This window comes from Macaca fascicularis, chromosome 16, assembly GCF_037993035.2.
Source record: "Macaca fascicularis isolate 582-1 chromosome 16, T2T-MFA8v1.1".
NCBI classification, from domain to species: domain Eukaryota; kingdom Metazoa; phylum Chordata; class Mammalia; order Primates; family Cercopithecidae; genus Macaca; species Macaca fascicularis.
Genome location: NC_088390.1, coordinates 61,858,766 through 62,002,944, shown reverse-complemented (window position 1 = coordinate 62,002,944; position 144,179 = coordinate 61,858,766). Strand labels below are relative to the sequence as shown.

The 144,179-nt window shown below is 40.3% G+C and overlaps 7 protein-coding genes and 3 long non-coding RNA genes across 12 annotated transcripts in view; 6 read left to right on the top strand and 4 right to left on the bottom strand.

Annotated features, from left to right (window-relative positions):
• LOC135967703 (uncharacterized) overlaps positions 1–15,708 on the bottom strand; it is a 75,363-nt gene extending 59,655 nt beyond the window's left edge. The window contains exon 1 of the long non-coding RNA XR_010581880.2: positions 15,391–15,708. This is a non-coding gene — a long non-coding RNA (uncharacterized lncRNA). The remainder of the gene's footprint in view (positions 1–15,390) is intronic.
• A 15,498-nt stretch (positions 15,709–31,206) lies between these two features.
• On the top strand, positions 31,207–40,736 carry KRT20 (keratin 20). Its single transcript, XM_005584153.5, has 8 exons — positions 31,207–31,654; positions 33,772–33,854; positions 35,660–35,816; positions 36,166–36,327; positions 36,493–36,618; positions 38,063–38,283; positions 39,003–39,040; positions 39,961–40,736. The coding sequence occupies exons 1-8, from the start codon at positions 31,265–31,267 to the stop codon at positions 40,056–40,058; spliced, it is 1,275 nt and encodes a 424-aa protein (XP_005584210.1). The 5' UTR covers positions 31,207–31,264; the 3' UTR covers positions 40,059–40,736.
• A 9,008-nt stretch (positions 40,737–49,744) lies between these two features.
• On the top strand, positions 49,745–55,600 carry KRT12 (keratin 12). The gene is made up of 8 exons (XM_005584154.3): positions 49,745–50,350; positions 50,730–50,812; positions 51,984–52,140; positions 53,080–53,241; positions 53,334–53,459; positions 53,601–53,821; positions 54,300–54,370; positions 55,145–55,600. Exons 1-8 carry the CDS (start codon positions 49,781–49,783, stop codon positions 55,240–55,242), a joined length of 1,488 nt encoding a protein of 495 aa, XP_005584211.1. The 5' UTR covers positions 49,745–49,780; the 3' UTR covers positions 55,243–55,600.
• A 6,728-nt stretch (positions 55,601–62,328) lies between these two features.
• LOC135967702 (uncharacterized) lies at positions 62,329–96,894 on the bottom strand. Of its 2 annotated transcripts, XR_010581878.2 has the most exons (4): positions 96,831–96,894; positions 83,218–83,346; positions 82,975–83,060; positions 62,329–68,001 (listed from the first exon to the last, which is right to left on the bottom strand). It is a non-coding gene; the product is annotated as an uncharacterized lncRNA (long non-coding RNA). The 2 variants fall into 2 exon arrangements; XR_012425812.1 differs by lacking the exon at positions 83,218–83,346.
• Positions 80,781–81,645, bottom strand: KRT10-AS1 (KRT10 antisense RNA 1; the record flags this gene model as incomplete). Its single annotated transcript, XM_005596055.4, is given in 4 exon segments — positions 80,781–81,014; positions 81,016–81,409; positions 81,412–81,468; positions 81,471–81,645. Coding segments are annotated over 4 exon segments (795 nt in total), but the record flags the coding sequence as incomplete, so codon positions are not given.
• On the top strand, positions 93,451–97,982 carry KRT10 (keratin 10). Of its 2 annotated transcripts, none has more exons than XM_005584155.4 (8): positions 93,451–94,076; positions 94,905–94,987; positions 95,353–95,509; positions 95,596–95,757; positions 95,846–95,971; positions 96,279–96,496; positions 96,878–97,306; positions 97,615–97,982. In XM_005584155.4, exons 1-8 carry the CDS (start codon positions 93,480–93,482, stop codon positions 97,619–97,621), a joined length of 1,779 nt encoding a protein of 592 aa, XP_005584212.2. In that variant the 5' UTR covers positions 93,451–93,479; the 3' UTR covers positions 97,622–97,982. The 2 variants fall into 2 exon arrangements, with proteins under 2 accessions (XP_005584212.2, XP_015293948.2); XM_015438462.3 differs by having other exon boundaries at positions 96,878–97,326.
• A 15,921-nt stretch (positions 97,983–113,903) lies between these two features.
• Positions 113,904–117,871, bottom strand: LOC141408815 (uncharacterized). The gene is made up of 2 exons (XR_012425811.1): positions 117,717–117,871; positions 113,904–116,531 (listed from the first exon to the last, which is right to left on the bottom strand). It is a non-coding gene; the product is annotated as an uncharacterized lncRNA (long non-coding RNA).
• Positions 116,134–123,909, top strand: KRT28 (keratin 28). Its single transcript, XM_005584116.4, has 8 exons — positions 116,134–116,647; positions 117,091–117,173; positions 117,699–117,855; positions 118,806–118,967; positions 119,047–119,172; positions 122,060–122,277; positions 122,903–122,958; positions 123,544–123,909. The coding sequence occupies exons 1-8, from the start codon at positions 116,198–116,200 to the stop codon at positions 123,684–123,686; spliced, it is 1,395 nt and encodes a 464-aa protein (XP_005584173.2). The 5' UTR covers positions 116,134–116,197; the 3' UTR covers positions 123,687–123,909.
• Positions 123,910–133,102: 9,193 nt separating this feature from the next.
• Positions 133,103–138,405, top strand: KRT27 (keratin 27). Its single transcript, XM_005584117.5, has 8 exons — positions 133,103–133,546; positions 134,266–134,348; positions 134,741–134,897; positions 135,335–135,496; positions 135,580–135,705; positions 137,476–137,693; positions 137,912–137,961; positions 138,075–138,405. Exons 1-8 carry the CDS (start codon positions 133,103–133,105, stop codon positions 138,212–138,214), a joined length of 1,380 nt encoding a protein of 459 aa, XP_005584174.1. The 3' UTR covers positions 138,215–138,405.
• A 4,646-nt stretch (positions 138,406–143,051) lies between these two features.
• The window catches only part of KRT26 (keratin 26), a 5,724-nt gene continuing 4,596 nt past the window's right edge, over positions 143,052–144,179 (top strand). Inside the window, exons 1-2 of the mRNA XM_005584114.4 lie at positions 143,052–143,554; positions 144,047–144,129. Coding sequence (XP_005584171.3) covers positions 143,114–143,554; positions 144,047–144,129 — 524 coding nt within the window. The 5' untranslated portion in view covers positions 143,052–143,113. The remainder of the gene's footprint in view (positions 143,555–144,046; positions 144,130–144,179) is intronic.

Below are 144,179 nucleotides of genomic sequence, written 5' to 3'. Positions count from 1 at the left end.
GGCCAATAGGAACATCAACAAGCTTGACACAAGCAGAGGCTTACTAAATGCTTTCACATTGGGGGTTATCCTCTTGGAATGCCCTATGGGCAGCCTGCTACCATGTGAGAAGTTCAATTACCCTGAGACACCATACTATGAGGAAGTCTAAGCTAGCCTCTTGGAGAGCCCACACCAAGGAAAGCTGAGGAATCCAGGCAACAGCCTTAACTGAGGCTCCAGGCATATGAATCAGCCAGTTCCCAGCCATTCAAGACAGTGCCGCTGCCCCCAGATATCACAGAACAGAGACAGGCCATCCCCACTATTCTGAATCCAAAATTCTGGCCCACAAAATAATTGTGAACAAATACAGTGGTAGTTGTTTTAAGCCAATAAGTTTTAGGGTCATTTTTCATGCCACAATAGGCAAGTAAAACAGAGTATTTTAAACAGAAGACTCTATTATTTGCTCAGTGACAATAGCTGATTTAAGGTGAATTAGTTCATTTGCATCCCACCAAACTTTTGATCAGCATATTAGTCATTTGAACACTGATGTGGACTTCTGTGAAAGTCCTGGTCTAACAACAATAGATGAAGCATCAAAACTTTCAAGAGGAAAGCCAGGGTCTACCCTCTTCAGAGATGGTAGAGAGTAAAGCCATTACACATGATGGTCACAGCTCTCCTCTCTGCTCCTTCCCAAGTGGGACCAAGCAGGGTAGCTCCAATCTGGAGTCAGGGCATCCCCTGCTCCTCACTGAAGCATACTGGGATGCCCAAGGAGACTCTTTTTTTATCTTTGAGTTTCAATTCCTTTTGACTCCCTCTTTTAGTTCCTCATTCCAGGGACATTAACAATTTCTCTACAAATATTTATGTCTACAATAGCACGCAAATCAACAGTTTCACTGAAAGGTGATCTCTTTTCAACATAGGTAAGCAATGTTCTCCTTCACCAAGAAACTATAAGTCATTTACAAATTAAGGTGATCATAATTATTACGTAGCTTCTAGTCATAATATTTAAAAGTCATTAAGAGTATAATTCATTTATTCTAGCCATGATTCTTCACAATGCTATACTCCAAGTGCTATACTTTTATACAGCCTTTAATCAATAAATACTTTTCAGATTTTTGGCGTTTACATATCACCCGAAGTATTTTGTTGGTTATTTCCGTAAGGTAACAACATTGGTTTTCCGAATGAATACATGCCTACTTTCATTCCCATGTGTGACTCATTCCCATCTCATCTATTCTATTACAACATCTACGTGTCACCATCTCTCTGAAGAGGGTTAGAGAGTTTCTAAAATACACTGGAGGTGAGATCATGCAAAAAGGAAAAGACCGTGTTTCTGATACCTAACGATCTGATGATCTAATCATACTCAGAAGTTTTACCTTGAAATTTTGTGTGTGTGTGTGTGTGTGTGTGTGTATAACTATTTCAGTAAATGGATTGTCCTACTCACCCAAACTTCTCTTTGAAATTTAAATGGGAATTCAACTAATAAAACTATGAGTCATCTAATAGAAACTACAAGCTGATTTTTGCTAATTCCATGGTATGCATAGGCAACATAGCATGTATGCATGTGACATACATACACATGGACCAGAAGTTTTTTAAATGACAAGTATCCTTGACTGAGTTGTACATTCACTATCTCATTTAACATTTATCAAAACCCTGTGGCATATCGTTATCTTTATTTTATGATTGGGGAAACTGAGGCTCAAATGGACTACATTAACTTGCCTGTGGTCATACAGCTATAAAATGGTGGAAATAGAATTTGTACCCGGTATATTTACTCTTTGTGCCACACAAGTCAAAAATGCTTGCTAGAGAGTTATGTAAAATCTGAATATGGGCAACACATTTTGATGAGCCCTTGCCAATGACTTTTATCTAAGGTAAGAGCCCAGGGATGAGAAATCTGGATTTTGTATTTGAAAATCAGAACTCGTATTTTTCGGAGGCAATGGGTAGTTTGACGTCATTTACCTGGTACTAGAACAAGATCCATGAGTCAGAAATAGACACTCAGGACCAGAGGACAGGTTTCTATGACCAAAAGCTACCTTCGCATTAATCAAACCTCAAACATCCACTGCTTTCACACAGAGGCGTGTTCTGAACCAATCAGCATCAGGGACGGTGACTGCTTCCCTGAGAGCTTAGCAAGTTCCAAACCTGGAGGACCTCAGACCCCAACCTGTCCAGTTAGACTCCACACTCAGTCCTGTTTTCTATCAAAATTTTCTTTCCTCACACACTCACAGAATATGATAGGACAAGAAAGACAAAGAGAGGGTAGTAATAATGGACAGGCCACAGATACACCCAACACCATCAACAGTCATCAGCTGAAAATATTTTATCCAGAGACTCATCACAAAAAAAACATATTGTGAAAATGTTCATGTATCATCCCCAGCACTCTAGGAAGCAGTAGTTTCAGGTCACCACCCAGTCCCAAGTCTTGTATGTCAGTACTTCTGAAATCTTAATGTGCATACTTATCATAGGGGATCTTGTTAAAATGCAGATTCTGATCTAATTGTTCTGGGTTGAGGCCCAAGATTCTGGACATCTAACAAGCTCCCAGAGGATGCTGAGGCTGCTGATCCCCGAGTCACAAGATTATGGGTGATTTCGATCAATTGGCGATTCGATGCATTCCCCACAGTGAGTGTCGTGTCTATAAACCGGTCTCAACAGGTCCTCTATCGACTGAACAGGATAAACAACACAGCAGGAAAGGTGGCATCGTTAGAATCCCATTAGCACAGTCTTGCTCCAAGCAAGCTAAACCTGCAAGAGCACTAAGTCAGGCCTGGAAGGAAGATGTTTCTTAGGTTCTCACCAAGAACAGAAGACAGAATGAAGTCTAGAAGTTAAGATCGATCACTTTGTCCCAAATTTTTCCTAGACTCCATGCATAGCACAAGCCATGAGAGGTTCACAAATCAGATTCACGGTAGAGAATGGAAAACACTTGTCCAGGATTACCTATTGTGTTAGCTAACTAGCACTAAAAAGTATACTTCCATTTACGTACACGTGAGTATTCACTTATAAAAATCTTTCTAAATTCTTTCTTCAGTGAACCAAACGATGGCTGAAGTTTTAAGAAAAAAAAAAACAACAGTAACTCTAACTGTGAAATTGCGTCCTATTCCATACTAAATTAAATCAGCTTAGACGGGCTGCTTTCATTTGTGTTATGGATGTCATTGTTCTTTGTTTTCAAGAAATTTGTATTGGAATGAATGGCGTTGGAATAAAGAACCAATGAAGAAGTGGTCATTAAATACCTGCTTCCTGCCTACTGCGATGTGAGTCACTATCAGGAAGACGAAGTAAGGAAGCTAGAACTTCAGGGAAGGAAATTAAAATATACAAAAGAGTCCCTGTGCCCAACTGCAATTCCTGTCACCCATAATCATGGTAAGTAATCCTAATAATTATTACCTTTGCTTGTATCATGATAAGGAAATTGATTTGAGCTGGGAAATAAAGAAAACATGTCCCTTCAGTAAAGCTCTGTCCACTCTCCCACGCTCCACAAAAGCTTCATAAAGCCGCCCGTAACTCTCATGCCCTGATCCACCGAGTCAACTCCTGTGACTGGCCTCACACCCTTCTCAAGTATCCAAGGCCTTCCCCGGTGTGGTCTCAGCTTGTTTTTCCAGAGGGCGGCCGTCATTACCTGAACGGCAGGTTTGCTACGCAAGCGCCTTAATGTGGGGCTTTGTAGACATCACATCTGGGCTGTCATTAGTGTCGTCTGAAAATAATAATCAGCCAGCAGACCAAAGAAGGGCATTCCAAGAAAATTCACTGCTACCAGTGTTTGGGGAAACCAGAGAGTATCTAATTTATGTATTTTTAGTTAATCAAAGAAAGGGCTAACTTACACACATCACACAAGGATAAGTTACCCCAAAGCTTACTTATAACTACACCTGGCTGCAGTGCTAAGAGTTGGGGGAGGCTGCACACTTGTAGCTGGCAGCCCTGGGGAAGGAGGTAGCATTTCTAATCATTCCCATATGGACAGAAGGCTGAGCCAGTGGTAGGAGATCTTATTGTGGGAACATGGTTTTTTTATATTTCTCTTTCAATCTCCTATTCTCCTCCTACAATGTTAGGTGCTTGGAAGTTTCCGAAAGAGGCCTTTCTACAGGAGACAAGGCATTCTCTGTCTCTCTCCTCTGTCGACACCTCAAGTGCGGATCCACCAAAGGTCAATAGGGCCCTAAGGAGGAGATGACAGCACGCAAACCTTCTCTCTTCCACCCACCCACGCTGTCTCTCAGTCAGCCAGATGTCAGAGTGGCCAAGACCAGGCTCTGTCTCAGACCACACTGTGGCTGTCTTAGCACAGCAGATGTCCACAATCAGACCCCTCCCCATCGCATGAAGCAGAAGGAAGAAATAAGTCCCCTTGTGACAAGCACCTGCCTGCTATGTTTTTACAGCAAACAAAGTTTAAAACTATATTCTTCAGAGAGGCACCCCTGAGACCTCAGGCGACTGGAGAAGGGGAGCTGGGAGCTGGCACCTCTGAACAAGCCAGAGACCCATCCTAGGGGTTCAGAGACTGAGCAGGCTGGGCAAGAGGAACCCCAGACACCTGCAGGTAGGGATCATGGTAGGTAGAGTCTGCAACTGGGAGTTCAAGGCTTTGATCTACTTCCAGTATCTTCGTGGTATCTGATCCTCGCCGTTTTGCCCCACCAGACGTGAGTAAGGAGGAGAATTCATAGCCAACTCCAATAATGCTTTATAATAAAAGTTTTCAAGTGGTATCTGCTACCTTTTTTTTTTTTTTTTTTTTTTTGAGACAGAATCTCACTCTGTCGCCAGGCTGGAGTGCAGTGGCACAATTTCGGCTCGCTGCAACCTCTGCCTCCCAGGTTCAAGCAATTCTCCTGCCTCAGCCTCCCGAGCAGCTGGAACTACAGGCACACGCCACCATGCCCAGCTAATTTTTGTATCTTTAGTAGAGACGGGGTTTCACCATGTAGGCCAGGATAGTCTCAATCTCTTGACCCCGTGATCCGCCCGCCTCGGCCTCCCAAAGTGTTGGGATTATAGCTGTGAGACACCGCGCCTGGCCTGTGCTATTATTAAAGGATCCAAAGGATATCTAGAAGGGATTCATGTGCTCATTTGGGTCCCACAGTAGACAGAGGTCTGGGAGCCTCTCAGATATTTGCTTCCTGTCCTCAATTTTGTTTGGGTGCCTCCAGTAACCTCTGATATTTATCTCACTGTAAAAGGGGCAAAGACCTAGACTTCTGCCTCCAGGGCTTCTCCTATGGTCGTTTCTCATGTCCTCGCCTTTGTGTCAGCCCCAGCTAAATGTTTCTTCTAGAGGAAGAAAAGGAGCATGTAACCTCTCGCTCTCAAAAATGGAGAGGGGAAGAAGAGGTTTAAGATGGGTGAAGAAAAACTAATACTGCAGGCAGCCATCTTGTTTTCTCAGTCTCCCCTAAACCCACTCCAAGCTGGAAGAACCATGTGTTCATAGAAAAAGTACAAAGGAAAGAAGGGTTTGAGAAGGTCGCGTAGTAGACAAAAAAGTTTCAGTTCCTACCCTTACAATTATCCCTTCTCTAAGAGCTGGCTCCCATTACAAGACAACTCGTCAGAGTTTATTTCCGTATTGGCATTTATGTCTTTAAGGCATCCAAGTATCTTGTGGATCTTTCAACAGATCAAAAGGCAGAAAGAAAAATGTTCTTGGATCAACTCCTAGAAAAATCTGAAACCAGATTTTCCTGGGATATTTCAGGCCAGTCAGTGCCTGTCAGTTTTATACGTGGCACCTTTCTTTTCAAATACGGATTAAACCCTGCGATGAATGAAAAGATTAAAAGCTCACCATTCCAGCAGCCTTAGTTTCTAAATTGTTGTGCTATTTCCTTAAAAACTTCTGTGCATTTGGATCACGCTGACTGCTCTTGGGGGCCACTGCTTGTGTTGCAGGGAAGACACAAAGCTTGACAGTTACGAGCAGTGGGCAATGATGCTTGTTAAGAGTGTTATAAGGGGGCAGGCACTGGGAAAAGAGTTGAACCTGAGGGACTTTCAGATTCAATTATTTTCCTCTTAATCAGAAAAGAGTTTGAGTTTATAAACAACATAAAATAACAGATATATGGAAGTTATTGACTGTTTTGGAAGGCTATCAATAAGACAGGGCATGGCCAAATTATAAATAAAGTTTTATTAGGACACAGTCATGAATGTTTGTTTGCATATTGTCTACAGCTGCTTTTGCACAAGAGTTGAGTAGTTGCAACAGTGTCTCCAGCCCACACAGCCTAAATATTTATGACCTGGCCTCTACAGAAAAAAAAAAAAGTCAATCCCGTACTATAGATATTAGAGCAGGAGAAAATTAGTTGACATTACAGCAGAACAGTCTGGCCTATCTCTATCAATATCTCTGCCAATTGAAGGGGGCAGGCTATTAAATCTAAAGTTGAGAGAGCCTTGGCCCCTTCTCATGCTATTAAAGACGACTGTGGGTCATTTCAAAACACCTGGATGGTTTAGAATTGGTGCAATCATTTAGAAGATTGAAAAGCATCTACTTTTCCCCGCAGGTAATTCATGTTTACAGGAAAAGTTAAAAATAGAAGATATATTTCGCTTTTTACTTTTAAAATTGTATAGCTTCCCAAATATTTTTCAAGATAATTGGTCAACTGTTGCTCACTAAGAAGTAATGTTGTTCTTGACAAAATGCCAATTTGAACAGAGAAAGAAGGATGGTAATGGTGATTTACAAACCAGTTTCGCCCTGAGCCTAGGAGAGGTTGCGGCAACCTTTTGGAATAGGAAGGGCACGAGCACCCCCTGCTGGCTCTAGGGCAACATAAACCTGAACTCATCCCTTTTCCTGATCCAAGGTTCGGGTTGGACAAAGATCGATATCCACACAGGTCTTGTGATGGAATCAAGGAATATCAAACATTCATAATTCATGCCCAATGGATGGTAGCATCTTGAAATTTAAGTAGTTTGTGTTACATGTACAGTGGCAAAGAACCACTACTAAAACAAGAGATAATCAGGTTTTCCTTTATCTCCTTTAAACCTCCTAACCCCATTTAAAAAAAAAAACTTTTTACACTACAGCCTTCTACATCTCATTAATTCCTATAACAGTGAAAAAAGAACTTTCTTCCTCGTTTGAAATAGATCCTAGCCAAGGTTCTTGTTCAAAATAGTTTTAATCATATGAAATTGCCAGGATCCTACTCTGCTGACCCTTACAAAAGGCAACCTGAATATAATTGGTCCATCGACAATTGACAAAGATAGGAGAGACTGCAGCTGTGAAGGGGCCGCGCTCCTTAACTGATGGAGACAGGGATTGTAGGCTAGGGACTCAGGGCACAGCCTTCTGTCCTCACGATTTTCCTGAGCCTCCTCTGAATTCCTCTGACTGATGAAAATAGAGGCTGTGATTTCAAGTATCTTATTGTCATTTAGGCAGGACTGCTCCACGTGATACAGAAAATTTTTAATTAAGCTTTTTTTTGTTGTTGGTTTGTTTTTCCTTTTTAACACCAGTGTCCCAATAAAGAAGCTCCAGGAAAGTAGAAACGTTAAAATCGTGATCTTGTCATTGCCTCACTCTCTGAGGCTCTAAGAACAGAATGTTTGCCAACAGATGGAGGAAAGGCCCTGTTGCCTGTAACTGTGGGACTGCATGGGGATTATGCTATACAGAGCAGTGGAGGTTGAGGACTGAGGCTGGAATAGATGCAGACTGTGTCAAAAAAAAAAAAACAAAACACACACACACACAAGCATTAAGAGGTCAGGGACTTCTGACTTGAAATCGCAAGGGCCTGAGAAGCAAAAACATTTTAAAAGGTAAGAATACTAAGCAAATTAATGTGTGGACTCGTGCATGCATCTAAGTTTTGCAATCATATCGATGTGAACCTGGGTTTCATGACCACAGCGGCCCAAATAATAAGCCCTTCTGTTGGCCCATTTTTCAGAGGAGTGTCAATTATGAGAGTAAAAACCACACACACCAGTTACAGGAAGAGTCTGAAGTCAAATAACAATTAAAGAAAAAGGGTAGGACAGCAACTCAGTCCAACAATTGTCTTTTTAAAATTAGGCAGAACTTTGAAAGTACATTCTAAGTAGACTAATTTGAAGAATAAAGCGAGGAGAAAGTATGGGTGCCCATACCCTGAGCTCATCAAATACTTTGATCTATTTCTTAAAATGCCCATGAGGACTTAAGGCAATGGACCCTAGATTAAAAACACAAAGAACTGTGGCGTCTGGTTTTTCAGACTTGAAAACACTGTGGCCCAATTCCATCCTCCAGGATATGAACACAGCATGCTTTTATAATTCAGTAAAAGCCTGAATTATATCCTTAGCCTACAACATTATGTCTCCCAGGAGATTCTAATATGCAGTTTAAGGATGAGGATCACTGGCTGAAAGGTTTCTTTTGAATCTAATTATAATTCAATATAAAACTGGGGATGGAAAGAAAGGAATGAAAGAATGAAAGGAAGGAAAACAGGAAAGGAAAGAAAAGGAAAGGGAAGGGAGACAGAGAGGGAGGGGGAAGGAAGGAAGGAAGGAAGGAAGGAAGGAAGGAAGGAAGGAAGGAAGGAAGGAAGGAAGGAAGGAAGGAAGGAAGGAAGGAAGGAAGGAAGGAAGAGAAAGAAAGAAAAGAGAGAGAGAAAGAAAGAAAAGAAAGAGAAAGAAAGAAAAAGAAAGAGAAAGAAAGAAAGAAAGAAAGAAAGAAAGAAAGAAAGAAAGAAAGAAAGAAAGAAAGAAAGAAAGAAAGAAAGAGGCAAGCAGGGAGGGAGGGGGAAGGAAGGAGGGAGGGAGGAAGGAAGGAGGGAGGGAGGGAGGGAACTCTACAGCCACACAGCATATCCATCCATTACAGGAGCAAATAAGAAAGCCAATCGTCCAGCAGAGGGCACCAGAGCTAAATAAACACTTTAAAAGTCTTGGAATCTTATGACTTCAGAACCCAAATATTCCATTTTCTCTTCAATGATACTATTTCCTTAAAGGTCACGGTAACAGAGTTATCCCACGTCTCTTGACCCCATATCCTGTGTTCATTCCCAGAACAAAGCTGACATGAATGATTCTTACATGATCATTTACCAACAGAAACATGGAATCAAATTTCTTATTTTAATTAAGGAACATGGCACGATATATTTTAATTGGTAGTAGACACCATAAAAACAAGAAAGATTAAAAACACAAAGAAATGTCTTCCTCTTTAAAACAGATAAATTGGACTCCTCCTGTTCATCCATGCATTCGCTTAATAACCATGGACAGCGTGCTTTCTATGTTAGACACTGTATCCCTTAACACCCCTTTACAGCTCTTTATTGAAGCCAAGATATTTTGGCCCATCCTTCGGATGCAGCATTTCATGGGACACCCTGCTGGATCTCCTGTGCTGTGCTTCCTTCTGTGGCTGCAGGCGCCACGCTGGAGCAATGCATAGGAGAAGCGGAGTATTTCCAGCTGAGCCCCTACACTCACTGCCCCTCCCATGCTCACTCTTCAACACACATTTGTTGGCAAAGGTACAGTCCTCAAGCTTCAAGGTTCAGAAATTTTATTTTACCAAGGTTGGTCAGGAGTTAAGGGAATGGAGCCAGCTAAACCCAAGGAACAAGAGGCCCCTGTTCATTTACAATGGAAGTTGTCTTGTTGTTTTGCCATTATACCATGCACCTGTCTTGGGATCAATGTGCCTGCACACTGAATTAGGTATCAGAAAATTGTTTGGTGATCGCGAAATGAGGGTAAAGGATTGAAAGGCATTTTTCTTAGGAATGCTTTTACACTGTTGGTGGGAGTGTAAATTAGTTCAACCATTGTGGAAGACAGTGTGGCGATTCCTCAAAGATCTACAACTAGAAATACCATTTGACCCAGCCATCCCATTACTAGGTATATACTCAAAGGATTATAAATCATTCTACTATAAAGACACATGCACACGTATGTTTATTGCGGCACTGTTCACAATAACAAAGACTTGGAACCAACCCAGTTGCCCATCAATGATAGACTGGATAAAGAAAATGTGGCACAGATACACCATGGAATACTACGCAGCCATAAAAAAAAGACAAGTTTGTGTCCTTTGCAGGGACAGGAACGCCCGGCTGAAGTCGGCGTTCAGCCCACTTCAGAGGCTGGAAGGCACAGCAGAGTGCTGTGCAACAGATGCCACCTGGCAGACACGGTGCTCTCATCACAAGAGACTGTTATTTGGTACTGAAGTAGCCTTCACATTCCGTAGAAAAATGTCTTTCTGTTTTTTATATTATACTTTAAGTTCTGGGGTACAGGTGCAGAATGTGCAGGTTTGTTACATAGGTATAGATGTGCCATGGTGGTTTGCTGCACCCATCAACCCATCATCTACATTAGATATTTGTCCTAATGCACTCTGCTGTGTCTTCCAGCCTCTGCCTCATTCCCACTTCAGCCAGGTGTTCCTGCTTACATCTGTGGCAAGCCCTCAGCTAGCTTCTCCTCCCAGACTGAGAATCCTCCTAAACTGCACCTCTCGCCATTTCCCTCCAGGGCACAATAGACTTCTTCATCTTGTACCTGGGTGATACCAGCCTCTCAGAATTCCTAAGGATCAGAGGAGTGGGTAGGACAGGTGGATCAGGTAGATGCATGAAGAGAGGTAACACCAGTTACTCAGACTCTGCCTGAGCTACCAGAGTCCTGAGCTTCTTGCCCCCATTCGGGAGGTGTTAGGGGTCTCACTCTGAATCATTAGTAGTTTGTTCTTTAGCTTTTATTTCCATTTCTTCTGTGTGTGTGTGTGTGTGTGTGTGTGTGTGTGTGTGTGTGTTGTGTGCATGCTGCCACTGATACTACTTTTCCCTCTTAGCGATTAAAAGAAAAAAAGATACATTTGAAAAAGCGGTGTATTATCTATTCTGCTAATATGATGTCAGTATTTATGAGGTGTGGTCTTTGTGCCTCTTTTTAAAGATATAGGGAATTACTCCATGGCCAAAATTCAGTGGCTTCCCATATCACAGAGTAAAAGGCAGAGTCCCTGCCAAATGATGCTGTCCACATCCCTCACCATTCACCTCCGAATTGCTGAGGTCCTTTTCACCACGCTCCCTTCCATCCCTGAGCACCTGCACCTCCCCACTGCTCCACCCACACTCACACCTAAACTGCTGTAGACCTTTGCACCTGAGCTGCCATATGGCTCTTTCCTTCCTGCTGTCATTCAAATACCACTCTCACAGGGAGGCCCATTCTCATCTCTCTACACTCAAGGGCAACTTCCCCAGCACCGCCCCACCCCCGCCCCCCGCCAGCCTTCCTTTTTCTCCTCTGACCTACTCTCTTCACCTCTAGCTCCCTCTCCTGAATCTAAGTTCCACCAGGGCAGAAACATTTGTGTTTTTTTAACTACTGTATCCCCAGCATCTGCAACAGAACCTTGCACACACTGATATTTACACAGACTTGTGGATTCATGAATGAATGTGTGAGTGAATGAATGAATACATCAAATACTATACAAGGTTCATAGTAAAAAATAGCAGCCCCTGGTGTCCCCACTCCTGAATCTTTTTCTCTGAAATCTTTTAGCTTTTGTTTCTGGTATTAACTTGAATATCTCTAAGGGATATGCTTACACTGCTATTTCTTGGTCTATCAACTTAAGACATTAAAGACCTAAATTCCCATTGTAGAAGACGGCATTACAGGATTCTTACACCATCTCACACCTCCGGTTGCCATTTCTCTACCTTTCCAGTGTGATTACATCACATTGTCTTGTAATTTACATATATATTATCTATGTGGGGTTTATATCCCGCTGCTAGAATGAAGCCTTGTCAGCAGGAATTTCTGTTTGTCTTGCTCATGAAAGTATCCTCATGGCCTAGAACAGTGCCAGGCCCTCAGCAGGTACTGAGTAAATATTTGTGGAATGAATGGATGAATTCTGAGATGTATGGGCTGTAACTTATCTGCCAGTTTCCCTCATCCCCTCCCACCACCACAACTCATCGCTGCACTTTCGGGATGAGTGGGCCACCCCCATGTCCTTGTGCTTTTCCAGCTAGGACTTTCCCTCAAACTCTGCACCTTCAGAAAACTTCAATGACTCCCTCTCACCCAGCTTTACTCGGGGATCCTTCCTCTATATCCACAAATCTTTTCATGAACATTATACACAATTCCCGATTAGTCACCTTCTCTAACTAGGCTGCTGCTTCCTTGGCATCATGGACTCTGTCTTGATGATTTCTGAACACTGTTGTCTATCATGGCATCCTACCTATTGTAATTGATTCTCAAGCAGCTCTGAGTGAAGAACACACGGTCCCTGCTTACCATTTGGAGGCAAGAGAGAAAGGACATCTTCCTGTTCCCGGTGAGCCCTAAGGTGAGTCACTTCACCATTTACAGAGATAACATGTGGCTCGATGGCTTCTTCTTTCACTCTTCGCTTCCCCAGGTTAATAATTGCCAGATCATTTCATACTCTTTATTTGTCCAGTCATTTCACTTCTTGCCATCCCTTTCCATGTCCAAATCTCCCTCCGAAATAAAAATAAATTTCGAATGAGAGCATCGTGACTTCTTTCAAAGTTAGAATGACTGCCTTATGAAACGTGCGATTCCATGTGTGGCTCTGCGTGACAAGATCACGCATTCCAAACTAAAATGTACAACCAGTGGAAATCTCTTCCTGCTCTGTGACTACTGGTACTTTACAGCGTGGTTCTCCCACTTTGCCATGCATCCGAAGCACTGGAAAGACTTGCTAAGATGGAGCCACAGACTCTGGGGCCCCACTCCCAGAGTTTCTGATCCAGAGAATCAGAGGTGGAGTCTGGGAATTTGCACTGCCACAAGCTCCCGGGTGCTGCTGATGCTGCCAGTCTGAAACCCACACTTTGAGAACCCTCGCTTTCCCATAATGCTTCAAGAAGTCTTAGGCACTAAGTTGATGAACCTGCGAAGGGCTGAGATTTCCCTCATCCCCTCCCACCACCGCCAAGATAAGTAGCTGCTGAGTACAGCGTTACAGCACTTCTCAAACTCTAACAGGCACACAGATCACCTGTAGATCTCGATAAAACACAAATCCTTATTCAGCAGGTCCGCGGTGGGGATGGGTGGGAGGGGTGGTCCGAGACCTTGGGCGGGGGCGGGGGCGGGGGCGGGGGCGGGGGGGGGGGGTGGGTTCTAATCAGCCCCCAGGTGACGCCAATGTGGCTGACTCTCCGCCTAAACTGAGTTGCAGGCATTACAAATGATACCGAGTCCATTAGTATTGAAAGGAAGTGACTTTCTTAGGTCTCAAAGCTTTGAGTAGTTCATCTGATTCAGGCATTTGATTCAGGTCTGAGCTCTAAAACTACTAACACTTTTTTTTTTTTCCCTCATGACCCAACTTGAGAATATCCTTTTATTCTTCGTTTACAATTTTGACAACATAGAAACAAGTTAACATTTTTAACTTTCACCCATATAAAACTTCCAGCCTGAATGGGCCCAGCTGACTCATTGTCACTGCCCAGAGATCCCTGAGCTCTATTCAAACACTGCAGATAGTTGTAAACCTGGAGACAGGGCTGGGAGGGTGGGGCTGTTTATCCTTGTTGATTGAGAAACCTACTCTTTGTCCTGTGCTGGTGTTTTGTTACATAGTTACAGCACCTAGCCTTCCATTGAAATCCTGCCTCAGAGCACCATTATCTCATGCATTATTGAGCTCAATTCTCCCAAAGGCCTGTGTTATCTCTTTCTCATTTCTTGGCTATAAAGAGATTGTGGTGATGGGGAAGTGAAAGAGAAAACACCTCCCAAAACCTACCTGATCCAGCTGATCCAGGACATTTCCTTTTTTTTCCTTTTTTTTTTTTTTTTTTTTTTTTTTTTTTTGAGACGGAGTCTCTCTCTGTTGCCCAGGCTGGAGTGCAGTGGCGTGATCTCGGCTCACCGCAACCTCCACCTCCCAAGTTCAAGCAATTCTCCTACTCAGCCTCCCAAGTAGCTGGGATTACAGACACATGCTACCACATTCGGCTAATTTTTGTATTTTTAGTAGAGATGGGGTTTCCCCATTCTGGCCAGGCTGATCTCGAACTCCTGACCTCGTGATCTGCCTGCCTCAGCCTCCCAAAGTGCTGGGATTACAGGCGTGAGCCACCGTACCCGGCCCAGGACATATCCTTTATATCATGATTTTGTGAACACATGTATACATACATATGCGTATATATACACCCACCGCATATATATAATATATACCCACACATACATAGACACACATAAAGAGAAAACGCCTCCCAAAACCTACCTAATCCAGTGTGACTCTCTTACACCTGCAGGTGGATAGTAGTAAGTGAACATTTAGGGGAGGCAGGACAAGCTACATAATTTTCAGGGCTCGGTAGAAAGCAGACATGCAGGACCCAATTGTCAAGAATTTCAACACTGCAACAGCAGAGCATTAATCCAAGTGCCAGGCCCTTCCAAGCTCATGTGCTCGTGAGGCTAACCCTGGGGGAAGAACTCTGACATAACGAATACCTCATGAATTTGGAAACTCTCACTCTCTTCCCTTCCTCCCTCCTCTCTCCCTTTCAAAACATATGTCAGAAAAGAAGAGCTCCAATGAGAATGGTGATGTCATTTGTTCTGTGGTTGAATAAACACTCGTATCTCTTCTTTGTCCTGTCTTTCCTTCATTTTCTGCCAAATAGCTCAACCTTCCGACTAAGAAAAACCCAACTATATCCCACTGGTTCCAATAAGGGCTAAACTGAACTCTACCTTTGGTCCAACTATGATAAGATGGTTTACCTCATCTACGATAAGGAAATGTACTGCACAAATATGACTAGAAGGGAGGGTGTGTAGTTTCCTCAAATGAGATTTTCAAGTCATCAGACAGCCCCTCCCAAACTCTGAGGGCTCACCATGGATCTTGCTAAAATGCAAATTCCAATGTAGGAGGGGTGGAAAGGACATAGGGCATATCTGCGCTGTGAGGCTGTGAGGCCAAGAACCACACTTTGAGTAGCAGAGCTCTAGAACTACCCTGTCCCTTAAGGTAGACACTAACCACAGGTACCTATCGAGCCCTTGAAATGTGGCTTGTCTACATAGAAATGAAATCTGAGTGTAAAATGCACATCACTTTTCAAAGATGTAATTCAAAAAATAAAATAAATATCCCATTAAGAATTGTATATTGATTCTATGTTTTAGATATATTGGGTTAAACAAAGGATGTTATTAAAATTAATTTCACCTGTTTCTACTTTTTAATTTGGCTAGTAGAAAATTTAAAATTACCTATGTGGCTCACTGTTGGACAGCATTCTTCTAGGAGGTCAGGTGCAGCTTGAGTTATCCATCCTCTCCATTTCATTATGAACTCTTTGGGGTGAAAGCATGGAACCAGCCCTGGACATCACCCAGGGAGATGAGTTCATCTGTTATGGTCTCATCCATCAAGTTTTCTTCTCTGGCTCTCACCACCCCAATACAGATACACAGACGCAAATACACACACACACACACACACACACACACACACACAGAGAGAGGAGTGGGAAAGACTGGAAGACAGGACCTTGTCTTATGTATCTTTCTGTCCTCAATGCCCAGTACAGAGTCTGTTATCTTAAGTAATCCATAAGTATCTGAGATGTAGATCCTCTACGTAAATCATTCATGGCTCCTCCCACTTATACTTCTGGGTCACTGTAAATGTTTGAAAGTAGTCATGTATTTTCTCAATTATATTTTCCTCTGGGTTGTCCTTCAGCTTACCTTGTATTAGCTGCACGGGCTCAATAAGCATCCATGACACAATGCTACTAGCTCAGTGCACATTGAAGGGTGAATGTTAGTGGCCTTTTTCTTGCCACCATCACCAAGTTTACAATTACAGCACTTCAACTATGATCACGGCTGCTAGTAAGAGCTACACCTCACTGGGTGCATCCTACATACCAGGTGCTGTACCTGCACTTCAGATATGGCATTTCATGTAATCCTCACACCACCACCATGCTGGCCATTATGACGGTCTTCCACTTTCCATAGGAGGAAAGTGAGGCTCAGGGAGGCTAAGAATCTTGCCCAAGCAAGTGGCAGAGAGAGGATTCAAGTCCAGATCTCCAAAGTCTGTGTTTTCAATCCTGGGTATCTATAACATTAGCAGAGTGCTCAGAACCATCAGTGCAGCAAAGAGGAAAAAGGGAAGTGGGGTGGTTTTGAATAGCGTGTGAATACGCACACCAAGATGAAGGCATTCTTTCATTTTTTCCCTTGGTCTATTGTTAAATGTACATATATAGTATTTCCCAATAAATTAGAAAACAGAAAAAATAAGTCATCAACCTTTTTTCTCTAAATCAAGGAACATATAAATCTGATATATCCTTTATATCAGAATGTTGTGAACACATGTATACATATATATGTATATATACACTCACCACATATATGTAATATATACCCACACATACATACACATACATAAATCATGACTAGACGCACATGGTAGTAAAAACTGTGCTTTTAAAAAACCACTAGGTACATCTTTAATAAAGCTTCACATGATGTAGAAACAAAATGAGTCCTACAGTAGGGAACAAAACGAATTATTGGTATAGATCAATAGTTAATAACGGTTCAGTTACTAACATGGGGCATGTCAGAGTAAGACATTGAGGAAATACACTTACAAGGAGAAAAACAGAAGAATAATTCAAAATAAATTACCAATAAATTGTTTTATGATAAAAGCATAAGTTTTGGAATGGTCTTTAAAAGACAGATTTAAAATGTTTGAATCAGGCTCAGGTTTGAAGCCTTTTTTTTTTTTCTAATTGACTTTATTCTTTTCTCATTAAAAGAGCTGTTCCAGGCTGGGTGCAGTGGCTCACGCCTGTAATTCCAGCACTTTGGGAGGCCAAGGCTGGCAGATCACTTGAAGTTAGGAGTTCAAGACCAGCCTGGCCAATATGGTGAAACCCTGTCTCTACTAAAAATACAAAAATTAACAGGGCATGATGGTGCACACCTGTGATTCCAGCTACTTGGGAGGCTGAGGCACGAGAATCGCTTGAACTTGGGAGGTGGAGGTTGTAGTGAGCCTAGATCACACCACTGCCCTCCACCCTGGGCAACAAGTACGAGATTCTGTCTCAAAAAAAAAAAAAGAGCTGTTCCATCCCAAAAAGTTTTCATGATGACAGTTTTACTTTAGGGATTATTACCTCTGTGTATGAATATCTCAGTACAATTTTAAAACACCCAAGTTCTAAAATAACACACAAACTACTGTCGCCAAACCAAACTAGGTCCGTTTGCCCTCAGGCAAGGGAACGTCAAGCACCAAAGCACTGGGTTTTGGCAGCGAGAAAGGTTTATTGTGAGTAGACTGACAAGGAAACTGAAGGAAACGCTCAAATCTGTCTCCCTGACCTTGAGGCTAGGTCAGGTTTTATAACCATAGGGTAATGAGGATGATCTGACTTGCAATGAGGTGATGCTGGGAGGCGTGATCTGACTGGACCCTACCATGGGGTGTTCGCTTCTTAATTCAGTCCCCACTCCTTAGTCCAAGCACTTAGGTTCCTACACGCTTGGTTCACCTGGGCATGCTCAGGTTGTGTGACCTTCAACCTGGGGGGTCCATGAACTGAAAAACAACTCACAACAACTCACAACTCTGTGACATAAAAGTTGAATCTGATAAGTCTGATGACGTTATGCTACTTACTAAGTCCGTGTCAGTAAAACTGTAAAAAACATAATCTTTAAAATCTTTCTTGTAGTTCTACCAAAAGAGATTTCATTCACATTTCCGCATCAAAAATGTCGGCTGGATAAAATTTCTGGGATACTAAGAAACAAAATGACAAAGACAAAATGATCATAATCATTATAACAAAGCTCAGTTTCTTTTGGGTTTTTTGTTTGTTTGTTTTTGTTTTTTCTTGAGACAGAATTTCGCTCTTGTCCAGGCTGGAGTGACCTGGCACAATCTTGGCTCACTGCAACCTCTGCCTCCCAAGTTCAAGCAATTCTCCTGCCTCAGCCTCCTGAGTAACTGGATTACAGGCATGCGCCACCACACCCAGCTAATTTTTGTATTTTTAGTAGAGACAGGGCTTCGCCATGTTGGCCAGGCTGGTCTTGAACTCCTGACCTCAGGTGATTCACCTGCCTCGGCCTCCCAAAGTGCTGGGATTTAGGCGTGAGCCATCGTGCCAGGCCCAAAGCAGTCATTTTAATACAAGATTGTGACCAGCCAGAGTAACTGGTTTCCATTTTTACTCTTCGATTGATAGATCATTGCATATAGAGTCAAATTTGCTGTATAGTTTTTCAGTTTTAACAATACTAAGGCCCTATGTCAGTGTAATCAAGGGAAATAATCTAAATTAGATTTTAAAAACCTGAATCCAAATTCTGGTCTAATGCCATACTTATTACGATCAATGAATATAAATGGTGGCTCCACACACACTGTAGTAAATAATGTGCTTTTAAAAAGCCACCAGATAAATCTCTAATAATGCCTCCAATGACTTAGGAACAAAATGAGTCTTGCTGTAGGGAAGAAAGTGAATTATTGGTATAGATCGAATTGCCTACAAACATCGTGTGTCAACATTAATGTCAGTTCCTTGGAACCAATAGATTGCTCCTTAATTACTCCATGCTTCCAGAACCTGTAGTCCTCCTGACAGCTCATTTCACAGAGATGCATTTATTTTGAAAAAGTATACATAGCTACCAGACCGTCCACTCTGTCAACATAAGGGTTGGCCATAAAAACCTGTTATATTTTACTCTGGGCAGCAATTATTTAATATCCCTCAACGTATGTGTCAAACACATAAGAAATTGCTCCAGGCTTTTCTACCTTTTCATTGCTTAAAAAAGTAGAAAACGCCCAACAATGAGGCCTTCGTAGAACTAGAATCATCGTAGAACCTGAGGCATCAAAAATATTAGTTGCATTGTGAAAGCCAAATAGGAGCAACTCATTCTTTAAAAAGAATACAATTAATAAACCGCATCTCCACTGACACCTAGTAAGTCCCCAGGAAGGTGTAAAGCCCCGGATTTATAAGGCTAAGAAACATATTACAGGAATAAAACCCTAAACCACAAAAAGGTGTAGTATTTGCAACGGTTGTGGTCACTAGGGAATCCTGTTTCAACGTTGATGCTTCTCTGCCTTCCCTTTTCTAAATCAGGTTAAATGGGGTTCCTCACGGTGGAGCTATTCCTCCTGACCCTCTGACACCCCAAACTGGACTCTCCCCGGACTGGTTACCTCATCACATGCTGCTGTCCAACTATGCAATTAACACATCACCTGGTCCCCTAAGCCTGCAGATTGACCTGATTCATGCAATTCTTTTTGTTGATTTTTTAGAGACAGGATCTTGCTCTGTTCCCCAGTCTGGAGTTCAGTGACACAGTCACCACTCACTGCAGTCTCGACCTTCTGGGCTCAAGCAATCCTCCCACTTCAGCCTCCTAAGTAGCTGGAACTACAAGCACCTGCCACCACACCCTGTTTTTTGTTTTGTTTTGTTTTGTTTGTTTTGTTTTTTGGTTTTTTTTAATGTTTTGTGGAGAAGGAGTCTCACTATGTTTCCAGGGCTGGTCTTGAAATGGATTTAAGCGATCCTCCCACCTCGGCTTACAGGCTTGAGCCACCGCACCCAGCCTGCAGTTATTTATTTTCACAGTTCCCTGGGGGCTGGCAGAAGAAATACTAACAAGGGCCCATATGAAAGGAGCAAGCAAGAATCCCTGGGAAGTGCTGGGAAAAATCAGGAGGAAGTGAGGCCGAAAGCCGAAGAAACCAGGGAAGGCTTCCTAGAGGCGTGGCTTTCAGGGCAAGATGTTTTCTCACTGTTCTGCTCTCACATCCCACACCCCCTCATCTTCCTTACCACCCGTGTTAAAACGTGAGCAGTCTTTCTTTGGAGTTCTCTGACTCTTTCAGAGTTAAGACACGAAGAGATGGAACGAATGGGACCTTTTTAGCCTCCTTTCCTCTCTTCTCTACTCACCGGTTCCTTTCCAGCCCACCTCTGCTCATTTCCCTGCCTCAGGACCCTGTCACAGGCTGGCGCTTCCCATCCAAGCCCAGATCACACCTCCAGGAAAGGTCTGCGGCTGAGTAAGTGCCCTGCTCTTCCCCACCTGCGCTAGGACTGCAGATCCTAGAGAGAGGCTGCACATCTTGCTCTGAAAGCCACCCGTCTAGGAAACCTTCCTGGCTTCTTCAGCTTTCAGCCTCACCTCCTCCTGACTTTTCACAGCACTTTCTGGGGACTCTTGCTTCCTCCTTTCATACATGCCCTTGTGAGCATTTCCTCTGCCAGACCACAGGCTCCTCCAGAGCAGTGTCTGACCACCCAGGAGGAACTCAGCAAATCGTAAATAGTTTAATTTGTCCAGATACGTTTCTGTTTTTAACAAACAGTTGTCAAAACTTCATCTTTTGCCAACTGCCTGACTCAGAAGACGTTGATGTTCATTTGTTTGTTTGTTTGTGCTTGTTTGTTTGTTTGTTTGGAGACAGTGTCTTGCTCTGTTGCCCCAGGCTGGAGTGCAGTGGCGTGATCACAGCTCACGGCAGCCTCAATTTCCCAGGTTCGAGGGATCCTCTCACCTCAGCCTCCCGAGTAGCTGGGGACTGCAGACGTGCACCACCATGCCTGGCTAAATTTTGTATATTTTGTAAAGATGGGGTTTCACCATGCTGCCCAGGTTTTGAACTCCTGAGCTCAAGCAATCAGCTCGCTTCGGCCTCCCAAAGTGCTGGGATTACAGGTGTGAGCCACCGCGCCCGGCCCAGAAGATGCTGATCTTTACAGGCAGCTTTCCTGAAACCTGTTTATTAATACAGCTCTTCCTTGCAAAATTAAGTGTTGGGAAAAGCGTTCTTTCCCTGTCTCTTTCCATCCCTCCTCGATTTCAAGCTCCATCCTGTACGCTGCAACAAATTTTCAACATGGAGCTTCTCTTTTAACCAGTCTGATGCCTTGTATGGTTTGTTTTTCCCTTTTTACTTAAGTGTGTGCACATAAAAAAGCAATGAAATACCCCACTGAGCAGAAATGTAAACACATCTGCTGTTTGTGTTCTGAAAAACTAATTAATAATACATCTCTTCATCTAGTCTGATGCATCCATATACATTGTGCCTTGCTCTAGGAGCATTCTGGAGCCAACGATCGCTGCCATATCTTAGAGCACCTATTTCAATTTTGTGTGATTAGTAGCAAGGGAAGGACCACATTGAAAGAGGAGGTCTCTAGCCCCAGGTAGACACAAAAATGTGTTGAGTATAGACTTTCTATTCACCTTTCAAGCAGTAATTTCATTGATGAGAGTTTTCTTTATACGTCAGGGTGTTGCTGGCAAGACAGCTTTCCTGGGTCATGCAAAAGGACTAAAAATCAATTTGCAAAGCAAATATTATGTAGCTTAATCTCAACTTTCTATATTTGTACTGTTGCTATAGGCAAGTCATTAACCTGGGTATGCCTCAGCTTTTTCATTTGTAAAGTGAGGATGGCCTACATGATTTTCAAGGGCTCTTTCAGATATGATAGCCTATATGGTTCTTTGTATTTAGAAACAAGCCTCATGAGAAATAAAAACACATGGTGAGTGATTTGTCACTTGCTTACTTGTTTTCAAAAATAGTAAGTTTGGGTTGTTCAGATAACATAAAAGCATAACAGAAAATTAAATCACTGATGATTTCTCCCTTAAAATATAGTCTAAAAAAGTTCGATGCTAACTGGTTATTACCATTTGGTTAGCTAACAATATTATAGCCTATAGCTAGGCAATATTTTCTAGAGCTTTCACAAATTGCACCCAGGCACCATAAATTCTACAGTCTTAGGTTATCACAATGAATGAAATGCTCAATGATGTGACAATGCAGCAGTTCAGGGAGAAGAAGCCTCCAGGCGGCAGCAAGGGCTATGCAAGATGGCAGCCTCTCCCAGGAGATGCTGCTTCCTGTGGTCTGTCTGTGCAGATTTGACTCTGGAGTTTTGGAAGACTGAGTGAACTAGAATCATGGTGGTAATTTATGTATGACGGATAAACATAAGAATCAACAAGACTGGCACGGGGCGCAGTGGTTCACGCCTGTAATACCGGCACTTTGGGAGGCCGAGGTGGGTGGATCACTTGAGATCAGGAGTTCGAGACTGACCAACATGGAGAAACCCTGTCTCTACTAAATATACAAAAAATTAGACGGGTGTGGTGGTGCATGCCTGTAATCCCAGCTACTCAGGAGGCTGAGGTAGGAGAATCACTTGAACCTGGGAGGCAGAGGTTGCAGTGAGCCGAGATTGCACCATTGCACTCCAGCCTGGGCAACAAGAGCGAAACTCCATTTCAAAAAAAAAAAAAAGAAAAAACTTAGCAGGGCATGGTGGCAGGTGCCTGTAATCCCAGCTACTCAGGAGGCTGAGGCAGGAGAATCGCTTGAACCCAGGAGGTGGAGCTTGCAGTGGGCCAAGATCACACCATTGCACTCTGGCCTGGGCAACGGAGCAAGATTCGTCTCAAAAAAAAAAAAAAATCAACAAGATTGGAGAAAACCTTTCCTATATACCTTACTAATACCTTATTATGCACCCCCAGCCTGGTCTCCAAATCAGAATACTCAACAGTCTTCCTCTTCATCCAGGTCTCCTCCACCTAAATCTGACACAAGTGCCACAGACTTGGCATTTCCACAAATAAACACACCATGTTCCCCTTTGCAATGAGATTCTATCATTTGCAACAACATGGATGGAACTGGAGGTCATTAGGTTAAGTAAACCATCTCCCAAACCATCTCCCAGTCCTGTCCCAGTGTCCCCCTTGCCACGGGGCACCACTATCACCACCCAGTCATTCTCATCTCATCCTATTCCCCATGTCCCACACCCACTCATTCCACAAAGGAATCAGGGCCAAAGTGCATGCACACACTGTACCCAAGAAAGAGAGATGTGCACAGAAGAGATGAACGGGGTGACCAACTGTCCTGGGACTGACTGTCCCAGTTTTAACTCTGAAAGTCTCACATTGCAGAAAGCTCTGTATCCTGGGCAAACCAGAACAGTTGACCATCCTGGAGGGAAGGAATTTGAGAGCACTGGGATGGCTTCCTGGAAGAGATGACATGCAGAAGAAAAGAAGGGGACGGAGTATACAAAAGCATGGAATGGAGGAATCGGTGGTGTGTGTTACTGGACTGTGCCATCTGAGGCATGGAGGGATGGCCAGAGGGTCTAGAAAGGTAGGCAGGGGCTAGATCTTGGAGAGTTGTATATTGGACTTGACTACATACCACTGTTGGTTTTTCACATAAACGAAATAATCAGATTTGCATTTTTAGGCAGGTGTTTGAGACTGGACCTCAACATTGATGAACAACATTGACGGCTAGAAACAGGTGCTAATATTATTTTTAAATTGTCGATAACTTCTTTACTATGATTCCAAGGGTAGGAACTAGAATTTGTCTTGGTGACAAATTATTCCTCTGTTTTGGGAAGAATTCAGTTGAGCTCTCTCTTAGTCAAGCTTGTGTAAAATAAGTACTCATTTGTCCTTGGCATAACACGGGATATTGGCAAAATAACACAGATACAGAGCCAATCACAGGGGTGAAGAGGACCATTGAGCCCCTGGTTTCCCAGTCAGAGATTTAAGATGTTGAATCCGAATGCAGCCCCATCTGGTTTCAGACGTCCCCTCTAGGATGAAAAGATTATATCCATCTTGGCCGGGCACACTGGCTCATGCTTGTAATCCCAACATTTTGGTAAGCCGATGCAGGAGGATCACAATTAAGATATCCATCTCATCAGTTAAAACTATGCCCTCACACCAGACCACGTAGCCTATAGTACACTAAAATAAGTTAGCATTTTTAAAATAAATCTTGTTATTGGTACAGGTTTATTGTATTAGGAGATTTTGTGTTGCAAATGGCAATGTAAAGGAAATATAAAGACTTTAAATATTTTTCAATTGTTTAATATACCAGGAGCTTCAAAAGATGGAAATGGTCTAGATGCCCCTCAAACCCTGAAAGGACTTGCAAAGGAGTGTGCATCTAGAGACAGGAGGAATCTGTGACCATCATTTGCAATCTACATTATCTATATGTGTATCTCTTAAGCATACATTATTTCATTTTGCCTGTTTTTATACTATATATCAATAAAATCTGGATGGATTCTGTTGTCTTCTTTCAGCATTATGTTTTTTAATATTTATCCATGTCAATAACGTAATTCTTTTTTTTTTTTAAGGCAGAGCCTGGCTCTGTCGCCCAGGTTGGAGTGCAGTGGCACGATCTTGGCTCACTGCAACCTGCACCTCCTGGGTTCAAGTGATTCTCCTACCTCAGCTTCCCGAATAGCTGGAATCACAGGCGCCCACCACTATGCCCAGCTAATTTTTGTATTTTTAGTAGAGACTGGGTTTCACCATATTGGCCAGGCTGGTCTCAAACTCCTGGCCTCAAGTGATCTACCCAACTCAGGCTCCCAAACTGCTGGGATTACTGGCATGAGCCACCACGCCCAGCTAATTTATCCATTTTTAACTGTTGCATAGCATCCCACTGTATGAACATGTATGAATGCATTTATTCATTCTACTATTAACATTTGAGTTGTTTCCAGTTTTCTGTTTCTTGTGTGTGTGTGTTAGTACATGCGTGTGTTATTAATATGAACAATGGTTCTGTGAATATTCTTGTACATGTCTATCATTCAATACTTATAAGAGTTTCTCTGAAGTGAATACCTAGGAATGGTTTGCTGAGTGACGGTTATGTGAATATTCAGCCTTCTAACATAATCTCAAACTATTTTACAAAGTGATTGTACCTATTTATACAGCTAACATCAATGGATTGGAATTCCCCTCAGTCATACTTGCTATCATCCAACTTTTTTTTTTTTTTTTGAGACAGAGTCTCGCTCTGTCGCCCAGGCTGGAGTGCAGTGGCGCGATCTCGGCTCACTGCAAGCTCCGCTCCCCGGGTTCACGCCATTCTCCTGCCTCAGCCTCCTGAGTAGCTGGGACTGTAGGCGCCCGCCACCACGCCCGGCTCATTTTTTGTATTTTTTAGTAGAGACGGGGTTTCACCGTGTTAGCCAGGATGGTCTCAATCTCCTGACCTCGTCATCCGCGCGTCTCGGCCTCCCAAAGTGCTGGGATTACAGGCGTGAGCCACCGCGCCCGGCTTATCGTCCAACTTTTTAACTTTTTCCAATTGGCGGATGTGGAACGGGCCATTCAGCTTTCCTCGTTTCTGCAAATCTATTCATATTTTGCCCACTTTCTCACTGGGATGTTTTTCTTTTTCTTACTGATTTGTAGGGATTTTCCATATTCCGGAAACTAATTTCTTGACAGTTACATGATTTCTAAATATCTGCTCCCTGTTTGAGACTTTTTTCATTATAATTATGGTATATTTTAATGAATAAAAATTGCTAAATCGGTATCAATTTTGTACTTCACAGTTTTCACTTTTTGTGTCTTGTTAGAAATACTCCTTTACTCTAATTCCTAGAGATATTATTCTGTGTTTTCTTCTACATGTTGTATAGGTTTTAACTTTTCATATGTTTATCTTTAATGAATCTGGAATTCATTTTCATATATTTTAGGTAAGTTTTGCCTTAGAACAGAAATACAATTTCCATTTGTTAAATATGGGATACTCCATTTCTTTCCACGTTGATTTGTAATGCCCAAGCAGGACAAAATTGAGTTTCTATATGCAACAGATCTGTTTCTGAGCTCTTTGTGCTAATTCACTGGCTTATTTCCAGATCAATGTAACAGCCATCATGTGAAAGGCAAAACCATAAAATTAGAAAACATAATATGCATTCTTTTTTTTCTTCAACTTTTATTTTAAGTTCAGGGGGTACATGTGCAGGATGTGCAGGTTTGTTACATAGGTAAACGTGTGCCATGGTGGTTTAGTGCACAGATCGTTCCAACACCCAGGTATTAAGCCCAGTGTCCATTAGCTATTCTTCCTGATGCTTTCCCCCCAACCACAGGTGCCCAGTGTGTGTTGTTCCCCACCATGTGTCCATGTGTGGAAAATGTAATATGTATTCTTAACCTGTCAATATCTAAAGTTAATCTGTATGTTTGCTGTTTTCCTAAACAGTTGCACACTTTAGAACAATTTAACTCCATTCATCCCCTTCCAGCTTTCATCTAGTTTAATTCCATATTGTTTTTTCTTCTCAATAGATAAATTATTTTATAGCCAATATTTGTCTTTACATTTACATTTGGTCACATGCTTAGCACCTTATTTGTTTATTATTTTCATTCTTTTATGCATGTCAGAACTTTCATCTGGAATCATCTTCCTTCTGCTTAAAATACATTCTTTCAGATTGCTCTTAGCGAAAACTTAGAAGTTGATGGCAAATTCAGTTTTTTAAATCTTGAAAATGGCTTTATTTTATCCTCTTTCAAATATAATGTTACCGAGTCAGAAAATTCTGGAATGGCAGTTATTTCCTTCCGGCACATTGAAGATTCTATTCCATTTCCAGTGTCCATTGTTGCTTTTGAGGAGTCAGCCATCAGTCTAACCACCATTCCTTTGCTGGTGATTTATTTTCTATCTGCTTGTAATTATCTGGTTTTCTGCCTCAATGTGTGTAGTGATTTATTTTTATTCCTTTTGCCTGAAATTCATTAGGTCTCCTTAATCTGAGAACTTGGGTTTTTGGGGTTTTTTTTAACAATTCTATAAAATTCTCACTTTTTATTTTGTTGAATGTTTTCCTATTCTCTCATGTCTTCTCCTGGAACTCTGATTAGACATATTTAGACCTTCTAATTCTAGCCCTCATGCCTCTTGACTTCCTCCTTCGTCACTTGGTTGCATTCTGGAAAATTTCCTCAGAGCCACATTTTGTTCAATAATCCTGGTTTAATCTGTTCCTGGACTCATCCACTGAACTTGTAATTTTAACGGCATTGTTTATTTCCTCTGGTTTGTATTTCAGATCTGCTTGGTACTTACTCCAATTTTCAAGTTTATTTTATTTTCTAAAAGAATTTATATTTATATTCTTCATCCAATCATACTGTAGCCACTATGAGACAATAAACAAATCCACCCAACTCATCAAAACACAGCTGAGAATTACCAAATAAGTGCAAACAAAAACCTAAATATGACAGATTAACTGTGCCGAATACAATGATGTAAGTTTACTATATATCGACCTCCTTGTACCCATCTCCTCACTTCAACAAATAACTCAGGGCCAAACTTCCAACTTCCTTCACCTATACTTCCACCCTCCTTCTCCCTGTCTGAAAAAGACACCACTCCACAGACTGCAGGTTCTACGTCTATCATATGCGACTGCAATAGCTTGGTCATGGTAGGAAAAAAAGAAGAAAAAAGTTGAAAGTCCTCTGAAAACTGTAGTGCTTATAATAGTCTTCCCAACTACTGGCCATACTTAATATTAATCATTAACACTCTCAGTAGAGTGTCTCAGAGGTCAAAATGTCCCTTCTACTAGCTACAAGGAAGTTGGGATCTAATAAGTATTTATTTACAGATGCAGTCACTCAACAGCCTGAAATATCAGGGGCTCTAAATTCATGACTTTGTGTATGAACAAGGGTCAATAGGATCTTTATTCAGTCCTCGAGATATAACTCAGAAAAATGAATTGCTGTGAAAAACTCACTTGATTTCCCGTGGTCACATTATAAGATCAAATAATCTACGAAAGTACAAAACTCAGTGACATACAGAAGCCAGCAAATTCTCTTGCCCTTACATAAACAGGTGGGAACCTTTCCAGTAGAATTTTTTCTCCTGCAACAAATTAGTAGATTGAATGACTATACCTCATAATAACAACACTATTGTATCATGTTTTAGTTTAAATTTAAAACCTCAAAAACTTATCAAAACTAGCCAAAGATTTCTGGAATAAGAAATAGACAGTTATTTCTCAAAAAAAAAAAAAAAAAATTGGCTGGGCCAGTGCAGTGGCTCACACCTGTAATGCCAGCACTTTGAGAGGCTGAGGTGGGCAGATCATGAGGTCAAGAGATCAAGACCAGGCTGGCCAACATGGTGAAACCCTGTCTCTACTAAAAATACAAAAATCAGCTGAGCGTGATGGTGCCCTCCTGTAATCCCAGTTACTCGGGAGGCTGAGGCAGGAGAATCGTGTGAACCCAGAAGGCAGAGCTTGCAGTGAGCCGAGATTGCGCCACTGCACTCCAGCCTAGTGACAGAGCCAGACTCTGTCTCAAAAAAATTGGCTGGACACAGGGGCTCACACCTGTAATCTCATCATTTTGGGAGGGTGGGGTGGGAGAATCACTTGAACTCAGGAGTTTGAGTCCAGCCTGGGCAACATAGTGGAATCCCGTTTCTGTCAAAAAAAAAATAAAAATAATAAAAATAAAATAAAAATAAAAATTATCTAGGCATGGTGTGCATGCCTATAGTCCCAGCTACTTGGGAGGCTGAAGCAGGAGGATCACTTGAGCCTGGAAGGTCAAGGCTGCAGTGAGCTGTGATTGTGTCACGGCACTCCAGCCTGGGTAACACAGTGAGACCCTGTCACAAAATAAAAATAAAATTGAAAACAACTAAAAATGGGATTTTTAACTCTTTGATATAAACATAACTAGGTCCAGCCATAAGGAAGAATTGTCCTACAAAAGAGAACAAATATCATCCTGTTTAACAACCACACTTATGTTCTTTTCTAATTATAAAGCTAACTATTGACTTAATAATGCTTCTGGCCAGGCACGGTGGCTCACGCCTGTAATCCCAGCACTTTGGGAGGCCAAGGTGGGCAGATCATGAGGTCAAGAGATCGAGACCATCCTGGCTAACACGGTGAAACCCCGTCTCTACTGAAAATACAAAAAAATTAGCTGGGCGAGGTGGCGGGCCCCTGTAGTCCCAGCTACTCGGGAGGCTGAGGCAGGAGAATGGCGTGAACCCAGGAGGCAGAGCTTGCAGTGAGCCGAGATCACAGCCACTGCACTCCAGCCTGGGCGACAGATAGAGACTGCATCTCAAAAATCAATCAATAAATAAATAATGCTTCTACACACTTTGATCATGTGTTAGCATATGAAACTCTTGGCTGAGACCAACTTACTATAAAACGTGTGTAATTTAAATAGTATAATTTTCCAATGACTTTAATCTAACAATCTCCTCCTACCCCATTAATCAACACAAAAAGCAATTCATCTTTGAATATATGTGTAAAGAACATAGTTCATGTGTTTATAAAAAGTTCTTCTCTGCTACAGAGTTTAGCTGTGACATCTATTAACAAAGTAATTTATAACTCTAATAAGTTAGCAAGGTCTTCTTGCTACCAGTCCAGTCATTGGTGGTGAGTGCTCAGTACTGGCTGATGAATACATGAATGGATAAAAATGTAAGAGCTGTCCACACATATACCATAAAATGCATAAAGTAGATCCCGTTTTATCTCAATTTTTATTTCTGTGATATAACTGAGATAAAATCAAACACAATGTATTATTTTAAAGTATACTGTTCATAAGAGAGAAATAATGTGATCTGACCTTATTTTAGAAGAAAGTTGTCTGTAAAAAAATTTAAACTCAAAAGTAAAAAAGCCACTGGTTTCTAAAAGCTCAAAAAAAATTTTTTAAGTGATTGGCTTTCAGAACAACAGCAACAACAAATAAGCCTCTAAAATAAGACAAGTAAATTCCAATTTTTTATTTTTGCATTTACTTGCTTGCTTGCTTTAATTATATACAAATCTCAATTCCATTAAAGTATCAGGATGACAATTAATTAGATGTTTTTAGTGACTTTTCCAATCCCTTCTAGTTAACTTGATTAAGGAAGTGATTTACTTGCTTCATGGGAGGTGTGAATTCTCAGCCAGGGGGTTTGAATGAAGGGAAGCAAGTGACTCAGGCATTTATTGGGTGCTTACAATCAGATTCCCACTGGTGAGATCACGCCCATGTGTCTGGAGGTCCACACGCAAGCAGCTGCCTCCAGCCCAACCCTGGATGCTGAGTGTAGTCCCAAGGCCCCGCCTGCCCCACTTCCTATACACACAGCCACTCCTGCTGTGATTGTGGGGACATACAAGGAAGATCAGGCTTCCGTGGAAGCTTCTGCAATTAAAATCCACTGGGGATTCTAGAAGGAGCACCTGTAAGTAGATTCCGGATGGATGGGGCAGAGTCTGTCTCATGGTGGGTGTTAAGCTGGCCTTATACAAAAGAGGAGACCCATCCTGGTACCATGCCAGGTGCAAAGCACTGTGCGATTTATTGTAAGTGTCTTGGTAACAGGGCTTGAAGCCAGGCAGTGACTAGAAACCTAAAATGCATTATTTAGTCATAGAACATTAGAAATAGAAAGAAAATAACCTCCCAAATCATCTAGTCCATCATTCAACTAAATTCATTTAATTCATATCCCCAAACTACATCTCCAAATGTACAATGGTTTCATTCCTGGTTTAGGGATTTGAGGTTTTGTGTCTGTACAAAATATATTAATAGTCTTATAAAATAAGATGTCCAAAACAGAATAAACTTAAAAGCCAAACACAAGTAAAGCATGAAACAGAAGTTCTGAAGAGCAACTCCTCAATACAAATAAACCATTGTCCTTTATCTCCATTGTGACTTTCAGTTATGTAGGCACATCTGCCTTTTTACATACCTAAATTATACATGAGGATTATAAATATTCTTTATGTGTATGTTAGGATGAAAAAAACCTGCCAAGGCAGGTGCACGGGCTAAAAGAACACACCTTCCTGTTTCCTTTTGTTACCTGTTTAATTAAAAAAAAAAAAAGTTGCCCCTGATAAAAGCCTCCAATAAATGCCTCTAGTGCTATTTTCTGGAATTGAATTAAACATATTAACATATTGTTATACAAAGGGGGGGGGGCGTGGAAGCAAGGCAAGGTGGACCGTGGTGCCAATCCTAGTGACATGTCAGCAGAGGAGGAGTTTCTTGCCTGTGGACTTCATAAAAGGCTAGCTCAACACCCTCCATGAGACACACTCTGCCCCAACCATCCTGAAGCTACAGGTGCTCCCTCCTGGAATCTGCAATGGATTTCAGTCGCAGAAGCTTCCACAGAAGCCTCAGCAACTCCTTGCAGGCCTCTGTAGTCAGTACAGTGGGCACGCAGCGCCTCGGGATGACACCCAGCGTTTATGGGGGTGCTGGAGGCCGAGGCATCCGCATCTCCAACTCCAGACACACGGTGAACTATGGGAGCGACCTCACCGGCGGCGGGGACCTGTTTGTTGGCAATGAGAAAATGGCCATGCAGAACCTAAATGACCGTCTAGCGAGCTACCTAGAAAAGGTGCGGACCCTGGAGCAGTCCAACTCCAGACTTGAAGTGCAGATCAAGCAGTGGTACGAAACCAACGCCCCGAGAGCTGGTCGTGACTACAGCGCGTATTACAAACAAATTGAAGAGCTGCGAAATCAGGTGAGAGATGACGCCTGTGTTTCCTAGTCTGTGTTTAACTGAAAGTTAAATCAAGAGGTTATCTATGTTAGGCAGGTCCAAATGGACGTTGTAAAGACAATTAGGCTAAAATGTTACATCTACAAAAATTCTTTCATCTACCTTTAGACTGTATAATAGGATGACCTTAAATCATGCTATTTTTAATGTTTAATATAATTATATACAAAATATGAACATTTTATCCTCCGGAATAAAATAAATCTTTGTCACAGCTTACCACATCAGGGCTAAATGTATAGTGAGCAATCTTTCTGAAAAGAGCTAAAAATTAATTATGTGATAAATCTCTCTTAGTTTTTCATCTAGTCCTCAAGTTTTGAAACCCCAGTCAATTCAAAGACTTTTCTCCTTTTATTTAAGTAAATATTATAAGGTATGACCATTAGAATACTGTACTGCAGATTTAAATAACAAAGTGATTCTGGGTGGAAACAGTGTGGCAGGAATATGGGTCTTAATGATGCCTGGATTTTTAAGTGCCCTGTTTAATAACATGACCATCAGCATCAAGCAGTTCAGAAACTAATTCTACAGTAATAAAATATTCTATTGCCCCCAATTCATGTTTATTGCAATCATATCACAACCTCCTCCTATGTCATCAAAAAAAGGGTGGAGCTCTGTATTTTATCAGTTGCATGGAATAAAAGCAGAAGACTTTGCTCCTAATTGAAAATTTCATATATGACACAGAGCACTTGCTTCGAATTAAAGCTCTTATCTAATCAAGAGAAGTGTTCACTGTCATTTCTGTGTTAAGATTCATTCATATTCCTTTAGAGTAAAGCCCATTTACTTACCAGCAAGTCTATTTTTCTTGAGTTGTGCTAAACATCAGAGCAATTTGATTCGGACTCTATGGAAAGTTGCTTTGGAATTTTAGAAACTATGGGCGTGTGAAGCAATGGTATTTAAATTGCCCTTCTGGAATAAAGTTCCTCCTTCTTAGGCTCTCACTAAAAATGTTCGAACCACACCTGTCTCATGTTTCTGACTCTACTTTGGCTCATCTCAAATACACAGGCACAGGCCATCCGTCCCATTGAGCTGGACAGTCCCAACCATAGGGAGCAGCCCTCTCCAAAACTGGATCCATTGAAAGAGAAATGTCATTGCAACATCCTCTGCAAGTAGATTTTTCATCTATATGCATCCATCATGCATTTAGTTCTTTTATGTATCATGTTCTTTCATTCAGCCAATACTGAATGACACTAACTAGGTGCTGGGCACCATGCTAGGCACTGAGGAATAGTATGGTGGACACAATGTGATTTATGAGGAAACAGGGATGGACAGAGGGACCAGCACACAGAGGGATAATGAGAGCACAGGCAGATCATCCAGTTCAGTTTTGAGAGCATCTGTGAAGGCTCCTTTGAAGCAATGTTGTCGAACCTGAGACATGAGGGAGGAATGGGAGCTCACCAGACCAGAGGGGCTAAAAGAAACATTATAAGCCGAAACATCAAAGGCGAGGCACTCAGTAAGTTCTGATGACTCAAGTTAAGTTAAATTCTCCTTCTGTAAAATCACAAGAAAGTAGACCAAACCCTGGGGCATCTAGGGTTGCATTTTATGACTCTATTATGTTAAACACCCATGTCATTATTTTTTCTATATTTTCTTGTAGAAATGCTTGAAATAAACATCATTTTTGACATAATAGTCACTGCAGCTGGAGATAAACTAAATCCTTGTAAATACCTATCCAATTGAAAATGTCATTCTTGGCTGGGCGTGGTGGCTCACGCCTGTAATCCCAGCATTTTGGGAGGCCGAGGCAGGTGGATCACCTGAGGTCAGGAGTTCAACACCAGCCTAGCCAACATGGCAAAACCCCATCTCTACTAAAAATGCAAAAATTAGCCAGGCATGGTGGTGGATGCTTGTAACCCCAGCTACTCGAGAGGCTGAGGCAGGAGAATCGCTTGAACCTGGGAGGCAGAGGTTACAGTGAGCCAAGATCACACCATTGCACTCCAGCCTGGGCAACAGAGCAAGATTCTGTCTAAATAAATAAATAAATAAATTTTTAAAAAAGAAAATGTCATTCTTTCTCATGTATTTTCCAGATTAAGGATGCTCAACTGCAAAATGCTCGATGTGTCCTGCAAATTGATAATGCTAAACTGGCTGCTGAGGACTTCAGACTGAAGTAGGTTCCCTAATATGTGGCAAAAGTTTCTGAAAAAGAATTCCTTTAGTAGTCCTTCCAGATAATCAGCTTTCCATATCATTGTTGGTAAAGGAACCACGGTTCAATGTTTCCAGAATCCTGAAGCCTAAAGGAGGTTAGAAGCTACGTGTTAGAAGCTAGCCCAGCACTCAGGGATGACCTTCTCTCTCTTGATCCCCTGGCATGTAACTGAACACCTCCAGTCACTACTATTCTCCTTTGTTATTACTGGTTGCTAAGTTTTTTTTTTTTTTAGTAACCTGGTATCTACCTTTTAACCCATTAAACCTAATTCTGCCCTTTGGAGTAATAAGAAAGCAATTTACAGTTCTCCTTCTCCCTAAGTGTCTTTCTGTTATCTAAAGAGAGTCTTAAGTCTACCCTTGGTGATTCTCCAAGTAATTCTCCATGTTCATTCAAGTACCTGCAAGTGTATGACCCAAGTTCCAGGGGTGACTCTTGATGATTTCTGGTTTGCCAGTGTTTTACAGGATGGTCTGGCCAACCAAAGAATCAGGACCAATCTATAATAATTAACCGGGTGTGGTGGCACATGTCTGTAATCCCAGCTACTTGGGAGGCTGAGGCAGGAGAATCACTTGAACCTGGGAGGCAGAGGTTTCAGTGAGCCGAGATCGTGACATTGCACTCCAGCCTGGGTGACAGAGTGAGACCTTGTCTCAAAAAAAAAGAAAAAATTGTGTTTACTTTCTCTGTAGTCATCACACCACATGTGACCAGAGCTGTTCCTTACAAACAGCTTCCACACTAGGGCATCTTCATCCTGAATTTGTACAATGCATTAACACCAAAAAGCCTTTTGTGGTTAGAAGAGTAGCCTTTTAATGCTCCAAGAGATTAACTAGAAGGAAATAGGAAATCAAATCCAAAGATTAAAGCAGTAAAGGTGCATTAGTTACAATTTTACCTAGCACTGAGTGTCCCATTGCATTGTCACTTTTTAAAGCTGGATATTTTAGGAAATTGGGCAGGGCGTGGTGGCTAATGCCTGTAATCCAGCACTTTGAGAGGCTGAGGCAGGCGGTTTGCTTGAGTCCTGGAGTTTGAGAACAGCTTGGGCAACATGGCGAAACCACGTCTCTACACAAAAATACAAAAAAAGTAGCTGGGCGTGGTGGCATACACCTGTGGTCCCAGCTACTTGGGAGGCTGAGGTGAGAGGATTGCTTGAGCCCAGGAGGTTGAGGCTGCAGGGAGCCATGATCGCATCACTGTATTCCAGCTTGGGTGACAGAGTGGTACCCTGTCTCAAATATACACACACACACACACACACACACACACACACATATATATACAGTGAGAGAGACAGAGAGCGTATGTAAGATTGTAGAGGAGGATGTAGAGCTGTTTGAGATAAGTCACTTTGGATGCCTCAGTTCACAAAGTTATAAAAATAAATTGATCATGTACATTCATTAAGTAAAAGTATTTAATATCAATAATGAGAACCCTTTGCCAACACAATAATTAACACAATTTAATTTCTTGTAAGATAAATTCTAGAATTTAGAAGTGCTCAAAATTATTTCAGATTGCCTTTTTCCAGTCACTCCAAATTATAGAGATTATATTATTGAGCAAATTGTCTGATTCCTAGGTTCTTATGTACATTTCATGAATGTATAAAGGCAGACATTATAAAGTTTTGAAATTGATCTCCTCATAAGCCACATTTAAAAACCTATCTCATTATATTAGATTCTCTCTCTTATAATGGCTACAGAAGGACCAGTTATCTCTGTATACTAATTAATTCCCAGGTATGAGACCGAGAGGGGAATACGCCTAACGGTGGAAGCTGATTTCCAAGGCCTGAATAAGGTCTTTGATGACCTAACCCTACAAAAAACAGATTTGGAGATTCAAATTGAAGAACTGAATAAAGACCTAGCTCTCCTCAAAAAAGAGCATCAGGAGGTGAGAAAATATTCAGAAGTGGTATTGGAAACGATGGAATGGTTCTATATAATAATAATAGGAGGAGCAGGAGAAACAGGAGAAGGGGGAAGAGTTGGTGGTGGTAATGACAGAGATGATGATGATGACAATAGTGATACAAGCCCCGCCTTCTTTTCATAATGTTGTTGTAGGTTAAATGACTTAGAGCAGTACCTGGACCACAATAAGCCCAACACAAGTTATTATTTTATTTCTTTTTTACTCATTGCCAATGAAAGAGGTCATGAGACTTCTTATGTCTTTTCTGCCCAACCTTATCTGAGAATGTGCTTCAGACTAAAATCAATCAGAATTTTCACTTTCATAGGAAGTCGATGGTCTATACAAGCATCTGGGCAACACTGTCAATGTGGAGGTTGATGCTGCTCCAGGCCTGAACCTTGGTGCCATCATGAATGAAATGAGGCAGAAGTATGAAGTCATGGCCCAGAAGAACCTTCAAGAGGCCAAAGAACAGTTTGAGAGACAGGTAACCGCACAATTGTAAAGTGTGAGCAAATGTGTAGAAGCTTTCCTCCAGAAAGAGATAACTCAGTTTCTTCTTCATTTGTTCATTCTTTCTTTCTCTTTCTGTCTTTTCTTTCTTATTTCCATCCCTCAACTGTTTGTTTTTTTTTCACTCGGCACTTTGTAGACTGAAATTCTGCAGCAACAGGTCACAGTGAACACTGAAGAATTAAAAGGAACTGAGGTTGAACTAACAGAGCTGAGACGCACCTCCCAGAGCCTCGAGATAGACCTCCAGTCCCATCTCAGCATGGTAAAGCACATCTAACTTCTCTTTCTCAATCCAGTATGTGTTTACCAAGGTCCTCTGTTAGGAACTTAGAAATGCAAAGACCTACAAGAAATAACCCTTCCCCTTGCAGAGCTGGCAGGGAAAGAGGCCGAACAACTGATTATAATCAAAAGACAGAGAGAAATCGAGGAAAGGGCAATGTACTGCATGTATGCAGAGGAAAGAGTAAATCTGGAAGATTTCACTGGGAAAGTGGCATTTAAACCAGATATTTTTATAACTTTTAAGTTCAGGGGTAATATGCAGATTTATGATATAGTTAAACTTGTGTCATGGGGGTTTGTTGTACAGGTTATTTCAGCACTCAGGTATTAAGCCTAATACCCATTTGTTATTTTTCCTGATCCTCTCCCTCCTCCTACCCTCCAGCCTCTGTTAGGCCCCCGTGTCTGCTATTCCCCTGTATGTGTCCATTATACCAGATCTTAAAATTTAAGATACAATTTTAAGCTGGAGAATGAACTAGAGACATTCCAGGCCAAGCAAACCAGCCAGCCCATGACAAATTATGCTGTGGTAACCAGAATCCCTCAAACCACAGTGGCCTGCAGCCACAATACTACATCCATCATGACATTTCCTTTCCAAGGGCAAGGCTAAAGGGGTAGGCCCTACCTAGGACAAGCCAGTGTTCTGGCAGAAAGAAAAGAGCAATGGTTGGGCCACTTGATAGCTCTTAAAGCTTCTCCTTAGAAAAAGCATTTGTCCTTTGGGAGGCCAAGGCAGGAGGATCACTTGAGGTCAGGAGTTCGAGACCAGCCTGGCCAATATGGTGAAACTCCATCTCTACTAAAGATACAAAAATAAGCTGGGCATGATGGTGTGTGCCTATAATCACAGCTACTGGAGGCTGAGGCAGGAGAATCGCCTGATCCCAGGAGGCAGAGGTTGCAGTGAGCCGAGATCGCACTACTGCACTCCAGCCTGGGGAACAGAGCAACACTCTGTCTCAAAAAAAAAAAGAAAAAGAAAAGGCATTTGTCAGTTTGACCGGCATTTCATTAACCAAAGAGAGTCACATGACCCAGCCAGCTGTCAATGGATTAAAGGAATCTAATCCTGCAACTGAGAAATGCCACAGATCACATGGCCAGGTCTGATGAAGGAGTGAGAGGTATAACATCTTCACATGGTGGGGAAGCAAATATTGAGAACAATTCTACAATGTGCTGCACTGAGAGAACAGTGGGTGCAAAGCTACAAGCAAAGAAAAACCCCAAGAGCTAATGATCCTAGCTGGCTGGCTGAGGTTGCCTAGTTGGGAAGAGTGGGAGATGGAGCTAGAAATACACACCATGCCCACAGTGATGAACTGCAGAGACCCTTCTCAAAATAAATTAAAATTGACCCATCTCTTGAATCAAGTCCTTAGATAAGAAATGCCCTATTTTTCTTGTGCTCATAGAAAGAGTCTTTGGAGCACACCCTAGAGGAGACCAAAGCCCGTTACAGCAGCCAGTTAGCCAACCTCCAGTCGCTGTTGAGCTCTCTGGAGGCCCAACTGATGCAGATTCGGAGTGACATGGAACGCCAGAACAATGAATACCATATCCTTCTTGACATAAAGACTCGGCTTGAGCAGGAAATTGCTACTTACCGCCGCCTTCTGGAAGGAGAAGACGTAAGGTAAGGCTCTTAGAATCAAGGAATAGGTGTCAATGTCTGTATGCACTTCTATTTTAATGTCCCTGTCACTCGTTACCCAGCACCAATGCAATCCCTAGGACAGAAGTAATTATACTCACACGCACCTCACCACCACCAACAAAACGAAAATATACCAAAAAGTAGACACACGCCCAAAATATCAAGTACAGCCTTGAGATCATGTGATAGGACTGAGTTAGAAGATAATTCTCCAAATGATAGATTATGCTGATATTAATTTTCATCATTAATATATAACTGAAGGCATAACAGCCTTTTGGAAATTCTAATTGAGAGCTCATGAATTAGAAAATAAGTTGCTGAGGTCCACGGGAGCCAGAATCATCAGTGTGGCAGCAGCAACTGTCTTCAGATACCATACCTAAGAATATCAACAAGAGAACACAAGATTTAAACTTACATTGTAATTTTGTTACTTTAATTAGAGGAACTTCTTAGCTTATATTAAACTGGTCAGTTTTAAAGCTATGTATTTTTCAAGTTAAAAAGTAAAACACTCAAGTTTGCAATAACAAGCAATGTAAAAGGGAAAGATACATGAAAGCATTAAAACACATTCACTTGGACTTTGAAATATAAAAGATAAGAGTGCATTCCATTTTCAAAACAGCAATAATCCTTTTTTCTGTTTCTTTTTTCTTCTTTTCATTAAAAAAAAACAAAACAAAACAAAACAGAACTACAGAATACCAGTTAAGCACCCTGGAAGAGAGAGGTAAGTTCTAAATTTTTGCACATTTTCTATGACACTCAGCTGCTTTCCAATAACTATCTCCCATGGATAAAAAGTAAAGTGAGGCTGTTTCAGTCTGTTTTCTGCTCCTGTAATGGAATACCTGAGACTGAATAATTTACTAACAATAGAAGTTTACTTGGCTCACAGTTCTGGAGGCCAGAAAGTCCAATATCAAGGTGCCAGCATCTGGTGAGGGCCTTCTTGCTGCGTCATCCCATGGCAGAAAGTAGAAGTGCAAAAGAGTGTGCATGAGAGCCAGAGAGAAAAAGAAGGCTGATCTTGCTTTTATAACTAGCCCACTCTCACAATAACTAACCCATTCCTATGGTAACCACATTAATCCATCCATGAGGGCAGAGCCCTCATCATCTAATCACCTCTTACTAGGCCCCACCTCCCAACACTGTTACATTGGGGATTAAGTTTTCCACACATGAACTCTAGGGAACACATTCAAACCATAGCAAAGGCCAATTCTCAAAACAGCAGATATGACACCAGGGATTCTAAAAATCTTGTACATGGCATAAAGAAACCCTCTATGTGGGAACTTGGGCACACTCCTCAGAACGGGGTGATTTTCTTGGCCTGTGCTATTGCTATCTTGAGACATCTGAGATCCTGAAAAGGAAAAACAAGACAAAATCTGAATTCCACTTAAATTCAAGATCATTTATTTCTTGAATTTATAAGAGTAGGATATTTGTAAATTTGGGGAGAAGCACATTTTCTGTATCTATTTATAAAATGGACTTAAGATTTTTTGAGAAAGAGGATGGGTTTAACATATTTTTCTAAAAGAAGGAAATAAGTAAAAAGAATAATAATTTAAAGTTGAATATTATAAATCAGTAGAGTCATGTGCCTGAATTAACATTTAATGTTTAATATGAATTCAGATATAAAGAAAACCAGGAAGATTAAGACAGTCGTGCAAGAAGTAGTGGATGGCAAGGTCGTGTCATCTGAAGTCAAAGAGGTGGAAGAAAGTATCTAAATGGCTACCAGAAGGAGATGCTGCTTAGGTTTTGAAAGAAATGAGGCTATAATCTTATCTGCTCCCTGCAAGAAATCGGCCATAAGAAAGCATTATTAATACTTTGCAGTGATTAGAAGGGGTGGGGTGGGGGAAATCCTATTTATCAGACTCTGTAATTGAATATAAATATTTTACTCAGAGGAGCTGCAAATTGCCTGCAAAAATGAAATCCAATGAGCACTAGAATATTTAAAACATCATTACTGCCATCTTTATCATGAAGCACATCAATTACAAGCTATAGACCACCTAATATCAATTTGTAGGTAATGTTCCTGAAAATTGCAATACATTTCAATTATACTAAACCTCACAAAGTAGAGGAATCTATGCAAATTGCAAATAAACTGGTTTCTAATTTTTTCCTGTTTCTGAATTGTAAAACCCCCTTTGGGAGTCCCTGGTTTCTTATTGAGCCAATTTCTTGGTTAATCTCATTGATTTTTCAGCATCAGTACAACTCTACAACCTTTGAGCTATCTCTGCTTTTTCCCATTGTTTCTACTGCCTTTTAAAAGTCTACACAGCTCTTTGAATAATTTGAGAGTCAAATTCAATCACAAATGCGGAGCAGAATAAGAGTGAAGTACACTATACTTAAAATGTAAATAGATTAAAAACATTACCAAAACCCTTCTCAAGGCAAAATGTGTCTCCTTTTGATAGTAAGCTGCATATACTATCAGGTGCTCTCTTTTTTAATATATGGTGAACATATATTTTTAATGAAATTTTTTAAAATAACAGCTTTATTGAGACATAATTCACACACCATGAAATTCACCCTTACAATGTGTACAATTCAGTGGTCTTTGGTATGCTTAAAATATTTTGCAACCGTCACCACTACCTAATTTTAGAACATTTCATCATCCCAAAAGGAAATCTTGTACCTATTAGTAGTCACCCCCCATTTCCCTTCCTCCCAGCCCCTGACAACCACTAATCTACTTCCCCTCTCTACGGATTTGCCTACTCTGGACATTTCGTATAAATGGGATCATATGATGTGCCCTTTTATACACAAATGTTCATAGCAGCATTACTCATAAGAGTCCCAAAGCAAAACACCTCAAATGTCCATCAACTGATGAATGGATAAACAAAATGTAATATATCCACACAATAGAATCTCATTCGTCAATAAAAAGGAATGAAGTACTAACACATGCTATAACAGAGATGAACTTGGAAAATATGCTAAGTGAAAGAAGCCAAATCCAAAAAAAAGAAAAACACACATTGTAACCTCACCCTTTCTGCATTTTAGTGAGCAATCATTGCATATGAATGTGTATGGGAAAAAATCAATGTGCGCTAAATCATCGTAGTCTAGTAAATAGATTGGACTTAAAACTTGATACAGAAGTTGTAAATAAGTGGGAGTGAGTTTGATTATTATATAGAAAATACTTACATGATTCATTTAAGAATAATAATATCCACCATTTATTGAGCACTTACTATGAGCCTGTGTGCCAAACATTTCATGCATTTCTCATTTAATTTTCACAATAATCCTGTGAGGTAGAAGCTATTAGGTTGAATCATATGAACCTGCCAATATATGATAATTTCTAAGAGTTGGGAATTTTTGAGGATGTGGATGGTACCACTTTGAATTCCTAAGATTTAATATAATATCTAACATGCATCAGGCAGTTGATTCATTATTTTGAATTGAAAGAATAAAGTTTTTTAGAAGCTTTCCAATATATGCTAATTTCTGACTTTCAGAAATTGCAATTTTATATGCTATTATATAGCATATGTAATAAGGTTCAACCTTATTATATTATCCCCATTTTACATATGAGGATAAATGAGGACTCATATGAAGACATGAGATAAAGACTTTCCCAAAGTCATGCAGTTAGCAAGTAGTAGAACGAGACTGAACCTCAGGGCTGTTTCTCTAAAACCATGACACCCTCTTAAGCAACCAATTACATAACAAAGCAATACATGATTCACAGTTGAAATAGGCACTTGCCTATCCACAGTTATTTTGTTGTTTTCTAATTGTCATTTTCATCAGGCAGACACAACAGCCAATTGTGGCAAATGTCCAGCTTTGCTGGCTAACATCACACATGACTTCATTCAGCACAACTTTTGTCAGAAAAGGTGTTTCCACCTATTTTCACTGCCTTCTTTTCCAAAGAGGTTTCACTCATTTTTTTCTTAATTTTCTTCCAAGTCACGCCAGCTAGTAAATTGCATTTAAAAATGTTAAGAATATTTAAAAGTGAATTCTTTTTCACCTACTCAGTCACATTCCAGAATGGTCTGAAACTTCGACTTGCAAATACCAGACTGAATCTGATTAATGAGAAACCTATGCAGATGGGTTTGTAACTGATTAGGCCTGACCACTGTCATATGGCAATGATGGCACAGTGTTAAAAGAGGTAGGGTTGTTATTCTTAATTTAGGATGGTCCTCTTTTAACTACCTGTTAAAAGAAGTAGAATTGTTATTTTTAGATCAGAAAAATGAGGATTTTTTTTCCTCTTGCTTCTTTGGTCTATCTCTAGTTTCTTCCAAGCAATCTTTCAAAGAAGTGGGTGAGTGCTACATACATGTGGACCAGATGGTGGAGTTCTACCTCCAGTTCTGCCAGCAGTTACTGTGTGAAAGTGAAGCATTAATCTTTGTATCTATCTATATTTCTTATATGAGCTAAGAACCAGAATGACATAATCCTATTTCTGACAGGTGTACAAATCCAGAGAAGTCTTTATCAAAACACATTAGAATTATCATCAATGTATTTTTTCATTTTATATGACATTGTCAGTGCAGAAGTGAAGCTATCAAACTCAGAGAGAGCCCCTAGAGATGAGGTAAGGATGGAAACCACTATTTTATCTGAGCTCTGGAGATTATTTCTACCCAGAGTTCTGAATCATCTAAAAGGGAGAATAACATGGAGTGATACAAAATCAAAACACGGCCAGTGACCCCCTCAGACACTCTGTTCTCACCCATATGCATCAGGATCAGCCTCAGGTACCTGATTAGACCCCCAAGTAACAATTCCAACTTCAAGCATTTGTAGTGATTTCTATTTTTGAATTCTCCTTCAAACATCTCTGTTTTCTCTCCCCTAAGCTCATTTCCAAGATTCCTCTCATCACGGTATTATTTTATCATCTTCCTGTCTCCTGCCACTTTCAAAATTCTCCCCTGCTTTCAAGAACCATTGATCTCTGGAGCCCAGAAGTCAATCTCACTCATGCCCCTTAGGATCCTTGTTTAACCCTCATCTCAAAAGTACAACACGTAAAATGTAAGCAACCCAAAATTCTCTCAGTCACTCACAGGATTTTATAATGTTATCCAAAGCGAAAGATATTACAGACCGAGGGATCAACGAGTTGCAGAAAATGACAGTTCTATCTTACGGGAAAAAACTCAGGTAGAAAACCCTGCAAAGACCAGGACACGAACCAACCTGACATGAAAAGATGAGTGTATGATTTACTCAATAAAAATCTAAAGATGTGTAAAAACCATATACCTAATATTCTCTATTTTGAACATTTCCTAAACTCTACAAAAATGGAAGACATACTTCTTTTGAACAGTTTGCCCTGGCTATAATCATTTTCCTCTCTGCCTCAACTTATGTAATCACTCTGCCAACAAGCCCAAGATTGTTTTTTTTTTTTTTAAACATCCCCACTGGCTTATACATTAATGTGCTGTCAAAGAACATTATTTTCACTTCTAAAACCTCTAAAGCAGAGTCTTGATGATTTAATTTAGCCTCCCACTTAAAAAAAAAAAGTCACTGAAGAAGAAATATTTTTCTTTTCAGCTTCTGAAGTTCCTCCCCATTCATAACCGAATTCAGAATAAATCTTGGTCAAAGAATACCAGTCAATTAGGGCACAGTCATTTTCAAATGAAATGAATTTTAAATGACACATTCAAACACATTAAGTCTTAACTTCTTTCAAATGAAATCATTTTAGGAGTGCAGTGATAAAGTTCAGCCAAACACCACGCTAGGACTCAGGCTAAAAAATAGACGTAGTACCTACCTAAGAAGCTTAATCTAGGATAATATGTAATATGTATAGAAATGTAAACAAATAATATATAAACATAATTTTTAGAGATTGAGCAATATTATTTAAATTTTACTGTAGGCATTAGAGTTGGAAAGTATATACCTTTCAGCACAAAATCAATTCCAAGTTCAAAAATACAACTGAATCTTATTCTCATATTATGTGATCAAATCACTGAGGTACAACTTTGAATTTGGCACATTTTCTTTGCTTCTGTTTTCATTTCGATGGCAGTAAAATGGAGTCTCTCTGTCTTGGGGGACACTTGGGACTGAATAATAGTTAACAACCATAACGTCAAGTTCTTGTGTGGGGAGTGCAAGTTTAACTTGTGCTTTAAAAGATCTCTGAAGATGTGGCTACAGGTCAAAGCTAAAACGAAAACCACATTTGCCTGTGTGTTTACAGAATTTCATGTGTCATGTTGTTGCTTATAAGCCATGAAAAGTCATTCTCTAGGTCTCAGCCCATACACTAAAAAATTCATGGAGAAAGCTTAAAAGAAAAGAAAAAAAAAAAAGAGCACCTCCTGGTGATGTGCAGGGCAGAAGCCTGGTGTCAGGTGTCGCAGCTAGGGGATATCAGAGTATCCTCTGCCCTTTTGATTGTCACTGCCAGCAGCAAGGTTGTGGTATCTATAGAAGGCACTGCAGGCCCGAATCCTATCTCTAACACCTCCCAGCTGCATGGGCTTAAGTAAATCACTTAACAATTGGACTCTCAGACTGCTCATCTGTAAAATGGGATTACATCTCAAGCTGTAATCCCAGTGCTTTGGGAGGCCAAGGCAGAAGGATCACTTGAGGCCTAAAGTTCAAGACCAGCTTGGGCAATATAACAAGACCCCGTCTCTACAAAAAAATTCAAAATAAATTTAAAAAAAAATAGCCAGTGTCGTGCTGCATGCCTGTAGTCCCAGCTACTTGGGAGGCTGAGGCAGGAGGATCGCTTAAGCTCAGGAGTTCAAGGTTTCAGAGCTATGGTCACACCACTGCATTCCAGCCTGAGTGAGGGCAACCAAGCAAGACCCTGTCTCAAACAAACAAACAAATAAAACCAGTACCACCTTAAGAGGTTACCATGAAGGTTAAAAAATAATGTCTGTAATTCACCTGGCCCAGTGTCCAAAAAGTAGTAAGTACATAATAACTGATAATTCAAACAAAGACAAGCTCAGTCAAAATGCTTATAATATAGATATAAGGAATCCTTGGTAAAAACCTCCATATGGGGCTAAAATCACTGGCTTTTCCACGGAACAGATTTTCATTCTCTCAAGAAATCAAACAAATGGATCATGGCTTCTCTCAAGCTGAGACTGTCTTAGGTTGCGACATTTTTTCCGTGTCTATAGCAAATGTGTGATTTCTGCAAATCTCTTGCTTAAACCCCCTTTATTTAGAAATCCCACTTGCTTGCTCTTTGTGACAAGTTTAGGTTGGGGAGAAATATGTCCCTTCACATTTGTCTCTTATGTAATAATATAAAAGGAAGTTGTAATTGGATTTCACCACGGGTTCGTCATTTGTGTCCCTGGGAAAGTGGCTTTTTTTTTTTTTTTTCCACAAAAAGTCAAAATATTCCATCCATTTGCCAGAATTGATCCCAGGTATTCCTTATGGAGGTTTGCCAGGGCTTCAGGTGTGGCCCCATCTGTCCCCTAATCCCTAGTGGGCACTGCTAGTTCTAGCTCAGGACTCTTCACAAAGGAAGAACCTCAGCTTCAGGGAGGCTGTCATCAGGGAGATAATATCTGGATATGCAGGTGGACAGGAGGCAGCAGTAAACTGGCATCTGTCCCCTAATCCCCAGTGGGCACTGCTAGTTCTGCCTCAGGACTCTTCACAAAGGAAGAACCTCAGCTTCAGGGAGGCTGTCATCAGGGAGATAATATCTGGATATGCAGGTGGACAGGAGGCAGCAGTAAACTGGCATCTGTCCCCTAATCCCCAGTGGGCACTGCTAGTTCTGCCTCAGGACTCTTCACAATGGAAGAACCTCAGCTTCGGGGAGGCTGTAATCCGGGAGATAATATCTGGATATGCAGATGGACAGGAGGCAGCAGTAAACTACAGGGAATCTAGTCTACAGGTCTGGAATTCCTCAGGAGTCAGTCTGTACTCTACAAGGCAAAACAAGTGCTAGCCATTATGAGACAAACTCCAATGAGATCAAGGCTAGAGAAAGAAGCATTCTCAGGAGAAAGGGTTCCCAGAGAAGGTGGAGCAGCAGGGGCTGCAGAAGATCCCTCTGCAGGGAGCACCTGCACACTGGCACCAAGCAAAGACATCTGAGTGCATGTTTCTGGGTATGTGTGTGTGCATGCACGTGTACATTAGAATGAGGGTAACATCTGAATGTGTCTACATTGTGAATCCACTAATAATTAAATTATTATACTTTGTAGCTTGCCTTTATATTGATACACTCTTTTTAATTTTGGAAAAATTTCCTCATACATAACACACACTAATGACCCAGCAGTTTGATTTATCAAGAGAGAAATCAAGAAGCATATATTGAATGCTGACTTTGTCCAAGACACTGGGCAAATGGACCAGACATTGAAGATGGAGATAATAGCAGACCCAGTACTTGAATACTTTCATGTTGGCTTGGTTGAAATACTTGATTTAATTTTCAAAAAGACCACATCATTTTGACATAATTCAAGTTGTGTAACAGTTACAGGCTTACTTCACATATTATCTCTGCTATTGAAATGTCCAAAAAAATCATGTTATTATTTTAGTAAGAGAAACAAAAAGTACTGCATACGCTTATGGAAAAACCCTAAACGATGGCCAAGTATTTGCTAATTATTATGGTTAATTGTTTGTATTAAGTAGCATCTCAATGATCTCACAAGTATCCAATAATTTTGCTGAGAAATTAATCTTTACCAGATAGATTCAATCTCCACTTACAAATGTATAGAAAGCCTTCTAAAAGCCTCCTTTTGGGGAGTTAAACATCGAGCACTCATGGACATACAGAATGGCAACAATAGACACTGGGAATTACTGTGGGGAGCAAAGGTTAAAAAACTGTTGGGTACTATGCTTACTGCCTGGGTGATGAGATGAGTTGTACCCCAAACTTCAGCATCATGAAATATACACACGTAACAAACCTGCACATGTACCTCCTGAATCTAAAATAAGAGTTGAAATTATTTTTTTTAATCCAGTAATGGTAAGTAAATAAAAATAAAAATCTTCCTTTTTATGAAAGTTATGTATTATTAAATCAAATAAGAATTCAATTTTATTTTAGAAATCTATAATACTTGCATATTTTAAAAACTTTTCCTTAGAATAAAATAAAACACAGAATCCAAATATACCAATTGAAAAGGAGTTTTAGTGGCCATATATAAGGAAACAGAGGTCGCTGATGGAGAAATGAAGGCCCTCTTTCCCACAAGGCAGGAACTGTATCTTTACAATGATTTTAATGTATTTTATTTCAATAAATCCATTCTAGTCAAAATACATATATGTCTATAGTACACACAGTCAGTGTATACCTTATTAATGAAATCAGTATAAACATCTTCGCAAAAAAACTTATTTACACCCAGAAATTTTATTTCCTATCATCAAATACAGAGCAACCTGAATTTGGAAATTTGATCCAATAATGAATTTCCAAGAATCCATAATCCATGTTCTGTACCCAATTATTAAAATTCAAGTGATAGATAACTACATAATCTTAAGAGAAAAGCAGATTATAAAATCTTATATTGAATCAATTATGTTCAAAAATGTATATAAAATACTCATATATACATACATCTTCTTTATGTTTTCTGCACCTTCTAAATTTCCTGCAATAAATACATAGAGGGCTACATTAAAAAAAAAAAAAAACTATAGAACTATTTTGCAATGAGACATGTAGAGACTTGGGCCATCATCTCAAAGAAAACATGTAAAAGAAAAATCCTTATTCCTTCTTATCCAATCAAAATGCTCACAATTTAAATTCCTAAGGGAATTCCACCACCCTGGAATTGTACTACTTGGTTTCCAGGTATCTACAACTCTCTCTGAAAGCAGGCTTCTTTCAGTTAATGCATTTCCTTCAAGAACGTTAGTTTTCATGTTCAATATACAAGCCATATCAATTTCAAAGGTAAATAATACATCAAACAAGAAAGTACAAGAACTTTATGTCTTAAAAATTAAAAATACTGGATACAATTCCTTGAAGTACGCTTTGCAAAGTTTTCACAGCAAAGTTTAAAATATAACATCCAATGTATTCTATATTGTATAATTTATCCTTTTTCATCATAGCAGTCAACTGAAATGGTTCACTAGCCTCTTAAACTTGGGGTTTTAATCACTTCTTAATTTAAACTGTGTTTCCACTTTCTCCTTATTGATAACGGCAATAAAACCTGAAGTGTTCACACAGTCCATTCAACCAGTCAACACATTTATTGAGCAACCATTACAGGCAATATCTGTTGAAGGAATAAACATAAGTGCTGAGTGTAGAGCAGTGAGCAATCAGACAAGGCAAAACTGCTTAAACAACGATGATAAACTCTACTATAAACTCTGCTACAAACAACTCTACTCAAAAATAGTACTTTTTGGAGTTGAAGAATCAGAGGGAAAAGAAACGTGCAACATCCTAATGCCAAGGTTTTAAAATCCTTGAAAATGGAAATTCTGGCCGGGTGCGGTGGCTCACGCCTGTAATCTCAGCACTTTAGGAGGCCGAGACGGGCGGATCACGAGGTCAGGAGATCGAGACCATCCTGGCTAACACGGTAAAACCCCGTCTCTACTAAAAATACAAAAAATGAGCCGGGCATGGTGGCAGGCACCTGTAGTCCAGCTACTCGGGAGGCTGAGGCAGGAGAATGGCGTGAACCCGGGAGGCGGAGCTTGCAGTGAGCCAAGATCGCGCCATTGCACTCCAGCCTGGGTGACAGAGCGAGACTCCATCTCAAACAAAAGAAAAAAAAAAAAGAAAGGAAATTCTAGTATCAATCTGGAAAATGTATTTATTCTCCACCTTTTGCCAGTGCATTTCACAGCTGCTTCTGAAGCTGTATTCCACTAAAAGATATGCTTGATCATGATCGGATTTTACATCGGATTGGTTTTTCCAAAGGAAACAAATGGTTTACGTTGGATTTTCCAAAGGAAACAAACAGAAAAGATGAGAGAAGAATTTTAAAAAGCATAAGGTTTAGGAAGAAGTATTTAACGTATCCATTCAGCAATTGTTCATTATCTTCCTACTGTGTACAAGACGCTAGGCAGTGCTGGGAATACAGGCAACAGACTAATTTGGAGAAGAAAAATTCCTCATGACAAGTAGACTCTACTCCACCCAGCTTTCTTTTTCATATAACAAATATTTAATGGAAATGATTATTCAATTACTTCTGTATCAATGAATTTTCATTATACATAAATCATTCACTTGTTGAGCTGGCCAAAAACCTGGGGGGAGGACCCAATTTTGAGTGGAGAAAGTGAACTTTTCAACTGCGACACCCATCTCACAGCCTATAAAAGGTTAGCTTCCTGGCTTGCTGGCACAACTTCCTCTCCAGTTGTGGACATTCCCCAGGCTATGGATCTCTCCAACAACACCATGTCACTCTCAGTGCGCACCCCCGGACTGTCCCGGCGGCTCTCCTCCCAGAGTGTGATAGCAGGCAGACCCAGGGGCATGTCTGCTTCCAGTGTTGGAAGTGGCTATGGGGGAAGTGCCTTTGGCTTTGGATCCAGCTATGGGGGAGGCTTTTCTGCTGCTTCCATGTTTGGTTCTAGTTCTGGCTTTGGGGGTGGCTCTGGAAGTTCCATGGCAGGAGGACTGGGTGCTGGTTATGGGAGAGCCCTGGGTGGAAGTGGCTTTGGAGGACTGGGGATGGGATTTGGGGGCAGCCCAGGAGGTGGCTCTCTAGGTATTCTCTCAGGCAATGATGGAGGCCTTCTTTCTGGATCAGAAAAGGAAACTATGCAAAATCTTAATGATAGATTAGCTTCCTACCTGGATAAGGTGCGAGCTCTAGAAGAGGCTAATACTGAGCTAGAAAACAAAATTCGAGAATGGTATGAAACACGAGGAACTGGGACTGGAGATGCTTCACAGAATGATTACAGCAAATATTATCCACTGATTGAAGACCTCAGGAATAAGGTAAGATGATTTCCTTTGGAGGGGCTTTGGGAATTTTTTTCCTTTTTACCATTGCAATGTTTTACAGTGATAATCACCTACAACTTTGATATTTTCCAATTTGGCTGTACTTGCAGCAATTTTCTCATCCCAGGTTGTTTCATTCCATTTCATCATTTACCAAGAAATGATTGTATTTCCATTATCTTTCTGTAGGAAATCTGTATTTCTTTACTTCTCAATATTATTTTATACAGATATTGTCTTAGAAAAATGAAACTGTCTTAAACTCTAAAAACCAGCATTTAACATCACCATTTTTACCTTTGTGTCAACAATATATTTGTATAATACTAGTTTTTTAGGGCTTCATCTCGTGTGTGTACCTCTTTTTTGCCAGATCATTGCAGCCAACATTGGAAATGCCCAGCTCCTCTTGCAGATCGACAATGCGAGACTGGCTGCCGAGGACTTCAGGATGAAGTGAGTGGAAGAAACTGAGGATCACGGCCATGTCCCACCATGTCTTCTGCCCTACTGTCCTGTCTTCACTGATATAAAATCTTCTGAAGTTCACATGCTCCTTATATTTAGTGTTTTGGTAAATTCACATAGGGTGTTCTAGAAAGTAATTAGAATCTAATGCAATTCACATTAAATGTCCTTAAATTATAAGTTGCCTAAACCCAGGGCTATGGATCACTATATTTGTAGTGTGCTATTGACTCATGATGTGACTGACACCGTAATCCTACCAAAGTCCTAAACCTCAATTTTCTTTTTTCTTTTTTTTTTGAGACAGAGTCTCGCTCTGTCACCCAGGCTGGAGTGCAGTGGTGCGATCTCGGCTCACTGCAACCTCTGCCTCCTGGGTTCAAATGATTCTCCTGCCTCAGCCTCCCAAGTAGCTGGGATTACAGGCACCTGCCACCGAGCCCAGCTAATTTTTGTATTTTTAGTAGAGATGGGGTTTCACTATCTTGGCCAGGCTGGTTTCGAACTCGTGACCTTATGATCCATCTGCCTCTAAACCTCAGTTTTCAATGTATCAACCATTGTTTCCTGATGACACATACAATGGAAAGATTAACCATGCACTAATTTTTATATTCCTTCCTCCTTTTCCATGCTCAACTCTCCCAGATATAAGGAAGAAATACTAATTTCCTTTTTGCTTCACAAAATTTCCACACAGGAAGTTGCAATGGCCATGGTCCTGAACCTGTAAAATTTTGGTAACAGCCACTAAAGAAGTATCAGTGTTTTAAGTTAAATCATGAAGAACATTAAGCAAAAAGAGTAACTTATTTTCAACTGCTTTTAGAAATTCCACTTAGAGAGGGCTGCTGCTATTTATAGCCATGGCAGCCAGCAAAGGGAAAATTATTCCCTGGGATGCTGTGGTATTGGGATACATAGCTGGTAGGAAAGTACTGCCTCATTATTTTTTCACTTGTCTTCTCTCCAACTGAACGGTAAACAATGGTGGAAAAAAAGGAAAGAAAAAACACAAAAGCAAAATCCGCATCATACATTGCAATGCTGCCATTATGAAGTAGGTGCACAGATGTAAGCAATAACGAGCCCTGAAGATCAGTGGCCTTGTTCAAATGGCTGTGTTGATTCCCTCAACTGCTTTGCACTTGGTTTTCAGGTATGAGAATGAACTGGCCCTACGCCAGGGCGTCGAGGCTGACATCAATGGCCTGCGCCGGGTGCTGGACGAGCTGACCCTGACCAGGACTGACCTGGAGATGCAGATCGAGAGCCTGAATGAGGAGCTGGCCTACATGAAGAAGAACCATGAGGAAGTGAGTCAGACAGGGCGGCCTCACTCAGCTACTTTTTTTTTTCTCCCAGACCCAAAAATTACAATTTCAAATTTAGAAATCTGGAGTCGGAACAAGTATGGAGAATACATTGTCTCCCTGTTAAAATGGCCATTTGTTTTGGATTTCTGTGGGATGTGTGTGTGGTGTATGTGATGTGCATGTGGTGTGCGTGATGTGTGTGTGGTGGTGGTGGTGATGGTGGATCCTGTTAAGGCTTAACAGATTAGAGGTACTTTCTGATTTTGTCATTTCCATTATAAAGCAATGACAATAAGAATGCTAACTGTCCTAATTCAGTGATTTAAAATAAAAAAAAAAGCTGAGTATTTTAAAAGTTAAGGAACAAAAGTCTACCAATAATATATAATGTTATATGTGTTTGAGAAACTGGTTATACTTAGCATAACACACAGAAAACTCTGACATGTCACGGTGCATATTGGAGGCTAGGCAAGGAAGGGACGCTGGCAATAGGAAGTTTCTACTAGATTTTCAATGATTGTGGCACAAACAGCGTGCAAGCCCAGGTACTGCTGCAGCCCTCTGTTTGGCAGCTGTAGGTGAAAACCCCAGTGAGTGTACACCAGGCCTCCTTTCATGTAAAGGCCATGGCCCCTCAAGAAGCAGAGCCAACTTACCCATTAGGAACAGCAGGCACTGCTCCCAGGGTCTGAGGTAATTTCAGGGACCCATTAATATGTCTTAAGTTCCTCTAAAATCAGAAGAAAAATATGAATTTTTAGGTTAAAAAAGTTTTAAAATATTACATTAATATTTATACCAACAGTCATAAAATAGAATTTTTAAGTGTGTGTGTGTGTGTGTGTGTAGGCAGGGGCCCAGGAGGATAAAAGTATCCAGGGCCCACGAAAGTCACAATGGACCCCTGTGCCCCTCTCTCTCACGTGCTGTCCCCAGGAACTCCAAAGCTTCCGGGTGGGCGGCCCAGGTGAGGTCAGCGTAGAAATGGACGCTGCCCCCGGAGTGGACCTCACCAGGCTCCTCAACGATATGCGGGCGCAGTATGAAACCATCGCTGAGCAGAATCGGAAGGACGCTGAAGCCTGGTTCATTGAAAAGGTAACACAAACAACAAAGGCTTTGATACATTCGCAGAAAGGCCTGCAAGCGAGCTCAGCGCTCGAGTCCCCTGGCTGTCTTTGCTGTTGCAGAGCGGGGAGCTCCGGAAGGAGATTAGCACCAACACCGAGCAGCTTCAGTCCAGCAAGAGCGAGGTCACCGACCTGCGACGCGCCGTTCAGAACCTGGAGATCGAGCTGCAGTCCCAGCTCGCCATGGTACGCTCGTGAGCAAACAGACGCAGCATCCTTTGGACTTCCAAAGAAAATGCTGCATCCAAATTACATTAGCCGTTGACTGCCCTCCTCTTTTCGGTCCCCTCCATCGTTATTTCTATACCATTTCCCTCCCGCGTGCAGAAGAAATCCCTGGAAGACTCGTTGGCCGAAGCCGAGGGCGATTACTGCGCGCAGCTGTCCCAGGTGCAGCAGCTCATCAGCAACCTGGAGGCACAGCTGCTCCAGGTGCGCGCGGATGCAGAGCGCCAGAACGTGGACCACCAGCGCCTGCTGAATGTCAAGGCCCGCCTGGAGCTGGAGATTGAGACCTACCGCCGCCTGCTGGACGGGGAGGCCCAGGGGTGAGCAGACAACGAAGGCTGCAAACACCTTTAGGGGCTGACCAAGAGTGGACAGCAGAAATAGAAGGAATGGGGTTTTAGTTGACAGAAAAGCAAACAAACAAAGTCTAGTAAAGATATGCCTGGGATTTACTAAATGCTCTACACTTTGCAAAGTGTTTTCACCCATTATCTTACTTGGTAATTCATAAAATGCTGCAATGAACAAAGGCACTACTGTCAGAAACAGTTTGTAAATTAGTATTCCTTATACTACAAAAGTCACTCAACTTCTGATATCAAAGACCTGATGATAAGAAGGACACCTAGTAGCCTCTTGAACCACCTACTCTAACAAGCTTTCCAAAAGTGATCAGAGGCTGCACTAGTTGGAAGAACTCAGGCCTACAAATTGGGAAATCGAATTTCTGAGACCAACTCTTCCATTAAAAGCCAGGTTGCTTCACTTTTTGAGGTCATCTCCTTTGTTTTCTTACAGTGATGGTTTGGAGGAAAGTTTATTTGTGACAGACTCCAAATCACAAGCACAGTCAACTGATTCCTCTAAAGGTATGCAGAAACCCTAGAATCACTTAGAATAAGTCAGAATCACATTTATTAATGCAAAACCTGTAAGATCTCATTGAATATTGCATTATTATTAATTTTAATTTAAAGCATATTTATATTCTGAGCCAAGGAAAAACATTTATGCATTCCTGCACAAAATGAGTAGTCTGTACTATATTAAAACTTTTGGGGGCACGGTGGCTCATGCCTGTAATCTCATAGCTTTGGGAAACTAAGGTGGGAGGATCACTTGAGGCCAGGAGTTCGTGACCCACCTGGGCAACAGTGAGACCCCATCTCTACAAAAAACTTAAGAAAAAAATAGCTGGGCATGGTGGTGTATGCCTGTGATCTCGGCTACTTACCCCTTGAGCTCAGGAGTTAGAGGTTATAGTGAGCTATGATCATGCCACTGCATTCCAACCTGGGCAACAGAGCCAGACCCTGTCTCTAAGAAAATTAAAATAAAAATTAAAAAATTGGCAATCCCAGGAGGGAAAAAAACCTACTCTGCTACAAGGTATTATGATCACCATAACCAACTTTGAAATGTTTTCTTAAAAAAATGTTTTCATATGTGTACAAGGCAACACTGAATACATTTCATTTTCATTGGATAAAACACATTTTTAAGAAGTAAAATTTACTTTTGAAAGTTTAATTATATGGATTGTATCAACCAATGCTTAATTTAGAAACCTGCATTAAACAACTAATGCTGGATTAATATTTGAAACACTAACTTTTGCCCCCTTATTCCATTTTTATCTTTAGACCCGACCAAAACCCGAAAAATCAAGACAGTTGTGCAGGAGATGGTGAATGGTGAGGTGGTCTCATCTCAAGTTCAGGAAATTGAAGAACTAATGTAAAATTTCACAAGATCTACCCCATGATTGGTTCCTTAGGAACAAGAAATTTACAAACAGAAATCATTCCTTTCAGAGTAACATGGTGTATTAGTTCAATCTCTATTTTTGTCTGTTCCATTTTCTTTGGATTCCCTATTCACACTGAATCCTTTTTGCCCCTCTGAAACAATATGCAGTCACAAGCCATGTTGGTCACGTTGGTCTTTATAACAAATCAAAATTACCTTATATCTTTCTGGACCTGGAGTAGTCTTTTAATGAACTTTCTTCTGGTAATCTGGAATATTTTTTAATCATAGAGCTTTAATCAAGTAGTATTGTTTTAATAGAATTAATTGTAATAAAAGATGAATGGTAATAATGTGAAATGTATGCCTTCTTGATTCCAACAATAATGTTAAGAGCATAGAGAGAAGTTTTTGAAATACTAATAATAAAATAGAGGCTGGGAGTAATGACTCACACCTATAATCCCAGCATTTTGGGAGACTGAGAGGCAGGATGATTGCTTGAGGCCAGGAGTTCAAGACCAGCCTGGACAACATAAAGAGACCCCTATCTCTACAAAACATTAATAATAATAATAATAATGATAATGTAGATAAAAACTGGGATGAAGATGTCAGGGTTTGAGGATTAAGTTAAAAGAAGATTCTTTTAGAAGTGCTGGCCTTTTTATGTAAACCCATCAAGGTTGTAGCAAAATTATACTGTCTACTACAGCAGTTGAGAGTTGTCCTGTTCATTTTCTAGCACCATCTTTCATGCAGTCAGGAAACGCTGAGCCCTTACAGTGTGCCAGACTGGAGACTCAGTGATGAACATGATATGGTCCTTGCCTTGAGGAGCTCATGGTTGAGGGCAGAGATAAACATCTACCAGGAATGGTGATACAGTGAGATCTGTTGAATAGAAGTTCAAAGGGCTGGGCACCATGGCTCACGCCTGTAACCCCAGTACTTTGGGAGGCTGAGGCAGTGGATCACGCGCTCAAGAGATCAAGACCATCGTCACCAACATGGTGAAACCCCATCTCAACTAAAAATACAAAAATTTGCCAGGTGTAGTGGCAGGTGGCTGCAATCCCAGCTACTCAGGAGGCTGAGGCAGGAGAATCACTTGAACCCAGGAGGCGGAGGTTGCAGTGAGCCGAGATTGCACCACTGCACTCCAGCCTGGTGATAGAGTGAGACTCTGTCTCAAAACAAAAAGGAAAAGACCTTCGAAGGACGCATGGAAGGAGAAGTGAACAATTTTCCAGGAGGGGCAATGAAATGCTACATAAAGAAATCATCCAGGCAGACGAGGGAGAAAGGAAACAGGGCAAATACATGTGAAAAGACAGAGGGTGTGAACAAACATTGTTCTGCTCTCCCTTCTCCTAGCTGGCAGCAGTGAGGCCCAGGGTGGGGTCTCCACTGGGACAGGTCAGACCCACAAGTCAGTAACAGAAATCATGTTCTGCATTAGGGAAAAAGGCAGCCAAAGTCTCAGCCTGAGTAGATCGTGGTTCAACATGCATTGCCAAATTCAAAACCCTAAAGGAAAATGGGCAAAATTTAATGATTAAGAGCCTGGCCTCTAACATCACACTGGGTTCAATTTCTGGCTCTGCTACTTAATAGCAAGTAACTTAACCTCTGTGTTCCTCAGTTTCTTAAAGTGGAAATGATAGCGATGACTGCACCTGGTTCAAGGCATGCGTTTGTGAAGATGAAATGAGGTTGTGTACCTAAAGCACTAGGAACCTGGAAACTACTGGCACCTAGAAAGTACTCAATATTTGTGTCTTATTATTATTTACTATATAGAACCAAAGTGGGATGAAGAAACAAGGAGACATGGTGAATAAGGAGTGTCAAAGGAGCAGAAGGGAGAGGGAGGAATTGTGCTAGACAAGAGGAATTCCAGAGCTGAGTCCAAAAGCCAATGGCTAGTCAGCCAACTTAAGCTGATTTGCTTCAGTATGTAGTTTTTCCTTTTAATATTATTTATATGGCCAGATGCAATGGCTCACGTCTGTAATCCCAACACTTTGGGAGGCCGACATGGGCAGATTGCTTGGGCCTAGGAGTTCAAGACCAGCCTGAACAACATGGCAAAACTCTGTCTCTACAAAAAAAAAAAAAATTAATCGGGTGTGGGGGTGCACACCTGTAGTCCCAGCTACTTGGGGGGCTGAGGTGGGAGGATTACCTGAGCCTAGGGAGGTCAAGAATGCAGTGAGCTGTTATCATGCCACTGCACTCCAGCCTGGGCAACAGAGTAAGACTCTGTCTCAAAAAAAAGAAAAGAAAAAAATATTTTTTTAATGGTTTCAGATCCTCCACTCATCTCACTTTATTATACGCTCAGCTCTCTTTGTCTAGCCCTCACCTTCCAGCATACATCCTAGGGCAACCTTTACCTTTCAGACTCAAAAGGATTATCAAGGCCTCTGAACAAGGTCCATAGCCCCCAAGTAATAAATAAAGGATTCTACTTCCCTGGTGCTCAAAAGTGTCTGCAATAGTTACTGCTTTAAATAACATCTGTTTTCCTTACAACTACATAGGAATGGTGTGAGACCCAAAGGGGAAAGGATTTTGCACAAGTATAAAAGCAGGGGTCATTTATTAGCTAGTACCACAGTTTCTCAGCATTCCCTTCTCTTGGAAATTGTTTTCCACAAAGCTCCCAGAGCCACTACTCCATAAGCAGCTTTTTCTGAGACTTCTGTGACTGAATGTTGTCTCAATCCTCTTGTCTCCTCTCTATACTCCCGCCCCAGGTAACCTCATCTAATCCCTCCACAGCCTCTCCTCCCTGCTCTAATCCCAAGGGTTTTGTTTGTTTGTTTGTTTTTTGTTTGTTTGTTTTTGAGGGAGCCTCACTCTGTTGCCCAGGCTGGATTGCAGTGGCGTGATCTTGTCTCCACCTCCCAGGTTCAAGCGATTCTTCTGCCTCGGCCTCCTGAGTAGCTGGGGCTACAGGCATGCACCACCACACCCACCTGATTTTTGTATTTTTGGTAGAGACAGGGTTTTGCCATGTTGGCCAGGATAGTCTCCATCTCTTGACCTCATGATCCGCCCGCCTCGGCCTCCCAAAGTGCTGGGATTACAGGCGTGAGCCACCACACCTGGCCAATCCCATGGTTTCAAATAACATCTACACATTGGTGACTTGTGGCAGCCTCCAGGTTGGCGCCAGTGATCCCTGCCTCCTGGTCTTCATTCCCTTGTGTAGTTCCCTCCTACAATGAATGAGGAGCAGATTCATCGAAGAAGTGACAGTATATGACCTCCAAAGACAGATCACAGAAGCCTTTCAGTTCTTCCTTGGTTTCCTGGACTATATGTTCTCGGGGAAGTCAGCTACCGGCAAGGTTATATCATGGGGGAAAAAACTATCTGAAAAAAAATTTGTGATTTCACAAAATTTCCCACTAAAGCTCCAATGGCTAGGATTTCACGGCACAGCCAGCAAGACCCAAATAATAGTTCTTTTCTGATACTATCTCGGCCAAAATGTCCTATAAGTCTTCAGTAGGCAAAGGAAGCATTACATTTCTTATTATGTAACTTCACTTTGCCCTGTTCTCACTGACAAGAAATGCAACTAGCACAGCATCTATCAGTCCCTTTGGGCAGCTAGAACAAAATACCTCGGACTGGGTGGCTTAAAAATGAGAGAAACTTATTTCTCACAGTTCTGGAGGCAGCTTCAGTGTCTGATAAGGGCCCACTTTCTGGATCATACACAGCTTCTCGATATATCCTCACATGGCAGAAGGGACAAAGCCATTCCCTGGGGCCTCATTGATAAGGACAATAATCCCCTTGGCCAGGGCTCCACCATCAGGACCTAATCCACTCGAAGACCCCGCCTCCTAATACTGGCACATTGGTGATTAGGTCTCAACATCCAAATATGGGGGGACCAAAACTTTGAGACCATAGCAGCATCCTTATCATGACAGTCTAGCCCTCATTCACTAGGCCACAAGCCCTCATTCAACACAGATGTGAGAGGTCCCTTTGGACTCGGCAAGCCATGAATTGCAGAAGTGGAAGGTCTGTCTTTAAAGAAAAGAACTGCGAAGAAAAAAACTGAATAAAGAATCCTATAGCAAAAGACAAGAGCATTGTTTATGATTATCCTAAAATCGAAAAATTTAGAAATTTACATTTTTACTTTGATATGCGTATGTTGTGTGTATAAGCTAGTGGAAGGTCTGGAAAATACTGTATGTATACTGAACTGTTGTAGTTATCTCTTGGGGATTAGCAAGGGGTTTGAAGAATACCTTTATTAAAATGTTTAACAAACAGCATATATGACTCTGATAATTAGAAAAAAAAAAATGTTATTCTCCCAAGCAAATGGCTTTGCAAATGGGTCACAGCAGGAAGGAACCACCTAGAAAAACAACCATAGGTTGCCAAAGCTTTATTTCTTAGGCTTTGTAAGAGTGCCATCTTCTGGAGTCTCAAGAAACGAACTTTAAAATAAACTAACCCCGGCTGGGCGCGGTGGCTCACGCTTGTAATCCCAGCACTTTGGGAGGCCAAGGCATGCGGATCCCTTGAGGTCAGGAGTTCGAGAGCGGCCTGGCTAACATGGCGAAATCTTATCTCTACTAAAAATACAAAAATTAGCCAGGAGTGGTGGCCCGTGCCTGGAGTCCCAGCTACTCGGGAGGCTGAGGCAGGAGAATAGCTGGAACCCAGGAGGCAGAGGTTGCAGTGAGCCGAGATCACACCACTGCACTCCAGCCTGGGCAACAGAGCAAGACTCCGTCTCAAAAAATAAAATAAAATAAAATAAAATAAAAATACCATAAGCTAACCCTGTGTGTTCAAGCCACTTGAGATGTGTTGATACTAGAAGGTTTACCTTGTAAAACAAGAAAGAAGAAAAAAGCAAACCTTTTAAAATGACTTAGTAAATTAAAATTGTCTTATTTAACTAATAATCAGTTTCCAAAAAGTTCACCAGTAAGGAGGCAGTTCTATAAGGCATAAAGTGAAAAAGAAAGCAATTATTTAGAGTTAAGAAAACCAGCCAATCAATAAGTACTCAGGCTTTAAAAATATACTCAAATATCAAATGAAAATGAAATTCTTATTCATATAGCTGAGTAAATGATTTTTTATGGGGTAGTAAATGTTTCTTAAATCTTGGAAATGAATCCAAGATTGTGCTGAGCTAAAGCCAGACACAAAAGAATACATACTGTGTGATTCCATTTATATGAAACTTTCAGAAAGATAAAATCTCATCTATAGCGACAGAAATAAACTCAGTGGTCACCTGAGCTGAAAGGTGTGGAGGAGTGGGAATTAACTGGTTAACCTGGTAGAGGCACCTGAGAACCTTTGGGACTGATGGAAGCGTTCTGTGTCTTGAATGTGGTGATAGGTCCATTTAGCAAGGTTCTTCAAACTGTACATTTAAAACGAATATATTTCATTGTAAGCAAATCTTAACTCAATAAAGTCAATTTTAAAATAATAATTGAATATTCTTTCTTCAGATGATACTGTCCACAGGCACAGAGAGGCCATGTAGGATCGTCAGAGGTGTACTACAGCAAGCTGGCTCTTAACCGCCGATCAGTAAATATTCAGGAATTTTCCAAGCTCGCTATTAAACCACGGGAAGCTTGAAATTGGCCACGATGGCAGTATTTACACAATGGAACTTGGGTTTTTAAAATGTATTTCCCAGAAAACTGTTTTACAGCAGTACACCAATGAACATAGAGGTTAAAAGCACAGTGCAGAGGTCTGAGTTTGGGTCCCAGCTCTGGCACTTTCTAATGGTTTTATTTACCCCTCTGTTCTTTAGTTCTCTGCTCCCTAAAATCAAGGCAAAAAAATACCCACTTCACACCCTAATTATGAGAATTCTGTGGCTCAATTCGCACTTGGCGTATAGTAAGCACTAAATATTACCTGCTATTATTATGCAAAGAAAAAAAAAACAAAGTCTCTACAACTAAAGAAATTAACTGGTTTAGATATTTCCCCCAGACGTATTTGTTCTTTTTCTTCCCTTCATGCACAATCCTAAACTATTCCAGTTTTGTAAAGAAAATGTGCACTTTTCTCAGCCAACATAGGGGAGGGGGGAATAATATTTATCTTCCCTCTATCACAAGTTGTGAGCATCAAATAAGCCAATTTCTGTGAAGGAGCTTAACAAGCCATAAAGCACTTCGGAACTATAAGACAAGCTTTCTTTAGAGGCGGAGTCACTCTCCGTCACCCAGGCAGTAGTGCAGTCATGCGATCATAGCTCACTGCAGCCTCAAACTTCTGGGCTCAAGAGATCCTCCCACCTCAGACTCCTACCATTTTAGTCAAACGTGAGATGCCTGATGAGAGGTGCAAACCACAGGGCCTGTCTAAAATGCTAATATTAATGTAGCTGCTCAAATTGAAACGGAGGATTCTACAACTAAATACGGAGTATATAAAATAAATTAAGAAAAACCGGAGCGGTGGCTCACTCCTGTAATCCCAGCACTTTGGGAGGCTGAGGTGGGTGAATCACGAGGTCAGGAGTTCAAGGCCAGCCTGGCCAAGATGGTGAAACCCCATCTCTACTAAAAATACAAAAAGTAGCCAGGCGTGGTGGCGGGTGCCTTTCCCAGCTACTCAGGACGCTAAGGCAGAGAATTGTTTGAACCCGGGAGGCAGAGGTTGCAGTGAGCCGAGATCACGCCACTGCATTCCAGCCTGGCGACAGAGCGAGATTCTGTCTCGGAAAAAAAAAAAAGAAAGAAATACCGGGACTGGGCACAGTGGCTCACGCCTGTAATCCCAGCACTTGGAGGCCAAAGCGGGCAGATCACGAGGTCAGAAGATTGAGACCATCCTGGCTAACACGGTGAAACCCTGTCTCTACTAAAAATACAAAAAATTATCTGGCCGTAGGGGCAGACACCTGTAGTCCCAGCTACTCGGGAGGCTGAGGCAGGAGAATGGCCTGAACCCAGGAGGCGGAGCTTGCAGTGAGCTGAGATTGTGCCACTGCACTCCAGCCTGGGTGACAGAGTGAGACTCCGTCTCAAAACAAGCTTAGCATTCTTGGGAATTGTCATGCACAGTTTTAGGGTTTATTTCTTAAATTAGCATAATATAGCAGAATTATAAATAAATGCAACGCTTTACACACATGCAATAAATTGCAAAACTCAGAATAGATATTTTAACTTTATAGACTATAAAAACATGAGCATCAAGATTTTCAGGAAAAAAATTCTGCATACTACTCTTCTTTAGAATTAAATTCATTGTGAATTCTAGTTGCAAAAGATGTCATTGTTGTTTCACTATGTACATATTCTTAATGAAATACAACTCTTCTTCAAAATGATGGAACAAATACGCAATTTAGAAGCAGACCTCTAAATAAACCACACTGATAAAACAGCCCACAGACAGCAGTGGGCTCTAACAGAAGCCATTTCGATGGTATTTCAGGCTTTCTCAGTGAGTCATTATCTTACTCAGAACAAGTTACTCAACTTGAGATGACTCACTTTGTACAAAAAGACAACAATAATATCACATATAACCACATTAGCCTGGCATTTTGAAATCTTTAAAACACCGTAAACACAGGGCGCTATGACCTTGGTTGGTCAGAAGATGGTCATTTTAGTTACTGACTTGCACTTTTCGATCTCCTGAAGTTATATATACACTACTAAGTTTCTGCTAAGTTACTCATTTTGAAATATTTCATTTATTTGTAAGTAACATGGGATTTTAAAGAAATCGCGTAAGGCTGCAATTTCACATTTCAAATAAACAGAGCAACAAGTATAATTTTTTTGACAAGTTGAAGTGTCATTTTTACCTTTATTTTTTATTATTATACTTTACATTCTGAGATACATGTGCAGAACGTGCAGATTTGTAACGTAGGTATACACGTGCCATGGTGGTTTGCTGCACCCATCAACCTGCACCCATCATCTACATTAGGTATTTCTCCTAATGCTATCCCTCCCCCAGCCCCCCACCCCATGACAGGCCCCAGTGTGTGATGCTCCCCTCCCTGTGTCCATGTGTTCTCATTGTTCAACTTCCACTTATGAGTGAGAACGCGTGGTATTTGGTTTTCTCCGCTGGCATATTTGTGGATACAAGTGGGACATCACATATGCATCTATTTGTGTATTCATTCTGTAGCTGTAATAGGTTCATTGCCTGGATGTTCACAGCAGGTCAGTACCCAGAGGCACCAGGTTGCAACAAAGACAGATGTTTAATGGTAAGGCCGCCAAACGAGGAGAAAAGAGAAAAACTCAAATCCGTCTTTCCAAGGACTCTGGGGCTAGGGTTTTTAAGAGTTTTGGAGTGAGCCAAAGCAAAGAGATTGTTGATTAATTGAAGAGTACAGGATGAAGTCACGGGACAGAGAGAGAAAGAAACTGTACTCTCGTGCTCATTTGGTTTGTCTGTGGGAGTCTTTACATTGGTTGGCGTTAGCAGTTCCACAGTAATTCAGGATCCGTTTAAGCAATTCTTAAACAAAAGCCTCATGATTCTAACATTAGAATTTCGATCTACAGGAACAATGGGGATGCAAATGGTCAGTGTCTAAGGTTATGTGATTTCTAGTTACAAGGAAGTGGGTCAAAGTGCAGCCTGATTACAGCTCAATTATAACTACATTTCTGTCCAGAATTCTTAATTCTGTGAGGATGGCTTCAATTCCTTCAACAAACTTTTATTTAGCACCAACTATATGTAAGTCTCTACATAGTCTATTGAAAATAACCTCAGTTTTTATGAACTAAAGGCAAATACATAATAAAGTTTCATACCGTTTTTACATTGGATATTACATTTTACATTGGATAAAAAGTACCTCCCAAGGTGCTTTATGGTGTTTTCACTGGATACCCATTTTAAACAGCTTTATGTGCTGATTCTGGATGATAATTTTAACGTTAAACTTCCCTAGCCTATCTAATATACGACTGAGTAGGCTGATAAATAATAACATAAATGTTTATCATTTAAAAAAAATACAAGTGTATATAATCAGCATCCAATACAGATAATCCTGGAACAAAAATTAGTACTGCAGGATTAGATCCAGGCTAATCAGAATCCGGCAGTGGTGTTATAGGAAAGCACAACAATGAAGTCCTTCTCAGTGTTATTACTCAGAGGCTGGGGGTAAGAAAATGTCCTTCAGGTGATGTGAAGTTAGGAGAATTTTACTCAGTTCCCCTGTGTGACTCTGGAAGGTGTTTTTACAGCTTGCAGAGCTGAAGGAGATAGAACTGAACGCTGGCCAGTGGGAAGACAAGAACTGCTCAAGGGAAAGGAAGGTCTCAGTAGGGAGGAGAACCTGATGAAAGTTTTAGTCATCATTATCATGATTATCTGTCACCTCCAGAGTACACAGGGAACAGTTGCATGACAGAGGAGATAATTTCTGAGGAGCTAAAGGACAATATAATATTATAACACCAAAGACACAAAGCTGAAGTAGCAGGTTACACAATTATCTGTCAATTTGTCCAGAGGGAGACTTTTTAGCTGCATTTTCCAAAGCACTGGCACTCTGAAAACTTAATCATATAAAACTACATTCCCAACATGTAGAATATGTATCATAAAACACTTGCTATACACATATATCCAAACATCTTATATCTTTAGGATAATTTATCTCTGAACTAAAAATCTATTTAGGATCACCACGGATCATTTATGTTTCATTTTGTCAGAAAAAGATCATCAAATAAGAAAGCTTTATTTTGACTGACTTTTACCTTTCAGTCAAATTGAACTTTAACTAAACAATCCAAGAAAAATTATTCCTCTATCAATGTTGGTCTAAAAATCCTTCAGTTGTAGCTTTTTCACTAGGTCAAGCTCCAAGTCTCCTGAATCCCTAGATTTATTCATTCATTCAACAGATACCTATGCATATCCTGGACATATCTGGTATTTTGCCTCCTCATCCAAGCCACTATTCATGTCTCTCACCTAGCTGACCACACACTTCTACCTGCACCCACCTCTCTTCCACTGTCTCCACCAGAGCTGGGGGAATCATTTTGAAAAAGCTGATCCAGTCACTCCACTGCTTAAAACCCTTCAAAGGCTTCCTATTACCCTTGGAATAAAGACCAAAACCCAGCAAGGTATGGCCTGGCCTGGCCCCTTCTACCCTCCTTCAAATTGTGTGCCTTCTCTCCCTCTATCTTCACCAAACCTACTGGCCTTGTTTACTTTATTTTTGTATATATCTAAGATGTACAGTATATGAAGTTTTGATATACATATACTGAGTGACAGCAATACTACAGTCAAGTAAACTCTAACGCCATGCTCCTTCCCACTCTGGCAGCTTCTCACAAACTTTCCCTCTTTAACCTAGAATGAGCCTCCTCCCCCATTTTGGCCTAGATAACAATCATAGTCACCAGTTAGGTCCTAACTCAAATGCCCCTCATTAACCAAGTCAGGTTCTCCTATTCTACCCTCTCATTCTATACTGTAGTTATGCTTCACAGCTCTTAGCACAATTTTTTGTATGAATATTGAAATAATGTCCAGCTCTACCACTGCATTCTCTCTAAGGGCAGGGGCTGTGTCTGTTTTGCCCTCCACTGTAGCCCTGGCATCTAGCACAGTGCATGAAACAGCACATATAGCCTACTGCATAGGAGACAATCAATACTTGTTGAATATATGTGCACAGAATTACGTACAAATGCTAGAATATTCACTCAATAAAAGCTGGAATAATGTCTATATTACTCTGCTGGGATCAAGCGATCTGTCCACCTCAGCCTCCCAAAGTTCTGGGATTACAGGCATGAGCCACTGTGCTGGGCCACCTGTATTACTCTCTAGGTACCATTAAAAGCACTCAATAAACATTGGTTGCACAAACATTGAATGGTGGCAATATATTTCTCCTATTATTCTCTTGAAATAGTCATTGAATTTTTATCCATTAATTTATTAACTCTAAATTTTCCAACACTTATCTCTGGAAAGACTGAACGAACAAACCCTACCTTATTAAGGCACAGCAGCTAAGGAGTGTCCATCACAAAGGAAGCAAAGAGGATGGTTTGCATAGATTCCATTTGAATCTATTTGTTTTGGTTACTCTATTTAAAATATGCTTGCGTCACATGAAATTGAAATCCACTTACTTCCTTCTCCTTAAGTCTTAATAAAGGAATTAGGCTCGCTGTTTGAGACTAAAAAAATCCGTCAAGAAGTTGTTTGCATTTTACTGAGATATTCGTTGAATTCAATTAATATTTCCAGAAAACCCTCAAGATACCTGTCACTCTATGGGGACATAAAATGTTCTTATCTAATATGTACAATCTTTAACTTGACAATTTCACAAGGCATATTGATATAAATCATATTGCTCAATATCTGGTGACTCAGTAGAAAGTGATCTTCAGTTTCAACAGTCTTTTAATTCATGACGCTTTTTCTTAAGGAAAGTAACCTGAGGACTTTTTCCCATACATCTAAAGAGTACTAGAAGTTGCTTTCAAAACATAGAGTAACTTGGTTTCTATGTAGTATTTATAAGAAAAAAAGTATCTGTAGATATTCACTTACAAAGGCAACCTTGGAATCCTCTAATTCATCATTAAAGTGTGCTTTGTATGCAGACAATCGCCTAACTATAGATACAAAACTGAGTTCTCTTAAAACAATTGATGGAGCACTGGATTTGCATGAAAATATTCAGTCTGAAAATGTAATACTCCTGCCAATCTAGATCAAAATAGAACTTGTTCTCCCTTAATAATGAGGTGTTCTATCTAAAAAACACTGTTCTCTCTCCTTGGTGGTCTAGCAGTTAGGAATAAAAATTAAAAATAAATAAGTAAAATACACTTTTCTCTCAATCAAACTAATATTTACTGGTCACTATGGAAGCTAATGGGAGCAGACTAGTCAGGTATGCAAATAACCTTGCCTTGCCAGGTATAAAGTGACCTGCCATAGAAGTTTGGAAAAGGGTGGTAATATAAAGGGCTAGGACATGAGGACCACTCTTTATAGCAGAAAGGCATCTGAGCAGAGCCTTGAGGAGTACATAGAATTTCAATATATGGTATTAAGTGGGAGTGGATTGGCAAGAATAGGACCAAAGAGCGTGTCCCTCTGAAGTGCTTTCCCATAAGACTAAGTAATCATCACATCAGCTAAGAACCCTAACTTCCTTGACCCGGGTAGCCTGCACTTCCTTTTTAGAAGACGAATTTTTGTATCTTATTCCTCCTCAAAGGCTGGGCCAGGTATTACTGGCCATCCAGAAATAAGTCCCCAGTACTTAATGCAGTATCTGGCAGAAAATGTGGGCATGCCAAATACATGTAGGTTGAAATGACGTTTAGAAATATCACATTAGGTTCGTACATTCATATCACATGATTGAAAAATTCAGGTAAATGGATTAGCTAAAATCCAAGGAAAATTATTAATTAAGGCTTTCATTTGGCACAATTTAAAGTAAAAGCCTATGTTGATTGAATTTTTCATTTGGATCTAATTATGCTGTCACATTAGGTATAGCTGGAGTATATGAGTCACCCAAAATTCTATTAATGAAATCTGGAAATAATAATATAACAATGTGTTTTAATCATTTTAATACAGCGAATGAGACACAGAAAAACAAAACCAACAACACTGAAAAGTACCCGCTGATCAATCTTCGTTGGGAACAATGTCCTATTCAGCAGTGGGATAACAGCAACACCTAAGAGTTGAACAACCCAGAAGAAAAAATATGAATCGTCAGGGAAAGTCTGCTTAGAGGGAAATAGAAATCCAAGGTGTATTGCTAGATTTTGTAATAACTAGATGTGGCAATACAGAAATGTGATTTTAATTGGAGAAGGAAGATAATTATAGCTTGCAAGCCAACTAGTTAATATAAGTGACAAACTTTGGCCCCACACCCAAAAAAAGAGGGTGAACCCAAAATGGGAGTTTATCAAGTTTCCATTACAAATGTGTTCAAGACATCTGAGCCACCCTGAAACCAAACCCTGAAACCAAGGAGTTGGGGGGGGGTTATATGTTACTAAAAATTAATTATCTAACTTAAATAGTTTCTATAAATTTAAATATGAAAACAATAAATTCTGTGTTATATCTTTGGAAGTAGCATTATGCTGGTGATGAAGTGCAATGGGATAAAACACAGTTAGCAGGCATTCCTTAAAAAATATTCCCTAAGCTAATACTAGAAACAGAAAAAGAGGGGTCAGATTAATCCTACGGATATAGAAGTGATCCAACTAAAGGCAACCTACATGATAACAGAAGTGAAAACCACGTCATCTAAGGAACAGTTGAATGAACTGGTGATCCATAACCTGGAGAATTTAAAAGACTTGGAAAGACAGAGTAATCTTGTCAAATACCCAAAAGATTCTACATCAGCAAAGCTATATTCTGTGTGGCAGATTTCAGTTAAATAGAAAGATAAACTTTCTAATAATTAGAGCACTTCAAAGGAAGGTGGAGTGCTTTGTGAGACAATGAGTTTCTCATCACTAGAAATATTTTAGTAGAGACTGGAGATATCTGATAAGGGGTTCTGTTTAGTGTTGAATATTTAACAAGAGAAGCAGAAAGGACAGATGTCTATGAGTACCCACTGTGTAGAACACTTTGTAGAAGAACACTTTGTATGTGTTATCTAAATTGGTGGTCTCAGATTTATGAATTGGATATTATTTCTCACATGAAGATTAAAAGGGATTAAGCAATTTACCATACACGCTGTAATAGGCAACGCTGGAAGGTGAAGCCTGGTAATGACCTCTATTGTCCTTTGCAAATTCTGTTCTGGTTAAAGCCATAACAGTGAATGTGTTAGTGGTCTAGAAAATTCTATCCTGATACTTTGTCTATTTATCCAGTCTGGTATTATTTCTGTCAGAATATCCAGAGACTTTTGGCCAAAGAGCATATTTAGCTTCCCCCATGACATTAAACTCAAAAGATAAATCATCCTTTAGGTTCTTTCCAACTGAATTCTGTAATTTTGATGACCAGAATTCCTAGCAACTCATTTACACTAGAAAAGGCAGAGTTTTTGGGCCAGGCACGGTGGCTCACACCTGTAATTCCAGCACTTTGGGAGGTCGAGGTGGGCAGATCATGAGGTCAAGAGATTGAGACCAGCCTGGCCAACATGAAACCCCATGAAACCCCGTCTCTACTAAAAATACAAAAATTAGCTGGGCATGGTGGCAGATGCCTGTAATCCCAGCTACTCAGGAGGCTGAGGCAGGAGAAACACTTGAACCCGGGAGGCAGAGGTTGCAGTGAGCCGAGATCATGCCATTGCACTACAGCCTGGGCGACAGAGTGAGACTCTGTCGGGAAGGGGAGGGGAGGGGAGGGGAGGGGAGGGGAGGGGGAAGGAAGGAAGGCACAGTTTTGTCACATGGGTCAATTCAGGCAATTGGTTGTGGGCTTCGTGGATTAATTTTATCAAGAATAATTCTCCATCTCCTGACCTTGTGATTTGAAAATGAACCGGGCAAGGTGGCAGGCGCCTGTAGTCCCAGCTACTCGGGAGGCTGGGGCAGGAGAATGGCATGAACCCAGGAGGCGGAGCTTGCAGTGAGCCAGGATCACGCCACTGCACTCCAGCTTGGGCGACAGAGCAAGACTCCGTCTCAAAAAAAAAAAAGAATAATTCTCCAGCCTAGACTAGGTTCAGCAGGAAGATGTGTTATCAATTAGTAATGTCTGACATGAGTACAGGAGAGTGGCAGCAAGAATGACTTGTGTTTGTTCTCTCTAAGCTCCACATTTCCTAAAACTATTTTTCTATTTGTAATCATCAGCTCTTGAGTGAATACAGTGAGTAAATTATTTTACCAACTAACTGTCAAAAGTAATACTTACTGACATTTTTCCTAACACCACTCATGGAGGGTACAGGAATATGCCATGAAGCAAATGAAAAGCTGTCCACAAGACTAGACGGATTATCAAAAGCGTTTTTTTAAAAAATATAAGTTTAATATAACTTTGAATTACTTCAAAAAACTTTCCACAGTCCAGAATCTGTTCCTCATAGCCCTGCAGGTCCAGAAACTAGACTTCGCCATGCCCAGAGGTAACCTGACACTTGATGACAGACTTACAGCGACTGTATTCACGCAATGCTGATGTGTACATTAGAATGCCAGTTTGCTGGCAATGAAGCACATATCTTTCCGGCTGTCCAAGGCCATTTTCCTGAGCACTCACTTCCCTGCACATTCGCCACAATGACACTTCTAAAATGTAGAATTTTTCAGTCATTTTGAATGATACCACCTGCGTGTTCTTTATGATAAGTTCCCGATGATACAGTTTAAATGGCTCATCCAGCAGATGGTTTCCTATATTACTGATGTGAGCTCTTGAACTGTGTCTTGGACCACTCTTATTTCTGATTTCTGTCTCCTTCCAGGTACCTAGCTGTGCTATCTGGCTTATTGGCTCCCTGAGTGTTCTCTTTCTCTCTCCTTTCTTGTTTTTGTTCTTTTTCTTTTTTTTTTTTTTTTTTTTCTGAGGTGGAGTTTTGCTCTTATCACCCAGGCTGGAGTGCAATGGCACGATCTTGGCTCACTGCAACCTCCACATCCCAGGTCCAAGCGATTCTCCTGCCTCAGCCTCACAAGTAGCTGGGATTACAGGCATGTGCCACCACGCCCGGCTAATTTTGTATTTTTACGAGAGACAGGGTTTCTCCATGTTGGCCAAGCTGGTCTTGAACTCCCGACCCCAAGTGACCCGCCCACCTAGGCCTCCCAAAGTGCTGGGATTACAGGCATGAGCCACCGTGCCTGGCCCTCTTTTTCTTTATTTCCCAGAAGAAACATTTCTGAAATACCTCTAAAGAGCTGCAAAATTCTACTTGCTTCTGTTTCCCAGTATGTTCTGCACCCAACCATCTTGTCTTCACTCCACCCTTGCTTAGTTCCACACCATTCTTTTTTCTTTTATACTCACTGTGTGTGCTACAGCAGTGCAAGACCGCCTCAGCCTCCTGTGTCGTGTGTGTTTATGTCTCCTTTATACGTGCTGGTCCCTCAGCCTAGATTTTTTTTTCCCATACAATGAATTCTAAGTCATTCTTTAAGATATCATTCAAAAGACATCTCATTAAGTCCTCCAGAAACCTGTTTCTCTTTCCTGGTGCTTCATATACTTTAGATAAATCTGTATTTTCAAACTCTTCATCCTATTTTGTAATTATTTGTGCCTTGTCTCCTACCCTTTGACCCAAAAGATATGACTTCCTTGAAGGTAAAGACCACATCTTACTTATCCTTGCATCCTTAGAACCCCAGTAAAATATATGGCATATAATATACATTCAGTGAACTGTATAAAAAGTGGGACAATTGCAGCCAAGATACTGTCCCTTCCCTCTAGAAGGTGAGGAAAAGAGGACTAGAAACAACAAAGTACCTTTCTTGCTACGCGTAATTTTACAGTCAAGTTGTATTAATTGGAAGAATACAGAAAAATCTTTTCTTCAAAATTTTTACCACCACAGTGCCTGAAATTCCACTTAGATAAAAGGTGTTTTTTGTTTTTGTTTTGTTCTTGGGGGGTGTGTGTGTGTGTGTGCGTGTGTGTGTGTTTGAGACAGATTCTCACTCTGTTGCCTGGTTGGAGTGCAATGGCGCGATCTCAACTCACTGCAACCTCCGCCTCCTGGGTTCAAGTGATTCTCCTGCCTCAGCCTCCTGAGTAGCTGGGACTACAGGCACGCACCACCATGCCCAGCTAATTTTTGTATTTTTAGCAGAGATGGGGTTTCACCATGTTGGCCAGGATGGTCTCGATCTCTTGACCTCGTGATCCGCCCGCCTTGGCCTCCCAAAGGTGTTTTTTAAAAAAACATGTAAATAGCTTCAGTGAATGCCTCTCCAACCCTACCCACCTTTGGCAGTCAGTCAGTCACACCTTAGACTGAATTAGACTCACCAGATTGTTATCCTCCTAATACTTATTCCCACGCGAGGCTGAGAAGTCTCAGTAGAGAAAGAGGAGAAAACAGACAAATGGAGCAAGTCAAAGGAGGACAAACTAAACTGGAATGTGGCTTTGGGGTACCAGGCAGCAACCTCAGAACACAGGATAGCTGGCACGGGGTGGGAGAGTGGTGCGGCACAGAGGAAGAGGGCAGCAAAACAAAGATGCATCTGCAATGATGGAAACCTCAGCAGGTACTGGTTCCTCTACTTCTCCCCAGAGACGGGGGAAACACCCTCTCACCCTGAGCAAAAGCGGCCCCACCTTGGCACACAGGCCTGGCTCTTCAGGGAAAGAGTTCATCATCATGGTTACTTAACTCTGTTAACTCCTGTAACTTAACTACTCTTCCCACCCACTGCCCCCATAATCTTTCCTTTTATCTAATGAAGAGACAAGCAGCAGAGAAGTAAGCTAGTTTCTGGAGTTCCAATAGATAAGGCTGTCACAGATAATTAGACCTCCTCTTATTTTATCACCGGATCCCACCTGAGATATTCTGTTTCCTCCTACCTTACGTGCAGCAGTGAACAGGCAGCAGAGAACAGAGAGAAGGATTGGAAGAAAGCCCAGAAAGTTTCTGAACAGCTAACAATATGCATCCAGGAGTGTTTTCTGCTCTGTGAAGCCTGCACCAATACATGTTAAAGAAATTGAAGCAAAAGGCTGACCATGATAATGTACAACCATCATTTCTGATTCAGTATCTGCACTTCTAAACCACTCTTTCTCCTGGCTTTCCTATTCTGCCACTTTCTAGGTCTTGACCACCTCAATATCCAATCAATAATCAAATAATAATTATTACTCTTTCAATTGGCTTATTTTTTCTGTGTCCATGATGACATATCTAGACACTAACATTCTCCTAACCGGTTCCCTTGCTCCGTCTCTCCCAAACCAATTAGAATACTTCCAACAGGCTAATCTTCCCGAAGCAATGCTTTTCTTGAGTGACTGCCCCACTCAAAAGCAATCTGAAGCTCCAAATTGCTTGTCAAGGGTTCTCAATTTTTTTTTTCTAAAGCAGCTCAAGGACACAAAATATTCCCAATAGTAACAATTTATTTGCAGTGGTGCTTGGCAGGGGAGGGAATGAATTCTGAATCTCTGGGTGGGAGTGTTACGTTGCATGTGATTTGCGAAACTTCCCCAAGACAAATGAGAGAAGTAGAATAATAAAGGCACATACAGAGTATTATGGGTACAGAAAGAAGGTGATGATGTCCTTTTCCAGCCACTTTTTCTCTTCCTATGACAGAAATCTCCATATCCTTTCCTAGGAGGGATAAGGAAAGGAGGGAGCTTCAGGGGAAAATCTGTTCTGAGAGCATCAACATGTTTCTGACCTCCATTAGTCCAAAAGGCAACTGCCAGGCTGACTTGAGGGTCCACGTACTCTACTGGCCTCACTCTACTTCTGACACAGCCTGAACACCAACATAATCAGAAGGACTACATTAAACAGAAAGATTACCACTCCTTGGTTAAGATGTGGTCTTAGACAAGTCACACCCACCATTTTTAAATTTCATTTACTCTTCTTTAGAATGAGGAAATCGGAGATTATCTCCACGATCCTTTCCAGCTCTAAAATGTGAAGATTCTATAGACCGGTTTTTGTTTTGTTTTGTTTTGTTTGAGACAGAATCTTGCTCTGTCGCCCAGGCTGAAGTACAATGGCACAATCTTGGCTCACTGCAACCTCCACCTCCTGGGTTCAAGCAATTCTTTTGCCTCAGCCTCCCGAGTAGCTGGGTTTACAGGCACCTGCCATCACGCCCAGCTAATTTTTTGTATTTTTAGTAGAGATGAGGTTTCGCCATGTTGGCCAAGCTGGTCTCGAACTCCTGACCTCAAGTGATACACCTGCCTCAGCCTCTCCAGGTGCTGGGATTACAGGCATGAGCAACTGTGCCTGGCCTAGATCCACATTTTAAACCATTAAAGGTTTGGTATCAGCAAAAGATGCAATATATAGGGCATGAAATTAACATTACTTGATCCTGAAAGAAAAAAAAGATTATCAAGAGTTATCTCAGAAATCAATTCTTTTCACCTAAACTATTAAAATACACATATATTTGTGTTAAATCATTTCCCTAAGGTCATGAACATGTTAGCATTTCAAAGTAATAAAAACCATATGAAGTAGAATGTAGCTGCTGTCTCCTCAGAAGAGGCCCCTGAAAGGGGGCGTGCAGTACTAGTGTGTGCAGTACGAGGAGATAGTAGCCCATCCCACCACTTAGACTTAGCCAATCGGGACAATGAAATTTGAACAAGAGACCAATGTGTGGGAACATACACTGAAGATCATATCAATTGTTTTCCTTTTGTTGTGGTTTGTGTAAACTAGCCCTCCAAAGCACCCCAGCTTCTCCTTGTCCTCCAATTCCTATATTCCTACCTTCTATTGATTCTAGAAACCAATGATATCCTTCTAGTAAATTCTCTCCTTGTTTAGTGCAACCAGTCTGTTTCTGACCAACATAATTAGTTAAGCTGTGAAGCCACCTGAGCCTTCCTGGAACAGCTTCTCAACTCCATCCTCCATTTTTCCCCACCCCGTATACATACCTCTCTACCTTTCCACATTGGTAGGCACCTGCTCTGTACCTGGCACTACGCTAAGTCTCAAGAAAGAAATGTGAATAATGTGTGATCTACCCTCAAGGATCTTACATTTGATAAGCAAGTATTAACCCTTATTGCATGGTGTTGCAATTATTCCTTTTCCTATCAACCTCCTTGAGAGTAAAGACTCTATACAATTCCTATCACACAGTAGGGTCCACACAGGAAACAATCGGCACACTGAAATTAGGATAAGTCAAGGCAAATTTAAGAAAAGGACTATTTACAGGCTGGGCATGGTGGCTCACGCTTGTAATCCCAGCACTTTGGGAGGCCGAGGTGAGCGGATCACAAGGTCAGGAGTTCCAGACCAGCCTTGCCAATAGAGTAAAACCCCGTCTCTAAAACTACAAAAATTAGCCTGGGGTGGTGGTGGGCGCCTGTAGTCCCAGCTCCTCAGGAGGCTGAGGCAGGAGAATCACTTAACTTGGGAGGCGGAGGTTGCAGTGAGCCACGATTGCACCACTGCACTCCAGCCTGGGCGACAGAGTTTGAGACTCTAACTCAAAAAAAAAAAAAAAAAAAAAAAAAGGGACTATTTACAAAGGTGTGGGTATGGCGTAGGGAAACCATCAGGGGTAGCTAGTGTCACCCCCATGCCTAAAGAACAAAGGAACGTAATTTAGGAAGGGAAAGTCACAGAAAGGGCCATGTCAACAGGAGCTGTGGTGTTCAATGAAAGGATCCAACCAAGCTGTAGAGGTGGCCAAAGGAGTAAATCCCCCAACTCATTCTCCTCCCTCCCTCCACTGGAGTCCCTACTGGGCAAACATAATGAAAGCCAGAGGGCAAGGTTATATTCATGGTGCAGAGAGCAGAATGGAGAAAGGTGGAAAGAGGATATGGACGGGCAAACAGCTTTGTAGGGTCGGCACTCAATACATGTATGTAGAATTAGATTATTGCTACTACATGTATGCGGACAATTTCTAGTTTCTCTTTTCTCATTTTGTTTTAGTTCTCAAGTAACTATATTAGTGTTCTTGTTGGCAGATTTTCCTGATACTTGCAAGTTTAATTCTCATCTTCCTCTCTGCTATAGAAATATACGCACCAACGCTAAAAGGAAAACTGTCCTGAATCTACCTTCCCAATAATCAGTGTCTCCACTTGAAACCCTGATGAAAACTGAGACTCCTCTATCTTTATCTTTCCATGCTCTTCTCCCCTCATCCTCTGAGGGATTCCTTAATCATATGTAACTGTCGTCATCTCCATCCTGTACACCTAAATGTAACAAAATCATGGGCCCTTAGGGCCATAGGAGGCTGACCTGGAAAGACAGAACAATCTCCTTGCAGTGGGGACAGGGTGCAGTGGAAGAGATGGAGATCATGGCAAAGGGAATGGGGTGGCACAGAGCTTCCACTTGCAGACATTTTGGATCCTTAGGATAGACTGGGAGATACGAAAGGAGTAAGTCACAGAAGGAAGTCCGAAGAAGAGGTAACTTCCTGAAATTCAGAAGGAACTCCAGGAACAGAACTCAGATGTGGGCACAGGAGACGGAAGATAATCTGTGTATAGAGTAAGGAGGAAATGTGTGCTTTCTCTTCAGTCTACTCCCCCACATGTATTCTAAAAAGATAAAATCACACTTTTGCTTAAGGCCGGTCTTTTAGGCGGGCAAAGTGCAATTTCAGCAGATTTCTGCCCAAAATAAATTCTCTCCTCCTCACCAAGAACTGAAATTGCTATCACAAGAAACAATCTTTCATTTCATAATTAAAGGAAAAGTTCAAAATTCAAATGCCTAGGTTCCTGAATGACATAGAGAAAATAATACTGTTTCTACTAGTGTAAATGAATAATATCATGTCTTTTCCCTACACAGAAAAAGTGAGTTAAAGCACAAAAAAGCCCATGGCCTCAGATGAAGTGCAGAGAGAGATTTCAACCTAGAGAAGATAAAGGAAAGTGGGTCTAGACACAAACGGCAAACTTTGCCAACTTCTTAATTTTGTGTAAAGGCAACTCTGTCCAGTTTAGGGTATGCATGGATATCTAGAATCAATGCGCAGGCACTGAGCTTAGGAAGGATTTTGATTAAGACGCATGTATCACAACTGTATAAAACCAGGAAGTCCCATAACACTCCCTGGTACATACTGGGCATTCAATAAATATTTCTTGAATGAATGTGTGGTATAATTAGGATTATACTGCTGTGAGCTAGAGTGGGGACTAGGGAGAGAAGAGAAGGGAGAGAACAAGCATTCATTGAGAGCCTGGTATGTGCCAGATGCTATTAACTGTTTCTCATTAATCCTCCAAATTCTTTTGTAATTTGTACAGATGAAAAAACTGAAATTCAGAGAAGATAAGTAACTTTATCCAAGCTGAGAAACAGTAGGCTAGAACTCAAAGACCTATTTAACTCTAGAGCAGTATGCACTACTCAACTTAGACTCCTCGGAAAGGGCCCTGTAGCAAGCCTGGAAGGTTTCATGGGAAAACAGACACAAACTGAGCAAGAGCATGAGAATGTTAAGACTATAGGGTCAGAAAGAAAGAATGTGTGTTAGAGGAATGCCTGCAGTGTTTTAAAAAATCATCACTCAACATTGTTCAAAAGATGAAGTCATGAAATGATGGTCTTCTCTGTTTTTTCCTGCTCACACACAGTTTTCCTGGATGCACCCAACACCCTGAGATAGCACTTGAGCATGTATGGCTCATCGATCACTAAAATAAGAGGTGAAGAGATTGTTAACCAAAAAAAAAAACCTATACTTTAAAAAAATTCATTAAAGATGATGTAACTTTACACAGATAATGATAGATGATAGACAGATGATAGATTAGATAGATAGATAGATAGATAGATAGATAGATAGATAGATAGATAGATATAGGCTCCATAATGGTCCCCATAATTCACCAACTTTGGGGCTACACTTTAACCTTAGATCTCTGCTACACCTCCACACTGTGGCTTGTTCCTCTGGGTTGTGGCAGCATGGCAGCACTGAAAGTGGTTGTGAGTCTGTTAAGTCTCAGGGGGAACCTGTGTTATTGTAGGGGGCTCAAGAGAGCACAGAGGGCCACGGTAGTGGGCCTTCTGGTGGCTTTTATGGTGTTGAGGGTAGGCTGGGTCCTGGCACAGGGTGGAGTAGCCTGAGTGCTGGACCAAATAGGGCCCTGTGAAATTCTGGTGACTCTGATGGTGGTGGCCTTCTTTCAAGTAATGAGAGGAAAACAACACAGAATTTAAACAAATGCCAGGCCTACTACCTTGACAAGTTACATTGCCTGGAAAATGCCAGTGCTGACCTTGCACTCAAAATAAAAAGAAGGCATGGGAATTTGGGGGAAAAAAATTGATGGTCAACCTCGAGACTACAGCAAATATTACAACACTATCAAGTACCTTAAAACTCAGTTGTCTTAAGTGTAGAAAATACAACCCTTTCTCCTGGCCAACATATATTGTATCTGATGCATCTAATGTCGAGAAAAATGTCTAATGTGCATAAAAATTAATATGAAATGGCTCAACATTCATTTGAAAAACATTCTTCTGTATTTCAGAGGCTCTAAAACAATGTATTTAGCTGAAAAGTTCTGTAATAGTCCCAGAAAAATTTAAATTTACTGTTTATCTAATTTATATTTATACAAATATAATTTTTTGAGACAAGGTCTTGCTCTGTTGCCCTGGCTGGAGCATAGTGGCACGATCATAGCAGCCTCACCCTCCCAGGCTTGAACAATCTTCCCATGTCAGCCTTCCAAGGAGGGACTACAGACATGTGCCACCATTCCCAGCTAAATTTCTTTTCTGTAGAGATGGGGTCTCACTATATTGTTTAAGCTGATCTCAAACTCCTGGACTCAAGTGATCCTCCAGCCTCAGCTTCTCAAAGTGCTGGGACTACAGGCATGAGCCGCCATGACTAGTACAAATATAATTATGATTGACAAACTTATAATTGTTGAAATCCGTGAAGCATATAATCTGGACCTAAAGGCACCCAACATATTTTGTTGAATTATATGTTTCCTTTTCCTCCCTTGAAGGTAACAAATGTTACTTTGGAAAATGCCAACATTCCGCATTAGATCCACAATGCTAGGCTCACTGTGGATGACTTCAAGCTTAAGTAAGTTCAGAAACCATGTAAAGAACTGATTTAAAAAAAAAAAAAAAAAAAAAAAACCAACTCCCCGATTCACCACTTTAAACAGTTACTACAAAACTTACAATATCATTATTTCATATTATTAAACATCTCAACATAAAACAATCTCTTTTATGTTTAAATTACAATAGTGGTCATAGGCTAGCAATGCGAAAACTCCCAGGCTAGAGATTTGAAATCTCACATATGGTGTATGACTCTCCAATCCATAGGTCAGAGACTGGTTTTTATAGAACTGCAGGAGGTCCCCTCTACTGTACTTGTTTTTTTTTTTAACTGGGGAGACACAGTCCTTGTAAAACAAAGGTGCATTCCCCTGTACATGAAAAGGAGCTTTCTTCCTTTCCTAGTCAAAGAGCAGACGGGAGATTTTCACTCTTTCATAGCTTTAATAATGTTATTCTTACCATATACTGAACACTGATGCTGTGCTAAGCACTTTTGTACATTAACTCAATTCTCATAATATTCCCATTTTAGCCGGGCGCGGTGGCTCATGCCTGTAATCCCAGCACTTTTTGGGAGGCTGAGGCAGGTGGGTCACTTGAGGTCAGGAGTTCGAGACCAGCCTGGCCAACATGGTAAAACACCATCTCTACTAAAAATACAAAAATTAGCCAGGCATGGTGATGCACACTTGTAATCCCAGCTACTTGGGAGGCTGAGGCGGGACGATCGCTTGAACCTGGGAGGCAGAGATTACGGTGAGCCAAGATCACGCCACTGTACTCCAGCCTGAGTAACACAGCAAGACTCGGTCTCAAAAAAAATAAAATAAAATAAATAAAAATAAAAATAAATTCCCATTTTAATGATGAGAAGACACAGGTTCAGAGAATTAATTTGCCCAAGGTGATAGCTGAACATGGCAGAGGTGCAATTTGAACCCATGTCTTCACACCCCAGTGCTGTGCTCTTTAAGCTCCACTATGTGGGACATCTTATTACCACTGGATGAGGAGACCTCCATCTAAGCTGTATTGATTCTTCTAATTGGGCTCTGTTCAGATACCAGAGTAAAGCTGTCCTTTATCAGTGTGTTGAGGCTGATAGCAACGGCCTGCAAAGTGTCTTGGATGAGTTGACTTTGAACAAGACTAACCTAGAGTTGCAAATGGAAAGCCAGATGGAGGAGCTGAATTACCTCAGAAATAATCATGAAGAGGAGGGAACTACACAAAATGAATTTAAAGTTTCAGTATGTCAATACCTGCCAAGATAGGGTGGTGGCGGCTATCATTGTAAGAGACATTCTTTTCATAAAACACAGGTAAAGTAACATAGACTGTAAGGCAAAACTTGCCTCTCACGATGACAGTGAAAATCAAATAAATTACTTGTATTAAAATATTTTGTAAAAATTAAAAAATTATTCCTTTATATTGATCCCAAATATGTTTATAATAGGGTTGCCAGATAAAAACACAGAACTCTCAGTTTAAATTATAATTTCAGGTAAACAATGAATAATATAACAGATACGTCCCAAATATTGCATGGAATATAGTTATACTAAAAAAAGTATTCAATGTTTATCTGAAATTCAAATTTAATTGGCATTCTGTATTTTATTTGCTAAATCTAGTAACACTATTTTGTTGTCTCCTAGAAATTTCTTTGAAACCTTAAAAAAGATTTCTAAACTCTACATTTTCAGTTTTAAATTTTTAATTTCTTTAAATAATCATATTCCAAATGCAAGATCAAGTAACCTGTGGCATTTTATTTTATTTTGGATCAGGAGACGAAGGGTGACAATGATAAGGTACCTTATGTTGAGGTAAACATAGAAAACAAACGGCCCCAGGTGTGGACCTGACTGTCCTGCTGAACCAGACAAGAGAGTAATATGAGGCTTTGCCACAACAAAGCCACAGAAAGGCTAAGGCCTGGTTTAATGTAAGGTAAGCCTATCACCACCAAAACAAAACAAAACAATACCCAATATTAAGCAGAAGCCATGAAAACTAGTATAAGTATTTATATTTTTATTCCATTCTAACACCTCAGAGTAAAGAACTGATGGGCAGGCCTCGGCTTCTGCTGACAACTGCCAACCAGCATGAGATTGCTGAGCTGAGGTGGACTCTCCAGACACTGGAACTGGAACTCCAGGCCCAGTGGCCTCTGGTAAGAATGCTGCAACGTGAGATCCTTGAGATAGATTGACTTGTTGAAGATGAAGAGAAAACTGAGAGCCTCCGGTACAGTTGTTGAAGAGCAACCACCAGCCAACACCAACAAGACAAGGAAGAAGAAGTCCTTCTCTCAACCGACGTCCGGAAGCACGAAGAAGACTCCCAAGACAGCGAAGAAAGGAAAACAACTTGAGGAGAGCCAGGAAGAAAAATGCTCCACAAAAATACGTGGCTTTAAGAAGACTTGAGGAAGGAGCAGGCCAACACCCTCTGACCACAGTGACCAGCTGAATGAGGAGCTCCAACAGAATGAGCTGCAGCCAGAGCAACAGAGTGAGGGACACAGCCGGAGCAACAGAGTTAGGGGACACAGCCGGAGCAACAGAGTTAGGGGACACAGCCGGAACAACAGAGGGGGAGGATGCCACCATTTCAACTCTCTCCCTGAGCAGCGAGTAATTTCACGGCAAGCCCAGAGACCTAGGATCCATCTGAGAAGTCTGTAGAGGTCTGACCCAGAGAACTCAACAACAGGGTACGCCCCATGGTGATGAAAATAAAATGAATCTGTTGTAAAAGGAAAAAACAAAAAAAGTTACAACGTGTTGCTTTGAAATTCAACAGTATATTCACACGTGACATGTCTGGTCACAGATGTCTCAAAACATTTTGTATCTCCACAGTACACTGTTTGCCCTGTAAAATTTAAAAGCAATTCTTTAATTTTAAACTATAGCAGCACAGTAAATTAGGATAAGAGAGAAAGACACAATACCAGGAGTAAATATACTTACATGGTTTCTTTAAAATTACAGATTAAGTTCTATGTGGTACTAGTTTACAGCATTCTGCACTATTCTTCTACATTGCAATTTTTGATGAGTCGTCTTTACTTTTATTTTCCATTCCTTTCCTCTTTTATTTTTTTTTAATTTTATGGATAAATAGTAGTTTTATATATATATATATATATATATATATATATGGGGTACATGTGATATTTTGATATAAGCATACAATGTGTAATGATCAAATCAGGATAATGGGGATATTCATTACCTCAAACACTTATTTCTTTGTGTTAGGAACATTCTAATTTCACGCTAGTTATTCAGAATATACAGTGAATTTCTGTTAATTATACTCACTCTATTGTGCTACTGAACACTAGATCTTATTCCTTCTAATTGTAATTTTGTACCCCATCAACCAACCCCTTTTTATCCCCTGCTCTCTCTCACCCACCTCCCTACTGTCCTCCTAGCCTCTCTGGTAACCATTATACTACTCTTTATCTCGATGAGATCAACTTTTGTAGCTCCCACATATGAGTGAGAACATGTGATACTTCTTTTTAATCTAGTTTGACAGAAACTGAAAGTAACCACTGTTACAGTATGTTACCCCAATATAGCTTGTGGAGTCTTCATCCCTGGAGAGTTTTGAGACGGAAGGAAGTCAACAGGGGAGGGAGGGAAGTAGGAAATTCTAACTAGACCAAATTTAGCATTTATATTCCAGATGCCAAGAAAAAAAAAATGCAACATCTTATAGCTCTGCAAATATGCACTCATTTATATCTAAGCTTTAGACTAGAAAATTCTAACTAGCTCCACGTTTCAATCAAAATTATCAATATGGAAAATATTTGGAGAGACAGCAAAAAGTTTAATAGTTTTTGAATGTATATAAGTTGGAAACTTTCAAAGCACAGAACCCCTCCATGTCACAGTTTACTACTAAATTAATTCAGATACACACCTTGCATTCACCGTTGTATTACTCAAGACTTAGAGTTAAAAACCCGATGAAAAGTGGTTAATCTCCATAATGGGTGTTAGCGCCATCTGAAAAAGCCAGCATTATAAAAGCATTAATGTTTCAATTATGCATGGTGGCTAACTGCTGTGATTTGTTATTTTTAATGACTGGTCTGCCAAAGAGTTAGGAATCTCCATAAACCCATGCCAGACGGACCCTCAAGAAGTTAGGGCAGAGTCTCACCTGGGAACAGACAAGGCCTACAAGTCTGATCTCTTCCAGGGCAGGACATCTTGCCTCATTAGTTCTTTTTCTTTTCAAATTAGTCTATTTTTTCATCACAAAAGGAATGATAAGGAAGGCTTGTCTAGTCTGAAAAAGAAACTAAAATCCCTTATGTTCTTGTTAATTTTCCAAGTCACATGACCGAAAAATACAATTTTAGCTCATTTCAAAAGAGTTTTAGAAGTTACTCATTGTTTAAGCCAGCAACAGTGTGTTTAAAAAAAGAAAAAACAGTTAATCATTGTGTTTTTAAAAAGCTCTGAAGATAGGTCTGTGTGCAAATCCCACCAAAGTCCCTTTATTGAATAGTTTTGGGCATGCTAAATTTTAACTAATTTCTTTTCTTTTTTGAGGGGGTTTGTGGGGAAAAGGGTCTCACTGTGTCACCCAGGCTGGAGTGCAGTGGTGCGATCACAGCTCACTACAACTTTGACCTTTCCGGCTCAGGCGATCCTTCCACCTCACCCTCTTGAGTAGCTGGACCCACAGGCACGTGCCATCACACTAGGCTTTGTGTGTGTGTATGTGCGTTTTGTAGAGACGGGGCTTCGCCATGTTGCCCAGGCTGGTCTCAAACTCCTGGACTCATGCGAATCCTCCTGCCTTGGCTTCCCAAAGTGACGGAACTACAGGCGTGAGCCACTGCACCTGCCCAACTAATTTTAGTTAAAATAAAACTTCTGGCCAGGCATGGGGGCTCACGTCTATAATCCCAGCACTTTGGGAGGCTGAGGCGGGTGGATCACCTCAGGTCAGGAGTTTGAGACCAGCCTGACCAACATGAAGAAACCTTGTCTCTACTAAAAATACAAAATTAGCAGGGCATGGTGGCGCATGCCTGTAATCTTAGCTACTCAGGAGGCTGAGGCAGGAGAATCCCTTGAACCTGGGTGGCTGAGGTTGTGGTGAGCCGAGATTGCGTCACTGCACTCCAGCCTGGGCAACAAGAACGAAACGCCGTCTCAAAAAAAATAAATAAAATAAAATAAAATTTCCCTCATAAAGTTGCCAACAGGATTTGATGAGACAAAAATGCAAGTAAAGTTTAGGACAGGCCTTGGAACATAAAAAAGTCTCAACAAGCTCTATCAACTCTATCTTAGGACTGACTTTGCAAATGCTATTTGCATAGTTGTTTAATAAGTTTAACACAAGACATCAAAAGTTCTTTGGGCATTATCAATCGTCAGCCTTGTGAAAGAAGCCACAGACTGGTTACGGTACATTTTCTCTGTTACTATTGTGTGTTACATTTAAATAATTATTTAAATCTATTCCTCTACCATTCTTACAACTCCCTTACCAAAAAAAAAAAAAGTGATTCAAAGACAGAGGTCCATTTATTATGAAATTGACTAGTTGTCTGAGTCCATAAGGTCAAGTACTTTTTAAAAACCTTTAAAATTAGGAAATTAATTTGACTCCCTAAGACTTTTTCCTTCAAATTTAAGCACATTACATATACTCACTTAAAACCACTAGAATGGGGGATTACTGCTTTCACTGTAAATGTTAACCTCTGTATGTACCATTTCTAATCCAAAACTTTCTCTGTTCAGACTCTCTAAGTAAAAATTATGATCTGTCCAGACTCTGTAAGAAAAAATTATGAAGTTATACCCAATTATAATGTTATTTTCTCTCATATCCAGCCATCCTTGAAATGACCAATTGGATAAGCAACCACAACTGGACCTAAAGGAATTTTCTTAGATTTATGAGGGGGAGAAAATAGCCACTGAATTTTGGACAATGTTCAGTTTCAATATTTTAAAATTGGAGTCTGTAGAGAATTGTTTGTTTGGTACTTTCGGCTTCACTGTTTTTTATGAAAACTAAAGGGGATATTATGTTTCTATTTTATGTTCTATGTTAATTAATTCTCCTCCTAATGCAGCTAACTCATAGTGAGCAATTCTCTTTTACAAAATGAAATTAATTTACCTGAAAAGAAATTTATGACATACTAATGAAATTTAAAAGCTAAGCTGTGTTATAGTTAATCCTTAAATTACAACATACTCTTAGGCTAGCTAGCCAGAAACCCAACTAGAATTGTCAATTCTCCTAATATAAAAAAATTCAAAATTTTTACCTTTGTATAGATCCATGGTAACTGTATTATTCAGGGGGAACAAGAGAGATTTCAATACAGGCAACAATGCATAATCACACCCAGATAAAAGGGGTACCTATCACCTCAAGCATTTATCATTTATTTGTGTTACAAACATTCTAATAATATTCTTTTAATTTAAAATGTACAATAAATTATTGTGACTATAATCACCCTATTGTGCTATCAAATACTAGATTATATTTGTTCTATCTAATTATATTTTTGTACCCATTAACCATCCCCACTTCCCAGCCCCCTCACCCTATACTACTCTTCCCAGCCTCCGGTAACCATTATTCTACTCTCTACCTCTATGAGAGTTCAATTGTTCTCATTTTTAGCTCCCACAAATGAGAAGTTTATCTTTCTATGCCTGGTTTATCTCACTTAACATACTGTCCTCCAGGTCCAGTCAAGTTGTTGCAATAGCAGGATCTCATTCTTTTTTATGGCTGAATAGTACTCCATTAAGTATATGTACCACATTTTCTTTATCAATCCGTCTGTTGATGGACACTTAGGTTGTTTCCAAATCTTGGCTATTGTGAGTAGTATTGCAAAAAAAAAAATGAGAGTACAGATGTCTCATTGATATACTGATTTCCATGATTTTGGGTATATATCTAGCAGTGGGACTGCTAGATCATACAGTTCTATTTTTAGCTTTTTGAGGAACCTCCATACTGTTCTCCATAGTGGCTGTACTAATTTACATTCTCAAGAAAAGTGTACGAGGGGGTTCCCTTTTCTCCATATCCTCACTAGCATTCATTATTGCCTTTCTTTTGGATAAAAGCCATTTTAAGTGGGATGAGATATACAACAAATTAGTGTGACTGTAATAATTTACATTATTACATTCTCATTGCACAGTTTTGAGTCATTTCTCTGATGATCAATGATGCTGAGCCCCTTTCTATATACCTGTTTGCCATTGTATTTTTTTTTTTTTTTTTTTTTTTTGAGGTCACTCTGTTGCCCAGGCCAGAGTGCAGTGGCATGAACATGGCTCACCTCCGTCTCCCAAGTAGCTGGGACTACAGACACACGCCACCATACCCAGCTAATTTATTTTTATTTTTTGTAGAGATGGGGTCTCCCTGTGTTACCAAGGCTTGTCTTGAATTCCTAGGCTCAAGCAGTCCTCCCGCCCCAGTCTCCCTAAGTGCTGGGATTAGAGATGTGAGCCACCATGCCTAGCCTGTATGTCTTCTTTTGAGATTTGAATGTCTATTCAGTTCTTTTGCCCATTTTTTAATCAGATTATTAGATTTTTTTTTCCTATTGAGTTATTTGAGCTCCTTATGTATTCTGGTTATTAATCCTCTGTCAGATGGATAGTTTGCAAATATTTTCTCTCATTCTGTGGGTTGTCTCTTTACTTTGTTGACTGTTTCCTTTGCTGTGCAGAAGCTTTTTATTTGATGTGATGTATGAAAAAAAATTCAAATTTTAGAATAAAACTACAGATATATTTTAGCAGGTTACTAGTATCAAGATAATCTCAACAGATCCAAGACAAAAAAATAGTGACCTTTAATGAAGAGGAAAGAGTGAGGGCTAAAATGTTTTCTTAATATATTCAGTGTATTTCCATTCTAAGGAATACATCTTTATATACTTTAAGGCATTTTAAAATTCCTATGCAGAATCTTGGTTTTCTTATCATTCTTACACATTCTTACATCAAAAAGTATCATAATTTCCTTTAAAGCAAAATTAAATTAGTTGTCTTCAACCAGCCTTTATTTAAATTTTTAACTTGCACTATTGCCAAAACATACAGGCCAAGAGTTTAGAGAAAAAAAATAAAGGCAAAGAAAGTGGGGAAAGGCACTGAAGCAATATGAAAACATTCAGAGAACAATGAGTACTGGGTGCAGCAAGAGCAGAGGCACCCTCCCTTCTCTAAAGGAACTTAAACGTTGCATCGCATTGGGAACACTAAGAAAGAGGCCAGAATAGTATAACAAATTATAAAACACCAAGTTGTTCAACATAGGAAATGAGAAGAAAGAGACAGCCATGAACCAGAGACTAATGGTGAGAACTCTCGTGAAGGAGATGGCATTTAAGTCAGAGTTTGGAGTTGAGGTAGAATAACTTGAATAAACAGCAAAGTAGAAGATGGGCATTCACGCCAAGAGCAACAAACACAGGCCTTAAAATGGAACAAAGCATAGTATATTAGCCAAGAGTAAGAAAGGCCTGCTTAAAGGATTAAGTAATTAAAGGATTTTTCAAGGAGATGCTAACACACATTTTTTCACTGAATCATGGACTATAATCCATATTTTAATATTTAATATTACTATCCATATTTTATAGGGTAGTAAACTGAGACACGGAAAGCTGAGTGTCTTGCCCAGGGCCACATAATTACTTTATGAAGAAAATGCAGCACTCCTTCCACTCCCCACCCTGACTCACCGCAGGGAGCATGAGGTTGGACAGACAGAGTAGGGCAAGGTTATGGAGAAGACTTAATCCGTCCACAAGAGGTCTGAGTATGTTGATGAAGTGATGACAATACTGTTTCGAGAACATCAATCTTGCCGCAGTGAACAGATCTTAATTGACAGTGCTGAGTCAAGAAAACCACTTCAGAAGCTGGTGAAGTAATCTTCAAGAGAAGTGGTAAAAGGCCAGATTAGGGCAGTTACAGTGGGGCTACGCAGAAAGAAACGAATACATCAGCCATGACAAAGAGAAGGTGACAAAATTAGTGCCTTGGTGGATGTAGGAGATAAAGAAATGAAGTTTAAAGTGAAAGGAAGTGTCACTCAAAGAAAAACAGATGGCACGGTTTATCGCAAAAGTTATCAAACTGAACACCTTTTCCCCACCCTACTTTCCTCTCCAGCCATTTTCTCCTCCCTCACAAGCCATTTTCCAACTTCTCACCCTATCCTTTCATTCATTCCTATTTTGAAGGCATCCTGTGGGTTAGACAGTGGGTTAACCTATGGCAAACAGAGATCACAAAACAGTAATAGCAACAAAAATATATTCATTAAGTGCTTATTCTATGCATGCAAATCATTGTTTTAAATGCTTTATATTTAATAACTCATTTGACTCCTGCTACAACTCCATAAAGTAAGAAAAATTATAATCTCTACTTTAGAGAGGAGGACATTGAGATGAAACCTCACAATAAATGGTGAAGCCTGGATTGTAACCCCAGCAGTCTGACGCCAGAGCCCACCCACTTACTCTGCTACACTACCCTCACAGCCTTCAAGCAGTTTCCATATATTTGTGGCTTCCATCACAGTAGAGTCCCAGAAGTTTCAGAAAAATTGATACAGGAATGTCTGTAGATTTAGAATCTCTGAATTTTAGAAGTTTACTAATGAGAAGACATGAACTTTATCAATTGATATCTTAGTTGTCCGACAATTAGCTATCTGAGAAGAGGGTACCAAATCTATCAAATAATGATACAATTTTCCACTGTTTCGACTCCGTGGGTAGTAATCACAAAAGCATAGTAAGCAATTTGCACAGTCACAGAACAGTCAAAAAGAAAATGCCTGCCTCTTAAACTCTGTGATAAACAACAGAAAACTAAATATTTAGATCAACCTTACCATATTGAGATATAACCTGCATTACCAGATTTGTCCTTCTGCAACTACCTAAACTATGTATTACATCTCAATTACATGTATTATATCTCAATCAGAAAAGGAAACTTGCAAATAGAAATTTCAGCTAGAAACTTCAAAACAGGATTTTACTTGAAGCAAAATAAAGAAGAAATAAAAAGGATCCAAATCCTAACAGTGAGACAAGTCAAACTGATAACAAATTTGAATCCAAAACATGCTTCCAGAGCTCCAGCCAAATTAACCCCATGTGAATAGCACCTATACCCGTCGTAACCAGACTCAGTAAGTTCAGAAGCAATTAAAGAAGAAATTGATAAACCGGACAACATGAAAACAAAATATCATAAGCAAAGTCATCAATTCCAATATTGGGTATGCACCATGAATTGCCCCACCACTACTCAATTAAAACTGTCCTCTGGAAGGATGCCAATGGTTCCAAACTGCTTTCCTCAATCCACCCTTTCACTGACCTCTCAGGTGACCACCTCACCCACGTTCTCTTCTCCCTTGGCTTCAACGATCCTCTTTCCCCCTTTGCCTGGTCCTAGATGTCCTTCTTTTCAGGATTATTCTCTAGCTCTACTTCTTCTTCCCAGCCCCTAAAGTGACTCCAAAAGTTCAGAATTAGACCTTCTGTACATTTCTCTCTAAATTCCTTCCCTTAGGGATCCTAACCAACCCCAAAGTCTGCTATTCTGAACACTCTCCCTAACTGCAGTCCCATAATTGCTTAAAGACATGTTTACATGAATACCCTGGTATTACCTCAAATTCACGTCTTAAACCAAAACTCATCTTCAATCCCAAACTTTACTTCACTATTCTTTCATCGTGCACTCACACCACATATACACATACAAACACAATAAAAAAAAACCACATTCACCAGACTGTTAGAACCTCTCTCTGCAATTCCTCCGAACCCTGAACATTGCTCAAATGTAGCCCAGATTGCCCTATATTATAATCTCTGATTCATGGGTATGTTTGTTTGCCTCTCCAAGTAGACTGTAAACTCCTTGAAAGGCAGGAACTGTATCTTGGTCACCTATGTATTCCCCAAGCCATACTGCAGGTGCTCAATAAAACCTGCTGAAGGAATGAATAAATTAATATATATGGATGATCTACTCCAGCCAAACTGGTCACTCAGTGTCTTCACCTGCTTGGCATTTTCACAGTCCCGACTTCCCAGAACAGTCTTCTCTCTGCTGTTGCACACATGAAAAGTCCTACTCATCCTTACAAGATTCAGCTTAAATTTCAACTGCACCATGAAACTCTGTCAGGTGGCCCCATTCCAACATGACCCCTTGCTCATTGGTCTTAAGAGTGCCAGTCTGGTGTCATGAAAACTAGCACCTTTGTAACTGTATCTCTTGATTCAAAACCAGGCTGTGTGTCATCACACAGACACTGCTGATATATAAATAAACAAATACATAATCTGGAAAACATTTTAAGGTTTAGATTTTTAGCTATTAGATGAGGTAATAATACCTATCTTAGAGGATCTAGGGGAGGATTAAAGAAAAGTAAACCATCTAGATCATAGCAGATGTTCAGGAAACGTTAACTCCTTCCCCCTACACATCCAAGCCCCACCATCATTTTCCATTTATACAGCATACAGTGCTTAAGCTGATGGTATATGTCATGTCTTCTCAATTAGACTGTAACTATGGCAAGATCCTTAAGGATGGGAGCTGTATCTCATTTACTTTTCTATCTTTTAAATACCTACCAATGTGCTTTACATAGAGACACAATAAAAACTGAGCACAATGAAAATACAGTTACAGTAGATTATAGCAATCAAGTGTAAATGGTGCCAAGACTAGAATCATAAATGTTCATCCAATTTAGCTGTAAAATTAGTATGTGGCACCTCTTAATTTTACTCATGCCAATGGCTGATTTCAACAAATGACAGCGTGAATAAAGACAAATCAATTTCGACAGTATACAAGTTAATAAGTAATCTTTGGTAATAACAGTAAAGGTAGCTTAAATTAAACGTTACAGTATTAGAAGGCCCTCCATACCTGTATTTGTTCTCATGTACTTTTATGCAAAGACTCCCTTTCACATATTCTTTGGTTTAATATGATTGTAACAGAGATCTCTTCATACCACTTGTTAATTAACTGAAAGGAGATGGAATTTTTATATTTTCCACTGGAGGGAGACATTATAGGCTAATACTAAAACAAAATTGGTAATTCTAAGATGCAAAACTTGTGCTAATTATAGGTAAAATCAATAAAAATCTCTCTTTAATTAAAATGCTTCTTTTCAAAAAGGTTTCATTAATATCAAGGTTTCAAAATCCTCTCTGAAGTTACTGGAATCTTTTTTTCTTTTTCTATCCTGATTTATCATAGCCTTCTTTAACTGTAGGTTATCTTCATCAAGAATCAATTCCCATGGTTGGGTTTCAGTTTTTCTTCTAACTACTGCCCCACTTGCATGTGCTAACAAGTTGGAAGAGTTGCGATTTGCTGGGTAGTAACCTCCACTTTAACAATAACATTTGATTAATGCTCCCAACCACGTTCCCCTTCCCTGCAGAAACTACTTCTGTAGTTTTCATAAACCAAAATGTGCAGCTATAAACTTAATTTGAAAAAACAATTACTAAAGGCAGAGTGTGTGCCAAATCACTACCCTTTCAATATTTTCATGATTCTAAGTTCTTTTGTTTTGCTCTTTTTCCCCATTTGGAGAAGTTTATGATGAGAATTAGAGTCATTCCGTTCCATTAGACCAAATCCACCGGAGCAGATAATATACATACACATTGGTAAAGTAGGAAAGAACCAAGGAGTTAAAAGACCAAGCTTCTAACTGCAGTTTAACCACATGTTCCATGTCTTGTGGAAAAATCACAGCCTCTCAACTTCAACTTCCTCTTCTATAAATTAGAAATAACTACGCCTTCCAGCACTTTGGGAGGCGAAGGCGGGCGATCACACGGTCAGGAGATCAAGACCATCCTGGCTAACACGGTGAAACCCTGTCTCTACTAAAAATACAAAAAATTATCCAGGCGTGGTGGTGGGCAGCTGTAGCCCCAGCTACTCGAGAGGGCTGAGACAGGAGAATAGCATGAACCTGGGAGGCAGAGCTTGCAGTGAGCCGTGACTGCGCCACTGCACTCCAGCCTGGGCGACAGAGCAAGGCTCTGTCTCAAAAAAAAAAAAAGACAGAAAGAAAAGAAATAATAATAACCACCATTCCTATCTCAACAGCTTGTTCTAGAAATTTTTAAATCATAGTATCACAAACAGCACTATGTAATTGTAAAACATGTATGAATATATACATCCAAACAACAGCAATGTCATAGCCTATGAGTAGATATAATCTTATACAATGTACCAAAATCCCAATTTACTTCACCAAACTGTTATACCAAATTCTGTACACAGTATATCTAAGAAAATGTGTTGTTTTTGTTGAGAAACTGAACCTAGCTTGGGAACACATGTGCACAGTCTAGTTCATAATATTTGGTGCAAGTACCATTCTCTAATACGGATTTACATTTTTGCAAGTAAATTTTTACCTGCAATCATAACATATCCAAATTTTCCCTTTTTATTCAATCAGAACTTAGTGTAAAGTACTACAAGTTAGTTCTTCATATTTCATGCTAAGAAAATAATGCAGATTTTCTGCATTATTATGGTCTTCAAAGAAACCTTAACTATGATGAATTTAAAAGGCAAAATAATCCAGGATAACGTCATGATTTCAGATTTTTTAATGCTAAAAATAATGTCATCATTAATTAGAAAATTCTAAAATCATTACTTCCACTTTCTTAGGCAAAATATCAATATACTCTCATTTGCCAAATAAATTAAAAGATCCCCTACAAACACAATCTCCTAAATTGTGGTTTTATGGTTTTAATGTTTTATATATGGCAACTATTGATGCTAGTTAAATTTTTAGAATTTTTTTCTTTTTGATTCCCTACAGTTGTCTACAAGAACCTTATTAGAGCATGATTCTGCCAGACTTTATGCTGTTTGTTGTTCCAATTAAAACTGTTTAAAACATGAATTTGAAAAATCTTATCTTAACTATAATTTTGTAGCTGAAATTTTTCCCCAAACTTTGCAAACATTCTATGCAACCTGAATTAGTGCTGAGAAAAATGGATCTTAACAGTTGCTCAATGTTCTTCAACAGGTGAAAAGCATAATAAAACATGCTCATCTGAACTCCACCCATTTTCAATTTCAACATAGCAAACCTCCTGTTTATTCTTCGGGCAAATTCAAAATTGTACATATTGGGATTGGTTATTACTGAAGATAATTTATGCAATCATAAGCCAAAGATGCTAAGTAGGCAAAAAGAAAACCATGCAAGTAAGCAAACTCTAACACATATGGACACACCCTGTCAGTATATACATAAAGGCTTGTCACTGTCCTTGGTAGCAGGCACTCCCTGGGCTAAACAGCATCACCATGTCTGTTCGATACAGCTCAAGCAAGCACTATTCTTCCTCCCGTAGTGGAGGAGGTGGAGGAGGAGGAGGAGGAGGATCATCCCTAAGAATTTCGAGCAGCAAAGGCTCCCTTGGTGGAGGATTTAGCTCAGGGGGGTTTAGTAGTGGCTCTTTTAGCCGTGGGAGCTCTGGTGGGGGCTGCTTTGGGGGCTCATCAGGTGGCTATGGAGGATTAGGAGGTTTTGGTGGAGGTAGCTTTGGTGGAGGCTATGGAAGTAGCAGCTTTGGTGGGGGTTATGGAGGCAGCTTTGGAGGGGGCAGCTTTGGAGGTGGCAGCTTCGGTGGGGGCAGCTTTGGTGGAGGTGGCTTTGGAGGAGGCTTTGGTGGTGGATTTGGAGGAGATGGTGGCCTTCTCTCTGGAAATGAAAAAGTAACCATGCAGAATCTGAATGACCGCCTGGCTTCCTACTTGGACAAAGTTCGGGCTCTGGAAGAATCAAACTATGAGCTGGAAGGCAAAATCAAGGAGTGGTATGAAAAGCATGGCAACTCACACCAGGGGCAGCCTCGTGACTACAGCAAATACTACAAAACCATCGATGACCTTAAAAATCAGGTAAGAGATATTTTTAAATCCAGCTTTACGTATCTTGTCCATGAAATCCAGACAGATGAATCTTAAATTAAGCACAATGTGGCTGTTCATTATGTTTACCTATGTTACTTTCTTGCTTCAAAAATAACCCAGTCTCATCAAAGATAAACATCTGTGAAAGTATGGTCATGGCAATCTTCATCCAGCATGTGTGCTGCTTGTCTTAAGAGGATGGCAGATTACTAAGAACTTTTGAGGTTTTAATGAGCATACAATGAGTCCACAGTTAAAATATGCTAAGTCATTTACAAATGTAGAAACTGAAAAAGAAATCATGAAATGAATCAGCACAAAATGTTATTCAGACTGATAACAAGCCATATTCAGTACCAACATGGTGAGAAAAATGAATTTTCTAGTATGAAAGTGGGATACTGCTTGCCTCTAAGGAATTTCTGAATTGTACCCATTGTGTACCAGTTCAGAGCATACTTATTTATTAGTATTTATCATGAGTTAAACAAATGCAGGTGTGAGTCAGCCAAAGCATGGCTGAAACACATGGAAATCACATAGTCTAAAAGAGGAGGGCACACTTGCAGGAATACATCTATATAATTCCAGTTAGTTTTCAGAAAGGAATAATTTGTATACAAAAATACAAGACTGGAGAAATTCCAAGAGAACAAATAATTCAAAGCTAAGTATATGGGTAAGCCTGCAATATCTCATATTTAAAATAAAAGATTTTGTAAGAGAACAACATAAAACTGCAGAGTTCATCTACGCCACTACAAAAGCCGTATCTGCATCTGACCTCTTCTTAAGTAACCGTGCCTCTCCCTCCAGATCCTCAACCTAACAACTGATAACGCCAATATCCTGCTTCAGATAGACAATGCCAGGCTGGCAGCTGACGACTTCAGGCTGAAGTAAGTTAAGCGATCATTGTATAATACTATCACAACGAATACATCAGTCGTTTTTAACCTGACTTGGGATGCCCACAATAGCATTTACATTTTCCTGAATTCACCCAAAGTTAAATAGTATTGGAGTTATCTGAGAAATTTTCCATGTCAGTATTACATTTTTGGCAATATTAAAGGAGGAAAACTCATTTTAAAGTAACTGTTAAGCTTTTTTCCATTAAACCACTATTACTCCTAAGTGAACTGTACATGACAAATACTGCCATGACATGAGATCAACTATGTATTTGCTTTTTAACAGTCTCTGCCCAGATACATCTCCCCTATATAAGTTATATTCAGTATTGATATCATGCTTGTTTCAGGTATGAGAATGAGGTAGCTCTGCGCCAGAGCGTGGAGGCTGACATCAACGGACTGCGTAGGGTGCTGGATGAGCTGACCCTGACCAAGGCTGACCTGGAGATGCAGATTGAGAGCCTGACTGAAGAGCTGGCCTATTTGAAGAAGAACCACGAGGAGGTGACACAAAAGTTACACTTTTCCCAGCCAAAGAGAGTTCATTATGGTCCTCGTGTAGCCATTAAATCTTTCTGTTCCTCAAACAGGAAATGAAAGACCTTCGAAATGTGTCCACTGGTGATGTGAATGTGGAAATGAATGCTGCCCCCGGTGTTGATCTGACTCAACTTCTGAATAACATGAGAAGCCAATATGAACAACTTGCTGAACAAAACCGCAAAGATGCTGAAGCCTGGTTCAACGAAAAGGTAAATTAATCTTCCTTTATAGTGAAACTCATGGTGGTTTTATCATTTCAGAATTTCCTCATCTTTTTCCCTGTTTTTAATACTCTAGAGCAAGGAACTGACTACAGAAATTGATAGTAACATTGAACAGATGTCCAGCCATAAATCCGAGATTACTGAATTGAGACGTACTGTACAAGCTCTGGAGATAGAACTACAGTCCCAACTGGCCCTGGTATGTTAACTCTCACGAAATGACTTCAATTTTATCATACAGTTTCATGCTCACCTAAGAATATGCAATGCAACAGAAAAATGCAGAGTTGGAGGTAAGAAAGAGAAAAAGTAAAGCTCTATGTTAAAGGAGGAAAAGTACTACTAGCATTGGTCTAAAAGTGCTGAAACTGAAATGGTGCCATTAAACATAAAACAAATTCTGTTCATTTTCTTATTCTTCTATACAAGGCCTTACTAAACAAGTAAGTTTCACTATACTCAATTGAACAAGTAAGTCGCTAAGCCACAAAAAAAATTCGTTTCAGAAACAATCCCTGGAAGCCTCCTTGGCAGAAACGGAAGGTCGCTACTGTGTGCAGCTCTCACAGATTCAGGCCCAGATCTCCGCTCTGGAAGAACAGCTGCAACAGATTCGAGCTGAAACCGAGTGCCAGAATACTGAATACCAGCAACTCCTGGATATTAAGATCCGACTGGAGAATGAAATTCAAACCTACCGCAGCCTGCTAGAAGGAGAGGGAAGGTAAATTTTAAAATGAAAAGTTATCGCAGTTTCTTTTATTCAATATTCCAGATAGCAAGGCTTATCTAAACCCCAAGAAGATGCCAGGGAGTAAGAGGAAGGGAAGAGAGGGGGTAGGGTACAGAAAAAGGAGTACGCAACCGCAATCTCACTTTCTCATGAATATGGCCCAAAATGATTCTTAAGAGTTCTGTGTACACAAAAGTGTTTTCAAAGGATGGGTTTTAAAATACACACCTGGCAGGGTTTTAAAATATATACCTGGCAGGGTTTTATTTTCTCAAGACATGTTTTGCTTATTTTCTAAATTAATGGCAACTGGAAAGCTACCTACCGTTTTCCAACGTTAGAGATAACCGAATGTGACCTCACCCCGTTTAGTTCCGGAGGCGGTGGACGCGGCGGCGGAAGTTACGGCGGCGGCTACGGAGGAGGAAGCTCCGGCGGCGGCTACGGAGGAGGAAGCTCCGGCGGCGGTTACGGAGGAGGAAGCTCCGGCGGCGGTTACGGCGGCGGCCACGGTGGTAGTTCCGGCGGCGGCCACGGTGGTAGTTCCGGCGGCGGCTACGGAGGCGGAAGCTCCGGCGGCGGAAGCTCCGGCGGCGGCTACGGGGGTGGAAGCTCCGGCGGCGGCTACGGGGGCGGAAGCTCCGGCGGCGGCTACGGGGGCGGAAGCTCCGGCGGCGGCCACGGAGGAAGTTCCGGTGGCGGCGGCAGCTCGGGCGGCGGCTTCGGCGGCGGCAGCTCCGGCGGAGGCCACAAGTCCTCCTCTTCTGGGTCCGTGGGCGAGTCTTCATCTAAGGGACCAAGGTCAGCAGAAACTAGCTGGGGTAATCAGAATTAGTTTTAACTTCCTGTAATGGTTTTTTTGCGCTTTAAGCTCTATAGAGTTGTTTTAAAAAATTAAAAATCTTAGAGACGGTTCCCTTTGCATTTGTTCACAAACTACTCTTAACACCAACTGTGAAAAATGGCATGATCAAAATGTTATACCTTAAGCATTTTTTTTTTGGACTTAGCAATGTAAAGTTGAAATTTCCTTCTTTTTACAGTATTTGCTTGTTAATTGCTAAGGATCCCTACAGACTGTGTAATTTTTTTTTTCATCATTCACTCAGATACTAACAAAACCAGGGTAATCAAGACAATTATTGAAGAGGTGGCACCCGACGGTAGAGTCCTTTCATCTATGGTTGAATCAGAAACCAAGAAACACTACTATTGAGCTGCATCAAGAGGAAAGTCCTCCCTTCACACAGACCATTATATACAGATGCACGGAGAACAAAGTCTCCAAGAAGACACTTCTGTCCTAATGGTCTATGGAAACAGGTTCACTCCCTGAAAATAAGGTGTCTACAAGGTGTTTTGTGGTTTCTGTATTTTCTTCTTTTCACTGTACCAGAAAGTGTTAATGGAAAGAAAAACAACTTTCTGTTCTCATTTACTAACGAGTTTCAATAAACTTTCTTACTGATGCAAACTATCCCAATTTGTCAGAATTTATCTTTACTTAAGTACATAATATTCTTTAAAATTAAAGATTAGTAAACCATAGCAGTTGAAGGTTGATGTATCCAGAAATGCGGAAGACAGAACTATTGCCATGCCTTTTCTGAGTTTTTTAATCATGTGTATTCAGACCACCGTCAGTAAATTCACTAAGTAAAAAAGTCTGTAAATCCCAATATTACTCTTTAAGATACACAATATGGGGAAGACTGCTAGCTCTCTGGCTTTAAATTATTTCAATCCTGGAAATTCTGGAATATCTCAAATAAAACCCCCAAAATAACAGTAATTGGAAATTTTATATTTTCTAACTACCTGACTTCTCACATTTGCCTGTTCTTTCTTCCAGTTACTATATTACTTCTTCCCAATTGTTATATAGCTTGACATACCTTCTGATACCAGCCAAGTAAAATCATATCACCCGCAGCAGAATTATTTGATGTCTATCAGATGAACATGAGAAACACTATCAGGAAGTAGTGATGCCAGTGTAACCAAAAGGATACCACTAGGTCTTTGTCTTCCCCAACTGTGCCCAGTGATCAGGACTAAAGACCTTGTACTTTCATAGTCAGTCCAATCACATTCCTCAGCCAACAAGAACCCAACCAACATTACTTAGTACTCTACTGAGGATCCTATGAAGTGAATGAGCTGGCATGTCCCTTAGACTACGTTGTGTCCTCTGGTGAGTTCTGGGATTACTCATGTCCACCAAGTAGCAGCTTTCCTCAGTATCCTTGATTTGAGCTCCAGATCTGAGCCCTGATCCGCTTGCCATTTGTTGGCACTCCACTGTATAGACACTACCATCTGTAACCCAAATTGATGGCAGGAGCCTTGTTTCACTGGGATGGATTTCCCTATAGTCAAGGCTTCATAACCTACTTAGCACCAAATATTAGCACAGCCCAGAGGCTCTCCATTTTAGTTCCCGTGCCTCTAAATATCTAAATGCTCACATGCCTCTGGGTATTTGTACCAGCCAACCTTCTTGGGGGCCTGTCTTCTCAGGTCCACTATTGAAGTCCCAACAAGCCACGTTGCGTAAAGCCCTGAAACACTGAAGTCCTTACGTTGCTGTGTAAGGACTCTGAACTCTTACTGTGTAAATAGTGCTATACTGCCTGCTGTTCAGAAAACATCATCTTTTAAAATATGTATTATAAGGTTAACCAAATCCCTGGGACCTATTTTATTTATAATCTGAGATTACCATTCTCCTTATTCTGAAGAAATAGATTTTTTATATTCAATATCACTGATACGAGGCAAGTACACATACGGTACTATGAGATAGCTGTGCTCGCTATTAAGTTTGTCTCTTCTACCCATTCTGCCCTCCTCCCCCAAGCCACAATCTTAGCAGTCAGAGTCCTCTATGTGGTTGGATGGTGACCCAAACTTTCATTCCTGAAAAGTCTGCATACATCGCGATCCTGTCTTCTTACCATTTCAATCTTGCAATACCTCCTTAAACAATTATTTATATTCTCTCTGATAAAGTAAGTACTTTATCTCTGATAAACAGCTGCTTTCTTGACAGGACTTGGATAACTACGGTTTGTTTTTTGTTTGTTTGTTTGCTTTTTTTTTTTTTAATTGAGACAAAATCTCACTGTGTTGCCCATGCTGGTCTTGAACTGGGCTCAAGCAAACCTACCACCTCAGTCTCTGAGTAGCTGGGATTATAGGCACATGCTACAGTGCCCAACACTGGTTTAATAACAATAATCTGTCTAAACAAGCAACTTGACTTTAATAAGCACATTGGTATTTATAGTAAAAAAAATTACAGAATTTTAAAAAAAATTATTAAATAGCACAGGGCACTATTTTTACCAAATAAATTTGCATGTACCCATTAATCAAAAAATTCTGTATGCATTCTTACAGATCCTAAAGTCATTACAGAATCCTGCTATTTAAGCAGGGTAGTGCCCAATTAGATTGGCAGAGCCAATTTGGCACCTATGTGGAAAAATAATACACAATAAAAGCTTGTTTCTCCAAAGATGTTCTCTCATGATGCTAAAGGCCGAAAAGCTTTGTACCCTAACCTTGGTGCCCATGATGGCTTCATATTTTGCTTAGGAGTGAAGAAATAGCTTTGTTAGGGTCATCTTTATCAGGGAAGTAGCTCGATTAAGGTTAATGAAATAGAGTGCATCTAATATTTCTCATCTATATTGCATCTTGAGAATGGGAATTAGGGAAAGAGCTTATTCATGGTTATGAGCATGCATCTGAAACACAGTAATCCCTGGACTTCCTATCCTGGCACTGGCATTTACAAATTATGTAACTTTTGGACAAGTTACTTCAACCCTTCTGAGTCTGTTTACTTATCTATACAATAAAGATAGCTACCTTATATGAGGTAGTTGTGGTTACACTAAGCTTGACAATGAAAATAAGGATGGTAATAATAGCCTTTAAATCACACCAGGCATTGTTCTGAGTAATTTAATGATGGATGGATAGATAAGTAGGTAGGTGGGTAAGTGGGTGGATGGATGGATGGATGGATGGATGGATGGATAGATAGATAGATAGATAGATAGATAGATAGATAGATAGATAGATAGATAGATAGATAGATAAAGATAGGTAGGTAGATGCAGTACATGTAATATTTACATGAGCTCATTTAAGCTTAACTACCCTACAGTTTATTTTCAACACAGAACCATAGTTATCCTTTTAAAATGTAAGTCTAATTATATTCAATCAAATTGTAAGTCTAGTTATATTTGATCAAAGTTCTTTGATGTCTCTCCATTTCTCTTTTGATGTTACCTTGGTTAATATTCTTCAACAAGATGGTCTTCCTTACCTCCTTCAAGCCTTTGCACAGTTGTCACCTTCTCTTTGAGACCTACCCGGATTTTCTGCTTAAAATTTTACCTCCCAATCTCCCAACTCTCCTATCTGCTCCACTTTTTTTTATTATTATTATACTTTAAGTTCTAGGGTACATGTGCAGAACGTGCAGGTTTGTTACACAGTTATACGTGTGCCATGTTGGTTTGCTGCACCCATCAACTCATCATTTACATTAGGTATTTCCCCTAATTCTATCTCTCTCCCAGCCTCCCACCCCATGACAGGCCCCGGTGTGTGATATTCCCCGCCCTGTGTCCATGTGTTCTCAGTGTTCAACTCCCACCTATGAGTGAGAACATGTCGTCTGTGGTTTTCTGTCCTTGTGATAGTTTGCTGAGAATGATGCTTTCCAGCTTTATCATGTCCCTGAAAAGGAATGAACTCATCCATTTTTATGGCTGCATAGTATTGCATGGTGTACATGTGCCACAGTTTCTTAATCCAGTCTATCATTGATGGACATTTGGGTTGGTTCCGAGACTTGCTATTGTGAATAGTGCCGCAATAAACATACGTGTGCATGTGTCTTTGTAGTAGCATGATTTATAATCCTTTGCATATACACCCAGTAATGGGATCTCTGGGTCAAATGGTATTTCTAGTTCTAGATCCTTGAAGAATTCCCACCCTGTCTTCCACAATGGTTTAACTAATTTACACTCCCACCAACAATGTAAAAGTGTTCCTATTTCTCCACGTCCTCTCCAGCATTTGTTGTTTCCTGACTTTTTAATGATCGCCATTCTAACTGGGGTGAGATGGTGTCTCATTGTGGTTTCAATTTGCATTTCTCTGATGACTAGTGATGATGAGCATTTTTTCATGTCTGTTGGTTGCATAAACATCTTCTTTTGAGAAGTGTCTGTTCATATCCTTTACCCACTTTTTGATGGGGTTGTTTGTTTTTTTCTTGTAAATTTGTTTAAGTTCTTTGTAGATTCTGGATATTAGTCCTTTGTCAGATGGGTCGATTGCAAAAATTTTCTCCCATTCTGTAGGTTGCCTGTTCACTCTGAAGAAAGTTTCTTTTGCTGTGCAGAAGTTCTTTAGTTTAATTGGATCCCATTTGTCTATTTTCGCTTTTGTTGCCATTGCTTTTGATGTTTTAGTCATGAAGTCTTTGCCCATGCCTGTATCCTGAATGGTATTGCCTAGGTTTTCCACATTTTCTTTTTTTCGCAGCACTGTTTCCAACTTACTATACAATGTATTTATTATTAGTCATCCTTTTCCCCTGCTAGACAGTACACTCCAGAAAGACAACGATTGATCTTCGTCTACTTTGTCCATTCATGTATCCTGAGGCACTAGAACAGTGACTAACACAGGTTAGGTACCAAAAATAGAGTTTTCGAAGGAATGAACTCTATGACATATATACTACTATTATGTACATTTTACAGATGAAGAAACTGAAGCACAATTTAATTCATCACTGGAACTAAGAGTGTAGGAAATGATTATATATAAATGGACATTAGTATATGATAAAGGAAGAATCTAAAACACTAAGAAAGTAAGGTTTATTCACTAAATGATAAACTATTAAACCCATAACATACATACCAGAAATAATCCAAATGAATGTTTTAAACATCCATATAAGTAGTAAAAGAAAAGCAGAAAAAATGTGTAATCACATTTTTAAATTTTGAAATAATTATAGACTCATTGGAAGTTGCAAAAATAGTAGAGTCCAGTGTACTCTTGACTCACCTTCCCCAAATAGAGACATCTTCTATAGGCTAGGGTATAATATCTAAAATTTAAAAATTGGCATTGGTACATCACTGTTTAACTACAGAGCTTGCTCAGTTTTTGCTTTTCCTGACCTGCATGTGTGCGTGTGTGTCTATGCAATTGTACCCCATGTATGATTACAATTTTTGTAACCACCACCCAAATCAAGATACAGAACCATTCCATAAGCACAAAAGAACTCCTTAATGTTACCTTTTTGTATTCACATGTATATTTCAACACTCCCTTCCCAGTTCCTGGCCCCTGGCAACTACTAATCTCCATCTCTATAGTTTTACCATTTAGAGAATGCTATGTAAGTGTAATCACACAGTAGGTAACCTTTTGAGACTGAACATCTATGTACACGTTTTTGTGTGAACATACGTTTTCATTTCTGTGGGATATATGTCCGAGCACATAATTGCTAGGTCATATGGTAGGTGCATGTTCAGTTTTGTAGGAAACTGCCAAACTGTTGTCCAGAGAAGCTGTACCACTTTATATTGCCACCAGCAATAAATGAGAGAGCCATTTTTTCTGCATCCTCACCAGTATTTGGCATTATCAGTATTTTTCTAATAGGTATGTAGTTATAGCTCACTAAAGTTTTAATTTGCATTTCCCTAATGGAAAATGATGTTGAATAGCTTTTCTTTTTTTTATTTTTTCTTTTTTTGAGACAGAGTCTTGCTCTGTCACCCAGGCTGGAGTGCAGTGGCACGATCTCGACTCACCGCAATCTCTGCCTCCCAAGTTCAAGCGATTTTCCTGCCTCAGCCTCCTGAGTAGCTGGGATTACAGGCACGCACCACCATGCCCAGCTAATTTTTGTATTTTTAGTAGAGATGGGATCTCACCATGTTGGCCAGGCTGGTCTCGAACTCCTGACCTCAGGTGATCCACCCGCTTCAGCCTCCCAAAGTCTTGGGATTACAGGCGTGAGCCACTGCGTCTGGCCTGAATAGCTTTTCATGTGGCTATTTACCATCTGTATCTCTCTTTGGTGAAACATTGTTCATGTATTTTGACCATTATATAGCCCATTTGTATCTCACTGTGTTCTTTTTGCTTAGGATTACTTTGGCTATTCATGATCTTCATTGGTTCCATATGAATGTTGGAATAGTTTCTTCTAATTCTGTGAAAAATTACATTGGTGATTTGATAGGAATAGCATTGAACCTGTAGATCACTGTGGGCGTATGGTCAGTTTAACAATATTGACCCAATCTCATTATTCACCCAATCCATGAGCACAGGATGTTTTTTCCATTTGTTTGTGTCATCTATTGAAAGTAACCATCAAAACAATTTTTAAAAGCCAGAAACTGGGAGAAAAATTCACAAAATACGAATCTTATAAAGGACTGCCATATAGAATATAAACATAAAAAATTACAACTCAATAACAAGAAAAAAAAACCACAAACCAATTTAAAAATGGACAAAAGATTTGAACTGATATTTTATCAAACAAGAGATACAAATGGCAAATAAGCACACAAAGAAGATGCTCGACATCATTAGTCATTAGGGAAATACACATTCTAAACGTACCACTATACGACTATTAGAATGACTCAAAGAAATTTTTCTGATGGACAATACCAAGTGCAAGTAGGGATTCTGAGCAACTGGAACCCTCATAGATTGCTAGTGGGAATGCAAAATTATAGTTTGGCAGTTTCTCATCATGTTAAACATAGACTTAATATACAATCTAGCAATCTCACTCATAGACATTTATCCAAGAAAAACGAAAATATCTACATAAAGACCTACGAGGAAAATTTAGAGCAGCTTTATTCATAATCATGAGATCTGAAAATAGCCCAGATGCCCATAAACTAGTGAATGGAAAAATATATGGTACACCCATATATGAAATGCTACAAAAGAAACAGACCACATTACATCTTGAAATTCAAAAGCACTATGCTAAGTGAAAGACGCTAGACTCAGAAGGCTACATGCTATAGCTCATTGATACCACATTCAAGAAAAAGTCAAACTGGAGGGCTAAAAACAGATCAGAGATTGTCAGAGGGCAAAGGGAGTGTGTTTACCACAAAGAGGCATAAAAGAATTTTTTGGAATGGTGGAAGTATTCTCATATTCTCTATCTTGTTTATGGTGGCCATTGTACAACTGAATTTGTTTGTCAAAATTAATAGAACTATACACCAAAAAAGGGTAAAGTTTACTGTATGCACATTAAACCTCAAAAAACCTGACTTTAAAAAAAAACGAAAATTAAAAACAGCAATTGAACATTTAGCTTTTTATTTTTCTAGTGTGGTCAGTTTCTGCCGTATTTTCAGCTCCAAGAAAATAAAGCTTGTACTCTGAGTACTAAAGAGCATGAAAATTTCTTTATGGCAAAAAAAAAAAAAAAAAAAAAAAAAAAAAAAAAAAAAAAAAAAAAAAAAAAAGCACAGGTAAATAATTTCCTTATAATGGATTTTTTAATGATCAAATTTTATGAATCATATTCTTAATCTATAGAACCAAGGGATTAATTAAAGTTGAACCATAGCCTGCCTGTAATCACACATGTTTATATTTGTGCAGCCTGTTATTAGAAAGAAAAGATGGAGGTGTCATAACGCACAACCTTTAAAACTCCTGCTTCTCCTGGAATGTTGTTTTGGTAGTTGGTTTGGGAATGTGAATGAGTAATGTTTGGACAACTGGATTGCTTATGGTGGAGAGAGATAAAAGGAGTTGGTATGTAATCACTACTTGATGCCAAGCCAAAAGAAATGTAGAAACTCACAGCAATGTCTCCTCTCATTTAGGTGTATCCTCACCCTTCTATACTCCATGGTGATCTCCCTGTCAAGATTTTTCTCCAGTCAAAAGTCCATCTGCCACTTTCTCTTTGGAAAAAGAATGAGTAACAATCTCGCTACTGCCCATCACCCATTCCCTTTCACCGACATCTCCCCAAACCCACGTATCATTTTCTGCCTTTAAAAAATAACTGGAATTGATATAAATCAACCCAACGCCTATCATAGACCTTGGTCCACAGTATGTATTAAAATATGTATCGGTTGATCATTCACTCAGCAGTGTCAAGCTCTGTGCCAGGCAACAGGGATTCAAAATAATGAATGAAACACAATCCTTGCCTTCAAAGAACTCAGAAGTAGAAATAGATGTACCACTACACAGACATGGTAGAAAGCACTACACAGAAGTAAGCCCAGGTTGCCATGGGAGCTTGACAATGCAATAGTCCTCCCTGTACAATTCAGATGGTCTCTAGCAACCTATGCCTTCCAAAATGTCTACAGGTAATCTACATACACTTTCAAATTAAACTTTCTATTATTTCACTGTTTTTTCATCTGCCCTGTCAGTAGAGCTGATTACCTTCTGCAAAAATGGGGACAAAGACTACGATATCACATCTCGGCAGGAATACCATGCTTTACAGTACTTATTTGTGGAAACTGTGTTAAGAGGGGAAAAATGAAATAAGCACAATGTAATTTCCACTCTGTTCTAATTATGGAAAGCCATTTAAACAGTAATAAGACTCTATTGTTCATAAATACTATTTAGAATTATAATTATCTCCATGTGCGGGATACTGTGTTATGTGGTAAGGACATACCAAAGTATGTCAAGAAGTAATACGGAAGAACAGTGTGACACTGTGTATGTGCACAGATCTTTGCAATTCTCAATATACTTACACCTCTATGTAGAAATCATCTTCAGAACAACCCTGGGACATATGCAGGGTCCAGAAATATGTAATGATTTCCCCAAGGTCTCATGGATAGCAGGTGGCAGAGCTAGGTCTTATATCTGGGATTTCTGATTTCAAGCCTACAGCTCCTTCCTCTACAGCAGTGATTACTAGACATTTCTTATTACAGTAAAAACACTTGAGTATGCACCCCCAAGATGTCCATATTTATTTTAAAATTATATAAAATATATGTGTGTGTATGTGTGTATATATATATATATACACACACTATCAGATAGCTCAATGCACAACATGTATTTAGCACAAAGATTGTAGACCCAAATCCTTACTTTAAATAATTTTTTTGAGAACTCCAAATTTTGTCAGCTGATTTCTTGTGGAATATAATACCACCATTATGATAATGATTGTATTGTATATTACCCAATAATGTGGCTGACAAAGAACTCTTAACAGAAGTGGAAGTATCAGCTCTCCCATTTTTTTGTTCTTCAATCATGCTTTCATGATTCTGTTATCTTCCAGTTGCCATTTCTTTGCACTTATCTGTTTTGGTGGGGAGGGGGGATTCGCTCCATCAAAAGCAGCAAATACAATCCTGAAATACAAGGGTCATAAACTGCAAGGTCGCAGTGCATTGCAAGCAAATGAAGATGTCACTATCCACTTCTCTACATTGTGGAGTGACCATTCTTTTCTCAGAATATCTTTTGAGCTGATTGAGAAGAGAGATTGATGTAAAGATAAAATCAGAATCCCAGTGTCATTCTTATATTAAATATGAAAAAGTTTAGTTTAATTCTTACTTTCTAATATAAAAACTTCAATAGAAGTTCTGACAACCTCTTCCTCCCACCCAATGGGTTGCCTGCATCTCCTAAAAGTACATACTTGGAGACCAGTGCTCTGTAGTGCTCAGCCCTGCTCCTTCCTATATTTTGCCAGTAGTTCTGACTTACATTCTTTTTTTAAAGCAAATATTTTAATTCACCCCCTTTACTATTGAGAAATGAAATTCATAAGTAATATATCCTTCCAACACACAGTTTATCCTAGTATATGGAGGAGGAGCAGGGGTGGGTACTATATCACATGTATAAAACATATATTAACATATATAAAACATAACTATCACATGTATAAAACACATACTTATCATTTCTGTGTTTCATATATATATATAAAAAATATAGAAACTGGCCTGGCATGGTGGCTCATGCCTGTAATCCTCGCACTTTGGAAAGCTGAGGCGGGTGGATCACGAGGTCATGAGTTCAAGACCAGCCTGGCCAACATGGTGAAACCCCGTTGCCACTAAAAATACAAAACTTAGCCAGGTGTGGTGGCACACGTCTGTAATCCCAGCTACTCAGGAGGCTGAGGCAGGAGAATTGCTTGAACCTGGGAGGTGGAGGTTTCAGTGAGCCGAGAGCGCACCACTGCACTCCAGCCTGGGCGACAAGAGCAAGACTCATCTCAAAAAGGAGAAAAGAAAAGAAAAGAAAAATAAACTGTGCATGGGAAGGTTATATTATCTATGATTATAATCTATCATGTGTAGAAAGGTTAATGATAGATATAAAAGAAAAATGGAAGGAAAGTTACTTGTAATAAAATTATTTGCATTTCAATATGGAAATGTTCGAGTATGATTGTACCAGAAGATGTAATGAAGTAGTCAAATGATTGCATCTATATGCAAAATCAATGTGAATGCAAAAAGGTACAAATGAAGAAACTGATAAAACATGGGCACATCACTGACTTAAATACAATGAGTAGCAATGTTGTTGGTGACAGGATTTTTTAAACAACTCTTGACCAAATTCTGGGCAAAATAAGCTCAAGTACAATCTTCCTTGATTTATAAAGCAATAACATTCCTGAAAAATTCAGTTACAACTTTGCAAAAAAAAAAAAAAACTTTTTGTTTTTACATAAATTAGAATTTGTTTCCAGATTCAGGTAATTATAAACAGGTTTTTCACCTTCATGAATAGCTCATGGTTCAAAAGTCATGTGGAACACAGGACAATTCCTTGATGTCCAGCACTGTATCATGCATTTCAGTATGTCTGGCATCCCTCCCCGACCCCAAATGCCAGCAACAACCCCTATCATTATGATGACCACATGTGCACACATTCACACATAGACACACACAGACACACACACACACACACTTCCAAAATATGCCCTCAGCAGCAGTACCCCTTGCACAGAGATTGAGGACTAGGCTTCACTGCTGGTGTGTCAAGAGTCTCCAGAGAGGCCAGATGCAGTGGTTCACGTCTGTAATCCCAGCACTTTGGGAGGCCAAGGTGGGCAGATCACATGAGGCCAGGAGTTCAAGACCAGCCTGGGCAACATAGTGAAACCCCATCTCTACTAAAAAATACAAAAATTAGCTAGGCGTAGTGGCAGGTACCTGTAATCCCAGCTACTCAGGAGGATGAGGCATGAGAATCCCTTGAACCTGGGAGGTGGAGGTTGCATTGAGCCGAGATCGTGCCACTGTACTCCAGCCTGGGAGACACAGCGTAGGAAAAAATCTTGTCAGCATGTCCCTGGAAACACCTTGGGTAGTCCTTTTGTAAACTAGATTTTAATCTCAGCGAGGTTAGGTCTGTCTGCCCTACTCATAGGTAGCTGTAACCCCACACCTAGCACAATTCTCAACACACAAGTTGAGGCTCAATAAATATCGGTTAAGCCAGTGACAAAATCAGTGAGTCACCTACAAGTGAGTACATGGACTACAAGACCTCCCAAGGCAAATCCAGGGATGCTGGGGTTTAAAAACATGGAAAAAATAATTCATGCCATCCAGGCTCTCCCAAATGCTAAGAACTTTTCTAGCTCTCCATCTTCATGACTTCCTTCATGGTAAATACCTAAACTTGGTTAAAGACTGCCCCCCAATAATAGCAACTTCCCCCACAGCAGGTAATTTAGGGGCTTGAGACACTGGATCATAACCAGTGAGGACACTTCTAAGTGCAAATCTGGGTAATGTCACTCAAATGCCTTCCAATTCACTCACTGGGGCTATTTGTTCCCCTCTTTCTAAGGGACCAAGAGAAGGACTGAAATAAACAGTAACCTATGGGAGCTTCATAAAAACTGCAAACGCTGGGGCAAAGAAAACCCTCCCCACCATGAACAGAGCAGAGGAATGATGTAGCAGAAACAGCTGTGTCCAACAACGGATGAAGCAGCTGAACTACATCAAGGGCTTGGTGCACCAGCCCTTTTCAGAATAATCATCCCCAGGACCTTGCCAGGAGGAAGGTAGGGATTTGGAGTTCCTGAGACTTTAATTCAGTGGGTAAAATACATTCATTCATTCATTCATTCATTCAACAAGCATCATTGAGGCAGACAATGTGCTAGGCCATGGAAATAATAAGTTAAGACATAGCCATTCCCTGTGATACATGCCATAGTAAATGTACATGTCAGGGGCTAAGGACCATGGAAAAGGCACCATGGCATCTAAATCAGAAAGGAATGTCAGAGAAGGTTTGCTAGAAGATGTGGCTCTTGAACTGAGCCTTGGTGGATAGTAGAAATTAAATATTTTTAACGGTTGGGAAGAGCACTATAGAACAACTGAGGGCATAGTTACAAATGCTACACTGAGGTACCCAACTTCAAAACTGTGATCCATATAATATCTCTACAGAATCTTTGTTTGTTGTTGTTGCTGTTTGTTTTTGAGATAAAGTCTCACTCTGTTGCCATGGCTCACTGCAGCCTCTACCTTCTGTGCTCAAGAAATCCTCCTGTCTCATCTCCCGAATGACACCACAGATGCATGCCACCATGCCTTGCTAATTTTTTGTTGTTTGTTTTTTGAGATGATAGACTCACTCTATCGCCCAGGCTGGAGTGTAGTGGCATGATCTTGGCACACTACAACCTCCAACTCCCAGGTTCAGCCTCAGCCTCTCGAGTAGCTGGGATCACAGGTACACGTGACCACCCCCAACTCATTTTTGTAGTTTTGGTAAAGACGGGGTTTTGCCATGCTGGCCAGGCTAGTCTCAAACTCCTGACCTCAAGTGATCCACTCACCTCAGCCTCCCAAAGTGCTGGGATTACAGGCATGAGCCATAGGACCCAGCCCAGAATCTTTATTTCTGATCACCTTCGGTAGTAGGGTATTGATGGTTGATGATATAATCCCAGAAGACAGCACAACACAGTGAAAAAACCACAGCTGCAAATGCTAGCACCATCACTCACCATTTGGAAACAATCCATTTCTTTGCCTTTTCTAGCTTCTAGAAGCCACATGCATGTCTTGTCTCATGGCCCCATCCTTCATCTTCAAAGCCAGCAGCGTAGCATCTTCCAATCTCTGTCTCTGCTTCCATTGTCCCATTGCCTTTTCTGATTCTGACACTCCTTACTCCTTCTAAGGACCCTTATGATTATATTGGGTCCACCCAGATAATCCAGGATAATTTCCCATCTTAACATCTGTAATTTAATCACATCTGTAACGTTTCTTTTGCCATGGAAGGTAATGTATTCACAGGTTCTGGGGGGTTAGGACGTGGACATCTTTGGTAGGGGCATTATTTTGCCTGTCTCAAGAATCATCTTTAATTCTTCTCTCTTTCTGTCCTCCCCATCCTTACCACAGCTATTTAGTATCAGGTGCAATAAAGACATTCTCCAAAATTATCCCAATTCCATCCACTTCTATCTTAACTACCCTGGCTCATCTGAATTACTGCAACTGGCTTTGTAATGGTTTCCCCCCACACACTCTCACTCCCCTCCCATCCATTCTCCATCACTCCTCTACTTAAACTTCTCAATGGCTTCCCTTTATGCTTGGGTTCAAATTCAAAATCCCTAGCCTGGTCCAATAAATCTCTTCATGGGCCGCCCTCTGCAGTCCTGTCTCCCTGCACACTCACCACCAGCAATACTGGTTTTCTTCCAGTTCCTTGACGGCACTATACCCTTCCCTTCTCAAGCTAAAAGAAAAAAAAAATTATTTGTATTTTCTTCCCCTCCCAAAATGCCTCTTCGCCCACACCCTACTCCCTTGCCTAGGAATCTCTTTCTCATCTTTCCAGTATCAGCTTAATGTCATTTCTTCAAAAGAATTGCCTTAATCTAAACTAGGTCCTCACCTAATAGCTTCCTGTTCCTTCCTTCCTTAATTTTTAACACGATTTATAATTTTATGCTTATTTGCTTAAAGCTCAACTCCCCAATAAACAATAAGTTCCATGAGAGTTGAGAAGGCATCTATTTTCTTCCCCTTGGTACGACCTGCCACTAACGCAATGCCTGGCACATAATAGGTGTTCATTGGATCCAAAAAAAAAAAAGTGTTGGGCACTAGGCTTAGAACCTGGGTGACAAAATAATCTGCACAGCAAACCCCTGTGATACAAGTTTACCTATATAACAAACCTGCACATGTATCCCTGAACCTAAAATAAACGTTTTAAAAAATAGGTACTCGTTAAATTTTTCTTGACTGAACAAATGAGTGAATGAATGAATGACACCTGATAGCAGAACTGTGGCCAAAATTTTATTTTGCTATTAATTCGAAATTCTGCAAAGAATTTGTAGGAAGACAAAGACATTAAAGACAGATTTTGCATTGTTTGGTTTTCATTTCTCTACCTGACCTTAAGATAATTATGTACTGAAAGGACCACCGCACTGAGATGCAAGGTGCGTTCTGGGCCTTGTCCATCCAGTTTCACACTGTGTATCCTTGAACTGTTCCTCTGTTTCCTTATCTTTAAAACAGGGAAAGGAAACCTCTCTCTTCCTAATTCCCAGCTTCATTGTAAGGTTCAAATGAGATCATATACAAGAAATCCCTTTGGAAGCTGTAAAGCAGCATATCAATGTAAGGCCATCATGTCTTTGTACTAATCACACTCTGTAACTTCACAAAAATAAATGCTGAAGCTGCTTGTTTGCAGAGGTTTAATCGTTTCCACCTGAGGACAGCAGGGACCCAGGCTGGAGAGGAGGTTCCGCCCCTGGGCGGTGAGATCCATATGTAGACGAGCCCTGCCCCCTGGTGGAAGGAGATGGGGTGAGTGTGGCTGGCAACGTGGGATGGCCGGGGTCCTAATGACAGATGCTGGCTGAAAAGGAGAATCCACTTATTTAAGCATATACTTTTTAAAGAAATAGTTTGTCATTTTTTCTTTTTGTTGTTTTCATTTGTTTTTAAATTAACAAATTAAAATTGTATATATTTATGTTGTACAACATGATGTTTTAAAATATGTGTACTTTTTAAAGAAAACAAAAAAACACAGCATGATGTTGTAAAATATGTATACATTTTTAAAGAAAAAAAAAACCAGCTTTCTTTTGATGAAGAAAAGTTTTAAAAAAAGACAAAAAATGTGTACATTGTGGAATGGCTCAAAGTAATTAACACATGCATTACGCCATATCTGTATCATTTTTTGTGGTGAAAACACTTAAAATCTACTCTCTTAGCAATTTTCAAGTACGCAATGCATTGTTGTTTCTTTTCTTGTTGTAAAATGGCCTTTGGAAACATTTTATTTACTTATAAAGGATGCAGACACGTTTCACCAATGACTTGTCTAATTATTATTTGGAGTTTAGTGATAAATGAGAGATTTACAATTCTTTATATATTTTGATATTCTAATTCATTATATTTAAATCTCAACAATTCAGTTAGAATCATTTTACAACTCATGCATGTTAAGACTATAGATGGTGTGTACTAGAAAATTTCAGCTTATATATTTCCCTATATGTTACGTGCATTTTATTTAACTTTGTTATACTGTGAATATTGTGTACATACTGGACAAATGAGTCCTAATTTTGTAATATCTAGTCTCCAGATATTAAAGAGGTTGCCAATGTTTAAAAAATAGACTACAAATGGCAACATATAAAGTATTTGTATGAGCATGCATCATACAATAATTATTTATGTCTAAATATGTTCACGGTGCCAGAATACCAAGGTCAACTTGAACATACGCCAGGTTTTCACCTGGCCTATCCCTCACGACTCTGAGCAAATTGTTCAACATTTCTGGGTCTCAGTTGCCCTCAACTGCCAAATAAGGGGCTGAATTAGGTGATGTCTAAGGCTCTTTGCAACTCTAAAAATATCCTACAACTTTGTCCAGAAAATGCATCTTAGAGGCCACACGCGAGCCGCCCTCAGCACCAGCTAATTAGGCTCCAGACTGCTTAGGCCAAGGCACTTCCAGGAGACTACCACTGACTATTCTGGTGGCAAAACAATTTTATACTTGTCATCACTCCCTGAACCCAGTCAAATCCAACCAAGTGGACTCAAAACCAGTCACATCCAACCAAGTGCCTCCTGTCCCTTGTCCCTCCTTTTTCCTGCCCTGCCAACCCTCTTCATCCCCACCCTCTACAGCCATGGCCTCAAGAGGAAGGAGGCCTCTCCTTGCACACATCTCCTTCTCTTCCAGCCTGATATCCCAGCCCTCCACATTCACACACCCAGTAAGGAACAACAACAACAGTAATAATAATGGCTGCCATTCATTGACAGTTTTCCATTTGCCAGGCACTGCACTAAGCATAATCTCATTTAGTTTTTCAACAGGTTTATGAGGTGGAAACTCTTTTTATCCATATTTTGACAATTACATGAACATTTTCTGCAGACCTCTCTGCAAAATAGTTCAATTGAAATGATTTTTTAATAGCATTAACCACTTTCTGGTGAATTGCCCTAACAACTTTTTCTATCAGAAACGTATCCTTCATCCTCCATCTGCATTCCCATCTCTCTCCCCTTCCTCTCATTTTCTCCCACGTCTTTTCCTCTCCATCCACCTTCTTCACCTCCATCTCCTCGTCTGCTCCCACTTCCACACACCTAACATAAGGACTTCAAGGCAGAGTCTGTGTTCTCTAGATTTCCAATGCCACATCTAGCTTTGTGCCACTTAATTCTTATGCTAAGACTCCTCTTTTGAGGCAAATGCAATTCAACGGCCCCTCACCACACACACTCCCCTCTGCCTCATTGTCCAGAAACCTTGACACTGGCTCACAGCCCACTTCCCTCTCATCTCCTGCCATCATGAGAAAGTTCATGCCTTTATAGATGGTCCATTTAATGTCATAGACAGATAGTTCCTGACCTCCTACTCTCTTGCCTTTCAGGTCCAATCCACTTCTGACTTCTTGTTCCAGTGACTGTTGGTCCAGTCCCATGACTACTCGCTGGACTTTGGTGACACCTGGAGTTGTGCTTACTTTAAAATTCTAAATTCAGGTTTCCACTATCCAACTTTAGCCTGTCATCCTTCACCTTTATCAATCTCCCCCTCACACTCTGCCTGCTCCATGACCTCATAAGGATGCCCAATGACTCACCCTCTGCCCTTTTCTTCAGTCCATCTGTCCCTCTGGTTTTGCTTTCTTCTTGCTATATGATCATAGAGTCAATCGCCTCAACCGTTTTCTCAAGAACAACAGAAACTTCTTTGCCACTGTTTCCTTCTTCTGGACCTGTCTTTAAATCCCAAAACCCACATCAGTCTGATCATCATCCTTTCTATTCCTGCACCAGGATTACTTCCAAACATGCAGTTGAACGTCATTGCGAATGAGAGCTGGACCTCCAATTTTCTTTTACTCATTGCTAGTCAAGTATTTTTCCAGTTCAGTGTACATATTCTAAACAGTCATTCTTTCTATCAGCCACCTTCATCTGGAACATTCTAGCAACCCCTCAAATCCAGTTGGTCCAAACCTAAACTCAGTGTCTTCCTCCTCCTCTATTCCCCATCTCAGTGAATATTATGAATTCCCAGAATCTAAAATTAATTACCTAAGAGTTATCCCCAATTCTGCCTTATTCCCTACTCTCCAAATTCAATCATATTACCATATGCTCTCAAAGCCATCTTCTCTGCATCCCCACTGCCTTCATTCTTCTCACCTGGACCATTGTTCCAACCTTGCAATTGTCCACCTTGTTTCATTTCAACATGATCATGTTGCCCTCTGCTTTTTACTTAGGATTCATTACAAACTCTTTAGACCAGCACAGAAGACTATCCATGAGCCAGCCCCTGTCTGAACCTGGCAATAGATTTCTTAAAGATGGTAATCGTGCATTTTTCATTTCTGCATTTAGTTAACACTACGTCTTTCATTTTAGCACTTAGCATAGAGCACCAGACATCATAACCATGCTATTTTAAACAAAATAACAGGTCAATATTTGTGTCATTGTCCAAGATAATAAACAGATGTTACAATTATGGTAGGAACAGAGATGTTGCTAGTCTCTGTTTTCTAAATAACACATTTTTTCTGGTGGGATAAAATATTTGTTTCTGTAGTTAGCAGTCCTTTATACCCCTCAGTGGTAATTGAGACCCTACTGTACCTCACAGAACTCTATCATAATCTTACTTAACTTTATAAAAACTTTGATAATACCTGGCGCCAGATAATGATAGTACATGCCTAGGGTCTAGATGAAAGTAAAGGATTACTCACTCAAAATTAGAAGTTAAATTAATAAACTTAATATAGAACAAACCCTATTATATTTAAGATAACAAATAGCCCAAAGCAACACCTAGGGATGTTAGACATTAATTATTTTTAAAATCACTCAATTATACATAATTTTATGCTAATCTAAGTATGCCATTTTTCTTTTGGCATATATAACTCAAATAGGAACGCCCCAATAATTGTATATAAAAGCCCAAAGAAATAATCAGTGCATGATATTTTGTTCTCCTGGGACATTACAGTTTCACACAGACAAGGTGAACATTTCTCAAAACACCATGTCTCTCCGATTTTCTAATGGATCCAGACATGTTTGCTTAAGGTCTGGAGCTGGATCTGTCAGACCACCCAATGGAGGTGCAGGCTTTGTGGGCAGCAGTGCATGTGGCAGCTCTGTTGCTGGAAGCGAATTTTCCTGTGCCTTGGGAGGGGGCTTGGGCAGCGTTCCTGGTGGGAGCCATGCTGGTGGTGCCCTTGGAAATGCTGCTTGTATTGGCTTTGCTGGAAGCGAAGGGGGACTCCTCTCTGGAAATGAGAAGGTGACCATGCAAAATCTTAATGACCGCTTGGCATCCTACCTGGATAACGTGCGAGCTCTGGAGGAGGCAAATGCTGAATTAGAGAGAAAAATCAAGGGTTGGTATGAAAAATACGGACCCGGATCTTGCCGTGGACTTGATCATGACTATAGCAGATATCACCTAACAATTGAGGATCTTAAGAATAAGGTGAGAAATCACAGATTTGGAACTATCCCAAGTATTTAAAACTAAGAAATACCTAGCAAAAGACATACAATAAGAAATGTTTTGTGACTGTTATCTGTAACTTGTATTTATTTATTTAAACAATTCTTCCTATTATTCAAAAATGGGCCCTTTGATTCATGAGTTTTAATGTAGTTAAAATGCTATTAGTTCCATTGTTTATGTTGAAGTACATTCATAGACTTATGAATAAAAAAGTATTGTAGTTCTAAAGTTAGGCGAATACATGAGAATAAATAAAACCATGTCTTTAATTTTTAAAAGTTACATTTGAAACATTTTTATTATTACATAAGGAGGTAAGATTTTTATGCAAAACCTTGAGTACCTTTTTCATTTCCTGAAATAATGAATTACATAAAAGCATACTTACTTGTTGTGTTCTCTGTTTTGGTTTATTCTAGATTATCTCCTCCACTACCACTAATGCTAATGTCATTCTGCAGATTGATAATGCCAGACTGGCTGCTGACGATTTCAGGCTAAAGTAAGTGACAGAAAAAATCCTGCTCTAGAAAAAAGTTTCTATTTATTTAATTCGTTAAATAAAATTTCAATTTCATCCCAAGTAGAATGAACTATCAACTAAAAGATAAAAGGAAGCAAAGGATTTGTATTATAATGTTACAATCAACTTATACATAGTTATTATATTCCTGGGACAAAATATCAATATATTTCTCTGCCTGCCTAGAATACTGCCAAGCACAAAGTCGATGCTCAGTAAATCATTAGTCAACTAAGGAAAAACATTAACTAAAATAAAATTCCAAAACGGTGTATTTTTATTTAACTAGGTTATGCTATTGGAATTTGTGTGACGAAATAACAGCCAATTATCCAGTACAGAATTGGGTGGGGGTAATGGAGGAGGGCTTTCTTCATATATTTTTATACTACTTAGAGTCCTAATTCAATTTCTAATTTTCAGTTTAAAGCAATTGGGATTGAATATTTCTGTTTCTTGAGGTAGTCTTACTGGCACTGAAATTTACTTAAATGCCCCCCCAAGGTATGAAAATGAGCTCACCCTTCACCAAAACGTAGAGGCTGACATCAACGGGTTACGGCGAGTCCTGGACGAGCTGACACTCTGCAGGACTGACCAGGAGCTGCAATATGAGTCTCTGAGTGAGGAGATGACATATCTCAAGAAGAACCATGAAGAGGTAGGAGAAGCTTTACCTGTAGTCCAATCACAATTCTGTACATTTTAAACTGGGCAGGGGTTGGGGGTTAAAAATCGCAATAGTAATTCAGGTTAATTGTTAACATTTGCCAACGGATATAGACAGATTAGTCTAATAATACTACCTACTACGAGGGAATGTTAAAAGGCTTCAGTGAGTTAATACATGTCACACGCTCAGAACAGTGCCTGGCATATAGTAATCACTCAGTAAATGACAGCGGTCATCCCTAGGACGAATGCCTATGAGGGCCAGGATTTCAGGATTTTTTCCACTGTTCTATTCCCATCAACCTGACATTTAGTCAGTAACCATATGTTGAGTAACTCTCTGGTCTTTAAATCCCTTTCTCATTTAAAAGAATAACTAACCTCTCTTGGGGTGCTATGACTGCTTTTGGTGATGGTGGTGATTTTAACTAACAGGTCCCTAATTTTTTTTGTTGTTTGTTTTCTTTTGTTTTGAGACAGAGTCCCACTCCGTCGCCAGGCTGGAGTGCAGTGGCGCAATCTCGGCTCACTGTAACCTCCACCTGCCAGGTTCAAGCAATTCTCCTGCCTCAGCCTCTGGAGTAGCTGGGACTACAGGCGCACACCATCACGCCTGGCTAATTTTTGCATTTGTAGTAGAGAAGGGTTTTCGCCATGTTAGCCAGGCTGGTCTGGAACTCTTGACTTCAAGTGATCTGCCCGCCTCAGCCTCCCAAAGTGCTGGGATTACAGGAGTGAGCCACCGCGCCCAGCCAACAGGTCACTAATTAAATAGATGATTGGCATGAATATGGACCGAATATGTCAATTAAAAAATTGTGTGCCATAAATTATACACCTGACCACAAACTTTGAGACATAAAGTAACACGTTTGAAAACTTCTCAGACTGAGTGTGAACCTGCAATGCCCCTAAAACCACGCTCTTGCTTCCCTCCAGGAGATGAAGGCTTTGCAGTGCGCGGCTGGGGGCAACGTGAACGTGGAGATGAACGCGGCCCCCGGGGTAGACCTCACGGTTTTGTTGAACAACATGCGAGCGGAGTACGAAGCCCTTGCAGAGCAGAACCGCAAGGACGCGGAGGCCTGGTTCAATGAGAAGGTGAGGTGGGCCCCCTCCCCGTGCCCACACCTCCCGGGCGGGTGGGGACTCCGTGTGACCCTTTTGCCCGGCCCTGCAGAGCGCCTCGCTGCAGCAGCAGATCTCCCACGACGCAGGCGCAGCCACCTCCGCCCGGAGCCAGCTCACCGAGTTGAGGCGCACCCTGCAGACCCTGGAGATCCAGCTGCAGTCCCTGATGGCCACGGTAGGTGACGGCAAAGTTCAGCCTGGATCCTGTGATTCTAGAAAGCCTCCGAGAAGCACCTCCCTCTGCCCTTCCCTCTTTTTTCTATTACACCTTTGCCTGCAAATACTTAGCAGAGAGTGGAGGAGAGCAGGAAAAACAGATCGGTAGACCCTCAAAATAGAGCTTTTTCTTCCTCCTTGACATCACTGGGGGTTTCCTTCCTGGCTGATGCTTAATGCTCATTTCATGAAAATAGACATTTCACATAGATCCTTTCTCAGGGTAATTCAGTTTAGGCCTGCAGAACAAACAGTAGCAGTATTGCTCCACCTGAAAATTAGCCACAGGTCTATGATCAGGGGCGTGGGGCTAGTGCCACACAGGGCGGGGAGCTAGTATCACACCAGCATCTCCTGATACTGATGAAGCCATATTAGAAGCCACATGTGGTTTCGCCAGGCAGAGGAAGAGAGGGTACACACCTGAATGCCACATGGGCACTGTCAGGCTCTTCATCGCCACAGAGTCCAGGGTGGAGGTCAGATCCTGGAGGGCACACCTGGGAGCCAAGCCTTCAGCCATTTGGGCACATACCACCAGCTCCTGGCTTACTTCAAACATCAGCTTGGAGTCAAAATGGATTAAAGCCAGCCAGGATTAAAAATGGCTTCCCTTCTAGAGTGTGAGCTGGCAGTGCTCAAAAGGCTTGACTTTGAGAATTACGGCATGCACGTGGCCTAAGGACTCCCTTCGTCATAAGAGGTTTCATGCCCCCTGAGGACACCAGGTTGTAACACAAAGAATAGAGCAGCTATTACCCAAGTGAGTGCAGTGAGCCAAGAAGGAAAAGATGACTCAAAACATTGGGAGACTCTTGATTTTGCTGCCCTCTAAAAGTGTGTGCTTTCTCCCTATGTCGGATTTAGATGGGAGACTTGTTTTTACACTGACTGGCCCCTAACTTAACCAGGATGGCCCTCTTCTCCTCTCCCTCATCACTGCTGCTAGCGGGTACCCTAGACCCCCCTGCCACTGTGGGCTCCTGGAGCCTTCGTTTCTTCTCCATTTCCCTTCTTCCCTGAACTAGATCCCCGAGGACTCTGTTCCTGGTGCAGGAGCTGTGTGAGTGAATCCTCCCTCTATTTCTGAGCTACATTGATGGAAATACATTTTCGAGTCCCCAGACCAGAATTGTGAGCATTTTCACATAAAAACAAGGATGTTATAAAGTAGTTAGAGTCTGTGCAGCCAGTGGTACTATAATTTGGGCTCATAGGATAATCCACACACAAAAAGCCCACTTAACACAAGACACAACTGAATTCTAGAATAATGGGAGCATGGTACCTAACTTACACCCCTGAGGCCCTGTTGTCTTATGATGAATTCTAAGCTCAATCTCCTACAGCTAGAACACGAGTCATTGGCAAGTTGAGAGTTGTCTAAATACATAAATGTTCACGTTTGCTTCCTGTGATGTACAAACTTTCAAGTTCATCCTGTTCTCCTCCCTCTTTGACAAGCCAGCCTTCACAGTGGAAGACTGTGAAGTAGAGATGCTGTCCCCTCTGACTTATGAGTGTATTAGCAATCATAAAAAGGAATACCCTAGGAGGACGCATTACCAGGGATATTAAAGTTTTGAGCTGCCGAGCACACACCTCACTGGCGTCTTGCTACCTGATGCCTCACTCTCCCCATTACCATCCTGATCTCCTTCCACTTAGGTGCTCCTGGAGAGCCCAGCACCCTCTATGTAACACACCTGTTTGCCTAAGTCAGTAGCTCTAAGTCAATGTTAGGTTCTCAGCCCATTAGATCCAATGTCTGCCTGTGATGACAAATATTGTGTAATTCCCTCTTTGCAATGCTAGAATGAAGTCACTAGGTAATAGATTTAGAAATACACAAAATTATTTTTTAAAGTATAATACCACAAATGCAATAAAAAGGCAAGTATTTTAAGATAAAATGAATTTACTAGGTAAATACATGGGCCCGACTACTCTAGAAAATGTAATGAAAGAGGCAGAGCCTTGCATCTTCTCTTAATAAATCTTTCATTTTCAACCACGTAAGATCAGAAGTTCCTCCACACAAGAAAAGGGAAATGAAAGAGTGGAAGTTGGGGTGGACACTTGGATAATGACTAATATCAAGAGAAGTAATACTTGCCCAGACATATTTATCTATAATAAAGGAAAGAGGAAAATTACCTTCATTAAAGTAGGGAGCAGATGCCAAGACAAATTACAGACTGTAGAAGTAGCAAAGAGGAAGTATGATATTCGTAAGAGTAGTGTGGAAATAATGACCTGTATTGTGTTATGAGATATAGCTCTTGCCTTGAAATCTCACATCTGTTAAGGCACTCATTCAGTCTCAGGTACCTTAATAAAAGACCTTTGATAGAGGCCAGAAAATCAAAGATGGATTAGAAAAAAAAAAAAAAAAGCAGTAGCACAAAAGGCCGTGGAACACTGGCAGGGTGGATCTGCGGGGACAGTAGCAGAGTAACACGGAAACAACAGGTAACTCAGAAATAAATATATAATTTCAAAATACAAGTGTTCCCATACCGAGTTTTTATTCTGCAATCCTTAAAAGGTGCTTTACTGTATCAGTCGGTGTTAGTAGAAATATAACCTATATGTCACCTATGTCCAGTGGAACATCAAAAGTCTTGTGGGAAAAGGGCCATTTATCCCACATTGGGATCCCACGTGAATCATGCCTGGCCCTCACTTCATAAATGCCAGCCTCCTTTCTTTCCCATTTGATTGTGACATGCCTCGCAAATTTCCACAACTGCCTAGGAAGCAATCCTGCTGGTTTCTGAGAAACACTGTTCTACTGGTCCTCAGAGTGTTTTCATCCCTTGCCATGGCTTCTTTGATATCCTCAGAAACACTCCCTGGAGGGCTCCTTGACAGAGACCGAGAGCAACTACTGTGCACAGCTGGCGCAGATCCAGGCTCAGATCGGGGCCCTGGAGGAGCAGCTGCACCAGGTCAGAACCGAGACCGAGGGCCAGAAGCTGGAGTATGAGCAGCTCCTCGATGTTAAGGTCCACTTGGAAAAAGAAATTGAGACCTACTGCCGCCTGATAGATGGAGACGGAAAGTAAGTCAAGTCATTTGAAAATCCAGTTTTTACTTCTTTTAAGCTACAAACATGGGCTGCCCATTAGCCTTCCATACTTCCAAGCCCTTTCTTTTTCATTCCCACTGCAGAAAAGCATGTCCATCTCTTGCTTTTTCCAAAGAGAGTCATCTCTTCCAAATCTTGTACATCACAGTGTTCTCCTCTGCCTTAGATGACTGGAACTGTTCCTGTAGCCATTTCCATCTGTTGTCCATGTTAATCACTGTGGGTTTCAAGATTCTCTCCACCTCTCACTAGCAGGCTTTATCCTTCTTTCAGTGCATACCTAATATCACTGCTGCCCTGAAATAAATGTACTCTGAACAAACCACCTGGATCCATATATATGTATGTATGTCCTTAAGTTTTAAATTTTTGGGTGTAAAAAAAAAATCAGATGGAAACAAGATTTATTTATACTCTCTCTTTAGATAACATTTAATTACTTTCAACTCCTACTCATAAAAATCTTAAGAGTTTCCTCTATGGAAAACTAAGACCTGTTTTTGGCATACAAATTTCACTTGAGTTCATTGAGCCAATGAATATTTCTTAACTGATAGTAAGCAGAAATATAAAAGAATAAATTATATTTCTTTTACAGTTCATGCTCCAAATCAAAGGGCTTTGGATCAGGAAGCTCTGGGAATTCATCTAAAGGTAATAAAATCTAGTTCTACTTTTTTTTTTTTTTTTTTTTTTGAGACAGAGTCTCGTTCTGTTGCCCAGGCTGGAGGGCAATGGTGCGAACTCAGCTCACTGCAACCTCCACCTCCTGGGTTCAAGCGATTCTCCTGCCTTAGCCTCCTGAGCAGCTGGGATTACAAGCACCCACCACCATGCCCGGCTAGTTTTTTACATTTTTAATAGAGACAGAGTTTCACCATGTTGGCCAGGCTGGTCTCAAACTCCTGACCTCAAGTGATCTGCCCACCTTGGCCTCCCAAAGTGCTAGGATTACAGGCATGAGCCTCCACACCAGCCCTCTAGTTCTATTTCTATCAGAGCAATACTTTTATGTTAATGGTAGTCACACACTACAACCGTAGTCAATATTTAAGTAACTTTAACTAAACTGTTCTGAATGGGAAGTATTAAGTGCCTAAAACTATCCCAAGCTATTATTATAAATATACACTTACTCCCTCAATCAAAAATATGCATAATATATTATATTGAACTAGCAGTGGAATTGTCACGTAATCTTTTTGGTTGAATATATGTATTCTTATGTTTTATTTCTAGATTTATCCAAAACCACACTGGTAAAGACAGTGGTTGAAGAGATAGATCAGCGTGGTAAAGTTCTTTCATCAAGGATTCACTCCATTGAAGAAAAGACATCTAAAATGACCAATGGCAAGACAGAACAAAGGGTTCCTTTCTAGCTGTCATTTTAGATAAAATAATAATTTGGGAAAGGATCCTATACAATTGTGTTATTCTAAATATCAGAGAGAATATACACACTTTTTACTTTTAAAGATAAGTTACTTAGCAAAAATATCTGTTTTCTTAGTTTTACAGGATGTTGGGTGTTTGTTTCCAATAAATAAAAAAGTTGATGTGCATTCATTTCCATTCACTGATGACTAATAAATAATTATTTGTGATTTTTTTCTCTGTCTAATTCATAGAGAAACATTTGTGGAATATATTTTAATTGCCTTTCACTGTTGTTTTAAATAATAGTCAATACCGCCACATGGCATTTGAATATTAAACATTCACTAGGCATAATCTTTAAATCACACCATGTCTATGTGGGCAAATAATCAAAAAATTCAGAAATTCTCCTGTGACTGAAAAGTCTCACCACTAGATGACGCATTCCTGGTATTTTACCAAGAGCCTCTCTCAAACTCTTCTTTTCACAATACCCAGGATATCATTCCTCGTCTAAACAGGATAATCTCCAGAAAACTCCACAGCAATACGGCTTGTGTCAGTGACACTTTTCCTAGAACAGGGGTCAGAAGCTTTTTTTGTGAAGACTCAGATAGTAAATATTTTAGGCATGGCAGGCCATACAGTCTCTATTTCAACTACAAACCTCAGCCATAGACAATAAATGAATGAATGAACATGACTGTGTTCCAACAAAATTTAATTTATTAACGCTGAAATTTGAACTGTAAATATTTTTACCTGTCATGGAATATTATTCTTAACTTTTTTCAACCATTTAAAAATGTAAAACCATTCCTAGCTCACAGTCTGTACAAAAACACATAGCAGGCCAAATTTAACCCACCAACACCTGTTCTCAAACGTGAAGCCCCATGAGGCTGATGAACATCATGATTCTTGTGATTATGACTATTTATACCTTTCTGGATCAAAATGTATGGTAGGAATTCCCAACAAGTATTAAACTGCCTAAATGGAAAGCGGCTCCTTTATTTCTCTGGTATATGGCCTGATTCCAGTGAAAATCTCCAGCAAGAGAAGGAATTCTGTCTCATAACCCTCCAGTCACATGGGATTCAGAGAAGTGGTGAAAAATGAGATATTCACAAAATCTTCAGCCAAAAGCCATCAAATGAAGCAAATACTAGAAATTCACAGAGAAATAATTTCCAAATGTACAATGTTCAGGGCCAGCTACATAATTTTCAGGACCTAGTGCCAAAGGAAATTATGGGATTCCTTATTCAACAATCAGGCAAAATGTATCACCCAAAGGCACTAAAATATCAAGCTGTTTCCTTGCATCCACATTTATGTTTTCAACTTGTCCTGGATTTTGTTGTTTTGATTTGGGGTTTTCTGTTGTTGTTTTCTTTCCTCTCTTTTTTTTTTTTTTTTTTTTTGCTATTTAGTTTTCTTCTAAATAAAGTATATTAGTCCGTTCTCACACTGCTATAAAGAAACTACCTGAGACTGGGTAATTTATAAAGAAAAGAGGTTTAATTGACTCATAGTTCCATATGGCTGGGGAGGCCTCAGTAAACTTACAGTCATGGCAGAAGGTGAAGGGAAGCAAAGACCTTCTTCACATAGCGGCAGGAAACAGAGAGTGTATGAGGGCGCAAGAAAAACTACCATTTATAAAACCATCAGATGTCGTGAGAATTCACACTATCTCAGAGAACACCATGGGGAAACCACCCCCATAATCCAATCACTTTCCTCTCTTGACACGTGGGGATTACAATTCAAGGTGAGATTTGGGTGGGGGCACAGAGCCAAACCATATCATAAAGAAAAATTAAAATTTTAAGTTATTGGCATAAATGTTACCATTCGTTTTATATTGAAATCCAAGCATAAGAACATTTAACTTGTATACAGAATCCCCAAGGTCACACAATTCATAATTTGTAGCTCATACATGTATATGTATATTGTTCCTACCAAAACAGTGGAAACACTGCACAAAACAAACTCAAAGTGTTTTTATTTCACTTCTGTATATACCCACCTTCTACCAGCATTCTCTACCTTTGGTTTACCAATGAGTAAGAAGACTAAAAGGAAAAGGAACTACGGGTTGTTTGACCTTTCTATATCATCATTTTCCACTTAAGCAGTCGGCAACACAGGCAAGCAGGAAAGCAGCACAAAAAACTATATGATAGTCCAGGCGTGGTGGCTCACTCTTGTAATCCCTGGGAGTCCAAGGCGGGTGGATTACCTGAGGTCAGGAGTTCAGGACCAGCAAGGTCAACATGGAGAAACCCCATTTCTACTAAAAATACAAAAATTACCTGGGCTTGGTGGCACATGCCTGTAATCCCAGCTACTCAGGAGGCTGAGGCACGAGAATCACTTGAACCCAGGAGGTGGCGGCTGCAGTGAGCCGAGATGGCGCCACTGCACTTCAGACTGGATGACACAGCAAGATGCTGTTTCAAAAAAAAAAAGCACATGATAGAGTTCCTTGGTCATTCACATTTTTTTAGAAGACCAGCGTCTTCTTTCTATACTCAGAGAGCAAGTTCTGGTTTGAATGGAAAGCCTGGTTTCTTGGGTTCGATAGAAATTGGGATTACTCAGTCATAGACACAATATACTTACCTTGTAGTTGCTTTGGGTTTTGTTAGACTCCTGCACATTGTGGATCCACCAGAATGTTGGGCACACGGGCATATGCCCCTGAGACAGGAGCACCTGCAGGCAAACATATTTGGTGTACTTCTCTGCTCACTTGTATGCCCCATAGTCCCATCAGAATTCACTAACAAGAGACAGGCTAAAAAGACAAAGTTCTGCTACCATCTTGAAACTAAGATTTTCAAGATGGTAATGGGAGAGCATTAATCCAAATGTGGGGCCTTTCTGAACATGAGACCTTGTGCAACTGCACAGGCTTTATGCCCATGACGCCAGATCTGCTTATCACGTATGCTCATGACACATTGATTTTTCTTTTTAACTGTCTTCATGGTGGCCTGCTTTCCAAGGCAAGGCCCATTACAGCACAGAAAGTGCACACTACACTTTGTGGTGAGGGGACTGTTGACTTGAAAAGATAACTATAAATTCACCGCTTCTTGTTGAAAAAAATAAACCAGAATTCCCTGTGCATCTATTCAGCAAAGGAATGGGAGTAAAATTAAATTCCGGATAAGCTTCCTTTAAGTTCTGTTGAGTCCACAGGATGGAAGGAAACATCCTGCCCTCAGTCTTTTGGGTCTTAAATCTGTCCTTCCTTCCTAGGCGTGTAAAAATTGACTATGGTCTTTGGTTCACTGTTTTCCTTTGCTGGGCAGAATTCTAGGGCTCCTGAGTTCTTTACGCATTCTGCTAATGGTTACCTGTTCTTCTCCAGTCCTTGAAGCTTCACCTTGCTTTTTGCTGAAGTGGGTTTCCACACTGAAAGTACTTCCCAAAAATCAGTCTCCATCTGAAGGAAAAGGAAAGCAACCACTGTGCTTGAGTGGTTGTTAAAGCAAAAACTACATGCTGCTATTCCTTCTTTTAACAAAAACCCAAGATTTATGGGAGCTTTTTGCAAGGGAAATAAATTGCCACTTGTTACTGGCTGTAGCAAATGTTTTGACATTTCTATTTTTCTTTTGATTTTTGTCATCATATAGGAATGTATAATTCATTGTCATATTTATAAAAATTTCCATCTTAGGTTCTGAGTTTTACAACTGCTGGGACCCACGTTTTCTTCTAGTACTTTTAAGGTGATCATATGGTTTCTGTCATAGGACACTTTTATCTGCTCCACATAATATTGAGTCATTCTCATTTCTGGTAAATAACTTCCTTGAGATATTTTACACTATTTAATATATTATTGAATTATATTTGCTAATATTTTATTTAAGATTATTTCCAGACTATGTCTTTCTTCTGGGGACTGATTCCCCTAAATTTCTCATTTTCTGTGATTGTACCTTAATTAGTTTTTTTTCCTTTTATTTCTAATCATTTGCTAAGGTTTGTCACCTCATTTCTAAGTTTTTTTCTAATTCTGGTTTATGGGGATTTTTTTTCTTTTGTCATTTTTAGCGATTTTAAGTCACTTTGAAATGGTGGGTTGTATCTTACTCAGTTTTGTAGGCATTTCTTTCTGGTATGCTTTCATTTTCTATGGGGACACTATCAACTCCTCACCCTTATTATCTTGTATTCACATTTCTTGGGATTTTACTTCAATCCTTTTCTTTTGCTTGGTTTTATTGCCAATTCATGTTCCTTAACTTCTAGACTGAAGTATCATTCTAGGCTGGGCATGGTGGCTCACACCTGTAATCCCAACACTTTCAGAAGCCGAAGCAGGTGGATCATTTGAGGTCAAGAGTTGACCAGCCTGGCCAACATGGTGAAATCCCTCTCCACTAAAAATACAAAAATAGCCAGGCGTGGTGGTGCACACCTGTAATCCCAGTTACTCGGGAGACTGAGGCAGGAGAATCACTTGAAACTAGGAGGCGAGGTTGCAGTGAGCCAAGACTGTGCCACTGCATTCCAGCCTGGGCAATAGAGTGAGACTTCATCTCAAAAAATAATAATAATAATAAAGTATAATTCCAAATAGCTTTACTAACTTCACAGAGTTCCCTTTTCTCTTGCTTTTATCTAGGATTCAAAAATACATTGGATTGATTTCTGAAATTTCCTATCTTTTTTTCCCTCCCCCACTTGTATCTAGACCTTCTCTTTCCTTCCTGTCTATGACCCTCTCCTGAATAATTTTGATTCTTCCCCCAGCAGTTTCTCCTCGTCGTGGGTTGCTGTCCCAGGAGGGAACCATGGCTGGTCAGTTTTGAGAATTCACAGGATGTAGGCTGTTCCATTCCCTTCTGAATTCATGGAGGACCCCTAGTTTAGAGTTAAAGTTAGAACAATTTTCTAACTAGTTTAACCCTGTTTTCTCCGTATCTTTATCTCTCATGCCACTTTCTTACGCAATTAAAACTACCAAGCAATCATTTTCATCTATTCCCATGAAGACCTCACTTTCAGACTCTCCTGTCCTCCTACGCAATATGGGCTATCTGTTTTTTAAGCCTGCTACCCAGCTGTCATGTGGGAACACTCACTCAGTGCGCTCACACTGGAGCTCCATTTCCAGGAACCTAAGTTTTCCTTTTTCATGTTTTTCTCCCTCACGGGTTCCCAACAAAATGTGCAAAGGAGATAACTTTTTTGAGACCTTTCACGTCTGAAAAGATTTTTATTCCACCCTCACTTGTGGTTGTGAAAGTAGAGAATTTTGCTTCTCTACATAAGTCACAATTAGAAAAAAAAAACTTAGAAACGAGGTGACAAACCTTAGGAAAGGATTAGAAATAAAAGGTTGGATATCATTTTGGGTTCACTTTTTTTTTTTTTTTTTCCGTTTAAGAGACAGAGTCTCGCTCTGTCAGCCAGGCTGGAGTACAGTGGTATGATCACAGCTCACTGCAACCTCCGCCTCCTGGGTTCAAGGATTCTCCTGCCTCAGCCTCCCAAATAACTGAGATTACGGGCATGCACCACCACACCCAGGTAATTTTTGTATTTTTAGTGGAGACGGGGTTTCACCATGTTGGCCAGGCTGGTTTTGAACTCCTGATCTCAAGTGATCCAGCCCCCTCGGCCTCCCAGAGTGCTGGGATTACAGGTGTGAGCTACTGCACCTGGGCTGGGTTCGTATTTTGAAAGCATTCTTCAATGGAACAATGGCTTTCCTAAAATTGAATATGTGTTGGCTTTGCTCCTGACATTTTAAGTGTTTGTTTTTCGCCCCTGCCCCCAGCCATGGTTCTCTGAAAGATCCTGTGGATGCGCCTCACTGTGGTTGTTTTTCATTTTTCATTCATGTTTCTTGGTGGTCTCTTCGAATTTAGAAGCTCAGTTGTTTAGTTCTGAGTAGTATTTCAGAAAATATGATTATAAAATAATAAGTAGGTCTCTTTCCAGAAGACCTATTTGACGTTGTTCTTCTTTGACCAAGTCTCTTATTTTCTAATCTTTTCTTTCATCTGTGAACAAAAGTTCTCTGAGAAGAAAATTCAAGGACAGAGACTTCATTCCAGCAAACAGCTAGTAAGCTGGTGAGACACAGCCTTTGGTATAAAATGAAAGTGTGTTCCAGAGAACAAAGGGAGGGAATTTGTCTTTTAGAGAAAGTTCCCACCCAGGTTCCCACTTAGGTCTGCTTATGCAAAATGCAGGATTGAAATTTACTTAGTTCTGATTGGTCGATGTTTGCTTACTTAGCTCTTATTAGTCAGGGCATGCAGACTTCTGATTAATCCATGTAGGTTACAGTCTATTATTTGGTTCAGGTGGCATAAACAGAAGGTTGCTTGGTTTTAATTTGAATTTAGGCCCAGTTAGCTGCTCAGGACTCATCTTAAGAGACTGGCTCTTTACACCGGGCACGGTGGCTCACACCTGTAATCCCAGCACTTTGGGGGGCTGAGGTGGGCGGATCACTTGAGGTCAGGCGTTCAAGACCAGCCTGACCAACATGGTGAAACCCCATCTCTACTAAAAATACAAAAATTAGCCAGGCATGGTGGCACGTGCCTGTAATCCCAGCTACTTGGGAGGCTAAGGTAGGAGAATTGCTTGAACTCGGGAGGCAGAGTTTCCAGTGAGCTGAGATCGTACCACTGCACTCGAGCCTGGGTGACAGAGCAAGACTTAGTCTCAAAACAAAACAAAAAAAAGAGAAAGAGAGAGAGAGATTGGGTCTTTCAAGGCTCACATATTTATCTTTTTATCTTTTTGTTCTAATTTTGGGGAGTTTTTTAAAAATTTATTTTCCAATTCATCTATTGAAGTTTTATTTTGGGAGTTAGTTTTTAATTCTAAGAGGTCTTTTATGTGCTTCCTGTTCAATTATAATGATGTTCTATCCATGTTTGAAATATACAGTATTTTTGTTACTTCTGAAAGTAATAATTATAGGTAGTTTCTTTTTTAAAGTTTTCTTCAATGTTCTTCATTATCTCTGTTTCCCCTGAGTACTATTTTCTGTTTGTTTGAGTCTCTGTCTTTCTTGCTGAAGTGTTCTTTAACACATGGTGATATTTTAAAATATGTTCATTTTGAGTAAGACCTTAAACACTCGGAACTTTTGCGTGAAGTATCCTTCCAGAGTGGTTGTATGGTGAGCTCCCTTTTGGGGAGAACACTCAAACATTTCTATCTGGAGGTATTTTCTCTAAGATTCTTCAGCTTCCTCAGAGAGACCCAACAATTCGGGCTGGCTACATAATTTCAAGGCCCCGTGCAAAATGAAAATGTGAGGTCTCCTCTTGAAAAGTCAGGAAAAAAGTTCAGTTAGAAATATTAAAACAGGCCCAGCATGGTGACTCAAGCCTATAATCCCAACACTTTGGGAGACCAAGGTGGGTGTTCTGAGGTCAGGAGTTCGAGACCAGCCTGGCCAACATGACGAAAACCCATCTCTACTAAAAATACAAAAATTAGCCCACTCCAGCCTGGGTGACAGAGCGAGACTCCATCTCAAAAAAAAAAAAAAAAAAGAAATACTAAAATATAAATCTTTTTCTTTTAAAAATGTCTTATTATTATAACATGTAATGAGGTAATGAGGACACATTTATAACTGCATAAACTATAAACAGCAAAGAAATAATGTTTTGGTGTCCTAGTTTTATGTAAAACAATAAACCATAATACTTTATTAATGTATTAAATTGATTGACAAATCTTTCTGGCTTTTTTTCTGCAAGCTCATTTATTAAGTCATGAAAATTTAAATTTTTGCCAACTTGATTTTCAATCTAGGTAATTGAAAGTGATGTCAATCATTCTTGGCAAATGCAAGATCTCAAATGATTTGTTATAATTTTTAGTCTGAAGAAGAAAACCAAGTGGAAAGAAAAACATGAACAAAGGGAAAGAGATGGGAAAGAGGGAAGTAGTAAAACAGAACGGACAGGTCAGTGAGGGAAAATCTACATTAAGACAGTGAGGTGGCTCCTGCCTATAATCCCAGCACTTTGGGAGGCCAAGGTGGGAGCATCTGTCAAGCCCAGGCACTCAAGACCAGCCTAGACAACACAGCAAACCCCATCTCTACAAAAAAATACACAGATCAGCCAGGCATGGTGGCATGTGCCTGTAGTCCCAGATATTTGGTAGGCTGAGGTGGGAGGATCACTTGAGCCTGGGAGGTTGAGGCTGCAGTGAGCTCTGATCATGTCACTACACTCCGGCCTGGGGGACAAAGCGAGACCCTGTCTAGAAGAAAAAAAAAAAAAAAAAAAAAAAAGGAGAGAGAGTCGTAAATACCAAGCACAAAACTATAAGAAATGACAAAGGCAGGGCGCAGGAGCCATAAGTGGAAGAGAAAAGGGGAACAACATGAGATGTAGAAAAATTCTCAGAAAGCAGCTGTCTGAAACTCGATCAGACTCATCAGACTGAGGTTGTCAGTACTGAATGTAACCAAGAGAGTATAGGAGAATAAATAAAATAAATGATGATTAGAGATGTGCAGTGACGTTTGAGAGGTTAATTTCAGTAAAATGGTGGGACCACAATTCAGAAATAAGTAAGAGGTGAAAAGTACAAGAAGCAATGCAGAAAAGTGCTATGGAAACGGACAGCCAACAGAAGGAATGCAGAAATATGAGCGATCTAGAGATAGAAAGGGAACACAGACGCCACAGTCTAGACTCTTCACTTTACAGATGTGGAAACTGAGGCCCGAGGAGGGGACCAATTCCTTTACCTAACCTGGTTAGCAATGGAACTTAGACAGAAAACCAGTACAGGTGAAATGGTAATTCAGGAAGGATAAGGATCAAAGGAACACTTTCGGTCTCCAAAGAAGATTCCCTTTAATGCCTCTGTTTTCCTTTAGGACCTCCCCTCCTTCTTCTGGTACTATGGACACACGGTCTTGAAATTATTTTCAACATATCTGATAGAAAACTATGACTATGATACTTCATTGCTGAAGAAAACACAATGCTGATTTGAGTAAGGGAAAGAGAAATCTGTCTATCGTACTTGTTTATTCTTATAGGTATTATACATTCCTGAAGCCCGGAAGACAGGAAGGGTTACTCATACTACATTTGAAATGCATCACTATAATAATCCTGATAATACTCCACCCTGTCCAACTCCAGAGATAACAAATAACTCCACGATAACTATCCACCTACAGAAATGGACACAGTACGGCAAAGCCATTCATTAAAAAAAAATCACCCCATTATGGATAATTCACAATGAGCTGGCAAACATCACTTGGCTATGAGCAAAGCTCATCAAGAAACACCCTAATAATGTGTATATAAAGGCAAACCAAGCTGTTTGAGTAGGACGTTCACCATCAGAGCAACACCACAGAAACAAACGCTCCAGCCTGGACACCATGTCTGTGCGCTTTTCTTCTACCTCGAGGAGACTTGGCTCTTGCGGGGGCGCTGGCTCTGTGAGGCTCTCTAGTGGGGGAGCAGGCTTTGGGGCCGGAAACACATGCAGTGTGCCAGGCATTGGAAGTGGCTTCTCTTGTGCTTTTGGGGGCAGCTCATCTGCAGGAGGCTATGGCGGAGGTCTGGGCGGGGGAAGTGCTTCCTGTGCTGCCTTCACAGGGAATGAGCATGGCCTCCTCTCTGGCAATGAGAAGGTGACCATGCAGAACCTCAACGACCGCTTGGCCTCCTACCTGGAGAATGTTCGAGCCTTAGAGGAAGCCAACGCCGACTTGGAGCAGAAGATCAAGGGGTGGTATGAGAAATTTGGACCGGGTTCTTGCCGTGGTCTTGATCATGATTACAGCAGATACTTCCCAATTATTGACGAACTTAAGAACCAGGTAAGAAACGCCATGGCGTGAGTGTTAGCACTCCGGAGAGTGTTCAGCCACTCACAGATGCACAAACGTATCACAATAACGGGGCTTTGCCCTCAGCTTCTAAATTTTAGGACTTCATTTTCAATACTAAAAATAATTTCTAGTAAATTCTAATATTTGAACATGGCACATCCATCATGTGGTATTAGGTATGTGTGTAGTGTGTATGCTTTTGGTAATATTAAAATATCAAAAGCTGCCCAGTGTCTCCAGCTATATATTTATAGGCTTTCCCACAGAAAGAGCTTTTTTTAATGCTTGGGGTGGGGAATAAAAGAGACCACACCTGGCCAGGCACAGTGGTCATGCCTGGCCAACATGGTGAAACCCTGTTTCTACTAAAATGACAAAAATTAGCCCAGTGTGGTGGCACGTGCCTGTAATCCCAGCTATCTGGGAGGCTGAGGCAGGAGAATCACTTGAATCCGGGAGGTGGAGGTTGCAGTGAGCCGAGATCATGCCACTGCAGTCCAGCCTGGGCAATAAAGCAAGACTCGGTCTCAAGAAAAAAAGAGAGTGAGAGAGACCATACTTAAACTACCCATCTTCAAAAGAATCATCTGATTATTAGAGACAGATGCCAAAAATATCACTGTAATTTCATAGGTAATTTCATTTCAAGGAACTTTGAAATGCGTCTTAAATATTTCCTCAATCTTAACTAACTTTTCTTTTGTCAGATAATTTCTGCAACTACCAGTAATGCCCATGTTGTCCTGCAAAATGATAATGCAAGACTAACAGCTGATGACTTCAGACTAAAGTAAGTAGGGCTGAAGATAAATAGGAAAAAAAAAGTTGTCTAAGCATTTTTTCTCCTTTATTCTTCTAAGTTATTTGAGGTTGGCTCAAGTCTTTGTTCTTGTTTATTCATGTATTTGTTTTAAACAAAATGCATATTAGAATGAGTAACTAGCTGAGCAACATATTTTACCTGGGAAATTTGGGGACTAACAAAAATGAATGTCAAAGTCATACGAGAAAGAATTTTGGCTCTTCCCATTCTCTTGTTTCAATGAAATGTATTTGTGGCGTGATAGGTGACCTCACTGAAGTTTTAAGTATTATCTTAGTAGTTTTAGCTCAAAGCTTAGTCTGAGTTGTGATGTGCCATGTCTAACGACTAATCATGAAACTTTCAAATACTTTTCTAAGGTTTGAAAATGAGCTGGCACTTCACCAGAGCGTTGAGGCGGATATCAACGGTTTGCGCAGAGTCCTGGATGAGTTGACCTTGTGCAGAACGGACCTGGAGATCCAGCTGGAAACTCTCAGTGAGGAGCTCGCTTACCTCAAGAAGAATCATGAGGAGGTAGAAGCTCCACCCGGCTGGCTCTCACAATCTCCTCCCTCCCAAATTTTAAAATTAATTTCAGATGATAAATAGAATATATTAAATTAACGTTCAAGAAGGAACCTGTCAGTTTCTCCATAAGGCTTAGATTGTTTAAGATGCTTCTGTTCATCCTCTCAAAAGAAACAAACCTCCCAAAAAGTTTCTAACCTTATAGATCTTGTCCATCTGGCTCCTTTAAAAATATTCAGGCCGGACGCGGTGGCTCACGCCTATAATCCCAACACTGTAGGAGACCCAGACTGGAGGATCGCTTGAGGCCAGGAGTTCGAGGCTGCCGTGAGCCATAATCGCACCACTGCATTCCAGCCTAGGCATCAGAGAGAGACCCTAACTCAAAAAATAAAATAAATAAAATATTCAGATCCTAATTCCGTTAAACAAATATCTTTCAGGAAATGAAAGCTCTGCAGTGCGCGGCTGGAGGCAACGTGAACGTGGAGATGAACGCGGCCCCTGGGGTAGACCTCACGGTTCTGCTGAACAACATGCGAGCTGAGTACGAAGCCCTTGCCGAGCAGAACCGCAGGGACGCGGAGGCCTGGTTCAACGAGAAGGTAAAACCATGCTTGGGTGCGCTCCGTGGGCGCCGGGCGCAGAGGCAGCCAGCAGCACCCTAACGCGGCCCCTGCCGTTCCAGAGCGCCTCGCTGCAGCAGCAGATCTCTGACGACGCTGGCGCCACCACCTCAGCCCGGAATGAGCTTACCGAAATGAAACGCACTCTTCAAACCCTTGAGATTGAACTTCAGTCCCTCTTAGCAACGGTAAGCGAAAAATTACAAAACACATTTGCTTTAGAAATTGAGAAAAAAATAATCGAAGGTAATTTTCTTCCAACATAATTACATATTTTAGTTTTTAGCCATTAATTACAGTGCTTGACATAAGACACATTTGCATTTTGCACATGACAGTCCTCTTTGCCTACAAAGTATAGCTGGATGCTAATAATTATGAAATATTAGAAATTAGCAAATACAATCAAGATACTGGAAAAAGAAAATAGTTTTGACTTTGAATCTTCTATCCTAAGTCAAAATATCAAAAAACTCTCATATGTGGAAGCCAAAAAGGTTGATCTCATAGAATTAGAGAGTGGGATAATCCTTACTAGAGCCTGGGAAGGGATGGGGGGATAGGAAGAGGTTGGTTAAAGGATACAAAATTACAGCAGAATAGGAAGAATCAGTTCAAGTGTTCTATAGTACTGAGGATGACTATAGTTAAGAATAACTTATTCTATAATTTCAAATAGTTCAAAGAGAGGATTTTGAATGTTCCCAACACACACAAAAAAATAAATGTTTGGGACCTTGGATATGCTAATTGCCCTGATTCTATCACTACACAATGTGTGTTTTGAAATATAATTATGGAACCCCGTAAATATGTACAATTCTTATGTGTCCATTTAAAAAGAAAAAGAAGAAAAAATCCTACTGCTTAAAGAGAGTAAAAATACATTTGCGCCACTCCCAACTTCATCTAGCATTCCTTCTGACCACTCAATCAAGAGCACTTACAAGTTCCTTTTAAGCGGCATAAACAGAGGCAAAGTAGAGGCATGAAGACTGACTATAAAACTAAACATGTGTAATGATAATCATAACTGCTTTCATTAAGCGTTTGCCCAGCACTTCCACCCACATGTGAGTCCACAACAACCCCGGGGCACAGGGCAGGGCAGACGTTATAACTCATGTCATTATTTCCAAAAGAGGACTCTGAGATTCGACGAAGTTAAGCAATTCCCACAGTCCCACAGTTGGGTAACGAAGGCATCCAGAAGTTCTCTCCTAATTTTCTAACTCCCAAGTCGATACTTTTCCCACTATGGCTAGTAAACCACCAGAGTTTATCCACAGATGAAGCTATGAATGTACATAAAATCAAGGCTTTATATAAAAAATACTTGCAGGTGAAAGGATAAGACACGCTCATCTTCATTCCATGTAAAATTGCAGTGAGTGTTCCCTCTGAGTATCTCTATAAACCCATTCAGATTCACAAGCCAATGAACTGAACTACTCTATTTAAAGCCTAAGAAGGTAATTCTTTTCTGTGGTTTATTCTACTCATGGAACGTTTATGCAGTTCACTGCAGGATGACTTTTTAATAGAAAGCTACAGTCCTCATGAGCCAAGACTGTCACATGGCTAGATATGAGTAGCAAAGTGTAGGCGGACTTCCAGTTGTGTGGAAAGTGGCAAATTGTGCCAAACTCTACAAGCACAGGCTACATTGGTGCAGGGGAGGGATCTTTTCGTTTGTGCCCTATGAAGAGAAAATTTCATTTTTTTTAGCACACCTGGGCATCTGAGGGACATTCAGCAGCAGCTGTGTCATTCTCAAATCAAAAAGTAATATGACATTTAATAAAGGCAATAATTAATATTAAACAAATAGAATCTTTTGGGTAAATGCAATTATTTGTGTGATGTAAGGATAATTATCTTAATTATCTCTTAAATGCTTTGACTTATTCTAAAACACTGTGACCTTTTCTATTAAACCATGTCTTACCAAACTACAGAAACACTCCCTGGAGGGCTCCTTGACAGAGACCGAGAGCAACTACTGTGCGCAGCTGGCACAGATCCAGGCTCAGATCGGGGCCCTGGAGGAGCAGCTGCACCAGGTCAGAACCGAGACCGAGGGCCAGAAGCTCGAGTATGAGCAGCTCCTCGACGTCAAGGTCCACCTGGAAAAAGAAATTGAGACCTACTGCCTCCTGATAGATGGAGAAGATGGGTCAGTATTGCTGTCATTGAGATAACAATTCATTTCTAAGGTTACTAAAGATTATTTGAAATCAATTACAAAATATCTAATGATCTAGATCACATGGAGATAACACTCTTTTAGTGTTATTTCAGAATGCAGTGAATTCCCACCTTAAATCATTATTTTTCAGTTTCCTCAGTAAAACAGAATGAAATGATTCATATAAGTGCTCTATACTTTTACAGCTCCTGTTCTAAATCAAAAGGCTATGGAGGCCCAGGAAATCAGACAAAAGGTAAACAAAAGCTGCGTTAGGTATTCAGTGTTCCTTTGTATGTGTTTCAAATGATGAGTTATTTCCTATTTATGAATTTGATAAATTCTAACAGTTTATATGTGGCATTTTAGATTCATCTAAAACCACCATTGTCAAAACAGTTGTTGAAGAAATAGATCCTCGTGGCAAAGTTCTCTCATCCAGAGTTCACACCGTGGAAGAGAAAGCCACCAAAGTCAACAACAAGAATGAACAGAGGGTGCCTTCCTGAACTCCCGCCTCTGAGAAACAATGGCCCCCAAATTAAAATACCAAAATGAAACTCCTTTCCTAAATAAGGGTCCCCTTATTTTTCTGCTTTTCTTCCAATGAATTAAGACAAGTTATTTTTAGAATAGTACCATTTCTTTGGCTTTTTCTCTATGGTGGTGTTTCAATAAAAGTTCTTCCTGTTGCAAGTCATCTTCCCTGGTTCTAGCCAATCTTTGCATTTTAGATACACCTTCCAATGGGAGCTGAATTTTGTCTTTAATTTCTTCTGTTTAATTCAATGGTCTTCACAAGTTGGAAGTAAGTTTAACATGAAAACTAGTTGGAGTCTTTTTCACTTCTCTGTAAAATTTTGTCTCCCTTGTCTCAGTACGAAAAGTACTTACTGAGCACACACTATATGCCAGATAACGAGGATAAAACAGTTAATAAGATCCAGTCCCTGAGGTCAATATGCTCATAGACATAGAAATAAGAAACCGAAGAATCAGAAACAACCTTAAACATAAAGGAAAGGCTATAAGTGGTGATATTTGAAGGTAGAAGGGGAAAAAGAGAGCTATGAGGATAAGGGTAAGAGGAGAATTCCAGCGGGTATCTAATTCATAATCTTGATCACTCCACCATAAGGGTAGGAATTCACAAGTTCTCTACTTCATTTTTGCCATCCAAGACTGCAGAGCCATGTGGCTCTCAAGTCAAATGTAAGTTTTAGTGCAATAATTTCAGCATCTACCATTAATGAACCTATTTCAAGGCTGGGAGTGGGAGGAGGTTAAACTCAGCAGAAAACCCTCCAGAGGTTTATTTGTGGGTGAGAGATTTGGCTCCCCCTCACCAATCCCATAACAAAAACAGCCCGTTTTTCTCTGGAACCAGTATCCTGTTACTGAACTCTGTAGAATTGGTTCAGTCCAGTTGAAACATAGTCACTTTCGAGCCGTCTTTCCTCCTCTGTTTCCCACAATCATGTAGTAATACCTAGGTGAATGTAAGGCAGATACCCTCTCACTTAACTTTTTAATTAACCAGTCCTCGCATCATATACACTCATATCAAAATTAGGAAAAGGAAACATCCTACCACATAAGAGTTGAAAACTTACATTCACACAAAAACCTGCGCACAGATGTTTAGAGCAGCTTTATTCATAATGGCAAAACTTGGAAGCAACTAAGATGTCCTTGAGTAGGCGAATGGATAAATAAACTGTGGTACAACTAGACAATAGAATGTTATTCAGTGCTAAAAAGCGATGAGCTTTCAAGCCATGAAAAGACACAGAGGAAACTTAAATGTATATTACTAAGTGAAAGAAGCCACTCTGAAAAGGCTGCATACTGTATGACCCCAACTATATGACATTCTGTACAAGGCGAAACTATAGAGATAGTAAAAAGATCAGTGGCTGCTAGAAATTGAATGAGAGGGATGAACAGGCAGAACACAGAGGATTTTTAAGGCTGTGAAAATACTCTGGATAATACCATAAGAATGGATACATGTCATTATACATTTTCCAAACCCGTAGAATGTACAACACTTAAGAGTAAACCGTAATACTAAAAAGTCTTTAATTAATTTATTTTTTTTTTTGAGTTAGTCTCACTCTGTTGTCCAGGCTGGAGTGCAGTGGCGCCATCTTGGCTCACTGCAAGCTCCGCCTTCCGGTTCACGCCATTCTCCTGCCTCAGCTTCCCGAGTAGCTGGGATTACAGGCGTCCACCACCAGGCCCAGCTAATTTTTTTGTATTTTCAGTAGAAACGGGGTTTCACTGTGTTAGCCAGGATGGTCTCGATCCCCTGACCTCGTGATCCGCCTGCATCGGCCTCCCAAAGTGCTGGGATTACAGGCGTCAGCCACTGAATACTTAGCTCAGATTTCACAGTATTTGAGACGCCTGACCACCAACTCACCATAACTCAGGGAATAAATTCTTTCTGCTAAAACCAGGCCGATATTCAAGACCTTTAAATATGACTTACAGGAAAGAGTCAATAACAATTGATAACCAGCACTTACTAGGTGCTAGACTCTGTTCTAAGCATCATTTATTCCTCACGACAACCCTATGAGGTAGGTACTGTTATCGTCCTCGTTTTACAGATAAGGAAACTGAGGCAGAGACTGGTTGAGTAATTTGCCTAAGATCACACAGCTTATAACAGGAAGTGCTGAAATGTGTAAACCACACAGAATGGCTCAGAGTCTGGTGCTCACCACGACATAATACCATGCTAGTGAGAACCTTATGACTCCACTTTCCTTCTAGCAAGAGAAGGGATAAAGAAACTACGTGCATGCTCATTCCAGTCGGTCTGACATTAGCAGAGACATCAGTATCTCCTTCTTCCCAAACCAAACGAGGGAAGCCATTTTGTGGAAGGACTTAGTATACCAGAATCTGATTCTCAGAAAAAAAAACAAAAACAAAACAAAACCAAAAACTAGGAATCTAGTGACAAAACAAACCTCATTCAAGTTCAAGAAAAACGGTTATCTAACAGAAATATAGAATGTGAATTTTAAACAACAGCGTACTTGAAACTAAACAATAAATCTATTGGGGGAAAATTAGCATATGATCATCAGAATAAGATAATGTAATGAAAAACTTTATCCTGAAATAAGGAGACAGCAATACTGCATAAAGCTTCATTCGATTCATTTTGAATACCTAAAATACGTATGCACATCATGTAATGTTCTACTACCTAGTAGATTATTAAGAAATGATCAATTATATACATCCAAATACCACTTTTTTGCCATGAATAAAATAATCCATCTCAGGGAAAAAATGTATAGACTGAAGTGGTCCAGAGAATTTGTTAAATCTATCCTCCACTTCCAGAAAGAACTAGAGCATACCTACATTTTAAAAATAAGTATTAGTTTAGAGGAAAATCTATGATTAAAATAACTTAAGGGACCTACTCACATGAGTAAATAGGTGACAACATTTCAAGAGGGAGTTAAGCATCATGCATTCCAGTCCTGCTTTGATACGGAAATGCTTTGTGGCCACTTAGCTTCAGAGACAACTCATCTCCGAAATGGTCCTAATAATATGTGTTTAACTTATTTCACAAAAGATAATTTGTATTTGTAAACTATCTAGAGATAAATAGATTATGTTAATAATACTTTGAAATCTCATAATAACTCATCTAAGAAACTCAAGCTTTATAAACCATTAAACTGACAATGTTCTCTGTTTTTCTTGTTTTATTCCTGGGAAAAATGAGCAAAAGATTAAAAATTTGACCAGGTCACAACAAAATCAGTAAAAAGTCTCTAAATAGGAACTGTATCTAGGTTATTATGCACTGTTTTAAATCTAAGCTGATGGTCCAGTTATAGCTTTGTATTTATTATTTATTTTTAAATATTTTTGATTTAGAAAATCCATGCAGTCCACTAAATGTTATATACGTTTTAGTGACAATAATGTTGGATGTTTTCCAAAGTATTCAGTATCCACAACATTGAAAAATATCATTCAGAAAAAAATTACTGTTTCAAAACTAAACCCATAATTAGTTAACCAATCAATTTGTATCATTATAGGTGATAGAGACTTTACCCTGTCTGATATGTCCACTTTATTATAATAATTTAAACAATTAACATTTAAAAATGTTTGTGCCTTTCAAACTGTCTTACAGTCATTCATGATTGGAACTGCTCAACATTCATTTGAGACTGTTCGATACTATTATTTTCATTTGCCCAGTAGGGAAATGATCCAAGCCTGGATAACTTTCCAGGGCATCAAGGCAAGAGAATAAAGAGTACTTCCCTGTGATAACTTATCTTCTCTCTAGGGTACCATAAGTACTGGTTTTCTAGGTAATGATGAAAATACCTCCCTCCTTATATATTTTACTCCTTGCTAATCAATATGATGCTCACTTCTCAAAATAATTCCTAATGTCTTAAATACATACATTTAAACTAAAAGACAGTAAACACTATTTAGGGGTAGGGAAGTGAACAATTTGGAGACTCTTAGTTGAATTGATATCCTACTCCTGCCTGGACTGAACCAAGAAATCTCAATCAAAATAATTCTCCACCACGATGACATATTCATGAATTATATTGAAATTAACAATAAGCAAGACTGCAGGATTTCTGTTACTTCAGTTCTCAATTCAAGAAATGGTAGATTTCTTTTAAAATCTCCCACTACCAAAAGATCAATAGATGCTGAGATTCTCTGGTGTCAGGAAGAAGGAAAACACACACCCAGACACCCAGTGCAGTGGCTTACACCTGTAATGCTGGCTACAGGAGGCTGAGCTGGGTGAGGCTGAGGATCCGAGGCTGAGGATCACTGGAGGCCAGGAGTTCAAGACCAGCCTGGGAAACATAGCGAGACCACATCTCTTAAAAAAAGGAAAAAAGAAAAATAAAAGAAACAAAGAAAGGAAGAAAGGAGGCACTCAACGAAGTGGGAATACTAGAAATACTCTATGAGCATTAACAGGACAAAAGTAGGAGACATTTCTCATTGGAATTATTAATTCTTTGTTATATGTGACGGGGAGACTCTAGATTCTATTAATAGTCCAGTGGTCAAAAAGATGCATATTTAGTCATATTTAATTTTGGCCTTTGAGGCTATGATTTAGTTTTACTTCACCTGGCACCATTTTTATATATAAAAAATATCCTTGGGGCACCTTTCCACCTACAGACTGGACGCTGTTAAAAATCACCCAATTGTGAAAAACAACAATTAGGATGCAAGTAAATTTTATTACAGACTGGCATAGTCAAGACTGAAATGACCCAGTGAATCCTATAAAAGGCCAAGGGAGCTAACGTGTGTGGAAGGTGAACTCTGGCTTTGCTCCTCTCTTTGGCAAGGGGTTGCCCGTCTGTGCTGCCGCCATGTCTTTTCGACTTTCTGGTGGATCCAGGCGGATCTGCTCGCGAACTGGGTCTGGTAGGCTGTCCGGTGGAGGAACAGGCTTTGTGGCTGGGAATGTGTGTGTTGGGTCGGGAGCAGGAAGCAGCTTTTCTTGTACTCTTGGGGGCATCTCTTCTGGAGGAAGCTTCTGCAGTAGTGGTGGAGGGTTGGGAAGTGGTGCCTGTACTGGTTTTCTTGGCAATGAGCGCAGCCTCCTCTCTGGGAATGAAAAGGTGACCATGCAGAATCTCAATGACCGCCTGGCATCCTACCTGGACCATGTGCGTGCTCTGGAGGAGGCCAACGCAGACCTGGAGCAGAAGATCAAGGGCTGGTATGAGAAATGTGAGCCTGGCTCTTTCCGGGGACACAATCATGACTATAGCAGATACTTCTCAGTCATTGAAGATCTTAAAAGGCAGGTAAGAAATAGGGATTTGCATACTTTTACTACAGACTTTGTGTCTGGATAATTTAAAGAAGAGAAAATATAAAATGTGTTTAACAAATTTATGTGATATAGGATTTGTTCACTCGGTATTTCCAGTGCTAAGTGCAGTACCTGGCAATAAAATCTTGTAGAATTAAATAATGAAAAAGAAATCATTTCAAAACAGATATATTCACTTTGTTTTTCTTATATTTAGCTCATACCATTTTTATCAAAAGTAATAAAAGTACCTATGTGGCACTTAAGTTTCATCATACAAACTTTTATCAAAAGTAATAAAAGTACCTATGTGGCACTTAAGCTCTGGATGCTTATTATCTGAAGAAAATCCAGATTTCTTTAACATAGAAAAAAGATACTAAAACAGATGTTTGACAGATTAAGAAGATATAAAATCACACTGAAATCTGGAGCCTCCTTTGACTTTTGGTAATCAACATTTTTCATAATCTTCCCTATTTAGATTATTTCTGCAACCACCTGCAACGCCAGCATTGTTCTACAAAATGACAATGCCAGACTGACCGCAGATGACTTCAGGCTGAAGTAGGTGAAAACAAACTAATTAATTATATGAATAAAAGTTAAAATATTAC

Bases quoted from the DNA above. Each gene is read 5' to 3' on its own strand.
- KRT12 (XM_005584154.3), top strand. From the start codon at position 49,781: ATGGATCTCTCCAACAACACCATGTCACTCTCAGTGCGCACCCCCGGA. The intron at 52,141-53,079 runs GTGAGTCAGACA...TGCTGTCCCCAG, and splicing joins TGAAGAAGAACCATGAGGAA to GAACTCCAAAGCTTCCGGGT. The intron at 53,822-54,299 runs GTGAGCAGACAA...GTTTTCTTACAG, and splicing joins CTGGACGGGGAGGCCCAGGG to TGATGGTTTGGAGGAAAGTT.
- KRT20 (XM_005584153.5), top strand. From the start codon at position 31,265: ATGGATTTCAGTCGCAGAAGCTTCCACAGAAGCCTCAGCAACTCCTTG. The intron at 31,655-33,771 runs GTGAGAGATGAC...TGTATTTTCCAG, and splicing joins TTGAAGAGCTGCGAAATCAG to ATTAAGGATGCTCAACTGCA. The intron at 33,855-35,659 runs GTAGGTTCCCTA...ATTAATTCCCAG, and splicing joins GCTGAGGACTTCAGACTGAA to GTATGAGACCGAGAGGGGAA.
- KRT27 (XM_005584117.5), top strand. From the start codon at position 133,103: ATGTCTGTGCGCTTTTCTTCTACCTCGAGGAGACTTGGCTCTTGCGGG. The intron at 134,898-135,334 runs GTAGAAGCTCCA...AATATCTTTCAG, and splicing joins TCAAGAAGAATCATGAGGAG to GAAATGAAAGCTCTGCAGTG. The intron at 137,694-137,911 runs GTCAGTATTGCT...ATACTTTTACAG, and splicing joins CTGATAGATGGAGAAGATGG to CTCCTGTTCTAAATCAAAAG.
- KRT28 (XM_005584116.4), top strand. From the start codon at position 116,198: ATGTCTCTCCGATTTTCTAATGGATCCAGACATGTTTGCTTAAGGTCT. The intron at 116,648-117,090 runs GTGAGAAATCAC...GGTTTATTCTAG, and splicing joins TTGAGGATCTTAAGAATAAG to ATTATCTCCTCCACTACCAC. The intron at 119,173-122,059 runs GTAGGTGACGGC...TGATATCCTCAG, and splicing joins TGCAGTCCCTGATGGCCACG to AAACACTCCCTGGAGGGCTC.
- KRT10 (XM_015438462.3), top strand. From the start codon at position 93,480: ATGTCTGTTCGATACAGCTCAAGCAAGCACTATTCTTCCTCCCGTAGT. The intron at 94,988-95,352 runs GTAAGTTAAGCG...TGCTTGTTTCAG, and splicing joins GCTGACGACTTCAGGCTGAA to GTATGAGAATGAGGTAGCTC. The intron at 95,972-96,278 runs GTATGTTAACTC...AATTCGTTTCAG, and splicing joins TACAGTCCCAACTGGCCCTG to AAACAATCCCTGGAAGCCTC.